General features: G+C 39.2%; 2 protein-coding genes and 2 long non-coding RNA genes across 10 annotated transcripts; 2 read left to right on the top strand and 2 right to left on the bottom strand.

The window, feature by feature from the left end:
* Nucleotides 1-41,354: 41,354 nt before the first annotated feature.
* Nucleotides 41,355-63,442, top strand: LOC129768041 (E3 ubiquitin-protein ligase UBR1). Of its 2 annotated transcripts, XR_008741619.1 has the most exons (12): nucleotides 41,355-41,562; nucleotides 41,657-41,967; nucleotides 43,181-43,360; nucleotides 43,428-43,582; nucleotides 43,645-43,851; nucleotides 43,909-44,159; nucleotides 53,167-54,846; nucleotides 54,908-55,019; nucleotides 55,077-55,205; nucleotides 55,266-56,452; nucleotides 61,684-63,014; nucleotides 63,076-63,442. XR_008741619.1 is itself a non-coding variant. In XM_055769410.1 (11 exons), exons 2-11 carry the CDS (start codon nucleotides 41,808-41,810, stop codon nucleotides 62,894-62,896), a joined length of 5,274 nt encoding a protein of 1,757 aa, XP_055625385.1. In that variant the 5' UTR covers nucleotides 41,355-41,562; nucleotides 41,657-41,807; the 3' UTR covers nucleotides 62,897-63,442. The 2 variants fall into 2 exon arrangements, 1 of the variants encoding a protein (XP_055625385.1); XM_055769410.1 differs by having other exon boundaries at nucleotides 61,684-63,442.
* On the bottom strand, nucleotides 48,041-70,529 carry LOC129768047 (uncharacterized). Of its 3 annotated transcripts, XR_008741622.1 has the most exons (4): nucleotides 70,447-70,529; nucleotides 70,116-70,304; nucleotides 64,381-65,749; nucleotides 64,112-64,322 (listed from the first exon to the last, which is right to left on the bottom strand). It is a non-coding gene; the product is annotated as an uncharacterized LOC129768047 (long non-coding RNA). The 3 variants fall into 3 exon arrangements; XR_008741623.1 differs by lacking the exon at nucleotides 64,112-64,322 and adding an exon at nucleotides 48,041-48,686 and having other exon boundaries at nucleotides 64,669-65,749; nucleotides 70,116-70,521; XR_008741621.1 differs by having other exon boundaries at nucleotides 70,116-70,521.
* Nucleotides 70,530-78,930: 8,401 nt separating this feature from the next.
* LOC129773973 (uncharacterized) lies at nucleotides 78,931-93,022 on the top strand. 2 transcript variants are annotated; one of them, XR_008742704.1, is made up of 3 exons: nucleotides 78,931-79,194; nucleotides 79,246-79,553; nucleotides 81,290-93,022. It is a non-coding gene; the product is annotated as an uncharacterized LOC129773973 (long non-coding RNA). The 2 variants fall into 2 exon arrangements; XR_008742703.1 differs by having other exon boundaries at nucleotides 78,931-79,133; nucleotides 79,195-79,553; nucleotides 81,290-93,021.
* Nucleotides 86,114-93,983, bottom strand: LOC129773956 (protein 60A). 3 transcript variants are annotated; one of them, XM_055777639.1, is made up of 9 exons: nucleotides 93,798-93,983; nucleotides 93,492-93,724; nucleotides 91,525-91,697; nucleotides 87,537-87,717; nucleotides 87,308-87,462; nucleotides 86,884-86,978; nucleotides 86,656-86,823; nucleotides 86,461-86,595; nucleotides 86,114-86,398 (listed from the first exon to the last, which is right to left on the bottom strand). In XM_055777639.1, exons 2-9 carry the CDS (start codon nucleotides 93,713-93,715, stop codon nucleotides 86,273-86,275), a joined length of 1,257 nt encoding a protein of 418 aa, XP_055633614.1. In that variant the 5' UTR covers nucleotides 93,716-93,724; nucleotides 93,798-93,983; the 3' UTR covers nucleotides 86,114-86,272. The 3 variants fall into 3 exon arrangements, with proteins under 3 accessions (XP_055633614.1, XP_055633620.1, XP_055633611.1); XM_055777645.1 differs by having other exon boundaries at nucleotides 93,822-93,979; XM_055777636.1 differs by having other exon boundaries at nucleotides 93,492-93,983.
* Nucleotides 93,984-106,664: the final 12,681 nt, after the last annotated feature.

Here is a 106,664-nt window from a genome sequence, read left to right as displayed (position 1 = left end):
AGGAAGCGTCATTTTATAAACCATAAAAGTATAGAATCTAAATCCCACCCTTATTATATTCGTGAGTATACAGTAAGCTTATACAAGCAGGGTTTACATTCGATTCTTTTATGTTTTATAAAATGACACTTCCCTTGCTTTCGTTCATTTCTTACTCTACTCTCGCACCGTGAGGACTCGTTTCATCGGGACTAAGCAGACAGCTCGTTAGTCCTTCGGTGGTAAGGCACCACGAAAGCAGCTCGGATAAGCGCACCAGTAGCAGGATAGGTGGAGAAGCCACATCGCTATCGACCGGGAACTTCGCATGAAATTCGTCGCTATCAGAAGTCGACCGAATTGCTGATCCGCAAGCTACCTTTGCAGCATTTGGTTCGTGGAATTGCTCAGGACTTCAAAACCGACTTGCGCTTCCAAAGATCCGCGGTTATGACGCTGCAGGAGGCTTATTCGAAGATACCAATTTGTGTGCTATCCATGCAAAACGCGTCACATCATGCCCAAGGACATCCAGCTGGCCCATCGTATCCGAGGAGAGCGTGCTATATTAGCTTAGCATATAATCAACAGCCCTTTTCAGGGCTCCAAATTTGATGGATTAGAGTTCAGAAAAGTTTTTTACAGGCCGAACTGAAAGGAGCATTTAGCGAAAATCGCGGTGTCGATGATAATTCGATACCGATAGGTGCCATGGATATGGATTTCATAATGAAGAATATGAAATACATGACATGATGTAGTGAATATATCCCCATATCGAAGAAATCACTTTGATGAAACTGTTTACCGTTTGTCGTTTTTAAGTGTTGGGAAAGGGCATTATTTTTGCTGAGTAAATTCCAAGAAAAAAACCATTCCTTCTTTAAGCGTGATTCATTCTGCTTCGGATCAACGGAACAGTGATAATCATTTCATACAAAAGATAAAATGTCCAAGAGTTATATGATTGCTATTTATTGAGTCGGAAAATTGTTTCAATAGCTTAATGATAGCTTCGAAAACAGGTTATAAAATGACGCTTCCTTTGCTTTCGTTCATTTCTTACTCTACTCTCGCACCGTGACGACTCGTTTGTTTGGGACCAAGCAGATAGCAGGTTAGTCTTTCAGTGGTAAGGCACACGAAGCGCACCAGCCGCAGGATAGGTGAAGAAGCCACATCGCTATCGACCGGGAACTTTGCGTGAAATTCATCGCTATCGGAAGTCGGCCGAATTGCTGATCCGCAAGCTACCTTTGCAGCTTTTGGTTCGTGGAATTGCTCAGGACTTCAAAACCGACTTGCGCTTCCAAAGTTCCGCGGTTATGACGCTGCAGGAGGCTTATTCGAAGATACAAATTTGTGTGCAATCCACGTAAAACGCGTCACATCATGCCCAAGGACATTCAGCTGGCCCGTCGAATCCAAGGAGAGGGTGCTATATTAGCTTAGCATATAATCAACGGCCCTTTTCAGGGCTCCAAATTTGATGGATTAGAGTTCAGAAAAGTTTTTTGCAGGCCAAACTGAAATGAGAATTTTCGTTTGGATGCCATACAGCATCGAGAAAATTCCGGAAAGATCTAATCGTTGCTGAAAAATAATCTGCCAGTTCCCTGGGAATTGAAGAATACATCCATGCGAAAGAGTTTATTTTAATGTTTTCTAATTATATGGCGAACACAGCGACCAAATACATTTGATTTCGTAATTTTTCAATCAAGTGTAATTAGCTGGAAAGCTTCTGAAGATTATTCTTTCCCATCAGTAGGATATTTTCGTATCCAATAATGGATGCATAACATGAAAAACAGGAAGTGGGTTATATCTATGGTATAACCGCAAGGGTGACGTAGGACTATCGTTGATTTAGAGATCATTTGTATGAAGTTGAATCTGAATTCATTCTGAATGAATGAATATTTGGAGAACTTCGAAAACGAGAGCGTTACGTTGGAGGCACAAGGTTTTATGCATCCAATATTGGATACGGAAATATCCTACTGATGGGGAAGAATAATCTTCAGAAGCTATCCTGTTGATTGCGATTGATTGAAAAACCCCAAAACCAAATGTATTTGGTCACAGTGTTACATGGATAGAAAACATTCAATTAAACTCTTTCACATGAATATATTTTGAAAATTCCCAAAGGAACTGGCAGATTATTTTCCAGCAATGATTAGATCTTTCCGGAACTTTCTCGATGCTGAATGGCATCCTAACGGAAAGAGTTCTGCGCGTGTATGTGTCGATCCTTCGCCGTCCACCTCCTCCAGCACGTTAGGCAACGATGTTGTCTTGTCGATGTCCTCACGAAAAATGAATGTGTCTCACCACCAGAATATCGCTTAAGTATGCTTTTTGTGTGTGATTGAATCGAGAGAAGGTGTGGTTTACGATGGCAATTTGGAAGGCAAACTAGAGGGGAATGAACTCTCTGAGCTCGGAACTTTCGGCGACTGAGCAATAATCGATTGCGGGCGCATACAATATTGGATACGGAAATATCCTACTGATGGGGAAGAATAATCTTCTGAAGCTATCCTGTTAATTGCGATTGATTGAAAAACCACAAAACCAAATGTATTTGGTCACAGTGTTACATGGATAGAAAACATTCAATTAAACTCTTTCACATGAATATATTTTGAAAATTCCCAGAGGAACTGGCAGATTATTTTCAGTAACGATTAGATATTTCCATATTTTCCTCGATACTGGAAGCCCACCAGTGGTTAATGCCAACTCGATAACCACCTGTTAATAGCACTTGATTGAAACATATTTGGTCACAGTGTTACATGGATAGAAAACATTCAATTAAACTCTTTCACATGAATATATTTTGAAAATTCCCAGAGGAACTGGCAGATTATTTTCAGTAACGATTAGTTATTTCCACATTTTCCTCGATACTAGAAACCCACCAGTGGTTAATACCAACTCGATAACCACCTGTTAATAGCACTTGATTGAAACATATTTGGTCACAGTGTTACATGGATAGAAAACATTCAATTAAACTCTTTCACAAGAATATATTTTGAAAATTCCCAAAGGAACTGGCAGATTATTTTCCAGCAATGATTAGATCTTTCCGGAACTTTCTCGATGCTGAATGGCATCCTAACGGAAAGAGTTCTGCGCGTGTATGTGTCGATCCTTCGCCGTCCACCTCCTCCAGCACGTTAGGCAACGATGTTGTCTTGTCGATGTCCTCACGAAAAATGAATGTGTCTCACCACCAGAATATCGCTTAAGTATGCTTTTTGTGTGTGATTGAATCGAGAGAAGGTGTGGTTTACAATGGCAATTTGGAAGGCAAACTAGAGGGGAATGAACTCTCTGAGCTCGGAACTTTCGGCGACTGAGCAATAATCGATTGCGGGCGCATACAATATTGGATACGGAAATATCCTATTGATGGGGAAGAATAATCTTCTGAAGCTATCCTGTTAATTGCGATTGATTGAAAAACCACAAAACCAAATGTATTTGGTCACAGTGTTACATGGATAGAAAACATTCAATTAAACTCTTTCACATGAATATATTTTGAAAATTCCCAAAGGAACTGGCAGATTATTTTCCAGCAATGATTAGATCTTTCCGGAACTTTCTCGATGCTGAATGGCATCCTAACGGAAAGAGTTCTGCGCGTGTATGTGTCGATCCTTCGCCGTCCACCTCCTCCAGCACGTTAGGCAACGATGTTGTCTTGTCGATGTCCTCACGAAAAATGAATGTGTCTCACCACCAGAATATCGCTTAAGTATGCTTTTTGTGTGTGATTGAATCGAGAGAAGGTGTGGTTTACAATGGCAATTTGGAAGGCAAACTAGAGGGGAATGAACTCTCTGAGCTCGGAACTTTCGGCGACTGAGCAATAATCGATTGCGGGCGCATACAATATTGGATACGGAAATATCCTACTGATGGGGAAGAATAATCTTCTGAAGCTATCCTGTTAATTGCGATTGATTGAAAAACCACAAAACCAAATGTATTTGGTCACAGTGTTACATGGATAGAAAACATTCAATTAAACTCTTTCACATGAATATATTTTGAAAATTCCCAGAGGAACTGGCAGATTATTTTCAGTAACGATTAGTTATTTCCACATTTTCCTCGATACTGGAAGCCCACCAGTGGTTAATGCCAACTCGATAACCACCTGTTAATAGCACTTGATTGAAACATATTTGGTCACAGTGTTACATGGATAGAAAACATTCAATTAAACTCTTTCACATGAATATATTTTGAAAATTCCCAGAGGAACTGGCAGATTATTTTCAGTAACGATTAGATATTTCCACATTTTCCTCGATACTGGAAGCCCATCAGTGGTTAATGCCAACTCGATAACCACCTGTTAATAGCACTTGGTTGAAACATATTTGGTCACAGTGTAACATGGATAGAAAACATTCAATTAAACTCTTTCACATGAATATATTTTGAAAATTCCCAAAGGAACTGGCAGATTATTTTCCAGCAATGATTAGATCTTTCCGGAACTTTCTCGATGCTGAATGGCATCCTAACGGAAAGAGTTCTGCGCGTGTATGTGTCGATCCTTCGCCGTCCACCTCCTCCAGCACGTTAGGCAACGATGTTGTCTTGTCGATGTCCTCACGAAAAATGAATGTGTCTCACCACCAGAATATCGCTTAAGTATGCTTTTTGTGTATGATTGAATCGAGAGAAGGTGTGGTTTACGATGGCAATTTGGAAGGCAAACTAGAGGGGAATGAACTCTCTGAGCTCGGAACTTTCGGCGACTGAGCAATAATCGATTGCGGGCGCATACAATATTGGATACGGAAATATCCTACTGATGGGGAAGAATAATCTTCTGAAGCTATCCTGTTAATTGCGATTGATTGAAAAACCACAAAACCAAATGTATTTGGTCACAGTGTTACATGAATAGAAAACATTCAATTAAACTCTTTCACATGAATATATTTTGAAAATTCCCAAAGGAACTGGCAGATTATTTTCAGTAACGATTAGATATTTCCACATTTTCCTCGATACTGGAAGCCCACCAGTGGTTAATGCCAACTCGATAACCACCTGTTAATAGCACTTGATTGAAACATATTTGGTCACAGTGTTACATGGATAGAAAACATTCAATTAAACTCTTTCACATGAATATATTTTGAAAATTCCCAAAGGAACTGGCAGATTATTTTCCAGCAATGATTAGATCTTTCCGGAACTTTCTCGATGCTGAATGGCATCCTAACGGAAAGAGTTCTGCGCGTGTATGTGTCGATCCTTCGCCGTCCACCTCCTCCAGCACGTTAGGCAACGATGTTGTCTTGTCGATGTCCTCACGAAAAATGAATGTGTCTCACCACCAGAATATCGCTTAAGTATGCTTTTTGTGTGTGATTGAATCGAGAGAAGGTGTGGTTTACGATGGCAATTTGGAAGGCAAACTAGAGGGGAATGAACTCTCTGAGCTCGGAACTTTCGGCGACTGAGCAATAATCGATTGCGGGCGCATACAATATTGGATACGGAAATATCCTACTGATGGGGAAGAATAATCTTCTGAAGCTATCCTGTTAATTGCGATTGATTGAAAAACCACAAAACCAAATGTATTTGGTCACAGTGTTACATGGATAGAAAACATTCAATTAAACTCTTTCACATGAATATATTTTGAAAATTCCCAAAGGAACTGGCAGATTATTTTCAGTAACGATTAGATATTTCCACATTTTCCTCGATACTGGAAGCCCACCAGTGGTTAATGCCAACTCGATAACGACCTGTTAATAGCACTTGATGAAACATATTTGGTCACAGTGTTACATGGATAGAAAACATTCAATTAAACTCTTTCACATGAATATATTTTGAAAATTCCCAAAGGAACTGGCAGATTATTTTCAGTAACGATTAGATATTTCCACATTTTCCTCGATACTGGAAGCCCACCAGTGGTTAATGCCAACTCGATAACCACCTGTTAATAGCACTTGATTGAAACATATTTGGTCACAGTGTAACATGGATAGAAAACATTCAATCAAACTCTTTCACATGAATATATTTTGAAAATTCCCAGAGAAACTGGCAGATTATTTTCAGTAACGATTAGATATTTCCACATTTTCCTCGATACTGGAAGCCCACCAGTGGTTAATGCCAACTCGATAACCACCTGTTAATAGCCGCGCGTGTATGTGTGTGTAGCGATGTCTTCCCAGGGAACCGTTTGTGGCATCACTCTCCTCCTGATAGATTCCCTTCTGGCCTAGGGTGCACAAACAGGCTCTTGGTGACACCGTTCATCCGCGCTTTCATGATAAATAAAGAGCTTCACCGCAACAGCGACAACATGCTCCAATCGGTGTTCATTTAGAACTGAGTGGATTTCGGAGCGCCGCTCGCTTATATACCGATTGGTGATTTCAATAGCCTGTTTTAAAGCAATTTTAAGACTATTGAAACAAGTTTTTGGATCAAAAAGTAACAAGTATATAACGCGTAGACATTTTATCTTTCGAATGAAGTGTTTATCATACCATTTCGTTCAGTTGTTTAGGAGCTATTAACGCTCAAAATCTCGGTCTCCGGCGTAACGCTTTCGTTTTCGAAACTTTGATTTTACACCCCGGTATAGAAATGAAAGACGTAGTCCTACGTCAAAACGGAAAATGTTTCGTATCGCCAAAATTATGTAATTTTCAATCGATTATTGCTCAGTCGCCGAAATTTTCATACTCAGAGAGTTCATTCTCCTCTAGTTTGCCTTCCAAATTGCCATCGTAAACCACACCTTCTCTCGATTCAATCACGCACGAAAAGCATACTGAAATGATATTCTGGTGGTGAAACCCATTCATTTTTCGTGAGGCGTCGTGCACAAATTACGTAACGCGATAAGGGGGGAGGGGTTAGATGTTGCGTTACTTTCTGTTTATTAGAGATAGGAAATTGCGTTACGAAAGGGGGGGGAGGTTCAAAATCCGGATTTTTGCGTTACGTAATTTGTGCACGACGCCTGAGGACATCGACAAGACAACATCGTTACTGAACGAGCTGAACGGCGAGGGATCGAGGTATTCATTACCTGGCTTGACCTGATCTGAAATGCAATCAGTTTGTTTTAACTGTGAGGGAGCGCAGAAAAGCCGATCGGTCAGAAGGAGAAGAGAAGGTGACCAAGAGAGTATCAGCATCGAAATACGGTTCCTCGGGAAGACATAGAAGCAGCCGCCACACACACACATACACGCGCGCAATTCTTTTCGTTTGCTGGTTATCAAGAGGAAACCTGGAAAGAAATGATCGTTGCTGAAAAATAATCTGCCAGTTCCCCTTGGAATTGAAAATTACATTCAAGCGAGTTTATTTTAATGTTTTCTATCCATATAATACTGCGACCACATACATTTGGTTTTGTGATTTGTCAATCAAGTGCAGTTAACAGGAAAGCTTCTGAAGATTATTCTTCAGAACAAGGTTTTTTGTATCCAATATTGGATGCATAAAACCTTGAGTCTTCAAAGTAACACTCTCGTTTTTGAAGTCACCCAAATATTTATTTATTCATTCATTCAGGATGGATTTAGATTCAACTTCAAACAAATGATCTCTAAATCAACGATAGTCCTACGTCACCCTTGCGGTTATACCATAGATATAACCCACTTCCTGTTTTTTTTTTCAAAACCACGAGTACTAAGTTTTCTAAATTGGAACCATTCCATAAAACACGGCGCTTATCAGGGCCATTAAACCTTTCAAAAAAGAGTTTAGGTAATACAGTTCAATGCTTTCTAAAATAATATCCAAAATAATAATAAAACACAAATTGATTTTTTCATAATTTGTTTGCCAGGATCTGATGAGTATGTGAATTTGGCAGTTGTTCTGAGCTTATTGATAGTTGGGGACTTTCCTGATTATTCAATTTTCACCAATTCTTAAATTGTTTCCAGATTGAAAGTACAGTAATTTACTATTAGTTCGACATTTAGCTAATTGGACGGACATGTTGCGACTTATTTAGTTGGACATTTTTGTAAACATAGAGATCCAAATTATGACCCCACATTGAAAGTCGATACTGTACCACTGTCATCGCAAATGTTCAATTACAGGCACGTCGCATTGAATGTAATTTACTGTACAACATGTCACAAAGCTGGATGGGAAGAAATGTTCCAACTGTGAAAGCTGTGGCGAGTGGCAAACGCAATCGCTAAACAGAAAGGTTTAGCAGAACAAGATGGGGATATCGAGTGATAACAAAACAATAAACTCTTTAGATTGAAGATAATTTTGTGATCCTGAAACGGACCCTTTTTAGCTTGGCTGTGAATCCAACGAGCGAACAAACCGTAATGAATGTATTTTTGTTTGTTTGTTTCTTTGTTTTTAAGAGGCTTTAAACTTTGCAGTTCATTCGCCTCCAGCCCAGTGAAGAGCCACAACCAGTCCAGAGGGGACTGGCGAAAGGGAAACCAACAAAATCACTCATCAGACCTGTCCGCTCGACTCTCGGTTAAAGAAGAAGGTAGGAAGGGATCCTATGCTTCATAAGATATTTAATATATGCTGTAAAGAAAAGTAAAAATTTACTGATCCGAGGACCAAAGCAGTAACGAAGCACAAGTGACCCAGCGAAGGGCGTGTTCCAAAGCCAAAAAACAAAAAGGCCCTTCTCAGGAGGATAGGAAGGAAAGGAGTGGAAAGGATTTGGGTGGGATTAGTGGATTGGGAGGGGGTGGGAGTGGTATGGGAAGGAAAGAGGGGAGGAGTAGGTGTGGGGTGGGGTGAAATGAAATGAAATACAGTTTGAATAGATAATAAAATATAGTGGTTTTGAATATAGTATAGCTGAAAAATGGAGAGGTTTATTTAATGAATTTATTCTCCTTGGTGAGTGTGGCTGTAGGAATAGGAAGTTGATTAAAGTATAATGTAATGGATAGAAGATAGATGTGGGTATGAAAGTATATATTATATTATTTGTTATTTAATATTATTGAATGCGTGTATATACATGTATGAATACCTTCCTTCCGACCCGTACATACATGTGTATACACACATAAACACGCATACATGACTGTGAAGTGGCGAACTTTAATAAGCACTTTCCAAGGTATTTAGTATTTCGGTTTAGATTTTACCAAAGAAGTCGGTTTCTTTCAGAAACGCAATTAAATTGGTTTCTTGGGTCTCGTCTCTACTGAGGATATCTCGGAGACTCTGACCTATGTTGTGTCGGACTCGAGCATCTTTGGTATGTTGACATTCAAGTAAAAGATGGCTAACGGAAACCGGAGCTTCGTTGCAAGCACATTGGGGTTTTACGGCTCTGCAGAACAAGTGTGAGTGGGTGAAGTTAGTGTGCCCAATTCGAAGACGGGTAAGGACTTGCCTTTCCCTACTATTGAGGCGGTCATCCCAAGGGAGAGTGGAATTTTTAATTTTATGAAGATGAGTGGGACGGCTGTTTATCCAGCCTATGTCCCAGCTTTCACGGACTTGCTGTTTTACCCAGCGGACAATGTCAGATGGAGGACAGGGCATGTCTGGGGGATCTATTTTGCTGCCCTTGCCGGCCAGTATGTCGGCGGCTGTGTTTCCACGGATTCCTGAGTGACCAGGAACCCAGCAGAAGGAGATGTTTTTATTTGAAGCAGCCTCTTCTGTTTGCTTAATCCATGGGTGTTTGCTGTTTCCACTCAGAAGATCGTGGAGACAGCTAGCTGAGTCTGAGAATATTGTGGTAGGAAGAAACTCATGGGTGCATTCTTGGGTAGCTATTAAAAGGGCGAAAGCTTCCGCACTGAAGATGGAGCATTGCGGTGGAAGAGAAAAGCTACCAGTGTATCTACTCTCAAAGACTCCACATCCAACTCCATCGGCACTGACTGAACCATCTGTGTATACCTGGTGGTTGATTTGAAAATTGGATGCAACGAGGTTATTGAAGCAGGCTTTGACTTTTGGAGAAGGGTCTCCCGCTCGAACTGTCTTGAGAAGTTCAAGGTTAATGTTCGGCGGTTTGACGTTCCAATTTCTTCCCGTCGCAGATGAACGTTCACATATATCGGGAAGATCTTTGTTCGTGAGATTTTTGAACCATGTTTTAGCTCTATGTATTAATGGGACATTGTGGTCGCTTTCGGGGAGTGACAAGTGACGGATGGCTTTATTGGTGATGGCTTTTGTTACCAGGTGGGTGAAGGGAAGTTGCCCACTTTCTGCCATTACAGCAAGAGTGGGACTGGTGGGAAAAGCGCCAATTGCGAGCCTAATTGCTTTATTGTAAATTGGTTGAATGGTGTTTAACACCCTGTCCCCTCCACGGCTGAAGGTGCCTATTCCGTAAAGGATTTGTGGGACCAACCAAACATTTACAACATTTAGCAACGTCTTTCTATGACCAGAGGCTAGGTTGCCTGCGATAGACTTGATGATGTTCAATTTCTTTCTGGTGGCTATTTTGGTCTTTTGGGAATGTGATAGGAAGTTGAGTTTCTTGTCGAAAGTAACCCCTAGTATTTTCAATGTCCTCATTGTAGGGATCGGGATTTTGTTGAGCTGAAGATAGGTTCTCCTTCTGAGAGCTTTTCCGATATGTATGTGTTTGGATTTCTCCGGGGAAATTTTAAAACCTGTTTTTAGAGCCCAGTTTTGGATGGAGTCTAAGGTTTTTTGAAGCCTCTTTCTCTGAATTAAGCCGAAGCAGCTCGTAGAGATAAGAGTGATGTCAGCTGCATAGACTATGACCTTTATATGGTCCGGGATAATCTCGAATAGAGATTGCATGGCAATGTTGAAGAGGGTTGGTGAAAGTGCTGAGCCTTGTGGGAATCCGTTTTCTGGGATTTTTAAAGAAGATTGGTGGTTGTTAATAACGGTTTTGAAAGACCGGTTTTCTAGAAAACTTTTAACGAAGAGACCTAATCTCCCACGAATCCCCCAGTCGAAAAGGCTTTTCAGCACTGGGTACCTCCATGCCCGATCGAAGGCCTTGGATAAATCCAGGGAAACAATATCAATGTGGTGTAATTTTTCAGTTGCGTCGTCTAGGATTTTTTCGATTGCTACAAGGCAATCTTCTGTACCTTTTCCCGCACGGAAGGCGAATTGTCTGGGATCAATCAGCTTATTTGACTCTAGAAAAGTCGTTAAGCGTCGATTGACCATTTTTTCCAAGACTTTCCCAACACAACTTAGGAGAGTGATGGGGCGGAAATTGTCAAGAAGATGGTTGTTCATGTCTGGTTTCGGGATACAGATCATTAAACCCTCTTTCCAGCAACTGGGGAGGGTTCCACTGTCCCAGACTTTGTTGAGGAGCTTCAGAAGTGCTTTTTTCCCGAGATGGGGTAGATTCTTAAGCATAGGGTAGCTAATGTCATCAGGTCCTGTGGATCCTTGTTTGACTTTGTTCAGTACCCAATCGAGCTCTTTGAGGGAGAGGTTTTTGTTGAAGTCAAATTCCACATCGGTATGAAAATCGATGGGAATTCTTTCGCATTCCGTTTTGTGGGTTAGAAAGGTTTGGTCGTAGTTTTGATTGGAGGAGGCGGAAGCAAAGAAATCTCCAAACGCCTCGGCGATGATTTTCCGGTCATTGGTGTATTGACCGTTAATTAGAAGATTATATTCTTTGCTTCTTTTCTTTCCATGAAGCCTGCCAATCTTACTCCATAAATCCTTTGTTGACGCGTTGGGATTAATTTCGCTGACGAATTTAACCCAACTGTTGTGCTTGGCTGTGTTGATAGCAGTCTTAGCTTCTTTGCGAGCCCTTTGGAACTCTGCAAGCAGAGTGGGTCTCAGTGGGCTGTCCGGATGGGCCTTTCTTAATTTGCGTAGGGCCTTACGTCGACCTTTGATCGCTGCCTTCAGCTCAGGCGACCACCATGGGACACATTTCCTGCCAGGGATGCCACTGGTTCTGGGGATGTGCACCATTGCAACTTCTAGGACAACTTTGGAGAATTCCTTGGCTGTCCAATCTCGTTTAGCGGAGAGGCGGTTTTCAATGTCAAACTGATAGCCAGCCCAGTCAGCGTATTCAAATTTCCATCTTGGCCTTGTTGAAAACTCTGGAGAAGTTTGGCCGAAGGAAGTGAAGATTGGAAAATGATCGCTTGCGCAAGTATCATCGTGGATGTTCCAAGAAAGTTTTGAAGATAGTTTGTCTGATACTATAGTGAGATCGATGGCTGAAGTAGTACCAGAATAATGGATTCTGGTGTGTTGGCCGTTGTTAAGAAGGAGAAGAGAATGGTCGGATATGAAATCCTCAATGATGGATCCTTTTCGATCGAGGTATGCACCTCCCCAGGCGTATGAGTGGGCGTTGAAATCACCCATAAGCATGATTGGGGCGGGAAGTTGGGCGAACAGATGGTCCAGTTGGCCGCGTAGAGTGTTCGGATCGGAATCATTAGTGATGTAGATGCTAACGACGGTGATTGGAAAGGGGTGTTTAATGCGCACTACCACTGCCTGAAGATCAGTGGTAATGGGAAGAAGATCATGTGGAGTGCCATCTTTGATTGCGATTGCAACTCCGTTTTTTGAGGGGTTGGGACCCTCTTTGAAATATGTGATATATTTTGAGATGAAGTGTTTATCGAAGTTGTTTGGAGTCATAGTTTCTTGAAGGGCTATGACTGTGGGATTAGAGTTTGAAATAAGCATTTTCAGTTCTAGAATATTTCGTCGGATACTTCTGATGTTCCATTGTATCCCGAATTTCTGTGTTGGAGTGAATGTGTTGGTGTTTTTAACTCTAATTCCTAAGTCTTAATTGTGTTTATGTTTGAACTATTCAAAGAGAATTAGTTCGATGGTCCTTTACCCTTGGAAAGAGAAGCTTTCTTTGAGGTATTGGTGTTGTTTTTGTTTGGTGTAGAAGTCTTTGGAGTGTTTGTTGTGTTTGTGTTGTTTTTTGTTGAATGTGCGTTGCTGTTGTTGTTATTGTTGTTTTTTGTTTGATGTGTGTTGTTGTTGTTGTTGTTGTTGTTGTTTTCTGTTGGGGTTGTATTGTTATTTGTTGTTGGTGTCTGTCTTTGTTCATTCTTAGTTCTTTTCTTGTCCTTGTTTGTTTGGGTCTCATCTTCAGATTTTTGATCTGACTCTGAGGATGATCCTTTAGTTATTTTTCTTTTGTTTTTGTTTTTGTTTGGAACATCAGACGTGTCCATAGAAATGACTGATTCGCTTTCGGATTCAGTTGATGAACTACCAGTTGTTGAATCTGTCATGGTTGTATCGAATGTAGTGTCAATTGGGGGGGTGCTTTCGCGACTAGAAGTGGCCGAAGCGGCCGAGGCGCAGTTACATTTGCAGTTGCAGCTGGGTGCTGGCTTTTGCAAGTTGGAAAGTCTGTCTTGCAGAACACTTGCGAATGTTGGAGCATTGTTTTGAAGTTGCAGCTGTTCCTTTGCCTCTTTGTATGAGATTCCATTGTCGATTCTTATTCTGGTGATTTTATTTTCGGTTTGCCATACGGGACAATTCCTACTAGAAGAGGAGTGGTTCCCTTGGCAGTTGACACAAAAAGCTGAAGCATCGCATACTTTGTTTGCGTCTGTTTGTTGTTCCGGATGTTCATGGCCGCAGTTTCTGCAAAGCGGATTTTCGCGTTTGCATCGCTTGTTCGTATGTCCAAATTTGTAGCACTTGTAGCATTGCATGGGATTGGGATAAAAATTTCTAGTCCCGGCTCGAATGAACCCAAAGTAAATAAAATTGGGAACGACAGTTCCGCGAATGGTCAATATTAAAGTGGCCGTTGGCACAACAATGTTGTTGTCCTTTCTGGTGATGCGTTTGACGCCGATCACACCTTGAGCGGTGAGTTCTTTCACCAGTTCGGATTCCGGAAGGTCGATAACTTCGCGGCAAGTCACAACGCATTTGCGTTGGTTTAAAGTTGGGTGGAAGATCACTTCTACAGGAGTATTATCAATCAGTTTGGTAATCGAAAGTAACTTACCGACTGTATCCTCATCCCTGGTTGTCAAGATGTACTGGAGTTTCTTTTTATCATCTCGCTGTGGTTTGGCGCTGTTGAATTTTTTTACAACTGCCTTGATGGTATTGCTGACTGTGAAGGGGTTTGTTGGAAGCACCTTGTCTCCTGTGGCTCTCAGAAGCAGTATCTGGAGATTACCGTTCGAGGGGTCCGCCCATAGTGGAGCGGTGGCTTCGGTGGGCCTGCCCTCATAGAAATTTGTAGCCCGGCCTCCCGGAGGCCCGGAGCTACTTGAAGCCATGCTTCTGCTTGACTATACCTAGGTTATAGTCAGCAGGTACGGATATGAAATCACTAAAATTCCTTATTGGGAGATATTCACTAAGGGGTATGTTCCCAGAAAATTACACTTTGTTCTAGTAAAGCACTTTGAAAAGCCACCAATGGGTGCGGAAAATTGCAAATCACACTTAATATAATAATTGCTTCCGTCACTTCACTTGCTTGTATGCGTGTTTTTCTTTTTAGATTTTATTTAATAATAAAGATTCACTACACTACAATATAACTGGCAACACTGCCCGAAAGAAAAAGGGGGCGTGGCGTCGGTGACGCCGAAAAAGCGCGCGCTTTTTCCGGCAAGCCGGTGAGCGCCCGCTCTCCACGGTCGAAGCGAGCTATTGCCTTTTCCCGCTCTCCTTCTGCTGTCACCTTAAAACTTATTCTAACAAATCTCCTTCCACAATCGCCAGGGGGAACGTCCCAGTCCGCTGTCCAGAAACGCCAAAACTCCGAGCTGCTGAAAGAAAAATCGACCTTTTCGGTCGGAGGTTAAAATCAGTATGATGTATTTTTTTGCCATCGCTCCCTTTTAACGCTCATTCGTTCGTCTCGTTGGACTCGCCCCTCTGGCTGAGTCTGCCGATTTGTCTCTATCCTGTGAGTGTGTACCGCTAGAGTATAAAACACGCGGACCCCAAAAAAAATATCTTATTTTCTTTCAAACCGTAAACCAGTGTGGTTGTACGGCGTCGGCATCGTGGACGTAACAAAGGAGGACAAGTTAAGGGAAAGGCAAAGTCTCCCTCGAACCGTGCAGGTCTCCAGTTCCCTGTTGGTCGCATTCACTGATTGCTCCGCAAGGGTAACTGGGCCGAACGGATTGGTGCCGGAGCACCAGTATACCTAACAGCGATTATAGAGTTTCGGCCGTCGGAGTGCTCGAGTTGACTTGCAAAGCTGCTCACGACAATCAGAAAACCCGCATCAAGAACAGTGCAGCTTCGGTTCGGCGCTCATCAAGGCAACAATTAGTTTCAGTGAGTGGCAAAGTGTTTCTCCGGCACGTCGCATTAAATGTAATTTACTGAACAACATGTCACAAGCTGGATGGGAAGAAATTTTCCAACTGTGAAAGCTGTGGCGAGTGGCAAACGCAATAGCTAAACAGGAAGGTTTAACCGAACAATATAGGAATATCGAGTGATAACAAAAAACACAACACCAAAGGTTCTTTTCAGAACCATCAACATGTTCATAAAGAGTAAACAGTAAACTAATCCATTTTTCAGGTAGATAGGTAGGTATTCACGTAGGAGAAGAAAATAAAACAATATATTTAAAATATATATTTAACAAAAGTTGTCCCCTTTGTATAGTCCTACGTCACTCCGGTTATGTCCCCGACATTACCCACCCGTCTTTTTTTGTGAATGTTTTCTGTCTCAAATAAAGTGAGGCATAAACGGAGAATAGAAGGGTGAGTTTTATCTGTGAATGAGTGTTGTTGAACGAATTTCGATGCGATTTTGCCCATACCTGGAGACTGTGTGCGATTCACATAGAACGTTACGAAAAAGAACGTCTACGTTCCGTCAACGTCTCCACCAATTCACACATGCAGTCAATACTTGTACCAGCACCGTCACGTCAAATGTATCAAATGTATGAATACTTGTATGAATGACAGTAATCACTTGTGTTACACTAAATGATTAAACCAAGAGAGGAACGAAGACTGTTGATTGAATATCCGAACTGTACCAAACATTGCACACCATTTTCAGAGCCTGCGTACATGTTTGAACCGCATATATCGTCCCGTTCTACTATAGCGAAAACAACTGCACAGACAAGTGCAGAGCGAGAAGTGATACTAGAAAAATTACGTCATCATTCGGTCACCATTTGCGGAGAGCAGCGAATGAGAAAAGAGCTAAAACGAGAGAGTTCTTGTTTCTTAGCGGTGTTGCCAGTTAAACTATGCGGTCTATGTGGGTATATATATTGGGTTGAGGGAAAAGAAATGTCGTATATGGCAACAATATATGGCAACACTTAAACATATCTTGTGTTGTACTTATCGCATCGGGCCATACTATACGGCTATTTAAAGACGACAATCTGTGCTACAAGTGTCGTTTTGACAGTGTTGTGATTGTCCTTTTCAGTCTCAAGTTATAGCGCGTCAAAGATGGAGTCCACCAAGCAAGAAATTCGCCATGTTTTACGTTTTTCAACGGACATTTAATGTTTGTTAGTCTTTTTTGCGATTGCAATTAAAATTTATAAACTTCTGAAATTGTAGGAATCATAAATGAAAGCTTTTGGTTTGGAAAACTGATACAGTAATTTACATTTAATGCGACATGCCGAGGAACCACTCAGTGTCGCATTGGAGGCGATTTGACCTGTAATTGGACATTGAAGATGAGAGTGGTACAGCGTTGACGTCTGGCGGCGAATTTCAATGTGGGCCATAATTTGGGCCCGAACTCGATGTTTACAAAAAGTCTAACTAAACGTGTCGCATACAGGTCTGTCCAATTAGAAAAATGTCGCATTAAATGTAAATTACTGTACCTAAAATAGCAAAATACAGTACTTTTCGCGTAACTGACAATGTGATGGTGAGAGAGTGAATGAAAATCAACAACGTCTTAGGAATGTTTTTAACATTGAACTCGGTCATTCTTTGCGCTAGCGAGCGGGGCAGCCACTTTAGTCTAAGTTGTGTGTTTCTTCACACTCCGCTATAAAATTTGGAGAATGAGAAGATCTGGGAAAATCACAGGTGGTAATTCAAGTTACAGTAGAATCCCGATTATCTGTGAATAGTTGGGATGATTTTTAAACATAGAAACTATTTTTTATCATAACAAAAATAGATACAGATACAGATAATCGGGGTACAGATACAGATACAGATAATCGGGGTTCTACTGTCATAGTCTTATTTATCGAATAAAAACATTTGCTTGCAGATAATATAATTTGCATATATTTTCACAATCAAAAATAATCTGGCATCCCTGAAACTGAAAGGATCAGTCTGTATTTGTGAAGCGAGTATTATGATGTGTTTTTGAGAAGGAAAAACGAGTTTTAAAGTGTAAATTATGAATGAAAATTAACTTTTCCAAATCAAATTAGTATTCTATGTGAATGCAAATCACTTTTTTTCTACAAGTGGTGAGAAAATCCCATACAAAAATTGTATCTGAAACTGACGTTATATAATAATAATAAATTTTAGTAGGAATATCTGAAAATTCATAGGAAAAATAATAAATGCAGGAAAAATTAACAAATAAAGGGAGCTGAGTAATAAAGCAAAAGTAATCATATATTTTTAATAACCATCTCAAAAAATATTGAAAAAACCATTTCTTTTTTAATTTCTCTTTCAAATTTTGATAAAATTGCACTGAATAGTTAAAGAAGGGCAATAATAATATTTGAATAAACTTATGTAATTATAAACATGTTTATATAAACCTTCCCATCTTATCATTCTTCATTAAGGACCTTGCGTCAAGACAGCTAGAAATCCATACACTCTCAAATGAAGTGTGCCTGAAAAAATTATATTCTTCACGTAAACAAGCGCTTCAACTAATTAAATAATACCAAGTAGATATTTTCATTCAAATTTTACCAATTGAAAATTGCAATTTAGCCTTCTAATCTGATGGAGAATAGTTTGGATCCCAAACTCGAATGTCACCACTAGCCATCGCGGATATTTTCGTTGTCTCGGGTTGAGGGCGATATTGACCGTGTAAGGTGGCAAAATATTGATTGAGGTTAGATCGGATGTCGAAAGCCTAGCTGTCACGATATTGAAGACACTTATTGTCATCAGTTTGATCGTGTAAGGTGCTCATTACACGGTCAACTTTATTGACAATATGATGACATTTGAGAGCATAATGACAGCTGAACATGGCCGACGACGCAGAAATCCAGATTTTCTGATTTTCGAGCATCAATATCGTGACATTTCATATGGATGCATGATGTTGACGTTTTACCTCACAGACTTCCAGACTGAGTTGTCAGATATGCAAGCGCACATTTAATTTTTGTTAGTCTTTTTTGCGATTGCAATTAAAATTTATAAACTACTGAAATTGTAGGAATCATAAATGGAAGCTTTTGGTTTGGAAAACCGATACTTTGAATAGCAAAATACGGTACTTTTCACGATACAAATCAAAACTTCAAAGTAAACTGACAATGTGATGGTGAGAGAGTGGATGAAACTTAACAACGTTTTAGGAATTTTTTAACGTTGAACTCGGTCATTCTTTGCGCTAGTGAGCGGGTTGTGTGTTTCTTCGAACTCCGCTATAAAATTTGGAGAATGAGAAGATCTGGGAAAATCACAGACGAAAAAACATCATGTGTTAATTCAAGCTACAGTAGAATTCCGATTATCCGCGGAATAGTCGGGCAAACTCATCGCGATTAACGAAAATCGCGGATGACCCATTAAAGGACAAAAAAATGCAAACACGAAAATAGATGTTTCAACATAAAAACTATGTTCTATCAATACAGAAATCAATCAACTATCCATCTATAAGGTCGTGTACACCAGTGGCTAAATAATGTAAAAGCCATGACCACAACAAAAGGGCATGGGCCTACCACTCACTAACAAATTCCGGAAAGGTCTATTGATTTACAATGGAACTCGCAGTCACGAATAATCCGCAGGGCGGATCACCCGCTCGCGGATAATCGGGGTTCTACTGTCATAGACTCATTTATGGAATAAAAACATTTACTTGCAGATAAAATAACTTGCATATATTTTCGCAAACTAAAATAATCTGGCATCTCTGAAACTGAAAGGAACAGTCTGTATTTGTGAAACGAGTATTATGATGTATTTTTGTGAAGAAAAACCGAATTCTAAAGTGTAAATTATGAATGAAAATTAACTTTTACGAATCAAATTAGTATTTTATGTGAATGCAAATCACTTTTTTTCTGCAAGTGGTGAGAAGATCCCATACAAAAATTATGTCTGAAATTGACGTTATATTATAATAATACATTTTAGTAGGAATATCTGAAAATTCAGGGGAAGTAGGTTAAGTTAAGGTTAGGACTACGCGCTTCAACTAATTAAATAATACCAAGTAGATATTTTCATTCAAATTTTACCAATTGAAAATTGCCTTTTACCCTTCTAATCTGATAGAGAATAGTTTGGATCCCAAACTCAAATGTCGCCACTAGCCATCGCGGATACTTTCATTGTCTCGGGTTGAGGGCGATATTGACCGTGTAAGGTGGAAAAATATTGATTGAGGTTAGATCAGATGTTGAAAGCCTAGCTGTCACGATATTGAAGACACTTATTGTCAATCCGGTTGATCGTGTAAGGTGCCCAATACAATTCGTACGACCACTTTTATGCATCCAGTGTAACCGCCGCCTAAAGCGGACCTTACACGGTCAACTTTATTGACAATATGATGACGTTTGAGAGCATAATGACAGCTGAACATGGCCGACGACGCAGAAATCCGGATTTTCTGATTTTCGAGCATCAATATCGTGACATTTCATATAGATGCATGATGTTGACGTTTTACCTCACGGACTTCCAGACTGAGTTGCCAGATATGCAAGCGCACATTTAATTTTTGTTAGTCTTTTTTGCGATTGCAATTAAAATTTATAAACTACTGAAATTGTAGGAATCATAAATGGAAGCTTTTGGTTTGGAAAACCGATACTTTGAATAGAAAAATACGGTACTTTTCACGATACAAATCAAAACTTCAAAGTAAACTGACAATGTGATGGTGAGAGAGTGGATGAAACTTAACAACGTTTTAGGAATTTTTTAACGTTGAACTCGGTCATTCTTTGCGCTAGTGAGCGGGTTGTGTGTTTCTTCACACTCCGCTATAAAATTTGGAGAATGAGAAGATCTGGGAAAATCACAGATGAAAAAACATCATGTGTTAATTCAAGCTACAGTAGAATCCCGATTATCCGCGGAATAGTCGGGCAAACTCACCGCGATTAACGAATATCCCGATGACCCATTAAAGGACAAAAAAATGCAAACACGAAAAGAGATGTTTCAACATAAAAACTATGTTCTATCAATACAAAAATCAATCAACTATCCATCTATAAGGTCGTGTACACCAGTGGCTAAATAATGTAAAAGCCATGACCACAACAAAAGAGCATGGGCACTAACAAATTCCGGAAAGGCCTATTGATTTACTATGGAACTCGCAGTCACGAATAATCCGCAGGGCGGATCACCCGCTCGCGGATAATCGGGGTTCTACTGTCATAGTCTCATTTATGGAATAAAAACATTTGCTTGCAGATAAAATAACTTGCATATATTTTCGCAAACTAAAATAATCTGGCATCTCTGAAACTGAAAGGAACAGTCTGTATTTGTGAAACGAGTATTATGATGTATTTTTGAGAAGAAAAACCGAATTCTAAAGTGTAAATTATGAATGAAAATTAACTTTTACGAATCAAATTAGTATTCTATGTGAATGCAAATCACTTTTTTTCTGCAAGTGGTGAGAAAATCCCATACAAAAATTATGTCTGAAATTGACGTTTTATTATAATAATACATTTTAGGAGGAATATCTGAAAATTCAGAGGAAGTAGGTTAAGTTAAGGTTAGGACTACGCGCTTCAACTAATTAAATAATACCAAGTAGATATTTTCATTCAAATTTTACCAAATGAAAATTGCCTTTTAGCCTTCTAATCTGACAGAGAATAGTTTGGATCCCAAACTCGAATGTCGCCACTAGCCATCGCGGATATTTTCGTTGTCTCGGGTTGAGGGCAATATTGACCGTGTAAGGTGGAAAAATATTGATTGAGGTTAGATCAGATGTTGAAAGCCTAGCTGTCACGATATTGAAGACACTTATTGTCAATCCGGTTGATCGTGTAAGGTGCCCATAAGGTGCCCAGTAGGAGAGTCCAAGGCGCGTAGAAGTATATCCTAAGGTGGGCCAACTAGCTAAAACCACTCTTCAGCCACATTGGAAGTCTACTGTGTTTTGTTTGTAAACAAAACACATTACGCTAGTGCCGAAGCTCGCTCCTGATCAGTCTGTCTCTTTCACGCTTCAAGGAAATAATTCCCCTTCTGCTTTCTTCCGTACTGTTTTTATATACCGCTCCCCTAACCAACTTAGTGACGAAACGGCCTCACCTAGTACCATAGACCCGTCTTGGGAGAGTCTATGCATATTGACAGATTTCTACTACGAGGTGTTTAATGAAGGATGAAAGATGGGAATGTTTATGGAGTTAACTGGAGTTAAGCACATTTTTAAATTTGAACAAATATTGATATTGCGTGATTTGATTACTGTATAAGTTCGAAACGAAGGTTTAGTGTAATGTAATTTTATTTTGAGGATTATATTCACAAACATACAAGTATGATTAATATAAATTGCATGTATATGATGCGCCTAGCATGCAAACGTGGAGTCGATATACATACACCCTAGAAAAAAATAAATCGTATAATTATCGTTTATGTTACATCATATACCCCATATACATGTATATGGCCTCCAATTTCATATGCATATGCCAGTTATACACATCATACAAGTAATGTGTCTTGGATGTATGTATATCGCCTCCAATTTTAGATTTTTGACGTAGGACTACGTCTTACATTAAGGGTGCCAAATCAAAAGACAGGTCACGTTTTTATGAAATAAAGTTAACGTTAATAACTATTTTTGCTACGAACGGATTTAAACGATTTGCATACCAATAGAATTGGAATTTTTCTAAGATTTGTTTGACTTTGATTACAATCCCATGGTCTGTATATGGTTTTAATTGATGAAAATTGGAAGCATTCCCATTTTCCCATACCCATTTCCCATTTGTTCTGTCCATTTGTCTGCTTTCCCGAACAGAGCTGTCAACAACGGGTAACTTATGCAGCCGCTAGAATAGAAACAACGAAGGGGGATAGCGAAAAGAGAATATTTGCGAAGTAAACTCCACCCTTGCATAGTAAGTAAGCTGTCGCTAGCGTACAAATATTGCATCTCTGAAGAAAATTCTCAGAATCTTTCTGTGCCTGAAGCAACAAAGTGTTTTATGTTTCCCCTCGAGCTGTGAACGCTAGCGAATATTTCACTTGAAGTGCATCTGGCATTGCACTTAACACAACCATCCGAGTCATGGCAAAGCAGGCGAAAAAACAGGAAGTGGGTTATATCTATGGTATAACTGCAATGGTGACGTAGGACTATCGTTGATTCAGTGATCATTTGTTTGAAGTTGAATCTGAATCCATTCTGAATGAATGACCAAATGAATATTTGAGGCACTTCGAAAACGAGAGCTCTTTCGCTTGCATGTTATTTTCAATGCCAAGAGGAACTGTCAGATTATTTTGCAGCAGCGATATCTTTCCGGATTCTTCTCGAAGTCCACCACCAGTGGTTAATGCTAACTCGATAACCACCTGTTAATTGCACTTGATTGAAAAACCACAAAATCAATTGTATTTGGTCGCAGTATTATATGGATGTTATTTTCAATTCCCAAGGGATCTGGCAGATTATTTTTCAGCAACGATTGAATCTTTCCGGAAATTTCTCGATGCTGAATGGCATCCAAACGAAAATAGTTCCGCGCGTGTATGTGTGTGGGTGTTGGCTGCTCCGATGTTTCAAGCGGAACCGTTTGTGGCATCACTCTCCTCCTTGTGCGGCCTAAGGTGCACAAACAGGCTCTTGGTGACACCGTTCATCCGCGCTTTCATGATAAACGAAGAGCTTCACCACAACAGCGACAACATGCTCCAATCGCTGTTCAATTATAACTGAGTGAATTTTCGAGTAGCGCTCGCTTATATACCGATTGGTGATTTCAATAGCCTGTTTTGAAAGCAATTTTAAGACTATTGAAACAAGTTTTTGGATCAAAAAATAACAAGTATATAACGCGTAGACATTTTATCTTTCGAGTGAAGTGTTAATCATACCATTTCGTTCAGCTGTTTAGGAGCTATTAACGCTCAAAATATCGGTCTCCAGCGTAACGCTTTCGTTTTCGAAACTTTGATTTTACACCCCGGTATAGAAATGAAAGACGTAGTCCTACGTCAAAAGAGAATTGCACACCTTCGATACTTTTAGTTGCCATTCGTATTTGGTCTCGTGCGCATTGGCTCTGTCCTCCTAGCTTTGTTGACGGTTTTGACCGAGAATCGAGAAACGATTTTTCATAAACGGTGATTCTCGCGATGTTTCATTTTTAGCACTGCAACTGTGTGCATCTGTTAGACGTGTGTGTGATGCTTGTTGAATGGCGATGCACTTCTTCTTCTTCTTATCCTTCTTTTGAATTGTAGAGATTTGAAACTCAGAGAGTTCATTCGTCTCTGATGGCGATGCACGGAAGATGCCTCTCGTTAATATTCAGTGCAATGCGTGCATTGATATAAAGAAACAAATTGCGACATATGACCAATTAGTGCATTATTCTCGCAAAGGCAAAAAAGGATCGTTGCTTCTCGAAATGATTAAACCTTTTCAGGGTCCCCGGAACTTTTCACTAGAGAGTTATTTATGAAATTTCGACGTAGTCGCAAATAATATTCGAAATGATAAACCATCAAATTTCAAAAGAAAAATGATTGCGTAGTCCTACGTTCTAACCGGTCGTGTCTTAGATACAACCCCTCGAATTTTTTTACGATTTAATATTTGCTGGGCAGGCCCGAAGGCAGTTTTAAATTGTTAAAACATGAATGAATTTTTTTTACTTCATGTTATTTGATTACTTGAAACATGTAGTACTGAACATTATTTAACCATTTCTATATAAATTTTGCGATATTTCCACTAAAGCACAAAAAACACTGACGCATGACGTATCCGATTGCAACTCTTTCGTATCATATGTAAGAGCTTTAATTACCCTAGAATCATATTTCAGATAGCCGTACGAGATATCTGCGGCTTGATAATCCAAACAACCGGAGCTCAAATCCCATCGAAGCAATTTTATAACCGTCGCCACCACTCATATCAAACATTTATATCCCTAAAAGTCAATTGATTAATTCCTATTTGTACAAACATAAATGTTTATAAAGGTTCTATATACATACAAAAATGGTGATTCTCCGGACTGAACATTTTACTTTAATATATTCCGCCATTTTTTTATGTCAGTGATGAACCGTATATTCGTATGACAACAGACTTATTATGTTATTAGGGTGCGCATACACTGTTTGACCGAAGCCAAATATTTGACTCTTTTTGACAGATAAAATTTGGTCAACGTGTACTGATCAAATATATTCTACACAAAACACGACAAGCAAATATTCAATTATTGGATGTCTAAAATATTTTTTCAGTTTGTTCTTCGAACCTGTCGGTACATGGTTAGGTTACCTTGAATATTTCAGCGGATTTTTTCCATGTTCGGTGTTTGAAATTGTTTACCACTGTTGAAAATTGAAGAGTGGCAAACAAAATAGTGTTTGTACAAATATCAAATCAAACCTTATCTGTCAAAAAATATCAAATATTTGATACCAGTTTTGAGTTAAGTGCAATTGAATGACGAAGTTGAACTAATTTATTTTTGTCACTATGTATATCAGAACGCAAAAGACCGGCAAACAGATAATCATTCGTTATTAAAAGTTAAAAATAAAAAATAGCAACTTTAACTTTCACTTTTCTTGAAACCGGAAATATTCGGACTTAAAAATATTTTTTAACGTAATATTCCAAACATACATGCATTTACAAAAATCTATAATAATTATTATAATTATCAGGAACGTTTTCCGCTATTCGTTTTTTTGTTTTTTTTTTATCCAAAATATATATTTTTATTAAGGCTCATATGGCGTCAACCTGACGGGGCCGGGAGTTCAATATTTCGACAATGTTTGCCTTATAACTATGTTAGTAATATGTAACCGATTACTCGCGGTTGGCTCTAGGTTAGTATTACAAGTGTTTTCGTAATTGTGATGTTGCTGTCTCCAATGCTCTGTACCTGTGCCCGACACGGGATACTTCCTTTTGGGATGCAGCTGACCATTAATCAGCAACGCCCCCTAGTCGAACCCCATATCTAGCGTGGTGCGTCTTCTCGACTCGAGGAATCCAGGATAGAATGGTCACTAGCCGGCGCAAACATCAGCTCGTGTAGAGTTGTCATGAGCGGTACAACCTTTGGCTCTTGTTGAATGATCAGTGGACTGCACAACCTTTGGCCCGTGTATCTGTAAAGAGTGTGTGTATGTATTGCCGCGACTAAGTAAGAGTTATCACGTTTTTTTGGTTGTGTGTAGTAAATCGTATATACGCATGACAATAGTCGTACTAGATACATCTATAAGTCGTATATTCATCCATCCAATCATCGTGAATACTGTTGCAAGTGGGAAATAAATGTGTGTTCGTTGTTAACGATGCGAACATAAATAACAATATAATACAGTAATTTAATTATAATACGACATGCCGAGGCAGCGACTCAGTGTCGTCGAACTCGATGTTTACAAAAATGTCCAATTAAACGTGTCACATTACAGGTCTGTCCAATTATCTAAACGTCGCATTAAATGTAACTTACTGTATATATAAACAATATTTATTCCCAGCTATTTTGAGGCATCTCGCACAAATTGACAATATCATTCAGTTGTCAATGCAAGTCGGTGCAATTTTTAGAGTGTAAAAAAAGTTCACTGTTTACATAAAAGCAATCTCGAATCGGTCCCACGGTCCCACATCGTCTAAATCACGCCTTAAAGGCTGATTTAAACGATGCCAGTTAGCGCTCTAGTTGAAGTATCCAGTGAATAGAGAACAGACACTCTGTTCAGGTTAGAGGCCGATTATTGTTCGATACTGGTACAAGTAACTTGAACAGATTGTCTGTTCTCTGTTCACTGGATACTTCAACTAGAGCGCTGACTGGCATCGTCTAAACTTGACTAGTAGAACACAGTTATTCAAGAGAAATGCAAATCCAAAATGGCCGCCACCACAAAACGGTCGTTCACATATTTTCTCAAAACCCTTTTAATATGGGTATCAAATGAAAGGGCAGAACTAGTAGAATACAGTTATTTATGAAAATGCAAATCTAAAATGGCGCTATGTTTTTTCAAAGCCCATCAATATTGGTATCAAATGCAGGTGTTCGACTGGTAGAACACAGTAGATCATGAAAAATCCCAACAAACATCGAAACATACTTTTAATTCTACTGTAATTATAAAACTGCGTATTCCATGTTCATGGAAAATTTGATTTGGTCGCCGCTAAAAAATGGCATTTTGGATTTGCATTCCTCATGAATAATTGTGTTCTACTAGCCAAGCCCTTTCATTTATATTTAGCTCCTTTCATCATATTGAAGGAGTTTGGGAAAATATGTAATCCACCATTTTGTAGCGGCAGCCATCTTGGAGTTTTAAAATAATGAAATATCCAGTTTTATAATGACTGCAGAGATAAAGGTGTGTTCCAAATTTCAGATCAATCGGTCAACAGGAAGGGGCTCAAATTTCTATTCATGTGGTAAAGCGCTACAGACAAACATGTTGCAAACATATAAACGTACAAACATACAAATTACAGTGTAAGCTAAATAAAACCGTTTAAAAACAGTTCCTATCGGTGCTTTATGAGAAAAATCTGTGTTCTTACCGTACAGAACAAAACAAACAAAACTGAAAAATATAACTTTCCGGATAAATTTGTACATTTGCCAACACATCAAATTCAATTCCCTCAACGTATACATGGAAGAATCTTCATTCGCGTTGACGGCATTGTGCTTCATATGTTCGATTTGGGAAGCGAAAATGATAATAGACAATGAAATCATGGAAATATCAGGAAATTTATATAAAACAGGAAGTGGGTTATATCTATGGTATAACCGCAAGGGTGACGTAGGACTATCGTTGATTTAGAGACCATTTGTTTGAAGTTGAATCTAAATCCATTCTGAATGAATGAATAAATGAATATTTGGGGGACTTCGAAAACGAGAGCGTTACGTTGGAGGCACAAGGTTTTATGCATCCAATATAGGATACGAAACCTTGTTCTGAAGAATAATCTTCAGAAGCTAACCTGCTAACAGTACTTGATTGACAAATCACAAACCCAAATGTATTATATGGATATTTTATGGATAGAAAACATTAAAATAAACTCTTTCGCTTGAATGTAATTTTTAATTCCAAGGGGAACTGGGAGATTATTTTCCAGCAACGATTAGATATTTCCACATTTTCCTCGATACTGGAAGCCAACCAGTGGTTAATACTAACTCGATAACCATCTGTTAATAGTACTTGATTGAAAATTTTTGGTCACAGTGTTACATGGATAGAAAACATTCAAATAAACTCTTTCACATGAATGTATTTTTAAATTCCCAGAGGAACTGGCAGATTATTTTCCAGCAATGATTAGATCTTTCCGGAACTTTCTCGATGCTGAATGGCATCCTAACGGAAAGAGTTCTGCGCGTGTATGTGTCGATCCTTCGCCGTCCACCTCCTCCAGCACGTTAGGCAACGATGTTGTCTTGTCGATGTCCTCTCGAAAAATGAATGTGTCTCACCACCAGAATATCGCTTAAGTATGCTTTTTGTGTGTGATTGAATCGAGAGAAGGTGTGGTTTACGATGGCAATTTGGAAGGCAAACTAGAGGGGAATGAACTCTCTGAGCTCGGAACTTTCGGCGACTGAGCAATAATCGATTGCGGGCGCATACAATATTGGATACGGAAATATCCTACTGATGGGGAAGAATAATCTTCTGAAGCTTTCCTGTTAATTGCGATTGATTGAAAAACCACATAACCAAATGTATTTGGTCACAGTGTTACATGGAAAGAAAACATTCAAATAAACTCTTTAACATGAATATATTTTGAAAATTCCCAAAGGAACTGGCAGATTATTTTCAGTAACGATTAGATATTTCCACATTTTCCTCGATACTGGAAGCCCACCAGTGGTTAATGCCAACTCGATAACCACCTGTTAATAGCACTTGATTGAAACATATTTGGTCACAGTGTTACATGGATAGAAAACATTCAATTAAACTCTTTCACATGAATATATTTTGAAAATTCCCAGAGGAACTGGCAGATTATTTTCAGTAACGATTAGTTATTTCCACATTTTCCTCGATACTGGAAGCCCACCAGTGGTTAATGCCAACTCGATAACCACCTGTTCATAGCACTTGATTGAAATATATTTGGTCACAGTGTTACATGGATAGAAAACATTCAATTAAACTCTTTCACATGAATATATTTTGAAAATTCCCAAAGGAACTGGCAGATTATTTTCCAGCAATGATTAGATCTTTCCGGAACTTTCTCGATGCTGAATGGCATCCTAACGGAAAGAGTTCTGCGCGTGTATGTGTCGATCCTTCGCCGTCCACCTCCTCCAGCACGTTAGGCAACGATGTTGTCTTGTCGATGTCCTCACGAAAAATGAATGTGTCTCACCACCAGAATATCGCTTAAGTATGCTTTTTGTGTGTGATTGAATCGAGAGAAGGTGTGGTTTACGATGGCAATTTGGAAGGCAAACTAAAGGGGAATGAACTCTCTGGCTCGGAACTTTCGGCGAATGAGCAATAATCGATTGCGGGCGCATACAATATTGGATACGGAAATATCCTACTGATGGGGAAGAATAATCTTCTGAAGCTATCCTGTTAATTGCGATTGATTGAAAAACCACAAAACCAAATGTATTTGGTCACAGTGTTACATGGATAGAAAACATTCAATTAAACTCTTTCACATGAATATATTTTGAAAATTCCCAAAGGAACTGGCAGATTATTTTCAGTAACGATTAGATATTTTCACATTTTCCTCGATACTGGAAGCCCACCAGTGGTTAATGCCAACTCGATAACCACCTGTTAATAGCCGCGCGTGTATGTGTGTGTAGCGATGTCTTCCCAGGGAACCGTTTGTGGCATCACTCTCCTCCTGATAGATTCCCTTCTGGCCTAGGGTGCACAAACAGGCTCTTGGTGACACCGTTCATCCGCGCTTTCATGATAAATAAAGAGCTTCACCGCAACAGCGACAACATGCTCCAATCGCTGTTCAATTAGAACTGAGTGGATTTCCGAGCGCCGCTCGCTTATATACCGATTGGTGATTTCAATAGCCTGTTTTGAAAGCAATTTTAAGACTATTGAAACAAGTTTTTGGATCAAAAAGTAACAAGTATATAACGCGTAGACATTTTATCTTTCGAATGAAGTGTTTATCATACCATTTCGTTCAGTTGTTTAGGAGCTATTAACGCTCAAAATCTCGGTCTCCGGCGTAACGCTTTCGTTTTCGAAACATTGATTTTACACCCCGGTATAGAAATGAAAGACGTAGTCCTACGTCAAAAACAGCTGATGAAGGTTCAGTACGACGTGTTTTAATTAGTAACTTAACAAGAAGTAAAATTTTTCATTCAAATTTTGACAATTTAAATCTGCCTCCGGGCCTACAAAACCGATAAAGATTAATTTGCCTCCCAAATGGTTATCCCCACCAGACGTCGACACTGTCATTCGTCATCGAGGATAAAGTGACAGCCAAGCTGTCCAGTTGCTGAAATGTGTATGAACGCACATCACCAGTCAACTGGTGATCTACATATGGCGTGCCGTTGACGTTCAAGTAACTGGCGCCAATTGCTGGTCAATGTGTAAATCAGCTATTAAGGCTGATTTAGACGATGCCAGTCAGCGCTCTAGTTGAAGTATCCAGTGAATAGAGAACAGACACTCTGTTCAAGTTAGAGGCCAATTACTTGTTCGATACTGGTAAAAGTAACTTTTTTTTTATCCAAAATATATATTTTATTAAGGCTCATATGGCGTCAGCTTAACGGGGCCGGGGGTTCAATATTTTGACAATGTTTGCTTAGACTATGTTAGTAATATGTAACCGATTACTCGCGGTTGACTCGAGGTTAGTATTACAAGTGTTCTCATAATTGGTATGTCGCAGTCTTCGATGCTCTGTACGTGTGCCCGACACGGGATACTTCCTATTGGGATGCAGCTGACCATTAATCAGCAACGCCCTCCTAGTCTGTACCCCATATCTAGCGTGGTGCGTCTTTCTCGACTAGAGGAATCCTGGATAGAATGGTCACTAGCCGGCGCAAACATCAGCTCGTGTAGAGTTGTCATGAGCGGTACAACCTTTGGCTCTTGTTGAATGATCAGTGGACTGCACAACCTTTGGCCCGTGTATCTGTAAAGAGTGTGTGTATGTATTGCCGCGACTAAGTAAAAGTTTATAGATCGGATAGGAGGGATATGAAACAGGGACACAACGAAGGAAACATCATTAAACGTTGACATTGGAGTTTCTGAGGAACAGGTATAGATGAAGCAGAAGATCAAGATCACGGCTACCTAAGATATCCCGGACGGGGATATCCGATTGTCTGCCTTGTGCTCTCAGTGCTCTAGAGAGCTGAGAGCGAGCAGCATGGAACCGGATACACGACCAGACAACATGCTCGATGTCGTGGTAGCCATCGCCACAATCACAAAGATTGTTTGCTGCGAGCCCAATGCGATAGAGATGCGCGTTTAGGTTGTAGTGATTGGACATAAGCCGAGATATCACGCGAATGAAATCACGACCTACATTCAATCCCTTGAACCATGCACTCGTCGAGACCTTAGGGATAATCGTGTGTAACCAACGACCGAACTCATCACCACTCCACATGCGTTGCCAACTTACGAGCGTATACTGACGAGGAATGTGGAAAAATTCATTATAAGTAATAAGTAATTTGCCTTTCAAAAAGTGTGCCTTCTAAAGCGCCCACCTTAGCTAGCGAGTCCGCTTTCTCATTCCCCGGAATCGAGCAATGAGAGGGAACCCATGCTAAGGTAATCTTGAATAATTTTTCGACCAAAACACTCAATAGTTGTCTTATTCTTGTTAGGAAATAAGATGAGCATTTATCAACTTTCATTGAGCGGATTGTCTCTATTGAGCTGAGACTGTCTGAACAAATAAAATAGTGGTCGATGGGCAATGTTTCAATGATCCCTAATGCGTAATATATCGCACCCAGTTCAGCGACATACACGGAACAAGGATCTTTGAGTTTGAAAGAGGCACTGGAATTTTCATTGAAGATGCCGAAGCCAGTGGACCCGTTTATGAATGAACCGTCAGTAAAGAACATTTTATCAGATCCAACTTTCCCATATTCTGCCGAAAATATCGGCGGAATAGAATCGGAGCGTAGGTGATCTGGGATTCCATGGATTTTTTGGCGCATGGACAGATAACTTGAACAGAGTGTCTGTTCTCTGTTCACTGGATACTTCAACTAGCGCGCTGACTGGCATCGTCTAAATCAGCCTTTACTATCCCCTGCTGCAAATCAACAGACTGCGTCTAGTGATCCCCGATAATCGTTGGATTAATCGATTAATCGAATACTTCCTACAAGAATCAATTATTAATCGAACTAATACTGAACAACCAATAATCGAAGCGAACGAATAATTTACGTCGATTAATCGATCCAAACCCAGAGCAAAAAACAGGAAGTGGGTTATATCTATGGTATAACCGCAAGGGTGACGTAGGACTATCGTTGATTTAGAGATCATTTGTTTGAAGTTGAGTCTAAATCCATTCTGAATGAATGAATAAATGAATATTTGGGGGACTTCGAAAAAGAGAGCGTTACGTTGGAGGCACAAGGTTTTATGCATCCAATATAGGATACGAAACCTTGTTCTGAAGAATAATTTTCAGAAGCTAACCTGCTAACTGTACTTGATTGACAAATCACAAACCCAAATGTATTATATGGATATTTTATGGATAGAAAACATTAAAATAAACTCTTTCGCTTGAATGTCATTTTTAATTCCAAGGGGAACTGGCAGATTATTTTCCAGCAACGATTAGATATTTCCACATTTTCCTCGATACTGGAAGCCAACCAGTGGTTAATACTAACTCGATAACCATCTGTTAATAGTACTTGATTGAAAATTTTTGGTCACAGTGTTACATGGATAGAAAACATTCAAATAAACTCTTTCACATGAATGTATTTTTAAATTCCCAGAGGAACTGGCAGATTATTTTCCAGCAATGATTAGATCTTTCCGGAACTTTCTAGATGCTGAATGGCATCTTGCGCGTGTATGTGTCGATCCTTCGCCGTCCACCTCCTCCAGCACGTTAGGCAACGATGTTGTCTTGTCGATGTCCTCTCGAAAAATGAATGTGTCTCACCACCAGAATATCGCTTAAGTATGCTTTTTGTGTGTGATTGAATCGAGAGAAGGTGTGGTTTACGATGGCAATTTGGAAGGCAAACTAGAGGGGAATGAACTCTCTGAGCTCGGAACTTTCGGCGACTGAGCAATATTCGATTGCGGGCGCATACAATATTGGATACGGAAATATCCTACTGATGGGGAAGAATAATCTTCTGAAGCTATCCTGTTAATTGCGATTGATTGAAAAACCACAAAACCAAATGTATTTGGTCACAGTGTTACATGGAAAGAAAACATTCAAATAAACTCTTTAACATGAATATATTTTGAAAATTCCCAAAGGAACTGGCAGATTATTTTCAGTAACGATTAGATATTTCCACATTTTCCTCGATACTGGAAGCCCACCAGTGGTTAATGCCAACTTGATAACCACCTGTTAATAGCACTTGATTGAAACATATTTGGTCACAGTGTTACATGGATAGAAAACATTCAATTAAACTCTTTCACATGAATATATTTTGAAAATTCCCAGAGGAACTGGCAGATTATTTTCAGTAACGATTAGTTATTTCCACATTTTCCTCGATACTGGAAGCCCACCAGTGGTTAATGCCAACTCGATAACCACCTTTTAATAGCACTTGATTGAAACATATTTGGTCACAGTGTTACATGGATAGAAAACATTCAATTAAACTCTTTCACATGAATATATTTTGAAAATTCCCAAAGGAACTGGCAGATTATTTTCAGTAACGATTAGATATTTCCACATTTTCCTCGATACTGGAAGCCCACCAGTGATTAATGCCAACTCGATAACCACCTGTTAATAGCACTTGATTGAAATATATTTGGTCACAGTGTTAAATGGATAGAAAACATTCAATTAAACTCTTTCACATGAATATATTTTGAAAATTCCCAAAGGAACTGGCAGATTATTTTCCAGCAATGATTAGATCTTTCCGGAACTTTCTCGATGCTGAATGGCATCCTAACGGAAAGAGTTCTGCGCGTGTATGTGTCGATCCTTCGCCGTCCAACTCCTCCAGCACGTTAGGCAACGATGTTGTCTTGTCGATGTCCTCACGAAAAATGAATGTGTCTCACCACCAGAATATCGCTTAAGTATGCTTTTTGTGTGTGATTGAATCGAGAGAAGGTGTGGTTTACGATGGCAATTTGGAAGGCAAACTAGAGGGGAATGAACTCTCTGAGCTCGGAACTTTCGGCGAATGAGCAATAATCGATTGCGGGCGCATACAATATTGGATACGGAAATATCCTACTGATGGGGAAGAATAATCTTCTGAAGCTATCCTTGTTAATTGCGATTGATTGAAAAACCACAAAACCAAATGTATTTCGTCACAGTGTTACATGGATAGAAAACATTCAATTAAACTCTTTCACATGAATATATTTTGAAAATTCCCAAAGGAACTGGCAGATTATTTTCAGTAACGATTAGATATTTCCACATTTTCCTCGATACTGGAAGCCCACCAGTGGTTAATGCCAACTCGATAACCACCTGTTAATAGCACTTGATTGAAACATATTTGGTCACAGTGTTACATGGATAGAAAACATTCAATTAAACTCTTTCATATGAATATATTTTGAAAATTCCCAAAGGAACTGGCAGATTATTTTCAGTAACGATTAGTTATTTCCACATTTTCCTCGATACTGGAAGCCCACCAGTGGTTAATGCCAACTCGATAACCACCTGTTAATAGCACTTGATTGAAACATATTTGGTCACAGTGTTACATGGATAGAAAACATTCAATTAAACTCTTTCATATGAATATATTTTGAAAATTCCCAAAGGAACTGGCAGATTATTTTCAGTAACGATTAGTTATTTCCACATTTTCCTCGATACTGGAAGCCCACCAGTGGTTAATGCCAACTCGATAACCACCTGTTAAAAGCACTTGATTGAAACATATTTGGTCACAGTGTTACATGGATAGAAAACATTCAATTAAACTCTTTCACATGAATATATTTTGAAAATTTCCAAAGGAACTGGCAGATTATTTTCCAGCAATGATTAGATCTTTCCGGAACTTTCTCGATGCTGAATGGCATCCTAACGGAAAGAGTTCTGCGCGTGTATGTGTCGATCCTTCGCCGTACACCTCCTCCAGCACGTTAGGCAACGATGTTGTCTTGTCGATGTCCTCACGAAAAATGAATGTGTCTCACCACCAGAATATCGCTTAAGTATGCTTTTTGTGTGTGATTGAATCGAGAGAAGGTGTGGTTTACGATGGCAATTTGGAAGGAAAACTAGGGGGAATGAACTCTCTGAGCTCGGAACTTTCGGCGACTGAGCAATAATCGATTGCGGGCGCATACAATATTGGATACGGAAATATCCTACTGATGGGGAAGAATAATTATCTGAAGCTATCCTGTTAATTGCGATTGATTGAAAAACCACAAAACCAAATGTATTTGGTCACAGTGTTACATGGATAGAAAACATTCAATTAAACTCTTTCACATGAATATATTTTGAAAATTCCCAAATGAACTGGCAGATTATTTTCAGTAACGATTAGATATTTCCACATTTTCCTCGATACTGGAAGCCCACCAGTGGTTAATGCCAACTCGATAACCACCTGTTAATAGCACTTGATTGAAACATATTTGGTCACAGTGTAACATGGATAGAAAACATTCAATTAAACTCTTTCACATGAATATATTTTGAAAATTCCCAGAGGAACTGGCAGATTATTTTCAGTAACGATTAGATATTTTCACATTTTCCTCGATACTGGAAGCCCACCAGTGGTTAATGCCAACTCGATAACCACCTGTTAATAGCCGCGCGTGTATGTGTGTGTAGCGATGTCTTCCCAGGGATCCGTTTGTGGCATCACTCTCCTCCTGATAGATTCCCTTCTGGCCTAGGGTGCACAAACAGGCTCTTGGTGACACCGTTCATCCGCGCTTTCATGATAAATAAAGAGCTTCACCGCAACAGCGACAACATGCTCCAATCGCTGTTCAATTAGAACTGAGTGGATTTCCGAGCGCCGCTCGCTTATATACCGATTGATGATTTCAATAGCCTGTTTTGAAAGCAATTTTAAGACTATTGAAACAAGTTTTTGGATCAAAAAGTAACAAGTATATAACGCGTAGACATTTTATCTTTCGAATGAAGTGTTTATCATACCATTTCGTTCAGTTGTTTAGGAGCTATTAACGCTCAAAATCTCGGTCTCCGGCGTAACGCTTTCGTTTTCGAAACATTGATTTTACACCCCGGTATAGAAATGAAAGACGTAGTCCTACGTCAAAAAAATACGGCCAATGCAGGCCTATCCTGAAAATCAATCATTGTCATTGGCGTTCCCCTAAACTCGTAAAGGAAGCTCTATCGCGTTGACGGCATTGAGCTTCATTTAAGAGTTTAGGGGAACGTAAAAGATAATAATTGATTTTCATGCGGAATGAACATTTCTTTGTTTCCAGATGGCTTTCTAGCAAATGAGAAATATTAGTCTAACTAATTATTTCTCTCAGTATGATGATTAATCGATTAATCGATTATTTGAGGTGATTAATCATATCGAATAACAAACTGCTGAAAAGTATTCGATTAGTGGATGAACGATTAATTTCAAAAATCGGGGTCACTAACTGCGTCGGGCAAATGTTTTAGTACAAAACGCCAAAGTACATAGAATAGAAGGTAAGGGATATTTCCTGTGTATACACACGGAGAGCGCATGTGTTACACACACAACGAAGTTAGTAATAAAAAATCCTCAGTTTGTTCGAAGTTCTGAAGTTTTTTCAATATTTCTCGATTTTAAAAGTTCTAAACATCATAAGAAGTGACAAAATCGCCGGTCGAGTCGACGGTAAACACGATAGTGTACTTGTTTTTCACTGCAAGTAACGTTTTATGCCATTTTCTATCGATTTCATACTGAATAGTTTTTGTTTACTTCAGCAAAATGTTGAAATACCACGTCCCGCGATGCCGGAACAGAATAATTTCGAATGAGATAAACTAATCGGAGATGTTTTCAGTTATCCCATGCATTCGCTCATCGGGAACGGATCGGGAACGAAAACGACACTGCTTCGATATAACCTCTCCACACATTTGTTTATTGGTTTTGCATTATTTTTATAGTACAGGTGCGATAATTTTACGGTTTTCAATTTTAAAATAATTAAGTATACTACTATTTCATTATTTCGAAACATATTTCGAGACAGTTCTTGTGTTATAATTTAAAAAATTAAAATTTCGATCAATGGTTAATAACTATTTTTTGCTTTTTTTCTTTGCCTAACACTACTTGAACAAAGCAGGGTGTATACTACTTTCTTATCCTACGTACTTTGACAAAACGCAAGCAATGACAGCTGATGAAAAGCAGCGCACAACGCGGCTTTCTGTTTCCACCTTAACCACAAAAGAATGCCGCTGGGGGAAATGATTTATGTAAGATCATATTTGAAAGAACGAAAGCGATTTTTTCAGTGAATGGAAATGTAAGGCCGCAAACATCGAATGGACCGACAACGTCTATCATGATGTAAGTGTAAAACATATGGGGAATCAATTTTCTGAATTTTTCCAACTTCCTTCAGAGCTTTCCAAAAATTTTCCAAATTTTCTCTCCATAACATTGATCTACGGACAGAGATGAATACATCAAAATAAAGATTGTTCAAATCGGACGATTCCTTCTTTGAGTTTCGCGCTTAGCAACACATTTGGCCTTACATTTTTATTCATATAGATATAGAAGATATAGGAGTGCGTTATTTCATCTGAAAATCCATTTCCACTTTCAAACAAAGATCAATTTCAATAGCGCATACATCGAATGGATCGACAATGCTTATCATGATGTAATTTTAAAACATATGGGAAATCAATTTTCCGAAATTCCCAACCTACCTTCAGAATTTTCCGAAAAAATTCCAATTTTTCTTTCCATAACATTGATCTTCGGGCAGAGACGAATACATCAAAATAAAGATGCCTCAATTCAGACGATTCCTTCTTCGGGATTCGCGCTTAGCAACGCATTCGACCTCACATTTTTATTTATATAGATAGAAGACATAGGAGTGCGTTATTTCACCTGAAAATCCATTTCTACTTTCAAACAAAGATCAATTTTGATAGCGCAAATATCGAATGGACCGACAACGCTTTTCATTATGTAATTCTAAAACATACGGGAAAACAATTTTCCGAATTTTCCAACCTTCCTTCAAAGTTTTCCGAAAAATTTTCGATTTTTCTCTCTATAACATTGATCTACGGACAGAAACGAATACATCAAAATAAATATGGTTCAAATCGGACGATTCCTTCTTCGGGTTTCTTCGGGCGCTTAGCAACACATTTGGCCATAAATTTTTATTTATACAGATAGAAGATATAGCAGTGCGTTATTTCATCTGAAAATTCATTTCCACTTTCAAACAAAGATCAATTTCAATAGCGCAAACATCGAATGGACCGACAATGCTTATTATCATGATGTAATTTTAAAACATATGGGAAATCAATTTTCCGAAATTCCCAACCTACCTTCAGAATTTTCCGAAAAATTTCCGATTTTTCTCTCCATAACATTGATCTACGGGCAGAGACGAATACATCAAAATAAAGATGGCTCAAATCGGACGATTCCTTCTTCGGGTTTCACGCTTAGCAACACATTTGGCCTTACATTTTTATTTATATAGATCTGAAATACAACAATTCTGATAGTTTGATGTCAGTTGGATTAAATAAATAATAATAATTTCCAGTGGACTTAATGTTTTCTAATACTATGCTAGTTGCTGATTGAGAACCTGATCTAAACGTGTGGTTCAGCGATCATGAAATGATATCCCTCCTCGAAGTAATATGCAGTGGGCTACCTGAGGTGTTGAAAGAAGCTGATTTGATTTTAGCGGTGCAATCTGAACAAGATCCGTCAGTGACAGAGTATGTATTGAACCGTCTCGGACATGCATCCCTCGACACAGATTGCATCACACCTTTATTAGCGGTTACCCATATGATTTCACAAAGATTGGGGCCAGTTAACTCTAACGCAGTTCATTCGACCGGGTTTGCAACCGGCAAGACAGATAATGCCATTTCGATGTTATCTCCGGTTACCCCACAATTCATTCCGGACTTTCAGGTTCTCCGAGATGATGAACTTTGATTGCACAGTATTTTGATGCCTGGAAAGTTACATTACTGCTAGTTACGACTAAATTAATTACAGTTGAAGGGTTGAGGGACCTAGCAGGCGATGATGAGATGCATATATGATTGCTGGGTCATATATGCATCTCATCATGTTTGCTGGGTCACACCCCAGCAAACATTAAATCGCATAACAAGCGAATATATAACATCATTTGCCCTAAAACTTGGTTGGCGTATAATGCGCCTAACGGGGATATGCATGCAAAAGTGGAGGCCATATACATACATCCCAGCAAACATTAAATCGTATAATTTTGCACGTGCCAAGTCTTACAAGAAATCCGAATAAATCATAATCGCATATAATATCAATCAAAGTATGTATCGTGTATATTTGAAATCGCATTAAATGTAAAAACTCGATTTTAGATACCATTATCAAATTAAGTCGCAATTCGGTATAATAAACATCAATTTTATGATGCACATTGTCGTAAAATATATTCAAGCCGCATCATATGCGTATATTACGCTGATGCAGTTTGTGTGTCGTATAAGCGTATAATTTAAATCGATTCAGTACTGTAGTGAACCGTGTTGCATGCTGAAGAAAATCATGAAACAGTGAATCATATTAGATCCTAATAAAGAACATATTACATCATATTGAAATGTCAATGAAATGCTGATGCACTCGAAAGTATTAACCGCTGTTGAATTAAATTTCAGATAGCCGCGCGAGATAGCTGGTGGATGATAATCCAAACGACCGGAGTTCGAACCCACATCGGAGCAGTTTTCACCAAACATCAATCTGTGCCATTTCAAACATTGATATTCCACTCCCAACACAAGTCAATCAAACAATTATTATTTCTACAAACATAAATACTCATATAAAAAAATGGCGATTCGTGAGGCTATAATAAACATTTCACGAAAATATTTTGCGCCATTTGTTTTTTTCCTATGCCTGTAATAAATCGTATATGAGTATGGCAAAAGTCGCTATTATAGCCGGTCAAAGTTGCATATTCATCCAAACAAATTCGGTAAGCATTTGCCATGTATGTATATGGCCTCCACTTTTGCATGCATATGCCAGTTAGGCGCATTATATGCCAACCAAATTTTAGGGCATATGATGTTATACATACGCTTGTTATGCGATTTAATGTTTGCTGGGATGGCAAATGCTTACCGAATTTGTTTGGATGAATATGAAACTTTGACCGGCTATAATAGCGATTATGTTGGAATTGAATTGCGATCTAATATGAATATATACATGAATTGTCAAAGCACCAAATACGACTTTTGCCATACTCATATAAGATTTAATACAGACATACACAAAAACAAACAAATGGCGCAGAATATTTTCTTGAAATGTTTATTATAGCCTCACAAACCGCCATTTTTATATATGAGTATTTATGTTTGTAGAAATAATAATTGTTTGATTGACTTGTTTTGGGAGTGGAATATGTATGTTTAAAATGGCACTGATTGATGTTTGGTGAAAACTGCTCCGATGTGGGTTCGAACTCCGGTCGTCTGTATTATTATCCACCAGCAATCTCGCGCGGCTATCTGAAATTTAATTCAACAGCGGTTAATACTTTCGAGTGCATCAGCATTTCATTGACATTTCAATATGATGTAATATGTTCTTTATTAGGATCTAATATGATTCACTGTTTCATGATTTTCTTCAGCATGCAACACGATTCACTACAGTACTGAATCGATTTAAATTATACGCTTATACGACACACAAACTGCATCAGCGTAATATATGCATATGATGCGGCTTAAATATATTTTACGACAATGTGCATCATAAAATTGATGTTTATTATACCGAATTGCGACTTAATTTGATGCGATGTGCGATGCGGAGCGATTAATTGGAGTTCACCGCGTGCTATGACATACTGACGGCTTTAGATCGCGCGTTTTTTGATGTTTCATTCCACTCCTCTCTACATGTAAACAATCCAGCACAAGGATGCCAGATATGATAACATGTCTTCATTTTGTAAACAGTTGAATTGTGAGATCGTTTTTATCTGTCAACATGGTAAACGGAAAGCTTTTAACGTAACGTTTTCATTATATGCATCATGTAAATTAGAATAAAGTTATATAATTCATTGAACAAAACGAACATAATAATTTAACAACTCAGTTTTTATTTTCGTTCGATGAATTCGATTGTGAAGATATTTATGAAAATCGTCTGGCAATTACCACTTGCGTTCACTCGCGGCAAAACACTCCACACACAGTTTCGCTGCATTGAAATCGCGTTCGCATCGAATTTATTATGTCAGGTCCGGGCGGTTTGCCTTTATTTCCACAGTCGTAAACAAAAGAGCTTTCCCGCAAACGATTCCGCGCCCGCGCCTGCATCGCATCGCGTTCACTATGTCCTCAGCCTGAGTGGTATCTCGGCATGTGACATTAAATGTAAATCACTGTATCACGAAGATTTTTTTCGATCCATGATTTTTGTTTATGCGGATGAAAACAGTTGAGTGAGAATTCTTAGTTTAGTGTAGCAGTCGCCCTTTTGAAATGTAGACATTATGTATGATTGAAATTGCAACAGGCTCGCTGGATCTTGACGTGCTTCATAGCTTTTTCATCAGATGAGTCTCGCAGATCATAATTTTGCTCGGTTAGTGGAAAAGATAGTGAAAATTAAAATAACTTCGCAAAATACAAAGTTTTGATTCAAAGGTATCCAAAACATGAAATGCTTATGCTGCTATGCTTATAATTATTGCATTGTCATTGGTGACGATTGGCTTTACTAATTGAATTTCTTTGTTAGGACTTTAACCTTGGATGTACGAAAATAAGTAGAGGCAGTTTCGACGATAAAGGAACATACAACCAAATCATACAATTTGCAATAGTTACGATAATATATCATTGAACGTCAAAGCATCTCTTGTTGATTGTATCCGACGAAAAAAAGGAAAATGTTTGAAATCCAGGAAACGGAAAGTTCGGACAATCCGCTGAAGAAATGGAGAGCAAAATACGAAACAAACGGGCTGTCTCAGCTGGATTTCGTCTCTTTCCTGCAAAGCAGTGCTGTTCAATTTATTCATATTGAGCAGAAGCCAAACTCTGAACTTGGTAAGCAAATCATCTAGTTTCGTCCTAAAATGCAATTGTGTTGTGTATTAATCATCGATAAAGAAAATTGAAAAGATATCAAGCTTGGATTTTGCTGCTCCAATTGTTTTTGATCTGTTCAAATAAATTTATAAATTGTAAATGTGGCTCCCTCTTAGGGTGGGTTTAGACTAGTGATATATTCATGTGAAGAAATATGATGAGATTTATAGAAATCGCATCAACCGTTTACACTAGCGTGAACTTCTATAATGAATATATTCATATTTTCGGTGAATTTATTCACCTGAAGTAGAACTGCATCCAACTTTAGTGATTTCTCACCAGTGAGAAATTCACAAGCCTTTACATATGCTGAATTTATTCAAGTTATATATACCTCAAATAAGTGTATCATATTTATTCTCACCCGTTTACACCTATTTTCGCGTGAATAAATCCATCTATAGCTATATATCTCCCTAATGTAAACCCGCCATTACTCAGCGGTGTTATGGCGTTTACATTAGGGAGATCTATAGCTATAGATGGATTTATTCACGTGAAAATAGGTGTAAACGGGTGAGAATAAATATGATACACTTATTCGAGGTATATATAACTTGAATAAATTCAGCATATATAAACGCTTGTGAATTTCTCACTGGTGAGAAATCACTAAAGTTGGATGCAGTTCTACTTCAGGTGAATAAATTCACCGAAGATATGAATATATTCATTATAGAAGTTCACGCTAGTGTAAACGGTTGATGCGATTTCTATAAATCTTATCATATTTCTTCACATGAATATATCCCTAGTCTAAACCCACCCTTAGGTGATATATAAGATATGAATATATTCATTATAGAAGTTCACGCTAGTGTAAACGGTTGATGCGATTTCTATAAATCTCATCATATTTCTTCACATGAATATATCACTAGTCTAACCCACCCTTAGTGCTGATCACGCATATCTCATAGGAGCTTCATATTTATTTACCGTGGTCTGGTTAGGGTATTCCATATTGTAAATATATATGAATGATAAGAAATTTGCAAAATTTGAGACTCACAACATTTTACCAACGCGGTTAATCAATAATAACACGGAATCTGCTACACTAATTCAATCATCTAGTTAATTGAGCTACCCCTCAAATTGTGACAATATTTTTTGAAATATTTTAGATGTAAGGTTCTGAAATAACAGAAATAATATTACTTTGCAGGGAGCTATAATTTTGATGAGCAAAACGTAAAACACGTTGTAATAGATGTCATCGAAAAGTTCATATGTGGCGATAACTCGCAGCAATTCTTGGAACGTCTCAAATTGGAAGATAATTTATCGACAGTATGTGGTCGGGTTTTCAAAATCGGCGAACCAACCTATAGCTGCCGAGAATGCAGTAAGTACCATGTTTCTGGCATAGAATGTGTGTCTACAGGTAATACATAAAATTTCACTATCAACAGGTATGGATCCTACGTGTGTGCTTTGTTCGTCTTGCTTCAAAAAATCCACACACAGATTGCATAAATACAAAATGTCAACTTCGGGTGGTGGAGGATGCTGTGATTGTGGGGATCGCGAAGCATGGAAGCGAGACCCTTCTTGTGAAGATCATAGTGTTTGTATCTAAAAAGGCAGGACTCAATAATGTATAGTTAATGTTTTTTGTCGTCTATTCAGGTAACGTTGACGGAAATTCCAGAGCATTCAGTTATTACGGAAAAAATCAAACAATGCAGTGAGATCGTTTTCAAAGGAATATTGCAATACTGCATGAAAACTCTCCGAATACAATCAGAGAGTAGTTTGGCGGACTTTGATGAAATTGAAGATGAAGATATATACTGCACACTTTTGTATAACGACGAGACACATACATTTGAGCAAGTAAGATACATATTAACATTTGTTAAGAGCCTATGAATGATTAACTGTTTGTAACAGGTAATCCAAACTTTAACATCAATTGTTAAATGCACCCAAAAAGAAGCTATTGAGTATGTAACCAGCATTGATCGTGAAGGAAGAGCAGTCGTAAAATGTGCCTCGTTTGAAGTTTGCAAAAAGCTTAAGGAAGATATTGAAAACAAGGTGATACGCTCAACTATGACGACCAAATCATCGCCATTGAAGGTGACTGTATTGCACAAAACCGAGGTTGCCCGTCAGCACTTGGCAATGCAGACACTCGGCTGGTGAGTAAATCCTTTTCTACCACTTATCTATTAATGATTTACGTAGAGAGAAAAAAAGAGGGAGTTAACAATGATGCAAGAAATGTTGCGCTTCCAGCAACTTCTCATCTGCAATGTTCAAAATATTTCTTTTTGAAAATCGGCTTGTGGAACGTAAATGGGAGTCATAAACATTTGAATGAAATTAAATTAATCTTTAATCAACACGACATTGATATTTTTCTCATCAGGGTCAGGGTCACAGGATCACTCGCGTTGGTCAGCAAGAGGAGGGGCTGCGTCCTCATTAAACGAGAAATTCCACAGTTTTTATGACACCATTACAATACTCTAAATATTCAAGCAGCGACGGATGTGTACATCGAGGGTAAATTAGAGAAATTAGTGCTAACTGCACTATGCATCGCCGAACCCCCACTCTTTGAACCACGAGATTGGCAGCTGGGAAACCCACACAAACTGCAACACCCGCCGCGAAAATTGGGGGTTCCAGCGCCGTATTTGAGTCTGGGTGTGGCTCCTTATCCAGCACGGGTAGCCCCAGCACCTCATCTAGGAAGGGAGAGAGTGGCTGGTATAAAGCGAAAGCAGAGGCATAAGGATACTGCCTCCGATAAGCCTTGTAGCCCGGAAGGGGTATCTCCGCCACTCAGAAAGAGTGGAAATACGGAGTATTCCCCTTCGAGCGCTAACTCATCGATTAGTATTGGTCCCAATATCATAGGCATTAGCTAACTCAACCTCGTGTTTTATTCATTCGACAAAATGTGGGAGATTTAAAACTTCTTACCCGGAAGCTCTCCCCAGGAATAATCCTATTTCAAGAGAAACTTGTTCCGAATGCTATCTTCTCATGGAAGAGCATCGTAGAATATAGCTGGCTCTATAAAGAAGGTTATCTTATACCTGGTAGAGATGGTATTGCCATTGATATCCGCAAGGATATAACTTTTAATGAATACTTAACACATTAAAGACCGCTCACGAGTTTTCTCGTGTTTTTCGTCTCATCTGTTGCGGACCGCTCACGAGTTGTATCGGACTTCGTGTTCCGTCTGTTACGGAAGGATCACGAGATAACCCGTGTTTTCTACACGTGATGGTCCTTGGTCTGCCAAGAATCTAACAGGGTCTACCGACGGCTCGCCTTCGTCTCATCCAGACCGAAGGAAACGATCTCATTTGTGGAATCCGAACGAATGAAACGTACAAGTTTGTCCCATGAGCTGTCCCAGGCGTATGTCTTACAGATTTCGTTTCGGTCCTTAATATGTTAATAACATCAGGCCTGTCGATCTTAGGGGTTGAAATCATGTATCCCGTATATGTTAACACCTTTAAGTTGTGCATACCCACAATCTTAGGGCGGTGGTGCAAGAGATCGAGCAAATTCTTTTACTCGATCTCACTCGGGAGTTTTCACTCGGGAGGTGCCGCTTGACGACACGAAGTTGTGGATCACCAATTCTTTCCGCTCCTTTTGGTCTGAAAGGTGGCTGGCAGAGAGAGGGCTGTTCCTCAGAAAGGTAAAGGGTTCTATGCCAGGGTTCGATGACGTAAAAAGGATGCGAGAACAACGTATCCTGTCTAGACTGAGGACCGGTCATTGCTCGGTTTCGCACGGCTTCAAAGGAGGACCTTTCCGACTACTCTGCGATCACTGCCAAAACTACAACTCTGTCGAACATTTCCTGTGTGGTTGCCCAAAATACGACGATCTGCGAAATCTTTATGGAATCAGCGGGAGCGTGCGAGATATCTTAAGCGACGAACCAGCGAAAGTAGCAGCGCTTTTCTGCTACTTAAAAGATGCCGAACTATTCTTCAGAGTCTAACGCGTGAAAAATGGATCAGCCACGAAGATCCTTGTTCCTTCCCCTCTACGATGAAGGGGAATAAGAACTTCTCGGCATCTTCAACGGTACGGCTTCCTCTCCACTGGCCTGGAGCCATGGTCCGAGGAGATCCTTACCATCTGGTCCAGCAAGCAAGCAGAAACTTGCTAAAAACTAGTATTTTTTATTCAATTTATTTAAAAATGTTTTAATGCGTTCTTCTTTCGTCGTCATTTCAAGGTCCAGTCTATGTAGTTGTTTTACGTTAATGTTTTATGTACATTTTATGTAAGTTGTTGTACCTTGCGGCAATATTTACACTACAGAGGCGAACCAGCCCAGGAAGCTGAAAGCCTCTCAAATAAAGAATAATAAAAAAAAATAGCGAATTCGTTTTTGTTCAGTCTCAATCCCAGTGCCACACTAACTGCTGTCAAAACGTTTTCAACCTAGTGTCGCACTAGGTTCGCCCCGAAAGCTGTTAGTTTCGCACTGAGATGTTTCACGGGTTGACACTCGGGTTCACCAACTGAATACTGAATACTGAACTGTCAAGTTCCGAGTATTGTTTTGGAAAATCTAAAAATAAAGACTATGAAAATGGAAAGCCTACTGCTTTTGCTTTTGCATTATTGGAATCGTAATCCAACTCGGATTCTGATTTTGAAGAGTATATTCGCGTAGACGGCATTGAGCTTCGCGTGCTTTCATTGGGAGGCGAAAATAATGATGGATATTCAGGTGGAATAAACATGCTTTCGAAATCAAAATAATGAAAGGAAATTTACTTAAACGTATCGAATATTTATTTTATGTGATGAAATAAGAGGTTTTTTCCGATATCGCAGAAACATATTGAACGAAAACTATTTCTAATGATGATTTTATATTATAATAGTAATTATGGAACAAACAGGAAATGCATCGACAAATGGTAAAGTGAGTCTCAGAACTACATGTGTTAGGTAATCAAACAATATGAAGTAAACATTTTCATTCAAACTTTTATATTTTTACACTGCACTTGGCTCTTCTGATCTGATAGAGAATAATTTACCTACCAAGCACTAATATAGCCACCAGACATCGACACTGTGCATTTGCCGTCGCAAATATAAACAAACCAGATTATATAACGCACACCAACAAACCAACGCATTCGTGAAACTGAAAACATTTTTTTATTACAGAGTCAGTTTGGCACTGACTCAGTTTTAAGAACGAATTCGCTATAAGAAAAAAATGCAATACGTCTTAGACGTCAAATTTAGAAGATTGAAAGACGACGATCATAGAAAGAAGGAAGCTTTAATATCCTTCCTTACAGCCCAGCGAGTTGCTGGGAAGTGTGTATGGTAAAGAAGAATAGCTCGCAGAAGTTCATAAGCGAAATACATTCAGAACTTCCAGCTAAAAAGTTATGACAGAGAATCAATTCACTCAGCAGAGTGAAAGGTCAAGCATGTGGTATAGACGATATAGGCTACCCCATGCTAAAGCAGCTCCCAATCGCGGCGAAATGCTTGCTGTTGCAATTTTTTTTATTCTTTATTTTTGAGACTTTCAGCCTCCTGGGCTGGTTTGTCTCAGTAAAAACGGCCGAAACCATGCCGCGATGTGCGCTTACTGGGGCTGATTCTGATGCGCGAATGCGAAGTGACAGCTCGCAAAAATTGTCTCAGTCAATTTCCGAAGGCGACTGTGTTGAGATTTTTACCTTGAATGAACTCTCATGAACACTCACTCAATTCTCGTGGGCGATTGCAGTGGAAAAACATGCCATTTTGTGACTTTTGAAGTCGTATCCTCATTTGTTATAGACTAGTACCAGCAATGGAAGCCAAAAATAGGATTAGGCGTTTCCAAAGGATTTGAACGATATCTAATCATTCGTAGTTCCAAACGGGCAATTGCTGCTCCAGATTCAAAGATGTAGTCATCATCTACATTGTGAAAATTTTCGGACAAAAACAGGCAGTTTCGAATGCAATCCAGTTAAACTGTGCTTTTTAAAATAATTTATATTTATTATTAACAAGTAGTCGGTTCAAGTACTTGGTATGCTATTACAAATGACAAGAATATACATCTTCTGCAGCCGCTATAACGCGGTACAAAATTAAAATGTAAATTTACAATAGTTGACCCTAACTGATACGAGAAACTCAATTTAGCATAACGTTTCCTTACTCCAAAAACACAAATCAGACTTTCAAAAATTACAAAAAGCTACTTAAGTAGTTAAAAATCGTATATGTTTAATCAACTTCTTCCATGTGTGAGGCATCCTCGGTGTCATCCTCTAGTGGAGGAGCATCTTCACCAGTAGTTGCGGCTGGAGTATCATCTGTGCTCATAGCTTCGTCCTTATCGATTCTAAGACCCAGCTTGACCCTAAGATAGATGCGAGATGCGTGCACACCTGACTCATCCAGTGAGAATCCAGACAATAACAGTGCAGTTTCGTACAGTAGAATTACAAGATCCTTGACAGGTTTATTATTTTTATCGGCTCATTGTCTATGGATAAAATTCAGCTTTTAAATTTATTTAAATGCGATAATAAATATATCTTACCTTGATGGCTTTTATGTAAGGCGACTATAAAATTAATGTTCACTGCAATGTTATGAAGAATAGTCAACCATCCACCAACCTTTTAGCGTAATTATTACGGAATCAGCACCGGACACTAAGTCAACACACGAATTCGGAATCAAATCATGGATACGAAATCAAAACAATTGAAATAACATACACTCATATTAATGCAAAGGGACTATGCAAAAACGACAATAACAGATTTGAAAATATATATTTTTTTATCTTCTTATCCCAGTGATATTATTTTTCATCAATTATAATAAGGGAAAACATTTATAAAGATGAACGAAATTATTTCCTGTACATGTTTGTAACAAGGAATGAAAATTTTCAAAATCAAAAAAATATATATTCATGAAACACATTGAATGCATAGAGCCTTTGCAAAAAACACAAGGTTGGACATATATCTCAATGAACACTGCACCATTTGTCATTCATTGTGTATTTTACTCCAAAATGAACCTCTCAGGTCAGGGCAATCGCCTTCGGCGATACGGTGACTTGGGTCATGTGAGTTCGAGAAGTTCATTGCTGTCACATTCCATTCGCGCAAGAGAATCAGGCCTACTATTCATTTTACATGCACACATGGACAAGCAATTAACAATAAAACAAAAAAACAAAAACAGATTTCGTCACGAGAATTTCTACGCATTTGAGCTTTTTTTCCTCTGGTTTGACGAGGATGTCTGCTTGCCATGGCCCCAGGCCACAGATGGGGAATCCGCGTCACTCGAAGATGCCGACTGTTCTTGTTCCCCTTATCGCGAAGGGGAAGGAACAAGGATCTTCGATTTAATCACAAGTTTTTTGTTCAAATTTTAAAGTACAAATCGGCATCTTTCAAAAAACAGAGCAGTGCAGTAGTTTGTGAAGGGTCGTCGCCAAGCACATCTCGAATGCTCCCGCTGATCCCGTGTAAGTTCCGGAGGTTCTCATACTTTGGGCAAATACAGAGGATGTGTTCGACTGAATTGCGTACCTCGCACAAGTCACAAAGGGGATGAAAGGGTCCTCTGTTGAAGTTGTGTGATATGTTGCAGTGGCCGGTTCTTAACCTGGATAAGATGTCGTCTAGCGGTACTTTGCGCGTCAAAAGTTGTCCAAGGTGACCGATTTCAGCAAAACGGTCGGCCGCTTCATTGCCGGCTATGCCACTATGTCCGGGGACCCACATGAGGACTGTATCCGGCAGCAGATACCTCCTGATAGCTTGTATCCATGGGTGCCTAGTTGTAGCCGCGCCAACGGCATCGATGACGCTAGCCGAGTCGGTAACTATCAGGATCGATTTGCTTGACGGTATAGTGGCAGCTTCAAATATTCCGGCAGCTTCGGCCAAGAAAACCTGGCAAATGTCGACGAGCTTCTTGCTGGAAATAAGGGAGTTATTATGACCGCTTACCCCGAAACCAACTCCTTGCATCCCTTTGGAACCGTCCGTGTAGCGAATTTCATAATTGTGATATTTTCTTGAGACAAGTTCGACAAAGGTTTGTTTTAGACCCACAGAGCTCGCCCCAGCTCGAAAGTTGTTCCTGATTGTATCATTCACTTGGACCACCGGCAACCTCCAGTCGTTAGTCCCAAACCAAAGCTGTTTAGCTATCGATGGAAGGTTTGAGTGTGTCACCTGCTGCAAGATTTCGTTCGTGAAAACAGTCAGGTGTGTCTCCTTACCTCCGCTGGTTTTAGCGAGAAAGCTCGCAGTTCTGAAAACTATCGCCGCGTCCACAAAAATGTCAAACGGAGGTTCTCCTATTTCGGCGCATACCGAGGCTGCTGGTGTTGATGGTAGCAGACCAGAGATAATCCGTAGTGCATTGTTGTAAATCGGTGATAGAGTTTTTAGGAGTTTATTTCTGGCCAGGCATGTCACTTCGAGACCGTAGGTGAGGCGGCTATTGATGATGGCTTTGGCCACCCGTAAACGGATCGTTCGGTTGTTACTCCGGTGAGGTTTGGAGATGGTTTTAAGAGGTTTAACCGGGTGGCACAGCTTTTTTTCACCTCGTCGAAATGGTGCTGGAAGTTCAGGTTGCAATCGACCTCCACTCCCAGGATTCTCAACGTTTTACGGCGGGGAATGTGGTCGTTGTAGATTTTGACTCCCGAATTGCAACCTTGGTGTTTGTGACTGCATACCACCTTGTGACCACTCTTTTGCGCCGAAAGTCGAAAATCTCGTTCGACAGCCGATTTACCGATAGCATTGGTAGCTTCCTGGATCTTGATGCGTGGTGCCCTGTGCGTGTTTCCCACCACTACCAAAAGGATGTCGTCCGCATACATGAATACGCATACTCCCTTCGGTATAACCCGGAACAGGCTGTTCATCGCTATCAGGAAGAGGGTGACGGCTAAGACGGAACCTTGAGGTACACCAGTTTCTTCATGAAGGCGCCTGGAGCTTGCTGTTGCAAGTATTTAAAGATATATGCATTCATGTCACCATCTCTAGTGTGTGGAAGACTGGAATCGCTATAACTTTATCTGAGCCCGAAGAGAAAATATGTAGGGTTAGTGGTTTTAGACCCATAATGCTATTCAGTTGCGTGGGGAAAGTCTTGGAAAGAGGGAAGCTCTTGGACGAAACGCGGTTTGGATTCCTCTTCGGTGGGGAAGTCGAAAGCTACCTAGTAGAACTTGAAGTATGCATCCATAAGCATTTTAAGCTCTCACATGTTAGCACCTGTGCTCTCTTAGACATTACTAAAGCTTACGACCAATTTAATCCCCCGACTGGTGGTATCGTCCTCGCAAGTAAAGCGGATGAATATTTTAAAATGCTGGAATCAGCAGAATTTGCATAATCACGGATGCGTTTTTTTAGTAGTCTTATTAAGAGTCTACTAGGTGAACCGCCATTTGAGATTGTATGTGTGCAGAGGATGGTTCATGCATTAGTAAGGTGGGAAGAGTGCCCAGCTAATCTATCGCTTGATACCACATACAGGGCTAAGGCCAGGAAAAATATCAAACCCTAACAGGTGAGATACTGTCTCGTCCAATGCGGTTGAGTCGTTGTTTTCTTAGAGCCTGGGATACCGTCACTCCTAGTATTAGCTGGAGGATAAAACGGTACGTTAGGGTCTGTCACCGATGTAGCCTCAGTCATTGGGATACTCGATAGTAATGCTAGACTAGCATTAGAGTGTAGTGTGCGCATGTGCATATCACTCCGCACTGATTAAGTCGGCCGACCAAACTGTCGGCTAACAAAAGTCTGCAGTCTGCGGGGTCTCTAAGGGCAAACAGATTTATGTCTATAATCTATAATTATCGTTTGACAAAACCTGCATCAAATCTTTTCTGAAACGCTCCGGCTGGCCAGTATGATACTGACATTGCCTGATTCAACGCTATCTGTCGAAATAACTTTTTGTGCTCTCCGACTAATCAAGATTTATTTGCGATCGAAATCGACAAGAAACGATTACTCGGAATTATGATAGTGGATGTGGAAAAAGTTTTTCTTTGTGAGATGATCCATTATTTTATGAGGACATTATTGATAACTTTGCGCTTACAGTTGATCGTAAGATTCCTTTGTTGTTAAGAAATAAATGTTCAAATCTGTCTTCACAATATTGTTGTTTCGATGTTGCAAATGTTGATTGAACTGCTCACTTAGCCACGCGTCGCCTTTGGCCTAAGGCCTTAGCTAACTTATATAACTTCACTTTACGATCGTTCAAAATGAGTCGATGAACTTGTTTTACGATGTCTGGATTCGTAGCCTCTTTTGGCCTTCCAGAGCGAGATGCATCTGCGGTGCTTGTACGGACCATTTTAACTCCACTAAACCACCACTGCATTGATTGTTCAGGAGTTTTCCCTTCAAAAAACAATGTTTGATGAAAATACGATATTCCTCTTTTTCCATTTTCTATACGAATGTTCAGGTAGTGACACTTAAACAACTGTAGTTCGTGAATGAATAAACGAAATGTCATGAAACATCACACATAAGCTAGTGAAAAATGAACCTCTCGAAATGAATCTTGTTCGTTTTTTAGTGGCGCCATCTGTTGAAAAATCCCGGGACTTTTCAGTCCATATAGTAACTCGTCTGAACAATGAAACGCAAAATTTCAGAACGTCGTCAAACGTTATTGTTGCACACATGTTAAATTTCAACTATAAGATTTGATAACAAATGTAATATATAATAATCAAGTTAGGACCACATTAACCAAATATTTCTATTTCTACATTACGGAAGATTCAATAAATAATCGTATAAAATAGGGAACTGTTGAGAAAAGGTTGTTTGATGTAGGCTTTTATAAGTTTTTTTTTAAATCCAATTCTGTATTATTTTCTGCATGAAAACTGATTTCTGATTACAATTCTGGGAAATTATGTAGGATACACCAAATGTGTTGACCTGAAATTAATCTGTCGGAAATCAACATTCTTGAGTGTTTATAACAAAGCTTGAAATGACCGGTTCTATAGGTGCTGCCAATAGCTAGGTCCGGAAATATTAATTCTTTATTCTTAACAAATTTCTACCGATATATGTTATGTCAGATGAAAATCTTATATTTTTTTTCCCACAGGTTCCAGGAGTTTCTGACGAAACATTCAACGTTCAGATCTATTTTCTGTTCCATAATTGCAGAAGTGGGAGTGCAGTACAATTTGAAGCAAATCCTGAGTAACGATCACAAGTTGTGGAAATCAGCCCGGGCCTGCTGGCACCGATTATTGATTTCAGGCATGCTGATGGAGTACGAGAATAAGAAAGCTCTAGCGGTTATGTTCACCAAACTGTACGCTAATCTTATGCAAGATTTCATCAGGGATGACCATTACCACTCGTTTTCTGTCGCATCGCTTAGCGTGCAGATTTTCACCGTACCAACTATTGCTCACCATCTCATTGCACACGAACTGGCATTCATCAAATTGATGCATACCTTTTACTCCGAATCGATTGGGAAGTATGTTAAGGAGAAGCTGCTGCAATTCGAAAAGAACACGTCGACTATGAATGTCTTCAAACGTGCTTCATACATCTTGATTGATTTGAAATATCTACTAAGCTTCAAACCGGACGTTTGGACACAGGAACTTAGGGCTGGATTTCTTCATGGTGTACAGCTGCTCATTCGCCTTCTAAAATGCATGCAGGGGATGGATGCTGTTACTCGCCAAGTTGGTCAGCACATGGAATACGAACCCGAATGGGAAACGGCATTTACACTCCATCTCAAACTGTCCCATTTGATTACACTCGTACTGGATTGGTGCAGTACGGATAAGGTCGTCCTCGTGAAAGTTTATCGGATGTTGTTGGGTGCATTAACCGAAATAAAATTCATTGTATCCAAGACAAAAGTAGAAGTTAAGGAACTCGCTGACCATAGTGCTTCATGCTTGATGTACGATGTAGCTTCTGAACCAGTCTCAATTCATTTGCCCCTGACGCGCTTTTTGGCTGGTCTATATGTTCATTTCGAAAAGTTTGATTTGACGTTCGACACGGTAGCGTCGTCAGCTGCAGATAAGCCAACTCCAGAGGAAATTATTGAGCCAGTTTTGTGCACTCGCACGATGATATCTCAAGTTTATGCTGGAATGTGGCGACGGAATGGGTACTCTTTGCTTAATCAGCTGTATTTTTATCGTAACGTGAAGTGTCGTTATGAAATGTTGGACCGCGATATTGTTATTCTTCAGATTGGTGCCTCTTTGATAGAGAGTAATGAATATTTGATTCATGTGTTGAACAAATTCAATCTCATAGAGTGGACAAACGAGGATTTTGAACCATCGAATGCGGCGAACCCAGAAGAAGATTGTGTCAGACAGGTTATAAATATGGTGGACGAATTACTTGAATTGTTGATTGTCATCGTCGGTGAACGATATGTTCCAGGAATTGGTATGATTTCGGAGGATGATCGTATCAAAAAGGAAATCATTCAACAATTATGTATTAAACCTTATTCACACTCGGAACTCAACCGGGCACTGAACGAAGATTCCAGTAGCGAAACGGGTATGGAAAACGTTATCGATGAGATCGCAACATTCGAAAAACCCACCAAATCCGACAAGAAAGGAGTTTACAAGCTGAAGCCACAATATTTCAGCTGGTACAATATGTACTTTTATCATTATAGCAAGGAGGACAAGTCTAAATCCGAAGAAGCTCAACGAAACCGTCGTAAGGAAAAGGGTCTACTGGTTTGTTGTCCACCACCGGTTTTACCCCAGCTCACTCAATCTTTCAGGTAAATTTGTGCAGTCTTTAATTATTGTATTTGTCTCATTGTCTCATTGTTCACATTACAGCATGCTGGCCAATTTGCTGCAGTGCGATGTGATGCTGCTGATTATGCAAACAGTGCTGAAACGAGCACTGGATCTCAAAGCTATAACTTTTTCAGAGAGTCATGTTCAAAGGGTACAGTAGACGAAAGCAATGAACACATACACACTAACAGAATAATTTCATGAACAGGTGCTTCATTTGATCGGATATGCTATCCAGGAGGAAGAATCGGGTCATTATCCATTTTTGAAGTTTATTGAACGTTCTAATAAAATGAATCTCCTGCCAATGCTGGAAGAACTTGTCAACAATGCCAGGGTTTGTGCTTCGTTATAATAATGTACAAAACCACTTCATTTATTTCATCAATCGCTCTAGGTGGAATCTCAAAGGGATCTTCTGTTGTGGGTAATCCAAAAGTATAAGGAAGTAATGCTGAAGTTCCAAGTGAAACAGATGGACGAGGAGAGCTCAGTGAGCGAGCCCCAGCAAGCATCTTCGATGACCCAAATTGAGGCCGAGCGCTTGGAGAAGGAAGAACGAGCAAAGTTGGCAGCGAAGCGACGTGCACAGATTCTCGCCCAAATGCAGAACGCACAGAAGAATTTTATGACCTCTAATGCGGAGCTTTTTGAAACTAGCATTGATGACGAAAAAGCGGCTGGATCCAGCAGTATGGATTGGACATCAACAGCTGAGGAAACTGGTCGACAAGCATCCGTAGGCCTACATAGAAAAGTTCAACGAGTGGAAGAAGCCCGCTACAGGTGTATTCTATGTTCGGAAGAATCTTCGGTTACAAAGAAAGATGAATGCATGGTTTATGCAGCCTTTGTGCAAAAATCAAGCGTACTTTCCAGATATCAACAAACCGATGATCATGGTCAACTAAAGTATCTTGAAACAAGCATTCACCCTTCACCACATGTTAGCACATGTGGCCATGTAATGCATGCTTCTTGTTTCGAAAAATATTTCAGTAATGAAATGATCAAAGAAAATCGACGACCGTACAGAAATCGAACTCCGGTGCTTTTCGACATTGAGAGAAAAGAATTTTTATGTCCTCTTTGTCGGTTCCTGAGCAACGCTCTACTCCCGCTGCTTCCAGCGCTTGGAAGCTTCAATGAAAATGACAGCTGCTTGAAACAAATACCAGATTTGATGGATTTCAAAACTTGGTATACCATGATGGATGAATTCGTGAACGCGTTCAGATCTGTGAGTAACAAACACTCAGAAATGCAACCAGAGTCGGAAGATTCGGAGGAACAGGCAATCGTTGTTCGGAAAATTTACGAAGATACCGTACTGACAAAACTTGAAGCGGCATTTGGTGTGAGCAGAGGCACAGTCGAAGAGTCGCGATCCCTTGTGAGTGAATCGATCGAGGAATATGTCAACAAATTTTGCACCTCCGTGCATGACGTAGCTCCGTTTCCGTCATCATCTAAGAATTTTGAAGAATATCTAGTAACCTGGTTATCATGCGCGTATACAATTGAGTCGCTGGAAATGTTACTTCGTGCAACGGATAAACCACTCAGCGGTGAATTGTCAATACGGTACGTATAACCTATATAAGCTATTTGTTTGTATACCGATCCTTGGATGAATTCCACTTTTTGGGACTGCTTGCTAAATATCAAGCCGAAATCTTAATTAATCAGCGCGAAGAATCGATACAAATAGAAATTGTCATTCAGAACGAAAGGCATGTTAGCTGGCATAGAAATCTCAACTAAGTTCTAATAAAAATGACGCAAATAGTATTACGTTGAGACGGCGGGTTAAGACGGGGGGGGGGGGGGGGTGGTAGGTGGCGGCGGATGCGACGCAGACTCTTGCAAATGCAAATGTTTCTACTTTTCTGGCGGAAGGGGGGAGGGTGCAAATCAACTTTTCCGCCCCGGGTGCAAAAGCTTCACTCGACGCCACTGGTAATCACTGACAATTTGGATTTGGAAGCAGCTGTTCTCACTAATGTTTTGAATGAATGTACTAATAGCTTTGTAGGAAATGTTGGATATAAGCATGACGGAAGCGGCTAACGATGTTGCCCAGTTCTTGACGAAGGATGGTGGAATATAGTCCGGACCTGGACCTTGCGATGCATCAACCGAACGAAGAGCTTCAAAGATATCGGCGCGACTGAAGTGTTGCTGCTGCATGCGAATATTATAGCTTGGTAGGTGATCAACATCCAGCTGCGATGGAGGAATCCCAGCATGCTCGAAACGATACGGAAGAATTCAGCAAAGAGATTCGCAGAATTGTCACTGATGGTGGAGTTTTGGCTGCCATGTTTTACGTCTAGCCGAATATCAGGTGATTTTTGCGTGCATTCACAAACGACCAGGAAGATGGTGGATTTTCTCTAAGACCAGTCTGAAGACGATCAATGTGCTCCCTTAAGCAAAATTTATACAGATTGCTGTACTCGGCTTCTGCAAGCTGTGCATCATATTTCTTTCCTGCAGTCCTAGAGCGAAAGTAGCATTTGCGGCCCTTACGCAGACGGTTTCGTGGGTAACGCAATTGCGGATTTCACCATGGTTGTCGGAGGTTCATAGAAGAATTTCGTGTTTTTACCAGAACCAAACCGGATTATCTCATGAATATTGTCATAGAACACGGATAAGGCATCGTCCACGGTAGAAAGATAAAGTAACCGTTCCCAATCCAATGCAGCTATTCTCGAGTTAAAAGCTTCAAAATCGCACCGTACGCATCGATATGCTCCGGAATCGGTTGACTTCTATACGGATGTCCACTTTCAGTACGAACGGTTTATGGTGACGCTCAACATTTAGAATGGCGGAAGGGGGTTCGAACAGCTGAATGGAGAGCGGATCACTGACGAGTACCAGGTCGAGAAGCTTGCCATTTACGTTGGCAAAACTGTTGATTTGTCTGAGTCCTGTAGACAGCAAAGACTCAACCAGAGCAACTTCCTGTTCGGATGAGGCATTGAGCGGCAAAAATCCTTGCACATGTCATCAAAATTCTATACTAAATTGGGTAAATTATAATCACCCACGACGATAGTCGTGTCTCGAGAGCTGACCATTTCGAGTAACTGAACGACGGTATCGGCATGTTTTGTATAGATATCGATATGACTGCAAGGACGGATGTATATGCAACTTAGGCGAAGCGATTCTTGTTGAAGAACGACTTGCGCAGTAACATGCTCGAGATTATCACAGTCCTGGAGATATATGATTTTGCAATTCATCTCAGACTTCACGGCAATCAGAACACCACCACCAGGATTCCGGTCACAACGGCAGATGGAGTATTTTTTGCGAGCTTAGTACTCGAGATGTCTGTGTGTAGAAGTCACAAGGAAGTAGAGAATATAGAAGTGCGTTTGTTTTTAACCTGGTGGAAGATTCGGACGAATCCGTGCGTTCAATGAGGAAAATGGCGAAGAAATACTGGTTCAGCCATTTTACGGCACGAAACATCGTAAAGAAAGATTGCGGGGCGAAGTCAAGAGCACAGAAAAAACTCACATGATTACCAACCGCATCCGGGAGCTACGAGTCGGACTATGTCAGTAAATCTTGAACTTCCTCAAGCGAAAAAATCCCGTAATCCTGTTTACCGTCGATCCCGTATCATATTCCAGATACAATCGCCATACTAGTTCTCTCCGTGTAAAAGATGTTGTCGACTAGTACAAAAACTTGTATCTTACCAAGCATCCTTCTAGCGTTATGGTAGCTTCCGATGGCAAAAAAATGTGTTCATTCCAGAAGGCTGCGAAGCAAAAAACGGAGGTATCGTTTCTAAATAAGTATCTTCCGTGGATCAAGGAGCAGTACGGCCCAAAGGCACATATGGTGTAGTATGGATAGTGCTCCATGCCACATCTCGAACCGCACTCAGAAGTGGTTGCAGGAAAATCTGCTGTTATGGGTGAAGGATATGTGGTCGCCATTAGGGATTGCATTACCATTTTCGGTAATGAACATTCCATTACCGGTAAAAACAATACTTTGAAATAAACCATTTTCTTGATGAAACAGCTTTTATTGATTACAAGAAAACATTTTGCAAGTTCTTGCTACTTGGTTTGTTGGTTCAAGTAATACTTAAGGACACAAATAATGTAAACTGCAATCCAACGTCAACTTCATAAAGGGGGCAGTTCGTCCGATGTAGCAGTTCAACAGCGATCAGAACTGGTTCGAGGGCGTCAACCAGTTCATTTATCGCCGTCAGTTCTTCATCGCTGAAGCTTATCCTGTGCTTCGTTTTCAGAGCGGGCAGCGATTTTTCAACTGAAGTTCGGAGATCGTAGAATCGGCGTAACATTGCCATTTTTGTTTTTCGATATTATTTTGATTATCGAGTAACATTTCAAAGCAGCTTAAAGGAAAATATTCTTTATGGTGTAAACATGAAAAATTACCGAAATTACCGGTTATTGATTGTAAAATTACCGGTAATTCGGTAATGAAAAATGATCCGGTATTACCGGTAAAATCAATCCCTAGTCGCCATCCAGCCCGATATTAATCCGCTGGATTACTCAGTATGGCGCGTCATGAAGGCCGAGGTCTGTTCTAAATGCCACCCGAGTACAACAAGCCTCAGACACACATTGACCCGTACCTGGAGAGAAATAGATCCAGGCTGCATTATTAGGATCTGCCGGTATTTTTTATTTCTGAAAACTCAAGTGCGGATCAACAAAGGCAAGTTCGTCCTGAACCAGAAGAACTACATAACGAAAGTGCTATCACGTTTCCAAATGGCGAATGCTAAGATATCCAAGATCCTAATGGCAATTAGCTTTCTTTAACAAGAGGAGGAGGATAGTGAATAACCTCAAGGCATTGAGCAGTTCTAGAACTTGGTAGGAGCTTTGTTGTATATCACCGTCAATACAAGACATGACGTGGCCATTGCACCTTCTATTCTTAGAAGACGTGTATAGAAGCCTACCTAAGCCGACTGGTATGAAGGTAAAGGAGTTTTGCGATATCTCAAGGGGACAATCGACCACGAACTACATTTGAAAGGCACAGAACGATTTGGACTTGAAGCCTTTGACGATGCAGATGGGGCTTGTGAAGTAGGCATTCGAAAATGGAATACCGGTAACATATCCATTGTCATGCAGTGAAGCGGCATACATCGCTTTTGCTGGCTGTCTTCAAAAAAATATCCAGCCAACAATAAATCGTATAACTTTGCATATTCTAGGTTGCATATAAAGTGAGATTGAATCACAATCATATATAGTATCGATCAAAGTATACATCGTGTATAACAAAAATCGTATAAAATGTGAAAACCCCGATTTTATTTATCACTGCAAATTAAATCGTGATGCAGTATAACAAGCATCGGTTTAATGATATACACTATCGTAAAATCCATCTAAACGACATCATATATGAATATGAAGCAGTTCGTGAGTCGCATAAATGTATAATTTTTATCATACTGCGAAAAATAATATTACATACTGTAGAAAATCGTTCAATGATAAATCTTATTAGATCGTAATTGGGAACATTTTACCACATATTACGAGTTTGACAAATCAAGATCCGTAGTGGCGTATGTACAGTGTCGGCGACTGAGATAGCTGCTGCTTCTCATCCAATTAACTGGAGTTCGAATCCCTACGGAGCAATTTTCTTAACCATCACCACCACTCATTTTAAATATTTATATCCCCCTTCAACTAAAATTCAATTGAATAATACTTATTTCTAGAAACATAAATGTTCTCAACTCTACAAATGACGATTCGTGAGGGCATAAAAACAATGATAACCTTATGAATGTTTCCGCCATTTATTTTTTTATGTCTGTAATTAATCTATCTTCAAGTAACCATAGTCGTATAATGTGCACATATAATTCGTATACTGATTCAAACTAATTCGCAAGCATGTCATGTTTGTATATCGGTTCTACTTTTCCATGTATATTCCAGTTAGGTGCATCATATAACACCCAAAATATGGGATATACCATGATGTATATGTGATAGTCATACGATTTAATGTTTACTGGGTGCAGTAGATTTGCAAATGGATGACCGACATTGGCGAAAAGCTGCCGAATATTCACCTTTAAAAGACAAAAAGAGTTGTATTGCTCCTTCCGTTGCTGATAGGAACACCCGCAAGTCGAAGCACATTGACTCGAAGTACTGTTTTGTAAAGGATCTTGTGGAAAACGGCATCGCAAGAATACAACACAAGTAAGCTGATGATGAAGCACTAGCTAAAGGTGCCTCTTGCTGCTGCTTTGGCATGATTCTGAACAGTGCATTGATTGCCTTCGTTGCTTCTTCACAAGAGTAGCTAACGTGGTTGTTGGAGTTAGGTCGATCATCAATCAGCACTCCCAGGTATTTTAGTTCTCGCTCCGAAGTTATCGAGCGCTCTTCAATGGTCATTTGGTCAATTCAAGGTCAGTCTTGTGGTTACTGACCATAAGCATCTCCGTCATGTATGCTATCTGCAGTTTCCTACATTCAGCATTCAGCTTCCGATTATGTCTACCGATTCGTTCGTCAGCATTCCAACCCGTTCCAGCAACTCTCCTGTCACCAGGATAACGATGTCACAGACTAAGCCAACGATTGCATCGGCCTGGGCGGATTCATTCTCCACGTCTGGGCAGGTTCAGTTAGGATCGGTTAGCCGGTATAATGTTATTCAGTGATCGATTGGACTTAATCGATCAATATAAATATTACTGATTTTCATAGAACTTTATATTAAAAAATAATTGTCGTGATATGTAATAGACAACTTTTTTTCAGGTACACATCTTGCCTATCTGGATTCGTCCGTGCTTCAGCCGTTCTTGGAAATAACATAAAAACGCTTAATACGAGTTTGGTCGATTACATGTGCGATCTACACGACACGCTGCTAGGCAAGAAAAGATCATCATTCCTAGAGTGGGATATCTTCAGCATGATGACATCGCTGATATTTTCAACGCGTTGTGTTTTGTTTAGCGCCAGCTTGGAGGAAACCATACCGAAAGGAAACCTTATTGACCATAACATCTTATCTGCTATGTTTCTGATGAACGCCGTGAGAGTCGTCGTCACACATGAAATGGCGTTTCCTCATTCTATGGACATTGATGAGGAGGCGGTTGAGCAAAATGGTAAAGAGCTATCCAAGAATTTGTCGGATATTTTCGAGAAATATAATATATACTATCAAAATGATAGGGCTATTACGAATGCTTTGACACAACACATTGCACAAACTGTGAAGGAACAAAGTCAAACATTTTTGAGATGTTCGTGTCTGCTCTTTCACGCAATCACAGATGTCGAGCTACCTAGTGGAGATAACTTCGAAGCGCTAGCATCGTATCTAGGCTTGGAAACAGATATTTACGTTTATTTCAACAATGAAATCTATTACCAATTTATTTCTACTTTGATCAATGCCAACCACCAAGAGATACTGGCAGTAAAGCAGAACATCCGTAATAAACAATCGGAAGACATTGTGCCGATTATTCCGGCTATACCACCTGTGAGACAGCTCATCGAACTACCTGAAGATTACAGTGATCTAATTAACAGCGTGTCACTATTCACCTGTCCGAACAATGTCAGGGATGATTCGCGAAATCCCACGATGTGTCTAGTCTGCGGAGAAATTCTATGTTCTCAATCATTTTGCTGTCAAAAGGAGCTGGACAAAAATTCAGTTGGATCGTGCACGTATCACGTTCACACATGTGGTGCAGGAATTGGAATATTTTTAAGAATACGAGATTCGGAAATATTACTGCTAGGCATGAACAAAGGATGTTTCATTCCTGCACCGTACCTTGATGAGTACGGAGAAACGGATCAAGGTCTACGGAGAGGTAACCCGTTGCGTTTGTGTAAGGAACGTTATAAGAAATTACACATTGTTTGGTTAAGTCATGGCATACACGAAGAGATCACACGTCGCACTGAAACACAGCAAACTATTTTCGCAACTCAGTGGCAGAATCTATGAAAAAATAACCGACGTGTAAACTGAAGATATTCAGTAACATAAATTGTTAAAACATGAATAAAACAGGAATGATGCGGGAAGCGCAGTGAACCAGTGGTTATAATTGAAAGGATAACTTGTATGGTTGATACTAGATGTTAGATATGTTTTATGTAATTTAATTTTGCTATATTTTTCAGCTGTTGCTAGACAATTTATTGCAAGTTTGTTCATGGTGTGAAACACATACTTTACATCTACCACTGGGTTGTTTTTCGATTCTAACCGAAATGTCCATTTCAAGATTTGGTTATCCATCATTGTGGTATGTGACTTTTGCGTTGTTGTATTTTGAATTGTAAATTGAAGTAAATTTAAGCGAACAAATCAGAAACTGCAAAGAACATATGGACCATATATTTTCTCCACACATCCTTTCATCCTTGTTTCAGCCAATATGAACGCAAAACAGATAACAACAATAACATTTTAGTTTCATTAATTTTCACAAAAAATATATGTTATGTTATAGAGCAAGAAATATATAATAAATGATAGAAAATGGTATTACGTCCATATTATTTCAATGTCCCCGGTAGAATTACACCCTTATTCTTGTTTTCGAACGAATACAAAACGTTCGGAAGTATACCCAGGTTTTTTACGATGTTTTTTACGCGGAATTTCCTATTAACGCGGTTTTTTTACGCGGATTTTACCCGCGTAAAAAAGACCAGTGGAATATCACACTTTCCCCTCAGCTCACATTTTTGTCTTATGTTCCCTCAGAGCATATTACGGTAATTAGTGCTTGTAACGGAGCTTAACGCTTATGAAGGAAATTAGTGGCGCACCTTATCACGATTCTTACGTGGATTTTAGGTGTTAAGTAACGGGTAGCCCAACAAGCTGTACAACGGGGTTTTTACGGGAATCGATTCGTGAATGGATTTCCCTGTCTACTTAGCTCTGGATGGTCCATCAGTGGTACTGCACGTGCATCGGCAGTAGAGTGTACAAATCACAAGGGAATCTTCTAGCAACAGCAGATGACTTCATTCGTGAGGAAAACCGAACTGTAGCTACGAGTAACCAACGAAATTGCAGGAAAAAACTACGGGTTTTCGGAAACGAGTAACACTCAACTTTTTACTTCCGTTCTACGTAAGGATAGTCCCATTTGATATCTATAATTAGGTGACATGGTTTTTCCAATTAACGCGTTTTTTTACGCGGATTTTCGAATTTACGCGTAAAAAAACCGCATTGGTATTTAACGCGTTTTTTTTACGAGGTACGTATTCCCCGCGTAAAAAAACTGGGTGTATGCCTCTTTCGTATCCTTGGTTTCGTACGAAAGGAATCTTTAGTGTTCTTAACCTGTCCACAAACATCATCGCCAAGTTTCGAGCCATACAAATTAGTCGTTTAGTTAAACGCTTTTGGCCTGTTCAAAAAAGATCGTTACTCGGAGGAAGCCAAATGATTGCATTAATCTAGTTTACCCTTGGTTTTACAATATAATGCCAACACGTTATTGAAATGTTTACTTTCAAATCGCAAATCCTTATCGTCACTTCACTCATACAATCGTACGGTTCAATTGATGCTAGCCAATACCCGGCCGTTGAACTCAACGAGGGAATAGCACCCGCCCTTAAATTTCTTCTCGCTAACTTGAGGGCTCCATCCGCGTAGTGATAGATGATAATCCATCATACTTTAGGTTCCGGTTTTTCTGGATTAACCAGTGCTGTGCCGATGTAATAAGCAGTCTTCCGAAAAACACTTACACATGTCGACGCGATGTGAAAATTCCATGTTTTTGTTTGAATTCGAACATGATTCTCGCTAGTGTTGAGTGTTTATCCCCAACACGAACAATGATACACAAACATAGACATGTGAAAACAAACACTATGTTTATAATTCAAGAACATCATGTACAAACATATCACCCGATGTCGCAGTATTCATTGCTTTCGTTTCGTTTCTTTTCATACACGGAAAGAAATTATTCATCCCAAAACATTTCTTCGTAGAATACTTTTTCACAGAAACGAACTTGAAATTTAGTTCGCATTTCAAAATTTGCACGAATTAAGAGGCTATAAGTTCATGCACCAAAATATATATTCTTATTAAGGCTCATATGGCGTCAGCCTAACGGGGCCGGGAGTTCAATATTTTGACAATGTTTGCTTACAACTATGTTAGTAATTATTATATTTATTGAGAGGTTTTTCGGGAGCTTTCAGTAATACACGTGCGGTCTTGATGGTTGAAATAGAACTGACTTTGTTGTCAAATGTCACTGACATTTATCAGTCGGCGCAGGCGTTACCTGCGTTACGAACGGAGTCCAGCTCCGACTACACTGTAACAATGTTTTATATTGAAGGTAGACATAACAGTCGTTTCCTTTATTTTTTTTTTAATCAACCTATTCTAACAATTCAGTAGAATTCATATGAACTGACTAATATTTTAATTTTACAATTCGATAAGTCAGCCATTTTGATCACCACTAAAGGATTTCTGACAATTTATTTTAGTATAATAATAATAATTCTGTTCTTCGGATGGGCGCTTTGTCCGCTTTGAGCGCCGTAAACTTCCCGGCAATTCCGCCGTAGAAGCATTCCTCTTTCTCGAGCCTCTGACCTTTGCCAGATCAACCCGTGAGATTTCCCACTGGATGTCCTCTGAGCCGCTTCCAGCTACACGTTCTTCAACGTTCATGTCCAAAACATCGGCATTCTTGTACTGTGCACCCGGCTGCATTACGATGTTTGGTCTAGTCTCCGGGTATTTGCTGTGGTACATTCTAAGTTGACTTCGGTGGGCCATTACCTCCACGTTTCCAAGAAGTACCTGGAATGTATTTTTAGAGAACTGTTTTTTAAAACAAACTTTTAACCATCTGTTTGGTAAATTATTATGGTAATTTTTGTACCACAATGTATCACCTTCCATCAGATTATCTAAATTGTCATTTGACATCTCTTTTTTTGGTTTTGGATTATTATCCATACCGTCATCCTCTGAGGTTTGTGGTAATGACAACTTATGTTTGTAATTATTTCTAGGATTTACTAGATCAAGAATCGTTTTTGGTTTAAAATTAAATATATTCTCCGAGGGAAATTGTCCACTATTCGTCACAATATTATTTCTATAATTCATTAAAAATAAATTAATCTGGTCTTCCAAATCCAAATCTATCATATCCGGTTCCAATAAGAACTTTTTCAATACCTCTTTCACCGTCCTTACCAGCCTTTCAGCTTGCCCATTGCTTGATGGGTTGTAAGGATGACTTTTGAACACCTTTATTCCCTGCCTTTCGAGGAACGAAAAGAAGGTTGAATGGAGGACCCCCGTGTGATACCAGAACAACCGGTAAGCCAAATCTTGCAAAATAAGCAACCAATTTCTTCAATATCTTTGCACAATCCGTGCCTTTTTTCATCCAATCAATCTCCAGCCACTTGGAGTATGAATCCATTATTAATAGAAAAGTTTGGTGGGAAAAGTGAAAGAAATCTATGTGAATTCGGCTAAAAGGCTTTGTAGTAGGTGTCCATTGAGCCAACAATTTTGTTTTCAGTACTCCTGCCATACTACTGCACACTTCGCACCCCGTAACGTAACTTTCAATATCCTTGTTAATCCCAAACCAATATATTTGTCTTCTTGCCAATTGCTTCATTTTAACTATTCCTGCATGATTGGCGTGCAAAAGCTTTAGAATTCCGCTTTGCATTCTTTGTGGAATAACCATCCTGTCTTGATACAATATGCATCCATCAATTATCTCCAAATCATTTTGATTGGCAAAAACGTCCATGAAGCGTTTGTATAACTTTTTCGGCCATCCAACATGCAAAAATGTCATAATTTGTTGTAAATTTTCATCATTATTCGTCTCTTTGGCAATCGTTACAAAATCTATTGGGAAATCTACTATACTGAAATTGATACTCTTTATAAACTCTTGGTCAATTTCATTGGGAACCGACTGCTCCAATGGGAATCTCGAACAAAAATCCGCATTGCCCATTTTAGCAGAAGGTCTATATTGAATTTCAAATTCATAAATAGCATGTTCAAGCACATATCTTTGGAGTCTTGTCACGCATATTGAATTCTTGCCTTCTTTCCCAAAAATTCCTATTAACGGTTTGTGATCAGTATAAACAATAAACCTTTGTCCATACAAATATTTATGAAATTTCTTTATCGTGCAAACTAAAGCTAAAGCTTCTAAATGAAGAATTGGATACCTTTTCTGCGCGTCATTTAACGTAAAAGAAGTAAAACTGATAGGTTTTTCTATACCATCAACTATATGCGCAATTACGCCACCAAGACCATAGCCTGAAGCATCTGACACAACAACAATGTCCTTCCTAGGATCGTAAAATTCTAAAATGTTGGCTGAAATCAATGATTGCTTACTATCTTGAAAAGCTTTTTCGCAATTATTGTCCCAAACAAATTTAACATTCTTCAACAAGTTATACAAATAATACAACTTGGAAGACATATTAGCCACAAATCTATTGTAATAGTTGATCAGGCCTAAATAGGACTTCAACTCATTTATATTTTTAGGTACTTTTGCTTCTTGTATAGTTAAAATTTTATCTGGACTAGGTAATAAACCTTTTTCACCAATAACGTGTCCCAAATATTTCAATTCCGAAACAAAAAATTTGCATTTCTCAAAATTTACTTTAATATTTGCCTTTGCAAGCCTTTCTAAAACGATTATCAGCTTATTACGACAATCATTCAGGTCTTTACCTGCAATTAAAACATCATCAAGATAGCAATAAATATTGATAATTCCATCCAACACCTGGTCCATAACATGTTGGAAAATTGATGCACTAGAAGAAGCACCCTGTGGTAAACGATTATATGTAAATAAGCCTTTAATAGTATTGATAACCAAAAATTTTCTTGACCGTTCATTTAACGCAAGCTGTGTGTACGCTCCTTCAAGGTCCAACGAAAAAAATACCTTACAATTTGCCAACTTAGCAAATAAATCGCTAGCCAATGGTAAAGGATATGTGTTCGGTATTAAAACTTTATTAATCGACACTTTGCAATCAATAACGAGTCTAATCTGTCAATTTTTTGACGTAGGACTACGTCTTTCATTTCTATACCGGGGTGTAAAATCAAAGTTTCGAAAACGAAAGCGTTACGCCGGAGACCGAGATTTTGAGCGTTAATAGCTCCTAAACAACTGAACGAAATGGTATGATAAACACTTCATTCGAAAGATAAAATGTCTACGCGTTCTATACTTGTTACTTTCTGATCCAAAAACTTGTTTCAATAGTCTTAAAATTGCTTTCAAAACAGGCTATTGAAATCACCAATCGGTATATAAGCGAGCGCCGCTCGGAAATCCACTCAGTTCTAATTGAACAGCGATTGGAGCATCATGCGCATATCATGAAAGCGCGGATGAACGGTGTCACCAACGGTTCCCCGGGAAGATCTCGAAGCAGCCGCTGCACACCCAAACACACATACACGCGCGGATTTTTTTCCGTTTGGATGCCATTCAGCATCGAGAAAGATCCGGAAAATAATCTGCCAGTTCCTCTGGGAATTTGAAAATACATTCATGTGAAAGAGTTTATTTGAATGTTTTCTATCCATGTAACACTGTGACCAAATATGTTTCAATCAAGTGCTATTAACAGATGGTTATCGAGTTAGCATTAACCACTGGTGGGCTTCCAGTATCGAGGAAAATGTGGAAATATCTAATCGTTACTGAAAATAATCTGCCAGTTCCTCTGGGAATTTGAAATTACATTCATGTGAAAGAGTTTATTTTAATGTTTTCTATCCATGTAACACTGTGACCAAATACATTTGGTTTTGTGATTTTTCAATCAATCGCAATTAACAGAATAGCTTCTGATGATTATTCTTCCCCATCAGTAGGATATTTCCGTATCCAATATTGTATGCGCCCGCAATCGATTATTGCTCAGTCGCCGAAAGTTCCGAGCTCAGAAAGTTCATTCCCCACTAGTTTGCCTTCCAAATTGCCATCGTAAACCACGCCTTCTCTCGATTCAATCACGCACAAAAAGCATATTTAAGCGATATTCTGGAGGTGAGATGCATTCCCATTTCTTTGTGTGGACACCGACCGGACAACATCGTTGCTGGACGAGCTGGACGGCGAGGGGTCGAGTGCCTTTCTCAAGGCAAGAGGGCGGAGGTGGTAGCGCTGGAGTAGAGTAGTAGAGTAGAGTAGAGTTTTCAAAGGGCCTTTCTCAAGGCTAGAGACGAATGAACTGCAAAAGTTTAAAGTCTCTATAATACAAACCCAATTATGAGAACACTTGTAATACTAACCTCGAGTCAACCGCGAGTAATCGGTTACATATTACTAACATAGTCTAAGCAAACATTGTCAAAATATTGAACTCCCGGCCCCGTTAGGCTGACGCCATATGAGCCTTAATAAAATATATATTTTGGATAAAAAAAAAATACAAACCCTTCCTTTTTGAGATGCATTCATTTTTCGTGAGGACATCGACAAGACAACATCGTTGCTGAGGGTGCTGGACGGCGAAGGATCGAGATCTGCCCTGAAACGCAAGCAGTTTGTTTGAAACTGTGAGGGAGCACAGAAAAGCCGATCCTTCAGGAGAAGAGAAGGTGACCATCGAAGCAGCCGCTACACACACACATACACATACGGAATTCTTTCCGTTTGGATGCCATTCAGCATCGAGAAAGATCCGGAAAATAATCTGCCAGTTCCTCTGGGAATTTAAAAATACATTCATGTGAAAGAGTTTATTTGAATATTTTCTATCCATGTAACACTGTGACCAAATACATTTGGTTTTGTGATTTTTCAATCAATTGCAATTAACAGGATAGCTTCTGAAGATTATTCTTCCCCATCAGTAGGATATTTCCGTATCCAATATTGGATGCATAAAATCTTGTGCCTCCAACGTAACGCTCTCGTTTTCGAAGTCCCCCAAATATTCATTCATTCAGAATGAATTCAAATTCAACTTCAAACAAATGATCTCTAAATCAACGATAGTCCTACGTCACCCTTGCGGTTATACCATAGATATAACCCACTTCCTGTTTTTTCATTACTGCAATCACAGGCGATGCTCATGTAAGAAAATTTCATTAGAAAAAACGTTCAAAAATTAATAAGATCAAAATGACTCACCGATACAGCTGTACGACCCTTGCCGACGAATTTTTTTTTGATTTACCGTCGAAATAACTCTCCGGAGGCAGCTAATTGTCCGGATTAATGTTCCGAATCTTGGTCCAACACTTTTATCAGGAACAACAGTTTCCTGATCCAGAATAGGAGACAAAAGAATCCCCAAGATGGCGGATGGCGTTGTCGAAGCTGCGAAAAAAAGATATAAAAATGGTATTAGTTTCTATGCATAAAATCGCACAAAAAACACTATCAATTTGAAAAAAAACTGTTCTTTTATTGTCCATTTGAATTATATTGTTTCACTTTTGTTTTCACTGATTTTTAAAACCTTTTTCCTCGTCGCCACTATTAGATTTTTTAAGAGGTTTTTCGGGAGCTGTCAGTAATACACGTGCGGTCTTGTTGATGGTTGAAATAGAACTGACTTTATTGTCAAATGTCACTGACTGACATTGACACTGACATTTATCAGTCGGCGCAGGCGTTACCTGCGTTACGAACGGAGTCCAGCTCCGACTACACTGTAACAATGTTTTATATTGAAGGTAGACATAACAGTAATATGTAACCGATTACTCGCGGTTGGCTCGAGGTTAGTATTACAAGTGTTCTCATAATTGGGATGTTGCAGCCTTCAGTGCTCTGTACGTGTGCCCGACATGGGATACTTCCTATTGGGATGCAGCTGACCGTTAATCAGCAACGACCCCCTAGTCTGCACCCCATATCTAGCGTGGACGTCTTTTTCGACTCGAGGAATCCAGGATAGAATGATCACTAGCCGGCGCAATCATCAGCTCGTGTAGAGTTGTCATGAGCGGTACAACCTTTGGCTCTTGTTGAATGATCAGTGGACTGCACAACCTTCAGCCCGTGTATCTGTAAAGAGTGTGTGTATGTATTGCCGCGACTAAGTAAAAGTTTATAGATCGTTCATGCACATTTTGCAAGTCGTCGGGCGACGTCGTACAAATGCTGACCAAAAAAATAAATATCCAAAAATTAGTTTTAGATGCAACCTTCAGCGGCACACAGCAGAACCAGCAGAGAAATTTCAGCGGCTAAAACAAACCATTAATTTCTCGATGTTATCACAAACTGAATGAAGGAAAAGACGGGTGGGTAATGTCGGGGACATAACCGGAGTGACGTAGGACTATACAAAGGGGACAGCTTTTACTAAATATATCTTTCGAATATATTTTTTTATTTTCTTCTCCTACGTGAATACCTACCTATCTACCTGAAAAATGGATTAGTTTACTGTTTACTCTTCATGAACATGTTGGGGGTTCTGAAAAGAACCTTTGGTGTTGTGTTTTTGAGTTTTTTTTACAAACTTGTTTCTGGTTTTCTTTCTGAAGGCTTTGTACTTATTAAATGTTCAACGCCGGGCATCTTTCGGCGTATGCACATATCGTACAATCAAAAAGATGGCTGTGATAGGGAATGCATAGGTGGTTATCAGCTCATTCACTACCATATATTTCACTATTGAGCACATTACCGTACCTTAAACTGTGGTTTCGGGGACGAATGAATTGTAAGATTTGTAGTCTCCGCAAACAAAGTAAATAAAAATGAAAAAGAACTGAGGTTTTGGAGACGAACTCTACGATCTGTCGAGAAATAAACGAGCTAGAAGCGTTCTGAAAAACCAACAGTAAGTACAGGGACGGATGACCTTCGGATTAAAGTCCTTCAAAATAAGAACAGAGCAGCATACATAGCTCATCATGTTGCTCCTTAGTTAATTTTCTATACAATGCAGATGTAACGTCAGTCAATTTTCAACATCAGTTATCAACCAAAGAAAGCAGTTCTTGCTACCGAGAAAATTCGTTAATGCCATCCTGCATACAATGTGTTGTAATTTGAAGCCATTCGGAAACCAAGCATGGGTTTGTGAAAACTGAATGATCAATTTAAAAGACCCCAACCACCAATAAGTTCAAGAACAAGCATAAACAAAATAAATCAGTTTATATTATATGTCATATTATGTCACTTTAGAATGCATTGGTATTGTGAATAACTTTTAATAACTCTTCTTTGAATGGTTTAATGGCCCTGAAAAGCGCCATGTTTTACGGTGGCTGGTTTTGCCACCAAAGCAGTCTGTATAAACAAACTTTTTCTTTCTTCTACCTGCTGCCGTTTTGCGATTGCGTTTGCCACTCGCTGAAACTAGTTGTTGCCTCCGAACTGAATGTGCTCTGTTCTGTAGGCGGGTTTCCTTATTGTTGTGAGCAGCTTTGCAAGCCAACTCGAGCACTCCGGCGGCCGAAATTCTATAACCGCTATTAGGTATACTGGTGCTCCGGCACCAATCCGTTGATGCGATGTGATGTGAAATGACGTCATACAACCACACTGATTTACGGTTTGAAAGAGAATGATATATTTTTCAGCGGAAGGAAGGAAGGAAGGTCTTGTATTATAGAGACTTTAAACTTTTGCAGTTCATTCGTCTCTAGCCTTGAGAAAGGCCCTTTGAAAACTCTACTCTACTCTATTACTCTACTCCAGCGCTACCACCTCCGCCCTCTTGCCTTGAGAAAGGCACTCGATCCCTCGCCGTCCAGCTCGTCCAGCAACGATGTTGTCCAGTCGGTGTCCACACAAAGAATGTGGCTGAAAAAGGTGTTTCAGCGGATCCGCGCGTTTTGTACTTTAGCGGTACACGCTCACAGGATAGAGACAAATCGGCAGGCTCAGCCAAAGGGGCGAGTCCAACGAGACGAACGAATGAGCGTTAAAAGACAGCGATGGCAAAAAAAATTCATTCATTACGATTTGTTCGCTCGTTGGATTCACATGCAGGCTAAAAAGGGTCCTTTTCAGGATCACAAAATTAACTTCAATCTAAAGAGTTTATTGTTTTGTTATCACTCGATATCCCCATCTTGTTCGGCTAAACCTTTCTGTTTAGCGATTGCGTTTGCCACTCGCCACAGCTTTCACAGTTGGAAAATTTCTTCCCATCCAGCTTGTGACATATTGTACAGTAAATTATATTCAATGGCACGTCGCATTACCACCACTCAGTGTCGGATTGGAGGTAATTTTAACCTGTAATTGAACATTTGCGATAACAGTGATATAGTGTCGACTTTCAATGTGGGGTCATAATTTGGATCTCTATGTTTACAAAAATGTCCAACTAAATAAGTCACAACATGTCCGTCCAATTAGCTAAGTGTCGAACTAATAGTAAATTACTGTACTTTCAATCTGGAAACAATTTAAGAATTGGTGAAAATTGAATAATCAGGAAAGTCCCCAACTATCAATAAGCTCAGAACAACTGCCAAATTCACATACTCATCAGATCCTGGCAAACAAATTATGAAAAAATCAATTTGTGTTTTATTATTATTTTGGATATTATTTTAGAAAGCATTGAACTGTATTTCCTAAACTCTTTTTTGAAAGGTTTAATGGCCCTGATAAGCGCCGTGTTTTATGGAATGGTTCCAATTTAGAAAACTTAGTACTCGTGGTTTTGAAAAAAAAAAACATTTCGAACGCCCTCGATGCCGCCTTGATCTGGATTTGCAGTTTGTATGAAGAACAAACTTTTTTCTTATGCTACCTGATGCCGTTTTGCGATTGCGTTTGCCACTCGCCACTCGCTGCAACTGCCTGTTGTCTTGATGTCCACCGAATGTGTTCTGTTCCGAATGCGGATTTTCTTATCGTCGCGAGCAGCTTTGCCAGCTAACTCGATCACTTCGGCGGCCGAAACTAAACACGGTTCGAGCGGGATTTTGCCTTTCCATTCACTTTTCCTCCTTTCCCATGTCCAGACATGGCTGCTTGGGTTGGTTTGTTGATGTGTTGTGATGCGAACTGATGTGGTGTACGGTTTGAATGAGAATGATCGTTACGGAAGGAAGGAAGCGTTGTTGCTCCCGTGGTCGAGTGGTTAGCGTCACGCCTAACATGTCACTGCTGAATAATTCAATTTTAGTACTTGTTCAAATAGCTAATAATAGCGAATGTTACATGAATTCAATATATAAATTGATGCGTGCACTTAATAATGATATCAAATGTGAAAAACTCTCATATCAATCGATGTTTATTTTGTTCAGAACAGAAAAAGAGGTTTATTTTATTTGCCCAATATTTTTGATGAAAGGAAAGCATTTTTTTCATGTCAACATACCAACACACCACGCGTTGAGTGGTGGTGGTGTGGTGTCCGATTCGCTTCTTCTACTCTACGCACTGCCGGTGCTTGGGGTGAAAATGCAAGAGAAACTGTACACCATGTTCGAACATCATGTGAAATATTGGGATTAAACATCGTATGTCCAAACATACCACGAATACAAACATGTCACATTTTTTAACATAGGAACGAAAAAATCATGTTTGTACTCAAATACAAAACTGTGAACAGCAGCGTGCACATGTTTATTCCGGACGCAGTGTTTTTTGTGAAACATGGAAGACTGATAATAAGTATTCGAATCATTATCAAACTCCGTTTGCATTAATTGATGTGCATGATGTGCACCTCGAGTGTATTCTGATCGATGATAAGTAGATTGTAAATTTCAGCTTCTGGGCCAAACTCGGTATTGACGGCTCCTGGCTTAAGCAGAAGTTTCATTTATCGTCAGAGTTGACACGCTCTGAGCCAGGCCAGGTTTTAACCTGTCCACAAACATCATCGCTTTAGTATCACTCACGTATAGTTCTCCATATTTTCATACTAATTCGTCCAACTTTTCAGATCCATTTTTCATAGGTTTTGGTGGAAACATTCTTTCAATAATACATGCAAAGAACATGTAGGGGAGATGGGGGTAAGACGGACATGTTAAGGAAAACTTCAATTGTATCTTTGGAAACTCATGTTTTCCAGAACTTAAAATCAGTTCTTTACAGTTTAATATACTGGTTTTTGAAATAATTGGCCAAATGTTTTATAAAAATGTGTTTTTCCATGTTTTTACTGAAATTAAAACAAGCCGAAAAGTAGAACATTTTTATCGATGCGGGTATAATGGACATGTAGTGGGGGGAATATGGACAGGTCAATAATATACGAAGCGTAGAAGTTTATCGCTCGCGAGAGAAATAATTTCGCTCTCTCTCAGTGCGTTTCGCTTGTGTGTCCAGTAACTGAGATAGAACAAAAAGAGAAAGCAATATAAAAAAGAGTTCAATATTATTCCCTTCACTTTCCATCATGCATTGGATGTCATTATGGATGTGAATGTCCATTTCAATCCCACCAGTACAATTATTTCAATAATTTAAATTATTGAAATAATTGTACTTACGAAAGAATTTACTTTTCTGTACATACCTAATATCGCTTCTCTGTCAACTCACAAACCGAAATATAACCATCAGCGAATTCAATTTTGCAATTAAATCACTCAAAATGCTTCATATCGATGCCGTAAAAATTACATCCACACGCGGAATCATGTTTGATTTTCAGTTTTTGTTTCGCTATTTCACTTTTGATCAGTATTCATTGTCATAAGATGGTTGAAATATTTTAGAATAGCATGTAGAAAGGGTTCCCATCAACAGAAATTTGAAATTCACAATGAACTATACAAATCAACCACCTGTCCATCATACCCCCACTGTCCGTCTTACCCGTGGTTCTCCTATCATTAGTTTCTACTCATCTAGTGATCCCCGATAATCGTTCGATTAATCGAATAATCTTATACTTCCTACAGAAACCGATTATTAATCGGTTTAATACTGCGCAACCAATTATCGAAGCGTACGAAAAATTTACGTCTATTAATCGATCTAAGCCCAGAGAAAAAAGCGTAGGGCCGCTGCAGTTTTATTCTGAAAATCAATCAAAATCTTTGACGCTCCCCTAAACTCGTAAACGCAGGTCAATGCCGTCAACTCGAATAGAGCTTTGTTTACAAGTTTAGGGGAACGTAAAAGATAATAATTGATTTTCAGGCGAATCGAACACTTTTTTGATTCCAGATGGCTTTCTAGCAAATGAGCAATATTAGGCTAACTAATTATTTCTCTCAGTGTGACGATTTATCGATTAATCGATTATTTGGGGCGATTAATCGTATCGAATAACAAACTGCTGAAAAGTATTCGATTAGCTGATGAACGATTAATTTCAAAAATTGGGGATCACTAGGAATCGGCAGTCGAGTTGATTATAAAATGAATTTTCACATCGTCGGCGAATGACAAGTGCGGAAGGTTCAGCTTAAAATTGACGTCATTGAAGTACAAGAGGAAAATCAACGGTCCCAGATGGCTGCCTTGAAGAATCCCATATGGCGCGTCGAATTTGCGTGATAAATGATCACCGATTAGATATAATCGCGGCGAACTGATTATTCTGCCGCTAAACCCCAAATTCTCCATTTTAGAAACCGCAATTTCGTGATTAATGTTGTCAAACGCTGCTGTCTGGTCGAAATATATCACATCTGTTTGTTTGGCGCTATTGAAACCTTCCGTTATATAAGCCGTGAAGGTCGACAGATTGGTTACAGTAGATCTCTTAGGAATCCATGTTGGTCTTCTAAAATGTAATGCTGGCAGAAACTGAAAATCGGTTCCACGACAACGAGCTCAAGCAGTTTGGCGACCGAATCGACGTAATGCCACTCTCTTTGCTGTTTTCATTTGACTTAGTTCCCTAGTCGGCCATGGAGTATGCGAATGCTCTGAAGTAGTTCGCTTCGGTATATGCCTGTCAATAGCATAGTTCACGATAATGGGGAACACTTGAACTGCAGTATCTACATCGTCACAATCTAAAACAGCTTCCCAATCGATAGTAGACAGGGCGTTAGGAATGGCGTTATAGTAAGCTTTTTTGAAGTCATAGTACACTGTAGTTGCGATTTTGCGGAATTGATCTGAAGCACGGCTTCCAAAACGTGGTGAAGAACAGTTTTAACCTGAGAGAGAGGAGCCAGCTGAATGACAGATAGTTTGTTTTCTTCTTATTCTTCTTACGCATCATCATCAAGAAAATTCCAATCTGACAATTTCAATCAAGCATGTTGTTGTCATTCATTTATGAGAAAAGTGTTCAAACTTGACGTGAACCTTCGTTTGTGAGTATTTTTGTGCGTTTTTATCCCCGATTTGATTTTTGACGTAGGACTGCGTCTAACAGGAATATATGGGGGGTATAAGAAGGATCATGTAGGAAATAATAAAAGATGTACCAGGCCAGCCCACATCATGGCTTCCAGCAGCATCGGCCCATTCCAACATTTTTTTTTTACTTTTGATAATTTCGATATAGGTGTTCTAAAGAATTATTTCGATGATTACTAAAACAATATCCGAAATTTTTTTCATTCTTTCATTCATTCTTTCACTGGTTCCAGGTTGATCTATTGCTGCAAGCTCAGTGAATCGATTTTTGCAATGTGGGCGATGATTGTATATTCTCCGATGCAATTTGAATATGCAACGTATGTGGAATATATAAAATAAGTGCTAATCTTAAAAGAGTCAACATTGATTTCTCTCAGGTGCATTTTGATGGAATTTTGTTTGTGTCCGATGGAAATAATAGTAGGTTGACTAAAAAGGATGCTGTGTCTGCAATTTTAACAGGCAGTGATCACGATTCGAATGAAGATGAGAATTATCCTACCAGTCTCTCGTCATCTTTGCCATGATATTCCTGCCCATCACTGATGGACCATTCATATGCAAATTTTAAATTTGACATGCAGGTTGCTAATCAAGGCAATAGTATCACTGAAGATCCAATCGAATTGACCGATAGTGAAGGTGAACCAATTGGTCTTGTCCACAAAACTAAAAGGGTCAAGATTCTTTCTCCCCTTTATGTGTGATTTAATTTGTATACCATTTCCCATAGACAACATAACTGTCGCTTCCAAACAGTCTACATAAATGAAGCGCTCACTCTGCTCTCCCTCACAACACTCACTTTCCTTTTGTGACATTGATGAGTGAACATTGTTTGTGTGAGTGTCGATCCGGAATGAATTGTCTTTCTCAAGATTCATTGTACCCCTAAAAAGTGCTCGAAAGATGTAATCTTACGTTGATCGCACTTGATCGAAGAAATTACAAAAAGAATGTATTTGACCGCAGTATTTGATAAACTCTTTCTGAAAAGAACTGGATTTGATTTGCTGAAAACACTATCTTGTTTTCTCTCGTGTTGTGCGTTATGTGTGGCTATGGTAGTTTTTTTCGAAGCTGCTACTGATTTCTATGGCTTCGGCGTTTTCGGCTTGCATGCAGCGATTTTTGAGGATTTGTTTGACTTTTGCTTTCGGGCAGCCACACCAGCAGTATCAGCAGCTTTCTTCTTGCTGGTCGCCTTCTTCACAGTAGCAAGTTTTTTTTTTGTAGCAGTAACTGTTCCAAAATGATCTAACCGCTGTACAATTATAATTGAGTGCATTTCCGAGCTTGCACCTTATATTCCTTATATACAGATTTTTGTGATTTCAATTGCTTGCCTTCAAAGCAATTTTTTAGCTATTGAAACAAGTTTTTGGATCAATAAGTAACACACATATAACGCGTAGACATTTTATCTTTCGAATGAAGCGGTTATCATTACATTTCTTTCAACCGGCGAAGAGGTTTTATTGCTCAAAATCTTGTTTCTCCAATGTAACACTCTTGTTTTCGAAGCTTTGAACTTACACCCCTGTATAGAAATGAAAGATGTAGTCCGACGTCAAAATTATTTTCACATAAAATGTCTTGTGAAAAAATGTCAAGTTGAAATTTTCTACATATTTCAATACTTCCCCTTGGTTTACCGTGACTGGTCCGCGCTGACATAAGGGTGATCACAACAAAAGCGAGCTGGCTCCTCTCTCTCAGGTTTTAACTAGCGGAGCAGCTGCTGCTGAAATAACTGGATCTGAGTCAGCACTGCTAACGAAGCAGAGGTCCAGAATTCTTCCATTGTTGTTCTCGACATGGTTGATCTGTTCAAGCAGACTGGTGCTGTACGAATCTAATAGGGAGACTGTGCATGTCAAAAGTGTTGAGTGATTGACATCCAGGTACAGAAATCCTAATCTCGAAGGTCTCCATTTGATTGCAGGTAAATTGAAATCTCCGATTATCGCAAATTCATTCATCGGTTTGAGTCTAGAACGCATTGTTGCGATCGAATCCGTGTGAACGGTCATCGAAGCTACATCATGGACGCAGTCAGGTGGTACATAAACTGTACACAGAAATAGTAAGTGATCCAGCACCTTAATTTCAACCCACACTTGTTCGACGCTTAGCCAAGAGTCATTTGGAAGGATGCGGGGTCTTTGCTCACGGCGGATGGCAAGCAGTACTCCACCTCCAGAAGTTTTTGAACTGTTTAACTGACAGCGATCGCAGCGAAAAACATCGTAACTCTTATCAAATACCTGAGTGGATGTGGTACGATCGCTTAACCATGTTTCGGTGAGTGCAATAATGTCGTAACATAGATCAGAACTGGCCAGCAAATAATCCTTAATGCTACTATTCATGCCACCCAAGTAAACCAAAGTAAAGATAACGATCATTGTGCAGGCTGGAAGACCTCTTCTAAACCTTCGTATACAGGGCCGAGACGACTGCGACGGCAGGAAGTGAAATTGAAGAATCTGGTGAAAGACGGCCCGTCTGTTATGAGGTTAGAATGAGCTTCCAAAGAGCTTCTCAGCCTGCATCCCGGTTGTCTTGCAGAGGGTATGTTCGAGATCGAATCCGAAGCATTCATGTTTGATGAGGAATTGTCTTCGAGAGGTGCCGTTGACAGTAAACTGACAATTTTCGGACCGTTTTTTGACCGATGTTCTTCAAATTCCCGAAATCGGATACTCTCGGGCCAAGTGTCACTGCAGAGGGCTTTTTCTTTGTACTGAACTGCAATGCCAACCTTGAAGGAAACGAACTGCAACGAGTTCAAATCTTTTCCTTTTGGAACTAGCTTCACCACCTTAGGTGACAGGCACTCACTGACGAGCGAAGAGATTTGGTTCTCAGATGTAGTGGGGTGGAAGGCCGAAAGGTAGATCCAGAACAAATCGTCGTCGGCACGTAGGTCGAGTTGAACAGTTTTGATGATGCCAGCTGCTCTTGTGTCTACATTGTCTGCAACGTAGGGAATGTCTAAAGCATTACCATCATTTGCTCTACGACGTTTCAATGCACAAAGGGGAGTATTTATGCGGTTTCTACTGGGCCACAAGTTGGCCGTAGCGAAGGGAGTTGGTGTGTTGGCCTTTTATTCGAACTTTGCAGCTAAAGCGTTCACGGCATTGTGCAGTTTATCGATTTCCATTTGCATTGTTTGGAAAACGACTGGAACTGCTGCAGATCGGTAATCGAAATTGGTTATCACTGATCTAAAGTGTGCATTTGGGAACAATCCGGCTCAACCTTCACACACCCAAAAAACATTTCTCATGTTAAGCGATAACTGCTCCTGGAGAGGTCCATCCACGTTGGCGTAAACGGCGTGTATTTCTCCACAACAAAAACCCTGGCAAGTTGCTCTTTCCTTACTGGAGATTATATTGAGCATGACAAGCCATCACTGGGACGGTACTGTATATGTAGCTCTTAAGCGCCTTACGTTAGGCAACGCCGGACAGCAATACGGATGATGCAGTTCACCGTGAAAGGTAGTGTGCGGTACGCAAAAAGCTATAACAAGAAGCGATGATGCAAACAAAGGTATTCCGTTTCCCAATGTATGATGGCGTGAGCAATAGACAAAAATCAAAGAAAATCACCACGATAAACGACACTTGGACTGAAACTTTATGCTAATGATCCGACAATACACTATAGGAGCAAGTAACAACGGATATTTAAATACGCGTAATTACAGAGAAAATAACAAAAATCAAACACATAAATGTAGAGACGATACGTAGGAACGAATGAGATCACTTTCAGACGATCCTTGTAAGGAACTTCGTCCTTATGAAACCGATCAATCATTGCATTGTAAATGCTTTTATGATCAGCAGCACCAAGCGATACTGCGGCGTAAAAGACGTTATGTAACTCAATGTTGTTTTGTTCAAATGTAAGATATTTCACGCGTGGAAAAAATCTGTACCAATCTGTACTTTTTGACGAAAATCTGTACTCTGTACCGTACAGAATCTGTACCAAAAATAACGAAAAAATCTGTATCATTCCAGATAAATCTGTACGTGTGGCAACGTGTGCAGGGTGCGGATCTCAGGCGAACTGTCGCAATCATTTGAGACTCACAGAGGACTTCGACAAACGATGAACTCTCATGTCTGATCTTCAACGTTTGCTGAATGGTATTATGCGGAGAGTGGATTGCCTAGAATGCCTTACTACAGCAGTGCAAAGATGGTGTTCGTATCGAATCCGATGGGAACAAGAAGAGGAGGAACCCAGCGAGCGAAGTGGTTCGACCAGGTGGAGCAGGACGTGGCAATAATCGGTGTGACCGGGAGTTTATTTGTTTAAATTAAAGTTCATCTGACAGGATCGTCTTAACGAAGTAAGATAATTATAGATAGTAAAAAAACACTTTTTTTGACGTAGGACTACGTCTAACCGGAAGATATAGGGGGTGAAATGGAAATCTAGGCACTGAACAAGTAGGAAAAAATGCAAGATTTGGAACGCTTATAACTCGAGCATTTCTCAATAGATCGCAAAGGTTTTTGCATCAATTGATAGGAAATATATCTACGCATCTATCATAAAGAATAACATTTCATTTTTCTTGAGATAAATTGTCAAAATGCACTATGTGCCCATTTTTGATTGGTCCATTTTGTGCTCCTCAAATCGTACCGACCAAAACGGGCAACCAGAGCAGCAGCGAAATAGAATGAAGCACGATTGAAAAGGAAAAAGAAAAAAATGAACGAAACATTGGTCGCAGTCTCACACATGCGTAATTCTCGGCTGGCTCGTCAGCTTAAAAATCCCCGCTCCGCTGCCGTAACGATCATTCTCATTCAAACCGTACACCACATCGGTTCGCATCACAACACATCAACAAACCAACCCAAGCAGCCATGTCTGGACATGGTAAAGGAGGAAAAGTGAAGGGAAAGGCAAAATCCCGCTCGTGTTGATCTGGAGTTCCCCGCAAGGGTTGCTAGGCCGAGCGCGTTAGTACCAGTGCACCAGTCCACCTAGACGGCGTTATATAGTTTCGGCCGCCGAAGTGATCGAGTTAGCTGGCAAAGCTGCTCGCGACGATAAGAAAACCCGCATTCGGAACAGAACACATTCGGTTCGGTGGACATCAAGACAACAGGCAGTTGCAGCGAGTGGCGAGTGGCAAACGCAATCGCAAAACGGCATCAGGTAGCAGAAGAAAAAAGTTTGTTCTTTATACAAACTGCTTTGGTGGCAAATCCAGAACAAGGCGGCATCGAGGGCGTTCGAAATGGTTTTTTTCAAAACCACGAGTACTGAGTTTTCTAAATTGGAACCATTCCATAAAACAAGGCGCTTTTCAGGGCCATTAAACCTTCCAAAAAAGAGTTTAGGAAATACAGTTCAATGCTTTCTAAAACATTATCCAAAAAATAACAAAACACAAATTGATTTTTTCATCATTTGTTTGCCAGGATCTGATGAGTATGTGAATTTTGCAGTTGTTCTGAGCTTATTGATTTTCACCAATTCTTAAATTGCTTCTTGATTGAAAGTACAGTAATTTACACTTATCTCGACATTTAGCTAATTGGACGGACCTGTAATGCGACATATTTAGTTGGACATTTTTGTAAACATAGAGTTCGGGGTCCAAATTATGACCCCACATTGAAAGTCGACACTGTACCACTGTCATCGCAAATGTTCAATTACAGGTTAAAATTACCTCCAATCCGATACTGAGTGGTGGTAATGCGACGTGCCATTGAATGTAATTTACTGTAAAATATGTCACAAGCTGGATGGGAAGAAGTTTTCCAACTGTGAAAGCTGTGGCGAGTGGCAAATGCAATCGCTAAACAGAAAGGTTTAGCCGAACAAGATGAGTATATCGAGTGATAACAAAACAATAAACTCTTTAGATTGAAGATAATTTTGTGATCCTGAAAAGGGCCCTTTTTAGCCTGCATGTGAATCCAACGAGCGAACAAATCATAATGAATGTATTTTTTTGCCATCGCTCCTTTTTAACGCTCATTCGTTCGTCTCGTTGGACTCGCCCCTCTGGCTGAGTCTGCCGATTTGTCTCTATCCTGTGAGTGTGTACCGCTAGAGTATAAAACACGCGGACCCAAAAAAATATCTTATTTTCTTTCAAACCGTAAACCCGTGTGGTTGTACGGCATCGGCATCGTGGACGTAACAAAGGAGGACAAGTTAAGGGAAAGGCAAAGTCCCACTCGAATCGTGCAGGTGTGCTGTTCCCTGTTGGTCGCATTCACTGATTGCTCCTCAAGGGTAACTAGGCCGAACGGATTGGTGCCGGAGCACCAGTATACCTAACAGCGATTATAGAGTTTCGGCCGTCGGAGTGCTCGAGTTGGCTTGCAAAGCTGCTCACGACAATCAGAAAACCCGCATCAAGAACAGAGCAGCTTCGGTTCGGCGCTCATCAAGGCAACAATTAGTTTCAGTGAGTGGCAAAGTGTTTCTCCGGCACGTCGCATTAAATGTAATTTACTGAACCACATGTCACAAGCTGGATGGGAAGAAATTTTCCAACTGTGAAAGTTGTGGCGAGTGGCAAACGCAATAGCTAAACAGGAAGGTTTAACCGAACATGATGGGAATATCGAGTGATAACAAAAACACAACACCAAAGGTTCTTTTCAGAACCATCAACATATTCATAAAGAGTAAACAGTAAACTAATCCATTTTTCAGGTAGATAGGTATTCACGTAGGAGAAGAAAATAAAACATTATATTTAAAATATATATTTAACAAAAGCTGTCTCCTTTGTATAGTCCTACGTCACTCCGGTTATGTCCCCGACATTACCCACCCGTCTTTTTTATTAATCCGTTTATTTTTACAGGCTCAGTTACATAAGTTTAAAGGAGCCATACTCCTGACTATATTTCTACTAGCATACATTAACATGTCTCCCCAATTCCATGGCTAACAAAATAGGAAACCGACCACTCGCGGTCGCCTCGAGTTCAGAAGGGTGACACACCTTCACTAGGAAAAGGATGGGATGCAAGGAGACGTGTTAACACTCACGCTCACACTCACATTCACACTTCCACTCACACCGACACCTCACACTCAATTCCCAAAACCATCCCTACATCCAACATGCATCCACAATCCAACCCATTCCAATGTTAGTAGGATGGGAGCCGATAGCTCGCGAAGGACAAAAAGGAGGGGAAAAGGATGTATGAACAACACTTGGGACACGCAATCAAGGTCCAACCGAGCCAACACACCTCTCACCGGAACACTGAGCTGCCCTCCTTGAGCCCGAAGGGAGCTTCCCAAACTCAATCCGGCGACAAGACACAACTCGCACGACCAAACAACGTTTTCGATGTCGTGATAAAAAAAAACACATTAAAACATAACATTAAGCACATCTGAATTCTCTATCCTGTTTCTGAAGCGTTGTGACGTCTCTTCAAAATCGAAAAATTCCTCTACTAACGAAAATGTCCTTATCATTACCGTAATCGGCTCATGATGACCAAACGATGAACGATGCGGGAGCGGTTGCTGCAAATACGAGGATCGTAGGATGCGACTGGGAGCGCGAGAGTTCACCATCTGGAGCAAGTCAGGTGCATCAATTTCACCACAAACTAGTTAGCAACGAAAGTGGCTTGTTGTATACGTCTACTTCGCTCAAGCGTATCCAGATTCAGCAATCGACAAGGTCAAGCAAGCTCTGCAACCGATGGCAATCGTCAAGAGTGGTTAGATATATTTTTCAGTCGTCTGCGTAAATCGATACAATGAGCGATGCATCGTTATAAAAGATCGGGAACAGCAGCGGTCCTACATTGCTGTCTTGCGGAACTCCAGAAGAAACAGCAAACGGAGATGAGGTGTGAGACTGAAGTTTGACACGGAGCGTTCTTCCAGAAAGGTATGACCTCAACCAGTTGATAAATCCTTCAGAGGCACCAAGACGCGAAAGTTTTCTCAGTAGGATCCGGTGGTCAATTCGATCGAAAGCGGGTTTTATGTCGGTGTAGATAGCATCAAATTGAGCACGTTCCTCTAGGTGGTTGACACAATACGATGAAAACTCTAGGAGATTAGTGCTAACCGAGTGTCCTGGCATAAAACCATGTTGTACTAATGAGATATAGCACCTGATTTCGAAGAAGACAACTTCGTTTATGATCAGCTCAAATAGCTTGGATGCAGTAGATGAGCTGGTTATGCCACGATATTTAGTCACGATACTTTTTGAAGACTGGAAACATAAAGGAGTGCCCTCGGGGATGCATAAAGGAGTGCATAAAGGAGTGCTTCCACACATCAGGGAAAATCCCTTGATCCACCGAAGCTGTGTAGATATGGGAGAGTGGTAAAGCCAAAGCTGTAGCACAGCGGCAAAAAAACTATTGCTGGAATGCCATCTGGGCTAGGAACTGTTGATCATTTCAACTTTTTCACACCCTTCTCTACCATCTTTGAAGTAACAGCGAATGACCGCAAATCTGTTAAACCCTCCGGAACGTTAGCTGCAGCCCTCTCGGCTTCGGACGGGGTGGCTACAGCTACAAACACTGGAGCGTGTGTTTTCAAAACAAATCACAAGTTTCAGGAACAGAAGACGACTCCCGATCGCCCAAGAGCACCTTAGACTAGATATCTGCAGTTTTCCGCTTGGAATCGACAAAATTTCAGAAACTTCCGGGGTTCCTACGCAAGTTCGTCTGGACACGTAGCTAGTACGATTTGTAGAGATTTGTAGTTGCAGTTGGAGAACTGCAGCTTTGGATCGATTTCATTGGTGGAATAAAGTTGTGAAAAAGATTCAATCTCTTCATTGAATGTAGCATCTTTGTAAACAAATAATATAAAGAAAAAAATTTTGAACCTCGTTATATTTTATGGCACATCTACCATTGAGAATACACACTATTCATTCTTGTTTGTGATGTTATACACGAAATTACTCAACTAACACTCAAGTTATGTAGTTGCTCAAATCTCCCGTCATTGATGGATAAGTTGTATTAATGGCAGCCACAGCTTTTTACCACCATGTTCTTGTATTTCTTAAGATTCACATTCGCCTCGTCTATATGATATAGAACGGAAATTGGAATCAACTTGGTTGGCGCACAGCACGGTTTTGGGACCTGCAATTTAAACATTCTTTTTTATAGAAACATAAATGATGGTAAGTATTTCAATTCTTTACTTTTGTTGGATGCATCAAATGCACGAGCGTTTGAACAATTGCGTGGTTCGTCGCATTCATGTGTGCGTTTAGTGGAAAGTTGCACTCGCCACTACAATAAAATGCTCCATAGCCCTCGGGGGCAATTATCCAATCCTGCGGGGAAAAACCCATACCGTTGGAAAAATAGTTCAATTCTCTGAGATTTCTTCCTACCTGCCAGTTTAAGTCTTTGAAGCTGACGTACAAGGTTTTTATCTGGCAACTTTTATGGTGGTCAATTGTTTGCTCCAACAGCGGATTTCGATTCTCAGATTTACTTTTCCGCTTTCGCTGTGTATTTCGTTTGCTCCTCATATGATTATGTTGAATGGGTTTTACGGTCTATGGAGGGATGAATCTATCGTTTAAAGCTAAATAAAATAAAAACATATTCCTTTTTACCTGTGATCCCTTACAGTAGGCAACAAGAAATGGTTGATGTTTATCGTCGCCTTTGGTATTGACTAGACCTATGTCGTCTAGCTTTATTTCTTTACCTGGATATGAATTGGATAAGTTTTAATCGTAGAATTATTTTCATTTATTCATGGACGTTTGATCAGTACTCCTTAACCCTCTACAGCCCAAGCCCGCCTTTAGACGGGCTTAGCGGATTCTCTTTTCAAATTATTCATTATTTTCAATGTTCACCCCCACTAGAACGTATTTAGAATATTTTCATCAATCACACATAAACATTGTTTTTAAGCTGGCAGCTTTCTGCTAGGTGTATTTTATATTGAAAGTCGGAAATTCGAGATAAAAGTGGAGTAGGTTTTTTTAGATAAATAAAAAACTTGGGCGATAGAGGGTTAAGAAACATTACCTGGATTATGTTTGAAATATGCTCCAATATATAAACCCTTATTCAGTTGATTATTGCCAATCCATTGCGAAACTACACTTGTCACATTTATCTCCAGCCATCCATCATAACCCAATCCCAAACTTGTTTCCGCTATCTTCATTAGCTCTGTTTCTCTGCAACGGGACATGTTCAACTTGGAAAAGAACAAACATGTTCATTTATTGGTTTTTCAATGAATATAACTTACCCTTCATAATTAGTGATTGAGTAGATCGCTATAGTTATATTGTCGTTCTCATTTTTATACTTATTTTGTTCGTGTCTCTGGTAAATACGTAATTCGGCCAAGATCAGCTCTGCTTCCGTATCATTTACGTCGAACCAGAGTCGTCGTCCCTTTTCATGGCGTACTTCCGAAACGTGATGGTCTGGGGAAAAATCAAATCAATCTATATACATTCTGTCCAACATATACCGGGAATTTGTGTTTTAAATAAAATATTTTATTTCTAATCAAAATTTTCATAACTGTTAAGGAATTGCTTTCAGTCCACTCAGCGAATTCGTTTTTGTGTCTTCAATGCTGTCAAAACGGGCCCCACGAAGCGGTAATTTGTGTTTCGGAAATAGGAAAAAACCACACCGATGTCTCGTCGTCAGGATGAACGTGAGATCAGAATTTGGTCGTTCAAGCATGTTTCAGCTACTCGATTGCGATGAAAAATTCACATTTTAGAGAGAAATAAACACATTTTACATAAAAAATAATGAACGATGATTAAATTTTCCGTTTAGAATCAATATCCTTCAACACTAAACCTACCGATGGTTCATGTATACCTATTCCTACCACAGCGGGTCAAGTGACCCTTTATAAATAGTTAGTGAACAATGACTCGATTTATATAGTTTTGTTGAGAAACGTGGCATACCATATTTCTTCTGTATATTTCGACATCTTGGGATAACAATTTTTAACAAAATATTGAAATTACAATTTTTGACAGGTAATATAGCACTTTGGCTTGGAATTGTTACTGTTAGCTCGCTTGGATAGTCAGCAATACAATTAATTCTGATCATTCACTATTCATTCACAATAACAACAAAACATATAAAGCAATATGCAAAAAATGTGTAATACAATGGTCTTGTATCACAATCACACATACAAATCTTTCTGATATCATAAAATGTTTGCAAGGGTCAAATGACCCGTTGCGGTTGTTAAGGCAGATAACATATATTTCTCAAAAAAATAAATAAATAAATAACAAGAGAGGATAAAACACTGAAAAATATATTCGATGTATGTTTTAGGAAAAGAAGTGTAGACAAATGATGTTGTGACAATCTAATTTGCAAGTAAATTTTGACTGAAAGTTTAAAATGGGTCATTTGACCCCTCGTGGTAGGTTCAGTGTTAACAGAGAATGAAGTTTTCTGCAAAGGATCTTGAATGGTTTTTTTTCTGATAAGGATATTTCACTACAATGATGAAATTTTTGTGGGTATATTGAAATACTTTTAATACTGGACGAATAAGAGTAAGGACTTCGAAGTTAAATATGCAAGATCAACCAATTATTTATATTCAATATTAAAAAACTAATAATTTCAGGGATGGTAATCTAAGAGAGAGTAATCTAATTTGTGCTCCCGTGGCCGAGTGGTTAGCGTCATAACTAACATGCCGGGTGTTCGGGTTCGATTCCCGTTCTGGTCGGGGGAATTTTTCGTCAAAGAAATTTCCTCCGACTTGCACTGTGATCACGCGTATTCTAGAGCTTGCCATTCAGAATGCATTCAAGGCGTGTTATTTGGCATAGAAATCTCAACTAAGTACTAATAAAAAATGACGCAAGTAATACTACGCTGAGACGGCGAAGTTCCTCTAGGAACGTTAGTGCCATTGAAGAAGAAGAAGAAGAATCTAAGAGAGAGTATACTTACTTCGTTACAAATCAAAAAAAGAAAAAAACAATCATTACAAGTTCCGGCGTATCCGAAATATTTCGAAACAAGTGCAATCACGATCCTTGTATTTGGTGCTCATTAAACTCTAAGCAGGACCCTCAACTGGCAAGTTTTGCTTATCTTTCAGCTCCTTGCATCAGTGTCCAGAGCGAAAGACTGTTTTGGCTATTTTGTTATGATTCATCTTTTGTGGATGAGAAATTATTGCTTTTTTTTTCTAATATCCGGTATTCGGCCCAATAGCAAATATTGGCCGGATATGCCGGATACCGGATAGTTACCAGACGACATCCATTTCATCTCTAGTTTGGACTGTTGTTGACTGCTTTCCGGTTAGAGAGTAACTGCCTGCTGTGAGGGTTGTGATACAGTTTTGGATTCTCTTCAATAGCTGAAGAGAGGATATTAACTCATCAACCTAAGATTTAATTTTCAACAGAGTGGACCAAACAAATAAGCTTCGGTTGGTCACGCATAGTGCAATACACTGCTGAACGTTTAACACTCCTATACTCGCGCATTGGTCTGTCAGACCGAGAAATCAATAATTCGTTCATTTCTCAGAAAATATCAACACTACGACTTTGCGATTCTCTCTAGCTTCGTTATTCGTAGTTTGTCATCGTTTAGCGTATCGCATGTTGGTACAAAGGGGACGTGTGCCACTTTTTTAACACTTCCGGTCTAACACACCGACGCGAGTATAGGAGTAACTTTTTGGACAAGTGTCTTTTTTTCATATTCTAGAATATTGTTGAATGAAATGTATAAATTAATGTTAGTGGCGTGGAATATTTATTGAATATAATGCATAAGATCATTACCGGACTATTCTTATTTGATTCAGTCCCTTTTGTTACTGGATTGAACGGATCCATATATTAACTATTCGTCGATATATTCGTCGTTAGATTCATACGTTCAAAAGCAAAATATAAATGTTTGACTTTCGTATAGTTATTCGCTAAATATAATGGTCATACATATACACACTTGTGAAAGAATTTCACTTGTGGAAGAATTGTAAACAGTAAACTATAAACTAATCAGTAGCTTATGGTAATTTTTAACAGTTACGGTTTCGGGGATATTTTTTTATAATGGACAATATCTATCGACAAGAAAAGAAGAAAAAGAAAAGGAAATTCCTAGAAATCCTTTTATATCATCCTTTTATGCCTCATCTAAAAAAAGGCATTAATTCTTAGTTTACCAAGAAAACAGAGACAAAGAATATTAGAAATATGCAAACTTTATATTCCAGAACCTTTATCATCTGGTGATTATCTAGGAGGTCGTTATACATTCTTCTCTTCGATAAAAGACCCGAAAACACATTTCGATCATGTAGTTATGTTATAATATGTTCTGATTCTCACTCCAATGAAACCACAATCGATAAATACGTTTTTATGTTATTTTATAGCTCTTTATACTTCCATGAAGGAAGGAAGGAAGGTATTGAATTAGAGAGACTTTAAACTCTGAGAGTTCATTCGTCTCTTACTTCCATGAGTTATATTCAGTTGCGTACATTTAATTAATAACAGTGAAAAATTCGAATTTCGTTATTTGTGTTGGAGTATCAAAAATTACTCTATTTTGAGGAGGCTGAACTAGATGACTATTGAAACATAATAAAGACGAAGAAAACATATTTTTTGGAGTTTTTTCATTCAGTCATACCCGCTTCTTCAAATAAATGCCAATAAAGCCAGAAAAATACACAATGGCAACATTACAGAGAAGTTCAATTTTCGGTCTGTGACACCGTGCGCGAGTATACGTGTTATGATTTAGCACGCGAGTACAGGAGGGTTAAAATCGCTCCATGATATGCAATTACACAGCGTGAAAACGTGAGGTTTTCGTACAACCATAATTGACGAATCTACGCAAAGCTGCATCAGCTCATGCGACACCTATATTAGACCTCAGAACCACAGAAGTGGTGATGTTTGTTTACTCTACGTACTTAAAAGCGAGATTCGGTCGAGATTCTATTTCTATTTAGATTCATTTCAACCATTAAGTGTCGTCAGTACATGGTAAGAAAGTTAGAGTTTTGTAAACCTTAATCTGAAAGACCCTGTAATAGGAATTTTATAGTGAAAGGAAATTGTGAAGAGCTAAATGGAAATTGTAAAGATCAATCAATGGAATGTTCTGCGATTGAACTCGCGAGCGTAAGAAAAGGTGACTTCCTCTCAGTAATATTCGATATTCTAAATTTCGCTAACGATTCATCCAATACTTACTTTTATTCAAAAATGTCATAATAATATCGCTTTGATCGATCGCTTTGTTGTCTGCTTCAGTGAAAATAATGTCCTCATCGTTGTCGATACTCCTTTTATGTCGAGGCTGGAGAATACTTGTTTCGGCTGATAATTTGTCATACACGTTTAGAAGGAATTGCGGGGCCGATTTGCTAAAAGAAATAGGGAGAATGAACGTGTTTGTTTATACAGTATTTGGCGATTATCATATGGTCATTACTGGTCACTTGACTCAGTTTTTTGACGTAGGATTACGTCTTTCGGGAACATATTGGGGTTCAAATTGAAAATCGAAAATCGAGTGCATCGTGAAAATTGTCCAATTTCAAACGCTTATTACTCAGTCATTTCATGATGGATTGATTAAATTTTTGCGTCAATCGATTTCGGCACATCATAACAATTTTTTATATTGAAGAAAATAATATATGTCATGAAACTTACTATCGAACAATTGAAAAATCTAAACCCCTATCCTAACGGAAATACCCACTTTTCATTGGTCGAAATTGACGACACATGCGGCGGGTCCCTAACAGAGACAACAAAACCAAGCTGCCTGAGGGAAATCGACCTTGCAAATACATGAAAGTAGGGGATCTTTTGTTCCTACCGAAATGTGTTCCCTAACAGAGACATCAAAACCAAGCTGCCTGGGGGAAATCAGCATTGCAAATATATGCAAGTCGGGGGCATTTTTGTATTGCAAGTAAAGTGAGTAATACGATTAATTCTAGCAAATGAAATTTAAATTTGGAACTTTAATGTTGGTTGCTTGGTGAAATTTCATATCAATGACTGATTGTGTATTGTGAAAGATTTAACACAAGTGTAAGTGTAAAATTGTATATGGTAGCAGTTGTGTTAAAAATGACTTGATATATGAAACGATTTATTTAAATTTTCATAAATAAAAACCAAGGTGTGTTCCCGCTCGAGAACGGATTGTTCGCTGTCTGTTTTGTTATGTTCATTTTCACCCAAGTAAAGTTTATACAGCGAGAAAAATTGGAAAAGTGAAAATACATTAGAAAAGGTGATTTTCCATATGCTCTACATATAGTATAAGATGTTGTTAGTCCAAATAAAATTCGCAATAAACACTCAGAAAGTAAACATTATAAAGAAAATTATTTTTTCCATTTCAAATATGTTTTCTCTATATTAAAGTAACATGTTTTAACTGATGAGAAACATTGATAATTGTCTTCGGTATTGGTAATTATCTTATATTACATTGGTGAGTTTTGTTTTTTTATTTCATCCATACATATCACAGGAGGCATCTCGTCTAGGTTCACAGAGGGCGGTTTTCATCATATATCGTTCCAATTCGGTATCTTTTATCTGATACGCACCATCCAACGACTGTTTACCATCCTTCTGTCATCATCACTCGGTAAACACTGGTGGAGTGAACAAACAATACCCAACAACCAAACAAATCGACCCTTTTCAGGACCACCAAATAATTATCAAAGAGTTTAACGATGTAAGTCTTCAAACATATTCAAAATCAACAGATAACCTAACGAAATCCTACGTCAACTATGCGGTCGTGTCTCGGACACAACCCTTCTGTGACTTTTTTTTGTGGACTATTGCCACTTCTTCCAAATGACTCTCATCCTGATCCAACTAAATATTCTAACGAAACCCGTATATTTCGTAGAATAAAGTAGAAGAAAGTAACTATGTTTCATCATTTGATCGCTGTTGATGAAATGGAAGGTCAGCATGAAAGACTTTTGTGAATGAACATCAAATTGGATGCACAAATTTGCATAGCTTTCATTCTCTTATCCTGTGTCTCACATTCCATTAATGTACTGGATTAGCAACAGAAATGAAAATGCATTAAAGGTGTCAATAATAAGCATTGTTTGAAATAAGCCACCATTCTATTCTCAATGTTTAAACTACTTTACATTTGTTAGTGTTGATACCTGATCGATGAATGCAAGCGGCGTTTGCGCGGTCTCTCGGGCAGCCCCAATAGTTCCAATATTTCATGTTCAATTTCCAATTGATCATCATTGGTCATTACTGTATCCATCACGGTTTGTCCAACTCCATTATCCACATAAAATCCTGATAATCCACCAAATGCAAAAGCGATATTTGATGCCATGAGGGTGAAAAGAATGATACGATCCATTGCGTTGTGCATTCACTAAACCTTGAGAGCAGGAAAATATATTGAGAAGTACTGTATCACTTTGAATATCTCTTAGAACGGCATTTTAATTCACTTGTCCGTTTTGAGCGTTGATTACTTCTTATTTTGAGTTATTGAAGGTATATTTATAGTATTATTCTTAGACTGAAATATCTACAATCCGGATAACTCCAGAAAAACGTGAGTATACGGAAATTCGCATCTGACTTTACGCTTCACGCATTCACTTCCCAGGGTGAACCCGTAACTGCAGGTGCTGGAGAACTAAAAGAGTGTGAGTTTCATCTCAAGTAATATCTACCTGCTCACAAGAATTGTTTGAGTGTGGAATGCATAAACAAACTACTCATCGCAGTTTATTTGTTTCGCAGAGCGATCGTACGAATGAATCAATATTTCCAAGTGCCTTTTTACAGTATTAGTTCAATCTGCTGGATAACTAATATGATGCACTTTGGTGTCGTATCTCTCTCTCTTTCTCTCTCGCTTCACTGAGCTTTGCATTTGGATTTTCTTGGAAGGCCTAAAGAAGTGGGAAAATCTAAATTTCGAACATGATCATGCTCATCGAATTCTTAATGTGTTACTGTTTTTGTAGTTTTCTAGAGATATTTATATGTTTTACAATCATCCGAAAACGTATTTAAAATTATTCGATTTCGTTAAAATATATGGCATGGAAAGTGCGTGACGAGACAATGTTTCTCCCACATCATCGATTTTGAGCTTATTTTATCATTCCGTTTGCGTTCCGTATCCGTTTGTCATCTGGCTCTTTGCCACTATCAGAGAACGGACACACATGATATTGCTAATCATCTTAGAACTAAGACGATTTTTCTCCACAGCAGAATTTTCCATTGAAAAGAATAATTCCAGAGATGTCAGATGAGATCATAAGTTTCGTTTCGAAGATATTCACATATTTTTAAAAATTATGCAAAAATCTAATAAAAGTGTCTTTGTTTCTAAACGAAACGTTTGTTCATTTTTTGTTTATTTAATTTAAAATTTCGCACGATGGCGATCATTTTGAGGATCCATTTCTTGTTTACAAAGCATGTGCCACCCATGAGTGAAACATATTTTCGTGCTGTGTGTAGTGTTGTCCGATTTTAAAATTAATCCTCCGTGAACTAATTTGAAAATATTTTTCACCTATCAATCGTAAGATTCTCCAGTATCGAGGAATGGGTATTTTTAACAATTTTATCAATGAAATATAAATCGTTTTATCCACAATAAAACAGGAAGTGGGTTATATCTATGGTATAACCGCAATGGTGACGTAGGACTATCGTTGATTCAGTGATCATTTGTTTGAAGTTGAATCTGAATCCATTCTGAATGAATGAATAAATGAATATTTGAGAGACTTCGAAAACGAGAGCGTTACGTTAGAGGTACAAGGTTTTATGCATCCAATATTGGATACGAAAATATCCTACTGATGGGGAAGAATAATCTTCAGAAGCTTTCCAGCTAATTACACTTGATTGAAATGTATTTGGTCGCAGTGTTATATGGTTAGAGCACATTAAAATGAGCTCTTTCGCTTGCATGTTATTTTCAATGTCAAGGGGAACTGGCACATTATTTTGCAGCAGCGACATCTTTCCGGATTCTTCTCGAAGTCCATCTCCAGTGGTTAATGCTAACTCGATAACCATCTGTTAATTGCACTTGATTGAAAAATCACAAAACCAATTGTATTTGGTCGCACTATTATATGGATAGAAAACGTTAAAATAAACTATTTCGCTTGAATGTAATTTTCAATTCCAAGGGGAACTGGTAGATTATTTTGCAGCAACGATCACTTCTTTCCGTATTCTTCTCGATAACCAGCAAACGTAAAGAGTTGCGCGCGTGTATGTGTGTGTGTGTGGCGGTTGCTCCGATGGCTCAACCGGAACCAATTTTCAATGCTGATATTGTTCCGGTCGTCTTCTCTTTCCGATGAATCGGCTTTTCTGCGCTCCGTCACAGTCCCAAATAAACTTAATGCGTTTCAGGTTAGGTCAGGCCGGGTGATGAATCCCTTGATCCCTCACCATCCAGCTCGTCCAGCTCGTTCAACTCGTTCAGTAACGATGTTGTCTTGTCGATGTCCTCACGAAAAATGAATGCGTTTCACCACCAGAATATCGCTTAAGTATGCTTTTTGTCCGTGATTGAATCGAAAGAAGGTGTGGTTTACGATGGCAATTTGGAAGGCAAACTAGAGGGGAATGAACTCTCTGAGTTTGAACCTTTCGGCGACTGAGCAATAATTGATTGAAAATTTAATAATTTTCGCGATGCGAAACATTTTCCGTTGCGCGCGCATAATATATTGGATACGAAAATATTCTACTGATGGGGATGAATAATCTTCAGAATCTTGCCTGCTAATTACACTTGATTGAAAAATTACAACATCAAATGTATTTGGTCGCTGTGTTATATGGTTGAAAACATTAAAATAAACTCTTTTGCATGAATGTATTTTTCAATTCCCAGGGAACTGGCAGATTAATTTTCAGCAACGATTAGATTTTTGCAGATTTTCCTCGATACTCGAAGCCCACCAGTGGTTAATGCTAACTCGATAACCACCTGTTAATAGCACTTGATTGAAAAATATTTGGTAGCAGTGTTACATGGATAGAAAACATTAAAATGAACTCTTTCGCATGAATGTATTTTTCAGTTCCCAGGGGAACTGGCAGATTATTTTTCAGCAACGATTGAATATTTCCGGAATTTTCGCGATGCTGAATGGCATCCAAACGCGCGTGTGTGGCGGCTGCTCCGAACTCTTCCCGGGGAACCGTTTGTGGCATCACTCTCCTCCTGATGGATTTCCTTCTGGCCTAAGGTGCCCAAACATGCTCTTGGTGATACCGTTCATCCGCGCTTTCATAATAAACGAAGAGCTTCACTACAACAGCGACAACATGCTCCAATCGCTGTTCCATTAGAACTGAGTGGATTTCCGAGCGCCGCTCGCTTATATACCGATTGGTGATTTCAATAGCCTGTTTTGAAAGCAATTTCAAGACTATTGAAACAAGTTTTTGGGTCAAAAAGTAACAAGTATATAACGCGTAGACATTTTATCTTTCGAATGAAGTGTTTATCATACCATTTCGTTCAGTTGTTTAGGAGCTATTAACGCTCAAAATCTCGGCCCCCGGCGTAACGCTTTCGTTTTCGAAACTTTGATTTTACACCCCGGTATAGAAATGAAAGACGTAGTCCTACGTCAAAAAAAATAAGAATAGTGGTTCAGAAAAAGAACAAAAACATTCATCGATAGATTGCAGGAACAACATCTGAGTTAGAACCGAACAAACAGTGTTTTCGTCTAGTCACAATTTTGAAAACAGACTCCCTGATGGAACGAAATTGCTAAATTGCGCAAGAATTCACAGCAACTTAAGGGGGTATTCTAGTGTGGAGACACGAATTTCGGACGTTTTTTCGAGCTCCGTAAAATAAAACAAAGAATATTTTTAATTTCCATTATTTGTTCATCTATTTTTTAACAATGAAACAAAATATGAACGGAGGAAAAATAATTAAAATATAGAACAGTAACAAGCTGACGAAGTGAGGGAGTTCAAGAAAAAAAATTGTGCCATGGCTTACACGATTCCAACCCTTCTGGTTATTTGAAACAACAAAATCGAACAGATTCTGAATCAGTAAAGATTCCGCTTTCGCATGAACCTCGGGCAAATCAAAAACATCTTTTTTGACAAAATGGCGGCCGTTTGAAAAAAAAAGCGGTTTAAAATAATTTTACTTACGTTTCCGGATTTTTTAAAAATAGTAAATTTTTTTAAAATATCATTCTTAGAGGTCATGCGATAGAGAGATGCATGCCGATTGTATTCATATAAATTCGACATAAATCGGTTCAGTAGAATTTGAGATATCGTGTAAGCCAGTTTGAAAAAAAAAGCGTTTGAAGTTCATTGTTATGGATGTGCCAGGTTAGATACCGCATCACTAAAATGGCTCTAACTCGGTAAATAATAGGATTTTGGATAAGTCCTTTCTAGAGTCTATTCTTGAATGCCTAAACAACGGAGATAAGAAGAATTTTTTTTTCATTTTTTTTTTAATTTCTAGACTAGAATACTGCCTTAATAAACGTCAAATAAGTGTATCACAGGTCAAAGCTGTAGTAGTTCAGTACATTTATCAGTTAGAACGGAATTTCTTTGGCATTGCCATATCCGTGCCATATCCTTACAGTGTTACCATAAAAAAACTATAGAAAAAAAATAAGTGAACGAAGATAGAATACGTTTTCATCACCCATCCAATTCACCAGATTCAGATTCCTATGACTTTTGGCATCTCAAAAACCATACATGGCAAACGATATTCTTCGAACGAAGAGGTAACAGCTGCGATGAAAGTCTATCCAATATCGCAGATTCTCAGATAAGATAAGGTATACATGAACTAAAACATCTCAAGAATAAGTGTATTACATTCCATGGAATTAAATAATAATATTAATGGGGCATATGTAAATAATAATATGTTTTTCGAACCATTAAATCGTTATTTAATATAGAACGACAAAATTCTCTAAAGAACATGGTATTTACTATGAAACAAACGTACAATTTCGAACAGTTAAACAAAGAAATAATTTTATTGCATTCTTTTAGTGCATTTAACTAGTCACTAATTTCACGATATCATCAAAAATATAAATTTAGTATTTGTGAAATTTTAATGGCGCTTCGAATCAGCAGCGCAGCTATTATTATTTAATATTATTATTAAAAAAAAACAAACTGTAGTGGCAATACGGTTTTGTACTTTGAGTTTTAGATATAATAATTGACGCAAATTATTCGTTTACTAATTACGTAGTTATCGTTCGAATAATAATCATTTTTTGCATTCGATAATCCACTATTTCTTTTTCTTTCTGTATTATAAGTGACTTTCAACACATTAGGCTGGTTTGTCACTTTACTTCCATTTTGGAAGAATGTCGGGAGCGAGATTTGAACTCGTGACCCTGTGTATTGTCCAAAGAGGCCGATGGCCTAAGCTGCACTTCCCGAGATTGACGCCGAGCTGCAGACATTGCAAGATAAAGGAATCATTTCACCAATTCAATTCTCCGACTGGGCGGTCCCCATTGTGGTTGTCCGCATGGCTGATACCGTCTCCGTTCGTGTCTGTGGTGATTACTCTACGGGTCTCAACGACGCGCAGGAATCCGATTGCCATCCTTTGCCGCATCCGGATGACATGTATGCCGAGCTAGCGGGTTCCCACTTTTCTCGCACATCGATCTCTAAAACGCATACCTCCAAGTGGAAGTCAGACAGGAATCCCGTAAGATGCTGACAGTCAACACTCATCAAGGGTTGTTCCTGTAAACCTTTGCCGCTCGGTGTCAAATCCGCCGCTGGTGCTTTCCAGAGGATCATCGACAGCATGGTAGCTGGCCATCTAAGTGTCGAACCTATCATAATCGCTGGAAAAACTCAAGAGGAGCACGATCGCATATCCTCTTCGATTTGTTGTTGACTCACTACGATCCAGATAAGGAAAGCATAGTTACTGACGACGCTTATAAATACGGTCTGGGTGTAGTAATTATGAATCGGTTCCCGAACGGCGCAGTCAAGGCCATCGCACACGCTTCAAGGTCGCCGAAGCCAGCTGAACAGAATTACGGACAAATCGAGGAGGAAGCTCTGGTGCTTATTTTTACTGTTACCTGTTTTCATAAAATGGTTTTCGGACGCAGATTCACTCTTAACCCCCTGAAACCCAAATTTCATTATTGATATTTTTTATGAGAAAATCGAAAAACATAACGGCATTTTTTTAAAGTCACGGATTTTTTATTTATACAGCCAACCCTCCTATAATGCGGTGAATACATACCACGTTATATAGAAACCGCGCTATAAGAAACTCGGATTTTACATACAAGCCAGGCTAATCCGTAGCGCGTTGTAGGGAAACCATCCTCCGTGTTGTATGGAAACCGCGCTATAAGAAACTCAGAATGAGTACAAATTACATCATTTGTACCGCGTAGTATGGACACGGACAGAAGTTTGACGTAGGACTGTAACTGTTCAGAACAGTTGTTTTTTTTTACTGTAATTCTTTCCATTGTTCAGAAATGTGTTAGTTTAATTCTTTTGAAACTCTAAATAGTAGCGCTGAAAAGGCCGGAAACCGTCAAATGGTTTGTAACGGTTTGTACTCATAAACGAGAACAGTAGCTTTTTCGGTGGAATAATGCTCGTTCGCAGACTATCCCAATATGGTCGTATTGGTTAGTCTGCGTAATATGAGTCATGAAGATTAACCTTTTGTGGTCGTTTGTTTACTCTCAGTTACCACAGCAACGAATCATACTAAATACATCATTAAACGATGTTATAGTTTTTTTTTCTAAACGAATTTCAATGTCTGAACTGAACTGAATTCGTGAACTTTTTCACGAATGTATACGGAGTTTCTGTGAATAATAGGTAACGGTACTTGATATTAACAGAATATTGTAAGCGTGGAAAGATAAGAGGATCTCTCTCAAGGGAAATTAATTCCGACCGCAAAGGGTTAGTATTTCACTTCGTTTTATTTTTGTGATGCGATGTAATGACGATCTCAATAGGTCCTCGCGTGATAATCGCTGCGATTCTCCTAGTATTGATATCATTTTTCGCTGTACAATTGCCCATGTTGCCGCAGCCCGGATAACACTCGCTTATGATGTTCGTCACCCCGTCATATACAAAAGTCATTCCCTAACTGGAATATCTTCAACTGGACCTATCTATAACAGAGCGTATGTTAACTGAGATGCAAAGCAATTACGTATGAATAACAGATGTTATCTTCAATTCGAAGTATTGCTTTCGCTGTTTTGCAGTCCAGTTAGCGAATAAAATTCGATAAGTGTATTGATTTTTCGGCCCAATTAACGAACCTTTTTTATTTGTTAAATTGTACACTTGTGTTATTATTTCCACTGTTGATGTCTCAGGCGAAAAAAATGCTGGATAAATTTGCTGTCTAATAGTATATATTATAACAGATATCGTAAGAACGATTTAGCGTAAAATGTATGTATAAATTCTTAGACAAACATTACATTTTTAGTAGAGTGACCCCCTATATAGAAATCAAAGACGTAGTCCTACGTCAAAACTAAACTAAAATTTTTCATTTCAATGTTAAAATTTTAAAACTGCATTCGGGTGTTCTTCTCTGATAAAAGTGGATCCCTACCAGTTCACACCGCAAATCGCCTCCAACGCTAGGCACTCACGCTGCTGCTCTACGACTTTGACATCCAGTTCGTGTCGTTTGGTCTCGCTGATCTGCTGTTACGTCTGATGAGTTCCTACAGTAGACCGGACTAAGACTTAGTCATCGCTGTTGTGCAAATCGAGTCGGAAGTAAGTGGCTTCGCATACTCAATCGCATACTCAATTTGCACATTATTTCTGTAACCATTTTTAAAGTATACTGATTTTTTGAAAACAAAACACAAAACGCTTGTGCTCATTTGTGAACTCTACAACAGTTCATGTTACAAACGTTTATTTTTGAATAAAGTACTAGTAGCAGCTGAATACTACTTAAATAATGAGAGATTGCAGAATTCATTTAAACTCTTGTGATCATCATTTCTCTTTAACATTTCAGATAAACCCCCTTCCGCTTTCTGTCGTACTGTTTTCTACCGCTCCTCTAACTGCTTAATAACCAAACGGACGCACCTTTTTCCGTAGATCTGCCTTAAGCTCATCAAGTAGTTTGATAGGTTTGGCAATGACAGCTAATTTTGCAGCACATCTTGCGAATCATATCCTCTAAGCCGGAGCTTGCCTGAAACCGATGTCGTAAACGGCTAAGAGATTATCTTGAATGTTTATATAAACATATCCAGTTAAAATCATGCATTGGTTGCACGAAAAGAACTGATGGGACGTTGTTGAACGGAAACCGCGCTATAAGAGTACCGCGTTATAGGAGGGCTGTCGCAATTTTATCGCCGCGTAATATGGAAACCGCGTTCTGAGAGTACCGCGTTATAGGAGGGTTGACTGTACCACAGAACCAGTAATCCGTCTTAAGCCGGGTTTGGGTCTCTGGTCGAATCTGGTCGAAAAAAATCATTTTTTTTTTGAACTGCTCGTAGTAGTTTCTGCAAAACAGCTGTATCCGATGCTAATTTTCAGTAGGTTACTCTCCAACAGGAGTCAGATTTTTTTTTGGCTTAACTGCTCAACGCCACCTCAAGGCGGGTTATGGTTTTTACCGAAAAACTGTCATTTGCTGTTACCATAACAACAAAATTTGATGTCGAACGCAAAATACTAATCAAAATAAACTTACCGACCAATTTTTCCACCAATGAAGTGTTCAAAAAATGTGTTTGTTTTTCGTTTGGAGTGCGCGACCGAAATCGATTTTTTTTCCTCTTTTTTCTCGAATTTCCGACTTTCGACATAAAATACTCCTAGCAGAAACCAGCTATAACAAAACCAATGTGTTTGTATGATAGATTAAAGTAATTTGAAGACATGCTAGTGTGGGTGAACATGGAAAATAATGTCTGAATGATTTAAAAAAAATCCATAAAGCCCGTCTAAAGGCGGTATTAGGTTGAAGAGGGTTAAAACCGACCAAAAGCCGTTGCTGATAATATTTGGAAGCAAGAAGGGTATTCCAGTTTACACCGCAAATCGCCTCCAACGCTAAGCACTCACGCTGCTGCTCTACGACTTTGACATCCAGTTCGTGTCGTTCGGTCACGCTGATCTGCTGTTACGTCTGATGAGTTCCAACAGTAGATCGGACTAAGACTTAGTCATCGCTGTTGTGCAAATCGAGTCGGATGTGAAAGCGATCCTCGATCCGTGTTACAGTCCTACAAGAGATAATCCAGCACATCAACCAAAGTTGGCCGCAAACTGCAGCCCAACTACAGGATCCAACCATTCGCCAGTTCTTCGCCGGACGAGACAACTTGCAGATTGTTCAAGATTGCATAATGTTTGGTGAACGGGTCGTCATTACAGCACGTTTCCGGAAGCGTATCATCCGTCAACTGCATCGAGGACATCCTGGAATGGATCGCATGAAGGCGTTGGCTAGAAGCATCGTTTACTGGCCAAATATAGACGACGACGTAGAAACCTGTGTTCGACATTGCAGTTCCTTAGCAAAAGCCATCGTTTTCCCCGAGGAAAATCGATCTGGAGTCCTGGGCGATTCCGTCGAGCCCCTGGGAACACATTTACATCGACTACGCTGGCCCCATGGATGGTTACTACTATCTGGTTATCGCCGACGCTTACTCCAAATAGCCCAAAGCACCCGCAGAACGACAACGGCAACAACACTGGATATTCTTAAAGAAACATTCGCAAGGTATGGAAATCTATGGTTCGTGGATGTCAGACAGTGGTTCAACATTCCAATATTAACACATATTCATGAGAAAGGAATATGATTTTATTTCAGTGTAAATGACTTTTTTCAGTTTGAAACACTCTTGCCTCATTATATTGATGACAATAACAAATGAGTTCATTTTGTTCATAATGCTAATGCATGAAAAAATGTGCTATAATGAATGAATGCGGCATTGAGTGGGGTTCGAAACTTCGATGTTATTTATACTTTGAGTATCAAAAGCAACTAATTGATATTCATTACATTCGAAATGATATTCTTCTGGCAGTGAATTTGAGTAAAAATTCAAAAACAAAAATAATAGTCAGGCTGGACCATTTAGAAAACAAAAACGCCAGAGTTCGATGAAACGAACTTTGCAAGAAATGACAAAGGGTTTCATTTGGCGAGACGGCAACAACGGCATCTGCATAATGGATATACCGAGTGGCTGTAGCTACCGTCAAGTGATTTGCGACATTGGGAATATCATAAGGCATTTCCGAACACGACATACGGTCACTGCAAAGAAGCACGAACTCATAGAACATTTGGATAGTGATAAGCGAAAAACCGCCAACAATCCTTAAACGTTGTATTGCAATTGAAAGACTTAAGCAGCAGTACAATAAAAGTTCGAACTAAATAAAAACCAACCGCACACAGCAGCCTCAGGTTAAAAGTAAACAACAGTTCTGATGTCTTTGATAAACAAGATGAAAATGACACTGGGTGGAAAAATAAACTTCAAAACATATTGAAAAGCAAAAGTACATTTACTCACATTCACTGGTTGTGTGAATCTGTCATTTTGATTTGCGTTTGGAATATATAAGTTTTCGATGCAACTTAGCCCGAAAATCTATGCATTTGACCTTAGCGAAGACGATTTTATAGCGAGACGAAACTGAAAAAAGTCATTTACACTGAAATAAAATCATATTCCTTTCTCATGAATATTTGTTGATATTCTAAAGCCGGGTTCAGACGGTGCGAGTAAGCATACGAGTCGGTCTAGTCAGTTACTGCAGTGCAGCTACTCACACCGTGTGAACACATCATGCCAGTTATTGTCATGTGTGATCCGGCGTGCGAGCTACTTCAAAGTTTTTTGAATTTACTCGCACTTGCATGCTTCACAACGTCAAAAACAGAATTTAGCGTTCGAATCAGTGATGCCAAATGTAATGAAATGTCTCTATTTTTAAGATATTTGAAAATATGTGAAGATATTTATAGACTTCAAAATTATTGGAAAAACAAATAAAACCCTCATAGTTTCTAAACGAAATAATTGTTATTTCGTTTTGCACGCTGGCGGGGCACGCTTTCTTTTTGAGATAGTTTTCTTGAGAATCTCTAATATAGAATCATTATCAGATCACAACTTACAAAAAAAAGTATTGTTCTAAGAAACAGAATACATATTCGATTTAAAAAAGTACATTTTCATTCATTATTAAAATTTTTGAAGCGTATTTATTGCACCTGCAAATCGACTATCATTTTCATTTCACAAAATAAATAAAATTAAAAAAAAATCTTTTAGACTACCATTTATAACATCACATCCTTTCGGAATTATCTGAGCTATGGATGTTTTCGAGATTCTAAAAAATATCGACAACAATCCCAACGATATTCCAAAACAAAGGCACATCAATGTCATTTCTAATTTAACTCTTGCAGGTACAGCATCCCTCATGACTGTATCTTGGCGTTGTATTCGTGGAGCAATTAAATCCAACAGTTTTTTCACTTGTTCAGGTGTTATTATCAACACTGCTCTGTAATCTCGGGGATCCTCATCGTAGAGTTCCTTCAATATTGTATTTGTTGCTCCTTTTCTTTGCATCTAATTCCTGGCCCGAATCCTTTTCTCTTTCTGCTTTTTCGGATAGTACCTTCAGTTCAAAGAAATTCAGCACAAAGTATGTATTTTTAAACACGATCAGCGTTTGTTTTGCTATAAAATTGTGTGATGATACATTCAACTGAAAACCTAAGATGAAAACTGCCAATAAAGAAGTCGATTTTGGACCAATCATTTGACAAATTCGGACCTGATTGCTGTTTCTGACTATTTGATGGACATTTGAAAAGTCGCCTGGCATCCCTGGTAAACCCGTGCCGTAGTATCTAGTTTCTCGCCAGCAGCTCACACTGTGTGAACGGACAAGGCGAGTCAACCAATTGTCAAGCGAGTCCACCGGGTCAGTAGCTGCTCATTGTCAAGTCAGCTACTAGCAACGTATAAATGGGCCTTAAGAGACTGCCTGGAACAATTGTGGAGCGCAAAACCCGAGTAAACCACAACATTCTTTTGGATACTGGACGTTTCATTTGCTCGCACAAAAATCGGCTGAAGCAACGTCATGATGATTGTGAAAGCTCTCCAGTTTCACCCCACCTGCCACTGTCCATGCTGCTGGATGAGTTCAAACTCCAACCGACGAGGCCCATTGTTTCTGAGGTTGCAGATGAACCAGCTGTCCTTGTAATTGAAGAAGCTCTCCCAATCATACCTGAAGGTGAACCAGGTAAAGGTTTCAAAATACAGAATCACCCAGTAGCCGTTCTTAGTCTCCTGCCCAGAATTGGCTGAATACCTACGATCTCTTTCAAAAGGGGAAGGAGAAGAAGAAATAAAATATCTCCAAACAGTTATTATTTATTTTTCATTACTGAAGAACACAACAAGAGGTGTGGAGCAATTCCACCCCGAATCAGTCGGCTGCTAACACGACCTTCTCAATTTTTTTTTCGGATCATTCCCATTACTTTCAAACGATCGGATATGGTTTGCTGAGCTACTCCAAACATCATTCCCCTTCTTTTGGTTTTCTTTTTGTATATTTTTATTGTAAAACCCCTTCCAAATTAACAAAGTTTGACATACAGTGGTGCCGTGGTAATCTCATAAACATCATATGACCAATTAAAATTATGGCTGATTATGACTGGCATATGCAAAAGCATCCATCTTTCTTTCAAAAAATTGTAACTAAAAATACACTGTTAAAAATCCTAATCAAAAATTGAATTTATTAATAAAAACTTTTATATCTCAAAACCACTATTTCCGTATTCAGTTAGTAAAGAGTGAAGAGGCAGATTTGTATTCATTAGTCGAGTCAGTTAAAATAACCACTGACTGGACTAGTTCACCAGTCATCCTCGCTAGTCAACGCTAGTCAATTCATTTTCTAGTCAAGTCACTTTTTGTTTTGGGCGACTGCGGAAGCAGTTCTAGTCGAAGCGAAGCTACTGAGAGTAGGGTCGGTCTTCATTTTCCTCCTTCGAAAATTTTGGGCCCTGATCAAAACACCCCCACTTCGAAATTTTTTGCATGTTTTTACTGTGAAACCCTTACAATTTAACAAAGTTTGTGACCGTTTGTTTCGTCGATGATTTTCGTTTGTAGAGTTTAATTAATTAATAATATAGTGTGAAAAGTGATAGATTTTTGTAGAAAAATCAGGTATTTATCGATAAC

This window comes from Toxorhynchites rutilus, chromosome 1, assembly GCF_029784135.1.
Source record: "Toxorhynchites rutilus septentrionalis strain SRP chromosome 1, ASM2978413v1, whole genome shotgun sequence".
Classification (NCBI taxonomy): Eukaryota; Metazoa; Arthropoda; class Insecta; order Diptera; family Culicidae; genus Toxorhynchites; species Toxorhynchites rutilus.
The sequence above is the reverse complement of the archived record's forward strand: the minus strand, read 5'-3'. Positions and strand labels throughout refer to the sequence as shown.

Bases quoted from the DNA above. Each gene is read 5' to 3' on its own strand.
- LOC129768041 (XM_055769410.1), top strand. From the start codon at position 41,808: ATGTTTGAAATCCAGGAAACGGAAAGTTCGGACAATCCGCTGAAGAAA. The intron at 41,968-43,180 runs GTAAGCAAATCA...ATTACTTTGCAG, and splicing joins GAAGCCAAACTCTGAACTTG to GGAGCTATAATTTTGATGAG. The intron at 44,160-53,166 runs GTGAGTAAATCC...TTTTTCCCACAG, and splicing joins GCAATGCAGACACTCGGCTG to GTTCCAGGAGTTTCTGACGA.
- LOC129773956 (XM_055777636.1), bottom strand. From the start codon at position 93,715: ATGCACAACGCAATGGATCGTATCATTCTTTTCACCCTCATGGCATCA. The intron at 91,698-93,491 runs GTATCAACACTA...TATTTCTTTTAG, and splicing joins CGCTTGCATTCATCGATCAG to CAAATCGGCCCCGCAATTCC. The intron at 86,979-87,307 runs GTAATGTTTCTT...ATTCATATCCAG, and splicing joins ATATTTCAAACATAATCCAG to GTAAAGAAATAAAGCTAGAC.